At 39.6% G+C, this 144,179-nt stretch overlaps 1 protein-coding gene, 1 long non-coding RNA gene and 1 other non-coding gene across 3 annotated transcripts; 2 read left to right on the forward strand and 1 right to left on the reverse strand.

Annotated features, from left to right (window-relative positions):
• Positions 1 to 7,479: 7,479 nt before the first annotated feature.
• FREM3 (FRAS1 related extracellular matrix 3) lies at positions 7,480 to 90,948 on the reverse strand. Its single transcript, XM_027599749.2, has 8 exons — positions 85,770 to 90,948; positions 84,259 to 84,348; positions 40,771 to 40,917; positions 37,311 to 37,541; positions 34,307 to 34,432; positions 22,790 to 23,041; positions 11,165 to 11,314; positions 7,480 to 7,897 (listed from the first exon to the last, which is right to left on the reverse strand). The coding sequence occupies exons 1-8, from the start codon at positions 90,946 to 90,948 to the stop codon at positions 7,692 to 7,694; spliced, it is 6,381 nt and encodes a 2,126-aa protein (XP_027455550.2). The 3' UTR covers positions 7,480 to 7,691.
• On the forward strand, positions 33,097 to 38,738 carry LOC113925162. Its single transcript, XR_003520936.1, has 6 exons — positions 33,097 to 33,347; positions 33,741 to 33,847; positions 34,437 to 34,501; positions 35,500 to 35,660; positions 37,521 to 37,631; positions 38,271 to 38,738. It is a non-coding gene; the product is annotated as an uncharacterized LOC113925162 (long non-coding RNA).
• LOC113926094 lies at positions 47,602 to 47,708 on the forward strand. The gene has a single exon (XR_003521174.1). It is a non-coding gene; the product is annotated as a U6 spliceosomal RNA (small nuclear RNA).
• Positions 90,949 to 144,179: the final 53,231 nt, after the last annotated feature.

The raw sequence follows: 144,179 nt of genomic DNA on the forward strand, positions 1-144,179 counted from the left end.
AACTCAAAATAAATGAGAGGGCCTATCATACAGCCCTGCTAATGTGGACACATATGTTGGACTCGAACTTAGAAAACTTATAACACCTTGGAAAGTTTAATTTTTTTTTTATTATTGAAGTATAGCTGACATGCAATATTCTATTAGTTTCAGGTGCACAACATCATGATTCAGCAATTCTATATACTTTACATTGCTCACCATGTAAGTAGTTAGCATCTGTCACCATACAACATTATTATATTATTGACTATATCCCTTATGCTTTTCATCTCTGTGACTTATTTATGTTATAACTGAAAGTTTGTACCTCTTAAACCCCTTCACCTATTTCACCCATCCCCCCACTCCCTTCCCTCTGGCAACTACCAGTTTGTTCTCTGTATTTATGAGTCTACTTTGATTTTTATTTGCTTTGTTTTTTAGATTCCACATATAAGTGAAATCATATGGCCTTTATCTTTCTCTGTCTGAATTATTTCACTTAGCATAATGCCCTGTAGGTTCATCCATGTTGTTGCAAATGGCATGATCTCCTTCTTTTTTATGGCTGACTAATATTCCACTGTATGTGGAATTTTTTTTAAGAATTTATTTACTTAAATTTATTTTTAAAGATTTTATTTATTTGAGAGCGAGCAAGCGAGAGAGAGAGAGAGCAAGAGAACGAGCACAAGCTGGGGAGAGGGAGAGGCAGGCGGAGAGGGAGAGGGAGAAGAAAACTCCTCAGTGAGCAGGGAACCTGATGCTGGGCTCAATCCCAGGATCCCGAGATCATGACCTGAGCCAAAGGCAGATGCTTAACTAACTGAGCCACCCAGACATCGTGGAATCTTCTTTATCCATTTGTCCATGGATGGACACTTAGGTTGCCTCCATTTCTTGGCTATTGTAAATAATGCTGCAATGAATATAGGGATACATATATCTTTGAATCAGTGTTTTCATTTCCTTTGGGTAAATACCCAGTGGTGGAATTACTGGATTGTATGGCATTTCTATTTTTAATTTTTTGAGGAACTTCCATACTATTTTCCACAGTGGCTACACCAATTTATATTCAAACTAACAGTGCACGAGGGTTTCTTTTTTGGAAAGTTTAAAAAAAAAAACCCATTTATTTTCCATTTGTCTCATTATAGTACAGAAAAAAATGCAAAATGGGTGTAAAAAAAATCCCTGCCCCCAAATCTGGTTTATTGTACTCTTAGATATTTTACATATATCAGAAATCATGTTATTTCAGTGGTAAAGAATGAATGTGACAGGGACCAACTTCAGCAGGTTTCAAGCAGTTCTAATTTTCTCTTTTAATTTTGCAGCCCTTGTGCCAAGGAATTTCCCATTGGGCTACTACCAGTGCCCATCTTTGTTTACGATGACAACTGGACTCAGAAGTGCAAGCCCCCCATCACCAGCGGTAGAGACAGCTCGAGCTGCACACGGTAGCCTTGAGCTGGCTTGGACATAGATGGGGTCAAGTGTGATTGATTTTGTGTCGGTGAAGAAAGGGTTGCATCCGATTCCGGAGGTCCCTGTCACTGGTGCTGGGAGCTGCGGCCAGCCAGCCACACAGGGTCAGGGTGTCATTAATGCTCTCGGCTGAGCAGATGGCTCTTGTCTTCTCGTAATTGGAAGATTTGGGCCTAAAATGAGATTTTAAAAAATGGCCGAGAAAGATGCATTCTTTTAGGTTATGTCTGTGTGGATTACATGTTTTTACAGCCAGTAGCTCTGACTGCAAAAAGGCCACAAACATGTTACCCTGGGGAGCTGAGCAAGAAGCTGAAATGACCAAACACTTTAAAATCTGTGGCTTGTCTCAGTAAGGAAAATTTTCTATTTTCATTGGTACTATATTTGTTTCCATTAAAATATTTCAAATACATATCACTAATGCTTGAGGGCGATGCATCAAATTTCACATCACGATCTGGTTTGGCACACGCTGGCACCCAGGCAGGTACCCACTGGGAAGCACCCACACTCCAATTTGAGAAGAATCGGTATCTATTTACAGACTGAAACCCCGGCATCAAGGTTTTAAAGTAATTCGAGCCTCAAAGGATTTCCGATTATAGAGAAGTAAGAGTCAGCTAAAATAGGAGGCTCACAGATTTTTGTCTACGTGATAGCTGCGGATCTGTTAGCTCGGAGGGCAAGTGACTAGTCTGAGGACTGACGTGTGCTGGGATGAACAGAGCACTGGAAAATGTGTCCTACGGTCATACACACTAGTGGGAAGCCAGGAGAGGTCTGTTTTTGTTTTTGGTGGCAGATGTGTCATCGTCGATGAGAAGAGACATCACTTGGGGCACAGCTAGGGAGGTGATATGTGTGACGCTATTGGTTTCTTTCAATGTACACAATAGCTTTGGCCATCTGAAATAGAGATATACAAACATCATTTCCAAAACAGCAAAATAGGCCATATGTGGTCCCAGTGTATTTGCCATATTTGTCGTTAGATTGTCTCAGTGTTCCGCTCTGGGATGTTTACTGACAATCCTGAAGTGACTGTACCGAAGAAACTGTAGTTCTTATTTTATTGCATTCGTTGTCCCTTTGTCCTTCAGATTTGGGTGTAGAACACCCACCTGGGAATGGTGAGCTGAGCTTCCTCAGACTCGGAGGCCCATACGTCCTGTTGAGGCTGTCCATTCAGTTCACCTGAGAACTGGTTATCGTCTCCGTCTGTCTCCCCCAGATGCACTGTCCCGGCTTCTCTAATGCCTGAGGAGATGATTCCAGGGGAGCACGGCAACTGAGCTCCCTTTCCCTCTGGCCTCCTGTTGGATCTACCTGATGGGAAGTGCCGCAGGAGAGCAGGGTGTAGGAGCAGAGAGCTTAGGATACTGATTCCCTGGCTCGCCCTGCATATATGGCTCCTTTGGTTGGTTCCTCTCTCCATGGGGTTCCAGCTACTCTCCTTTTGAGGCTTTGGTCACCGCTCTGTGCTTTCCCCTCAGGCCTCATGGTGGTGATGACTCCTAGTTGTCCCTGGTCCCTTCTGCACCCCTTTTGGTTCCCTTAATCCTGCCCACACCTCTGCAATATTCCCCTCAGTGAACACTCTCCAGTTAAATACTTTTGAGTGTGCCATGACTTTCCTGCTGGGACCTTGATCCAATAAAAATTCCTTTAGGAAGAAGAGCACTTTAGTCATATACTTGGGTCATCAATTTATTTGCTTATTTATTTGTAATCTTGAAACACAATCCTATGTGCCAGGTGTAGTGCCAGGTGCTGGACATAAAAAGAGTAACATGACATAGGCTCGACCTTTCTTTTACTGAAGATGTTTTTAGGAATGTCAAATGCATAATCTGCATTCAGTCATTTATGCGGGTGCTTAGTGCTATTCACAGTAAGGAAATGAGGCATAATGGACAACACCCCAATCTTGTTTCCTTACAGAACACTATCGCATCCACAGTGCTTATCTTTTATAGAAGCAAACTGGTATTTTTTTCATGCTTCCTAACATTTACCAAACAAATAGACCATATTAAGAACAGTAAGCAAACTGCTGAAGTTCTGGAAAGATGGTTGAGTAGTTCTGGTTAATTAAATTTTTTGGCTAGTAGAGAGTCACTGCATGAATCACCAATTTTTAAGGACGTACAATAAAATATTCTTTTTTTTTTTACAATAAAATATTCTTAACACAAAATTATGGTAGACTTCTTTGGGGGTTGTAATTTTGAGCTCAAATTCCTAGTTTAACATTATAAGTGTGGGGGTGGGGTGGAAGAGGCAAGATTTTGTGATGATTTCTGACTGCCTATCATTTTTTTAAAATTGATATTCCATTGTAGAGTCAAAGAATGGGGCTTTGTACCAAGTCCAGCGTATTTGTGTTTGCTCTCAACTGGATTCAGTTGACATATCATAGTGTCAAGATATGCCACCATACTAAGAATGGAAGGGTCTGAGGCACTGGTCCTTCAAATGACACCGCCAACCTCAGGTCAAGAGAGACTGGTGAATGAGTAAAGAGAAAGGAAGACAGCTGCATATATGTCCCTGCTCTGAAAATACCCTTTCAAGGGCATGAAGATCACTTGCCCTTCATCTGAGCATTATGAATTTGATTTACAGAGGGATACAAGTATAGAAGTCTGAAATCAGTTTCGCCGGGACAAAGTCTAGATGATGGCAGGGCTCACTTTTCCCAGGGGCTCTAGAGGGGGATCCACTTCTGGCCTCTCCCAGCTCGGGTGGCTGCCAGGCTCCCTGGGCTTGTGGCCCCATCACCCAATCTTTTCTCTTCTATGTGTGATCTCCATCAACTCTCTCTTATGAGGATGCTTGTGATTATGGTGAGTTAGGGCCCACCCTGGAGAGTCTTTCCATCTCGAGATCCTTAATTTAATTTCATGTGCCAAGATCCTTTTTTCAGGTAAGTGAAATTCATACGTTCTAGGAAGACCTGAATTCTTTGGAGGCCATTTTCAGCCTACTACACCTGTCAAACTCTGTTTTGTTTCCTTGTCTCTACCTCATCATATTTAGAGACGCATTTGGTGAAGCCCCGTTTCTCAATCCTGCTTACCTTTTCCTTTTATTTTCACTTTTATTGTATTTAGTTTTGGTGATACCTCTTCAAATCCAGCTCATTTTTCTAAAGTCAGGGCTAATGTTCCCAAGGGACCCCATTTGACTCTGTCATAAGTTGTGGTAATATAACAGAGTGAGGTCATTATAACCTGCTTCATTTCCTTAATTTCATAAATAGCAAAAACTTGCTCTTGAACATATATTTAGCAATATAACATAGAGTAAGTTTGGAAAAAAAAAAAAGGCTGATAATCTCCTGACCCTAACACAAAGTTATTATCTTTTCCAGGCATGTCCTTTTACTCTTTTCCATATTTTTAAAGGTTGCAATAGCAACATGATCACTGGTAATCTAGAATTCATACTATTCTATCAAGTAGATATCCCACAATTCAATTAACAATTTCCTTAGTATGGGCCATTTAGGTTGCTTATCATTATTCACTATTATAATAGGGTTAGGAAGTACAACATTGTAGTGCCTTGTGGCAAAAAATTTTAGAATGCTTGCCTGGTAGAAAATGCATTGTGGAGTCATCAGTGTCGGGCTGTCCCTTATGGGCCATCATCACCTGGGCTGAGCCCTGGTGGGTACAGCCGTGCATGAAGGACTTACGCTTGGTGTCTCCTCCACTTCAGTAAATGACTGCCCTTGGCTGCTTGTGTTTTTCATTCACCCTGTAAATAGGCTCCTTAAACCGGGCCCTGGATACTAGAATAAAATGTACAACACCTTTCCATTTATAGTTTATTCAGTAGTAGTGACATCATGGGGCATCTGGTATATCTCCATGATGCTTTCTAAATCCCTAAGAAAACGGGAGTATTTTTTTAAAGCTTTATTTATTTATTTAAGAAAGAGAGAGAGAGAGAGAGAGAAAGAGCATGGAAGGGAGGGGCAGAGGGAGAGGGAAACTTAAGCAGACTCAGCTCACAATAGAGTCCGACGGAGGGCTCGATCCCATGACCCCGAGATCATGGCCAGAGCAGAAAGCAAGTCTGTTCCTGAACTGACCGTGCCACCCAGGTGCCTGGAAAGCTGAAGTATTAATGAGAAAAAAATGTATATACTTTTTATTCCATAAAAGTGTTAGCACGAGAGAGGAATACGTGAGGAATGAAAATGAGCCCAATTTTTCATAGTGTGTCAGTCCATTCTTGGTAGGAAATTGGGTATTTTTCACTCCTTTAGACCTCTAGATCACTTTCATTCAGTATGTACATTCATTTAGTACAATTAAAGTCATATCTAGAATACACTGGGTTTTATCCTAGAAGCCAAAAAAAAAAAAAAAAAAAAGTAGTTTTGCTTCCCTGACATGTCTTTCTGGGAGGAAACTGGGAATGAAACAGACTTCACAGAAAGCACTGTTGGTAATGTCACCCAGGAAAAAAGATGTATGCATAAACACTGCATTCTTCTGATGGAGCTCCTTAACAAAAGACGGGACAAGAGAGTGAGAGAGAAGGATTGTCTGAAAAACACTGAAAGACTGGGATTAATTTCAGGTTCAAAACCAAATCCTCTGTGGCTTTCTTGACAAAGCTGGCAATGTGGATTTTTCCCGGGTACAGTGGTACTTAGCGGGAAATTCAGGATGGTTGCTTTATTTGGGGACTGTTGGATGTATCTGAGAGTTATCCTGGCCAATATGTAGTTTTTTTCATTTTTTTTTTTAACATTTGTGAAGGGTCCATAGCTTTCTCACATGTTGGAGAAGCCCAATAAATATCTGTTGAATTGAATTGAGTTTAAAAGATTTTTTTTTTAAGATTTTATTTTTAAGTTATCTCTATACCCAGCATGGGGCTTGAACTCACAACCCCAAGATCAAGAGTCACATCCTCCACTGACTGAGCCAGCCAGGTGTCCCGAGTTTAAAAGAATTTTGATCCTGGTAGCTGGGTAAATTATAAGATGAAGGAAGGTGATTTTCTGTTGGTAGATAAGTACTCAGACAGGAATTAGAACTGGAAATCGAGGTCAGATTTCCCATTTTATAGAAGGGGAAGTGAGGTCAAGAGTTGCAAAGTAGCTTGGAAAGATCTCTCTGGTTAGGGAAGCTGACACTGCCCAGCAAGGAAGCAAAACCCAGGCTGATGATAGATAGGCTGCCTATATATGCAGACTGCATGGGAGCCAAGGGCCTTCTTGTCCCCTCTTCAGTATCTGTGGGGAAGCCTTCTTGAAAGGTTTTTTTTTTTTTTAAGTCGTTTTTATCATGTGCTATGTTGGCTTGTGAATAGTTTAAGTCATGTCTGAAACACAAATTTAAAGAATTAGAAGGAAAAAAAAAACGGATTTGCATAAGAAATACCTAAACGATAATGACCAGAATGAAGATGTGTTTTTCAAAATAATTTGGAAACTCTGATTTATGTGGTATTAGCTGAGGCATGCTGATGGTATTTATATAGTCAACTTAAACTTAGTTAAGAACGAATTGGGCAGTTTGGGGCTTATACAACTCTTCAACTTTTCTTTCTTCTTCATGATACTTTCATTTTTAAAAATAATTTTATTTTTTTATCCTCTTTTATAAAGGAATTTGCAAAGGAAGTGACAGCTGATGAAAGAATTTCCCTACCTAAGTGGCCCTGAGTAAGACTTGTGGAGGAAAATTGAACAATTGGCAAAAAGGAGCTTTGGGCTTCTCTGCAAATTTCAGTTAGGGAACTCTTAATCACAATAACCTGAAACACTGAAAGAGGGTGGCAGTATGTATATAGTTGAAAGGTGCTTCATGTCTAGCATCAATTGGCAAAAAGAAGCTGACCCTTTTGTTCTTAACTTTTGATTTAATTGGGACAATAGCTTTCACTAGCTTCAGAAACAAAGTAAAAGAAAATAAGAAAAGGAAAACAAGAGCGCAGTCTAATCCTTTCTGGGCTCAATCCTTTCTCTGTATACGTGTCTCTCTCTCTCTATATATATCCATACAGTCACATAAACTCTATTTGCACATATCATCAGAATATATATAACACAATGACAGTACAATATCACTGATATCTCAGAGTTGTTAAGTTCTGGATGTGTACAGTTTCATTCTGTTGTTAAGAGACGTCTTTTGGGTGTTTAAGTCCTTAAAGTCTTTCAGTCAAATGAACTACAAGCACTCTGCTTACAGTCAGATGGCATCATTGATGAAAATGGTGGTTTTATGTGGTTCTCCAAGCACTGCACCCACTGGCATCTGGAGAACTAATTCAAACCTCTCTGGGCCCTCCAAGATGGGCTGTCCCAGGTCATCAAGGATGGTCACTTGGAATATCTGCAGATGCACTCCCGGAGCAAAGGCAAGATTTCGGCTGATGCCAATATAATCTATTCCAGCTAGTGGGAAAGGCAAAGTCAAGAGTGAGACTGTAGGATTCATTGTCATAAGTTTTCCTTCAGAGAAAAATTTCCTTCAGAGAAAGATAGCATTCTCTTATGTACACAGCACCCTCAGAATCATATTTTGTGGGCTCAATGCCCAGAAAGGGCAAGTTCCCATATTCTACCAAATGCCATGAGAGTCACTTATCCACGAACATGGGCCGTCCCCATCCGGGCTCTCCATGTTGAGACTGAGCACATCAGCTTCCAAGCACTTCCACAAAAATCTCACTGATAGACTGAAGGCTCTCTGAAGGAAACTTCAATTTGTAATAAAGAACTTCACATTTTAAATTTTTAATTGTTAAGGTCTCTATCATGAATTTTATTTTCATTAGGTTTCACTCATTCACTTTTGCCAGATATTTGGTTAATCTTACCACATTCTGCTTGGTTTTACTAAGGCATGGAGTTTCTGCTGCTTTCTGGGTTATTAAGTATTTTGTAAGTTGGGTCACCTGATCATCAAATGTAATGATAGCAATAAATTATAACCAAAGGAATAAAATAAAAAACCATAAGTGATATAAATAAGTATGCTAATCAAGGAACAGAATATTTATATTGTCTCAAGGCATCTCTCCATAAAATATTTATTTATTGTAAAGGAAGAAAACCAACTTCATAGTGGAGAAACCTGGCAGATACCACCTTAACCAAGTGATCAAAGTTAACACCACCATTGATGGGATAAATGGAAACTGTGTGCCATTTGATAGACTCCAACGAGAACACAGTGTCATCTCTGCAAACATTCCTGCCAAAGATGCAGAGCCTGAATCTAATTATAAGGAAACATCAGACAAGCCCAAGCTGGGGGATATTTTACATGCTACCAAACCTGGTAATCTTCAAAAATATCAAGGTCATGAAAGTCAAGGAAAGACAAGGAACTATTTTCAGGTTGAAGGAAACTCAACAGACATGACAACTAAATAGAATGGGAGTCTCAACTGGACTCTTTTGCTGTAGAGAATTGACTGGGCAACACATGGTGGATCTCAAATGAGGTCTGAGGATTGGACTGTGTACCAGGTTAAGTTATGTATCAGGTTAAGTTCCTGATTTCATGCTTGCATTGTGGTCACAGAGGAGAATGTCTTTGTAGAAATGGCATTCTAAGTTTTCACAGATGATTCCAAATTTATTCACAACTTGCTCTCAATGATTCAGGAAAAAAAGTGTTTTTTCACTGTACTTGTCACTTTTCTGTAAGTTTGAGATTGTTGCAAAGATATATTTTTTTAAGATTTTATTTGTTCATGAGAGAGACAGAGCACAAGCGGGGGTGGGGGGGCAGAGGGAAGGTAGACTCCAAGCCCAGCATAGAGCCCGACTCCGGTTCATGACCTGAGCCAAAGTCACATGCTTAACCGACTGAGCCACCCAGGCGCCCATGAAGATATTTTTTAAAAGAGCCATTAAATAATTATGCTAAGAAAAACAAAACAAGATTACACTGAAAACTGCCAAGGCAGAGAGTAAGGGAGAGAGACCTTGGGATCTTCCTCACTGTGGTTTGGATCTTGAGTCCATTGCTTACTTGTACAAACTATTTAACCTCCTTGAGTCTCAGTTTCTTTAACTGCAAAATGGGGATAATTATTGCTATTTTACAAGGTTGCTAAGATGATTCGTGATAATACAGCAAGGATTCTAGCACGGAGTCTGGCAAATAGTAGGCATCTAGTACAAAGAAATTATAATTATGATTTATGTAACAAGTTATAATGATATAGTTAACCACGTATGCATAATTATTATTGTGAATTAACCAAGCTGAGCAGATGCATTACTTCTATTAGTCCATCCCTACCTGAGAGCTAGCGGAAGGGTCACTACTTGTGTGCAAGGGGATTTATCTAAATGAACTCGAGGGGCTCAGTCGGTTAAGTGTCAGCATTCGGCTTGGGTCATAATGCCAGAGTCCTGGGATCGAGCCCCGTGCCGGGCTCCCTGCTCACTGGGGAGCCTGCTTCTCCCTCTCCCTCTGCCGCTCCCCCTGCTTGTGCTCTCTCTCTCTCTGTCAAGTAAATAAATAAAAATCTTAAAAAAAAAATAAATTGTAAAAAAAATAAATGAATTCGAATTTATTTTCCCAACCAGAAGCCAAAAAGCCCAATGAGCCAATTAGTCTATTTATTTTCGTTTCCACAAACAGTGAGTAAAAAATGATCTTCTCTGAAAATTAAGAAAAAGAAAGAAAAGAAAAAAAAAGCAAAAAAATTACTTGTAAGCATCATTACTAGTTTCATGTACCATATGCTATGATATAGTCACTGGAGGGTTATAACCTGTGAATTCTTCCAAAAGCAAGCACTGTGCTCTAAACCCAATTGGCTGTCTTTATTTCCCTTAACTTTCTGGGTACATGCTGAAACTGGGTTTGCATTTTCAGAGGTAAATGCTTATTTTACTCTCTTTATGCCTCATTAGTTAGTATAGGCTTTTATATTGTTGGGTTTTATTTGCAGGATTTGTGCTTTTCTCTTAAAATATTCTCACTGTCTTGGATATAGATGATGCTAGTCCTGAACTAACTGATCGCCCATAACCCAGAAGACTAAAAGGTCTCATTTGCCACGGGGTGGCAAATGAGAAAATGTGGGTATCAATGTAAGTGGAAATTTCCCCTTCTCTTCCTGTTGAATTCCTCTTTGCTTTTGGGGTTATTTTTTGGTAAAACAGCTGATAGTCTCCCCAGAGGAAGTGTTATTCAGAACTGCCTAGTTCCTCTTATGGCCAGGCCTTGATTGTCCCTATCAAGAGAGGCAAAGATGAGTGGGACATGAGGGCATGCTGCTTGAAGCCAAGGAAGACGCCTGAGTCCGAATGCAAACCTCCTATTCTTCTAGGGTCTTAACAGGGGCCTGGACTTTCCCAGGAGATGGGCCTTGCTCAGCCATTAAAAGGGTACCTTGGTCTAAAATACTGTTTTGAGCAGCTTACAGTATCTACAAATATTCTGAACTCTGGAAAATTAATTTGGGTCCCTGACAAGCCAGTGGGCAATGAATGAATCCTAAAGGTTACTGTTTGAGTAGTCTATTTATTATATAAACAGCAGAAGTCATTACATATGCAGACCATTTATGTGCTCAGGTAGGAGAAACTTAAAATCAAGGTCTGTCAACAAAGACCAGGCATACTACATTTGATAGACTAGACCCCACCCTATACGTATATCTTGATAACGATATAATTTTTAAATGGCCCTCTCACCTTCCGCTGCTGCTGGCTCTGTCTTCCCGGAGCGCACAGTGACAGACGACACTTGGGAAAGGTCAGGGCCTGTCCTCCAGACACAGATCTCCACGGAGCCAGCCCTTTCCTCGACATGATACTCGGCACCCCCGAAACGCAGGGTAGGCTCTAGGGAGGCATCGCAGGACAGACTAAGAATACTTCAGCCCTCCAGGCCAACTATCTCGTTGGCTCCTGCGACCCTGGGTGTTTGTCACAATCATCAGACTTGACGGATTCCACAGGCTCGAGGAGAAAAAACAACAACAACAACAACAACAACAACACACACACACACACACACACACACACACACACACACAGACACACACACACACCATGTCACAAATGTGACTCCTGGAGGTGCAGTGAGATAAGATTGGTTAGAATTCTATTCATTTTTCCGTTTCAAGAGATTTCTGTCGTATAAAGAATTTTCCCTATGGGGGAGAACTAGCTGTAACTCAGGCACGTCAGCTATTATTTGGGAAAAGATGGCGGGCAATTTAGAAGGCTTCTTCTCGGGAGAAGTTGTTCTTTATGTTGGGGGACAGTCCAACCGGGGTTCTGAATTCGGGGACTGCTTCTCTTCTCTTTCTCATGACATTTGTTGATCACAGGGATGGACAGAAATGCTGGGGGGAGGCAGGGTCCCATCAGCTGAGGCGCCAGAAATGCTTCCCTGGAGGCAGAGAAGGGGCTCATTAGAAAGAGAAGGTTGGAGACAGCCTGAGTGGGCCTCAGACTTTGGGGGGGCAGGTGCAAGAGTAGCGTACATCTCCTGAAGGGGGGGAGTCTGAAAATGAGAAAGTTGGGATTTTTATGGGCATCCCTGTTTGTATCTAGTTCTCTGTGTTTCAGGAAGTCGCTTATGAACTTAGCTGACTTCTTAAACCTTGTACAAGTCTAGCTGGTATACTAGATGTGCTGCCATGAAAAGGTTTGAAACGAATGTTTGTTTAGACTGTGAAATCTGGAGGCAAAAAAATGTAAAGACCAGGAAGCAGCTTCCCCACGGAGGCACGACCCCCAAGATGGTAAATGGAAATTTAACATCATAGATATGACACCTTTGCAAGCATAATGCAATACAGAAGCATATCTGAGTTAAACTTAAAAACTCTGGAAGGTGGAAATCAAGTTAATAAGTATTATCTGCTCAGGATGTATGTTAGTAGATTTCTTAATGCTAGGGAATGTTTTACTACTGTAAGTTTTACCATGGTGTACAAGACCGCTCTCCTTATCTGACTGGAGTCCATTTTTTCTGGAATCACTGGGCACCACAACTGGCCCTGTGCCCTGTTGCACCAAACAGCTCACCATGTACCCAACACATCATGTGTTCAGGGGCCTCCATTGTTGCTGGTGATGTTCTCTGAGCTGGAACTCTCTTCCCAAAGTCCCAATTTCACACATTTCTACTCATTCTTTAAGGCTGTGATTAAGAGTTACCTGCTTTGGGAACTCCCTCAAGAAATTAGGCATTCTTTACCCCATGCTTCCTAACATTTTGAATACCTCTATACTTGCGATGATGGGCCACACTTGCTATTGGTTCACCTCGGGTGTCCCGCCGGTGGGAGGCCTGCACTCAGAGAAGGGGAGGGGGATCCTCTCTTTTCTTCTTGCCAAGACCTTTCACACCATCTCCCTACTGCTGCTGATGAATGTTTCTGATACCTCTGAGCTTGGGACAGGAAAGAAGGAGGAGAGGCAAGAGGAGCAGGGAAGTTTTTTCTTGGTAGGTATTATCATGGTGATCACACTCTCTGGTCTTAGATGATGGAAGAAAACGGATTCTGTTTCTCATGGGCACTTTTGTGTGTTCTGTGGAGACCCCACACTCCCATAGTTGGATATTTCTCATCTGTTGCTCTCTTGAGGATGATGCCTCTCTATTCTTGCTGGTCACTTAATCCTCCCTCAACCTATTAGCGTTGACAATACTTCTGCTGAGGATCGTTCAGCCCTCTAGATGGCGCTTTTAGACAAGCCCTAAGACAAGTTCATTCCCGTTCTCTCTTGCGTGCGAGGCTCACATTTGGTCCATGGCAACCCTCCTGCCACCGTTGCCTTGATCAACTCTAGGAATACTGCCTAATCCCTGATGCAGCCCCTCTTTTTTGCTCATCCATCAGAGCGGCCAACCAGTCTGTCTCCTACTTTGTGATGTTCCAGGTAAAGCCAGACCTCCATTCACTGTGTCCTCCATATTGCACATGACACACATTACTTCCCAAATGGTTTCCTTAGAACTCCTTCTCCCGATTTATGAATTTTGGGAAAAGTTAAAATGTTAAAGCTAACAAGCTCACACCTTGTTCTGTATTTTTCTTAGGACCATACAAACTTTTCAAGGTCAGTGACCATAGTCCAAGTGTCTTTGCACCCTTAGTGACACAGAGGCTAGTATATAATAAGTACTTAAGAATTTGTCAAATGGATAATTTTAACTCACTTCTGATATATTTTGAACTTATTACAAAGGTTTTCTTTTAAAAAAAGTTGGGACAAAGTGATCTGATTTTTTAGCACAGAACGTATTCTGTATGGTATCAGGGAAGGGCAAGAGGTAAGAAAGGGAAAACATTTGGGTCACTTACAATGCTGTGCAGAGAAAAAAATGGATCAAGTCTCTATGAATATAGTCAGATACAAGATGTGAGAGGAGGATGGTGTCAGAGGAAAACTCATGAGACTCTTCTGGGATGCTCTGTGTACTGAGCATCAGGGGATTTGTTGAAATAGAGGAAACAGCTCCTCTACTCCCAGCAGTATCTCTAGTTCTCTTTGGCCTCGCTCTGTCTAAAGAACTGAGACAGTTCTTAAAGCAGTAATCCTTAAGGGTGGGCAGTTCGGAGAGTATGATGCTTTGACCACATCATACTTACATTAAATTGATTCCACAGCCATAGATGTGTTTTTATCTCCTTTCAAAGAGAACGCTCTTTAAATGGAAATAGGGAAAAGGAATATGACAAGTTGGGAAGTGAAGCTCTCAAAAGAGATATGACCATCATTTAAAATTAATTCAATGTCCAGATTCAGAGAAATTTCATGACAAGGTCCAAAAGGGACTTGCAGATGAAGTGACGGAAACACTATTGGTAAACTTGGAGAAACCACTCAGGACAAGATAGATGTGAAAAGATGGAAGATAGGAAAATGTTTTTTTTCAGTTGCCTCAGCAGAGAAAATAAAATCTAGAAGCAAACTGGTAAGTGTAATCTCTAGGAAAAAAAAATCTAGAATAGCTTATTTAAAATGATTTCTGAATTCTTAGAAAAGAAAGAGGTGATGCCTATGAGTCAATATTAATTCTTTAATATCAGGCTTCATGTGGTCAAATTCAATTTTTTTGTTGTTGTTGTTGTTCAGTTGAACATCTACTGAGCATCCTCTCTGTGCTCTAAGCACCGTGGCACTATGGGGATGTAGAGAAATACCCATTTTTTGTCGTTGAGGTATTTTTGGTATGAGAGGGCAGCCACACCAATTTCAATCAGTTAACCCCTGAGTGCTTTGACAAAAGAAGAAACCAGCCTCAAGGCTCAGAGGAAGAGCATTGGGAGAAATAAAGCTAGATCTGAAAGATCTAGGGAAGGTCAAACAAGAATGGACCAATGGGAGAGGGGGGAGGAATGTTTCAGAGTGACTAATATGGAAAAAGTCATATAAGACTGAAGAAGCCCAGTGTCTGGGGAGACATACAAGCATTTGTTTCTTAGTGATGTATGAGATGAGAATAAAGGGATGTCGGGAATGAATTAGAGAGGAAGGTAAAAGCCAGATGCAGCAGGGACTTGGATCCATTTGAAGCAGATGGGTCTTTACTTTTTAGACTCTATATCATGTGGGAACCAATTTTAAACAGTGGAAAGGTGGTTGGTTTTGGTGTTGTTATTGTTGTTGTCTCTACATCTGTCTACCTTCGGTGTGAGCAACAGATTTAAGGAAGAGTTAAGGCTACCAATTAGGAAGCTATTACAATTATCCAGGTGAGACATGAACATGGTTTGAACTATGCACTAGTATTAGGGTGGAAGTGGGAGATGAATGTGTTAAGTCCCCTGAGCAGCACGCAGTGGTTGGATGTAGGGGGCTTCTAGGATGATGCCCTGGGAATGTGGGAGTGGGGCTGTCAATAACTTAGTTGGGAATATAGGAGGGGAAATAGTCTCTACTGGGGGTGAGAGAGGGCAAAATGATGGGATATCCAAGTAAATAGGTCTAGAAAGGCTTTAATGTGTGAATCTGGAGTTCAAGAATCAGGTCAGGGCTGGAGATAAGATTTGAGAGTGTAAGCACATAAGTTGGAGTCAATCCTGTAATAGATGATATAATCATCCATATAGATGAATAAAGAGAATTGTAGTGGGAGCATCAACCCTTAGGGAGACTGGCAGAAAGGAAAGAGCTCAAAAAGACAAAAAAGAAAAGAAAGAAAAAGAAAGGAAGCGAGGGAGGGAGGAAGGAAGGAAGGGAGAGAGGGAGGGAGGGAGGAAGGAAGGAAGCGAGGGAGGAAGGAAGGAAGGAAGGAAGCGAGGGAGGGAGGAAGGGAGGAGGGAGGGAGGAAGGAAGGAAGGAGGGAGGAAGGGAGGAAGGGAGGGAGGGAGGGAGGGAGGGAGGAAGGAAAAAAAGGACTGATGGCAAAAGAGGAACAGAACCAGGGAAATCAAGAGCAGAGACTAGTGAGAAGGATGAGTGGTCACCATGTCAAATGCAGCAAGCATACCCAGAAAGATATGTGCAAGCCAACAGCGGCAATCGGTGCAAAATAACCAAAATACATCTTACGAAACTTTAAGCTGCAAAAAGTGAACTTCGCACCCGAGTTTAAGAATAAGAACTGAAGTAAATTTTTTTCTACTTGTGAAGCCTGTGGCAATTGTATTGCCCTATGAAAAGCCCTATAAAGCATAGTGATGCTCTTTCTTCTGAATGGTTCCTTGGTTTTAGAGCACCACAATGTGTCTTTCAAGTTTTAAAAACATTTATGTGTTGAAGTTTATCTTGGTCCATGCAACAGTATTAACCCCATTAAAAAAAAAAGTTGGGTGTGCTGAATTCACCAAAATGACACTTGGTTTATGTGCCATTTTTCTTTACAATGTTTTCTTAAATCTGTCATTATTCTGTTAGCTATCCATTTAATGATAAAGATACTAATCTAGCGGGCAATCTTTACAGGCACATTTTATGCATGTTATACAAATCTTATTGCCTCAGGACAAAACTAACAGCCTTCTCTGAAATTGGACATCAATTCTTTTTTTGTAGCAGATTATAAGTTTTCTTTTCTTTTTTTTTTTTAAGATTTTATTTGTCACAGAGAGAGAGAGCGAGCACAAGCAGGGGGAGAAGCAGACCCCCCGCGGAGCAGGGAGCGCGCCGTGGGGCTCGATCCCAGGACCCCAGGACCATGCCCTGAGCCGGAGGCAGACGCTTAACGGCTAAGCCACCCAAGCAACCCGCAGATTATAAGGTTATAAAGCACATGTTAAAAACAGAAAGAAACATCCTCGGTAGAAAAGCAGAAACCTGCTGTAAGTGTTTATATATAAAACAGACACAATCTGTTAATTAACAAGTGTCATCAGTTTCCGCCTGTCCTGGCACTATCCCTGGAAGCTAGGGTCCGAAGCCCAGTGAATGCAGATGAAGCCTGCCATGCATTCAGCTAACACTTATTGGCCGTGTTCTGTGGTGTCTGCCCTCATGCAGCTGATGTTTCTCATAAGGGTTCCTGTGGCAGGGTAGGGCCAGGATCTTGGGAGGTTAGGTTGCCTCTGCTTCTGTATGATTTATTTTTTATGTTATTCTACATGATTTATTTTATTTATTATGAGTTACTCCACAGTAGTTGCCTTTACAAAGGTATTCCTGTAGGTGACCCATTTGACAAAGATATATTTGATCTCTGTTTAAGGAAGCAAAACATTTCTCAGAATCTAGCTAAAGAGAATGAAAACATGTCATCCCTGAAAAGGTACAGTCTAGTCCAGAGAATATGGTCATTGGTATTGTAATAGTCGTGTACGGTGACCGATGGTAGCTATGCTGGTGATGAATGTAACAACATATAGAGTTGTCAGATCACTGTGCTGTGAAACTAGTGTAACATTGTTTGTCAACTATACTTCAGCTAAAAAAAATTATCTAAAAAACCCCAAACGAACCAAACCAAACAAAACCCATTTCATCCCAATTCTAGCTAGAAAAAAGAGTTTTCCTTCGACTTACTTGAGTACATCTTTAGATTGCTGGATGCTGTGTCACCAGTTGGCCAAAAGAAAACATGCTTTTGCTACAAGATGATAGATGTAACAGGTCTGATTAAAGAAAGCACTATTGGTACTTAACGAATGCCCAGACTGTGGCCAATTACATACAAAATCGTAACCTTGGAAAAAGACCATGCACTTTCCTCCCTATTTTCCCAAATCGTCAATTTTGTATGACACTTGTTTTTATTCCTGACTGAAATGACAACTATATTACTACCTGAGATACACTACACATTAGAGTCTGACAAAAGTCTAATGCTTAAAAACTGAATTAGAGGAATTATTGCTTCACATCAGTATTTCAAAAGATTATAATCATGTGGTTAGGTACGCCTATAGCACTGTGGATGTTTTCTCAAGGAGAAGATACAATAGTTCCAAAGGAACCTTCAGCATCATGAATCGCAAAATCTCTGACTATCTTTAGTCTAAAGATAGATTAAAGTGGAAATAGTACCCGTAGTAGTCATTCAAGGGCACCTGCTAAATCAGCACCCACTGGGGACCCAAAAGGGGAGGAAGTCACACTTTAGAATTTTACAGAACACCTTTTTGGAAATATCATTAATTCCGGCCATGGAGATTGGGATGTCCTAGGGCACTGACTCAGTAGAGTCAATCTTGGGCTACAGAGAATGTCACCAGGCCGCTGCTCAGGAGAGTGGGGCTAGATTAGTATGGTCACATCTGTAGCAAAACTGTTTTAGCTGAAGTTCACTCTGTGTGGAACCTGGAAAAGAGAAAGCAGCCAGAAGAAGAAAGAATGGGCTGCCCATTTTCAGCTGTATTAAAGGAAGAGTATTCTGACCACGGACCCTGAGGGTCCAGGACCCCTGGCCATATTTGCCCAGGGGTAGAGTTGGTTCTGTGGCTTGATGGTGTTGCTAAGATCCCACACTTATCAAACAATTTCCTGCTTATAAGGTCGCTGCCCATGTAGAGTCTCCTTTAAGAAGAACATATGTTAACGAGTGGGTATTGGGGTTTTTTAAGCTAGGCAAAGTGTTCAGTTTTCAATAAATGTTATAGGATCTGAATGCAAACTTCCTGGATTCAGCAATTATTAACAGTGACTTGCTCAGAAAAATGTGTAGTGATTAAGACTGTTTATACTGAACTAAAAATCTTCTACCATTACTTTTGCACATGATTTTTTCCCCCAATCAAAAGCCTTCATGAGTTTGACAATAGTCTAATTAGAGATCAAGTCAGATGTGATAGAAGGCAGGAGAAAGACCCTTATGACTTTGTGGCCCTATACTAAGTGCACAGTAGGCCACAGTAAATGTTTCTTGAATTAATTAATTACTTAAGTATCTACTAAGATCATTTCAAATAATACTGCAAGTTAACAACTGTATCATATACTGGACTTTGTGTTGATTTTCTTCCCTTTTTGTTCTATTTTTTTCCTTTTCTTTTTATATTTGGCGTTGGAGAGTTTCACCATTTCTCTGTTCTAAACACGGGAAGATTGAAAACTACTACGGTTTTAAAATAAAAAGTAAGTAGGGAGATGTCAGTGCTCAAAGAGAAAATATTTCTTCAAGAAATAGATACTAAGACTTTTATTTATTTTTGCACATTCCTGTTAGAGGCTGTTAGGGTCTAACACGATGCCTGGAGGCCAGCAAAGAGGAAGTTGGCCTAGCTACTGGCAGAGTCAGCGGCCAGGCCTGGCCGTGCTCCAAAACAAAGCCACAGGAAGTCAGATCAACCCAGATAGGCCCAAGAAGGCTGACAAGGCAGGTTGGAACTCCCTGACCAAACAAAGAAGACAAGGCCCCAAACCCCTCTCTCAGAAATTCCCGCCCCAAGTAATGAATATTCTACTCTCCTAGTTAACAATTTTCAATAAAAGATAGAAACCCAAGCCTTGGGGTGTGTATCTCTCTCTGCCTCTCTGTCTCTCTGTCTCTGTCTCTCTCCCTTGCCTGCTCTCACATCTCGAGAGTATAATTTTGCCTTAATAAACTTTCCTGCTTGTGTTGTGTCTGTCTTTGAATTCTTTCTTGTGATAAGACAAAGGGCCTTCGGCAACATCTTTGGGACTCACTGGGTCTGGGCCTCAGGGCCCGGGGTCTCCCCAGTTCACCTAGCAACATTCCTGCGTACAGTTACCCCTACAGGTTAGTCCCATTTAGTTCATCTTACTTTGTTGTTCACATAATGACTCTGTTGTTCACATAATGCCATGGCCCTAACAAAACTCACCTCAGGCATTTCTGGCTTTTGCTACTGGAATTTGATTAGTCAGTCTATTGTAACAGTGGCCACCATGACTTAAAGATGTAAGTTTATTACTTGAAATATAAACAACACAGTCAAAGAGAGAAAAATGTAGCCAAAATGGATTACCAGGAGATGCAGGGAATTAATGAAGAAAGCACGGATCATCTGCGGTTCCATCATCACATCTTTCTCTCACTGATCCTCCTGCCTCTCTCTTATAAGGACCTTTGTGATTGTATTGGGCCTACTTGGATAAACCAGGCTAATCTATCCATCTCAGGCTCCCCAATTTAATCCCATCTACAGTCTTTCCCAAGTAAGGTAACGTACTAATGAATTTTAGGGATTCGGGCATGGATTTATTTGGGGGCCATTAATCCATTTACCACACTGACCAATGGACTTGAATATCCAACCCCTTGGCAGCCATTCATTTCTTACTATACACACAAACACTGACATTTGGGTTAGGAAGTTCTGTCCAAGTTCTTCTGTGAGGGGGTTCCAAGAGTAAACTCAGTTTTGAGCACACTAACAAAGTTGTAGTCCATGTTGAGCCCTGTGAATTTGCTTGTTTAGCTCTGATGTCTGTTGAATCATTTATGACCATCTCTGGTGTTTGTAGTTTTAGGGGCCACTCTGGTTTTTTGATAGACTCTTAGAAAGAGTTAGGTAAAGACGTTGCAGGAAACATACTTCTTATTGGGGGAAAAAAAAGAATCATTAAAGGTCAGACAATCTTATTCTTTACATTTGCTTTAGTTTTTCAGGATGAGTCTTAAGAAACATGTCCTCCTAAATATGTGGGTGAGATTGTAATGTACTTCCTTATCAAAATGTAACTCATTATATACTTAGAAAATGTTAGAGCATGGAAAACTATATGGCTTTATTTTGGGGGTCTCCTAGAACCCAAGCAGGAAAAAATAGCATAAGTCAAACAATAGAAATTTATTTATCTGGGGGAAACCTTGGAGAAATAGAAGACAAAATGGATAACCCGAATCACATGACCATTCAAGTTCAGTGATTAGCTCTGTTCTTTATCTGACTTTTTAGGAGTAAAATTTTAACATAAGTTTTTAAGTTCATGACAAAATTTTATTTAAAGAACACTCAAATCTTCTACAGGATACTTCATTTTATAGGTATGAGTAATAATTAACTAAAGCCTTCATCTAAAATGACTTCAAGAACCATCAAATTCTAGAGATAGAAGTGTCCCTAGAGAACACCCATTTAAACCTCCTTATTTTATGAATTGGGAAACTGAGCCCCAGAAAACTCAACCTGCCCAAGGTCACCTGGAGCGGTAGTGGTGCCCAGGTTCAGGATCCAAGTCTCCATGCTCTCAGTGCAAGCTTTCCGCACTCTGGCATTCCCCTTCCTGATTCTCTTCCTCTCCCCACCTCACCCCCCTGCTTTTTTACTTGTGTACTTGGAGCAATAACTAGGTCCAGCAAAAAACAAAAATTCAGATTGTACTGACATCACTCTTTCTGGCGATAGGGAAAAGTATCATAGTGAAAGGAAAAGGAAATTGAAGCTTTATTTTTATAGATTTCAATCTTTTCATGTGAAGTCCTCCTCACCAGAGAAAACTGTTATTGGTTATAAAAGGAAAGAGCTACCAAGAAAAAAAGTATGTAGAATAATCTAAGAAGTCCCTCCCTTTCTTGTTTTTGTGCTGAACTTCTCAGTCTCTGGAACTCAGTCCAGCAAACTTTCCCTACCTCTCGATAAGAGTTAGGTGCTCTGGCCATAATCCTCATCATAACCCCGATATTAAAAACAATCTAATCTTTCATTTGAGCTTCAGAAACCACAAATACCATATTATCATTCTTTCCTTTCAGACAGTTCCCATTTTTTACTGACTCTTCATATTTATCAAATAGACTTTGAGGTATTAGATTTTTCTGGAGTCTCAAACAGGTAAATTTACTCAGATTTTCCTTCTCTTCTGTTGGGAAGACAACAGATAATTTATATGTAAGACTATGAATAACATTACTTTTTCCAGAAAAATTGGATAATCAATATTGATATTCTTAGTAGACACTTCCTAATAACTCTTTGGCTTAGCAGAGGAGATAATACAAATTCTAAATTTCCATACAGTGAAAAAGCATACGCATATTTGAGGAAAACAATCATTCTCTTAATTTTAATGGGGAAATTTTTGAAAAGAAAAGTATACAATGAAGGAAGCCTAGAGCTCAGGGTCTATACTTATTCTTAGCCCTTGATATGTGATACGTTTTGGAATGGAACTTAGTCCAGGATGATTTTTTTTTCTTTTTAATGGAGCAAAACTGGTCTATTGTACAACTCTGAGATTTTGTCCACAGGGCGCAACATCAACAAATAAACCCACTTTTAATTTCACTCATATCTTCCTTTGTTCTATGGTTGCTAGAAAAACATCACATCCCCCAGAACGTGGAGCACATCTGCCATACCAGCTAGAGTGTGTGCACTCTCCAGCCCCGACTCTGTTTATCTCTTGGCACCGTTCTCGGTTTCATGGAAGCTCTGTGCGTAGCCATAAAGCAGTCACCCTGATTTTGGGTCTGTGGTAGCAGCCAGTCTAATCTTGCCTAGATCTGAACACGGCAACTCACAGCCACTCAAATCCTGATGGGGGCACGTTTGAGAGATGAAGCAGTCTGAGGCTAGTAATAAACTAGTCTGATCTTGCCCCTGGCTTGACCCACATTTTCTCTTTTTGGGAAAGTGCCTCTTGTAGAAAGGGCAGTGGAGACCGAGGAAAATCATACTGGGCTTGATACTTAATTTTGGTCCTCTTCTTGGCTTCTTTTTAAGTCTTAGGTCACTTCCTTAGGTTATTTTTTTTTAAGTAAAGTCATACACAAATATTTTATCTCCCTGAATTGCTATTTTGTTTTTGGTGTTGGTGATATCTATGCATTTGACAAGCCACACACAGCCTTTGGAGAAAGAGGAACACCCGTTATTCCTTTAACGGATAATTAAAGGGAGATTTGTCTCTCGACTGTTGAAGGACACTGCAAGAAGAAGACAGTTAATGCCAAGAGTTGAAAGCAGGAAATGGACTTACCATCACCACGATCAGCCAGGATAAGCACCCTGGTGGTGGGGAACTGGGCTCCCAGTCGCCCTCCTACTGGCAGGCTCAGGGAAACGCTAAAGAATTCCTCCTTTTCGTAGAAGGAGTCATCGATGATCAACACCCGGCAGCTCTTCTCAGCCTCGTCCTTGTCAAAGTGGAGGATGCTGCTCTGGTCTTCTGGACGTGAGATGTAGTCAGAGAAAGATAATGCTGTTGAAGGAATGGAGCCTGTGGCAAAACCTATAGGAATATAAGATGGAACAGAGAAGGTGAGAAGAAACCTATGCTCCCAGCACTGTTTTTTTTTTCTTTAAATTTTTTTATTGTTATGTTAATCACCATACATTATATCATTAGTTTTGGATGTAGTGTTCCGTGATTCATTGTTTGTGTATAACACCCAGTGCTCCACGCAGAACGTGCCCTCTTTAATACCCATCACCAGGCTAACCCATCCCCCCACCCCCCTCCCCTCTAGAACCCTCAGTTTGTTTTTCAGAGTCCATCGTCTCTCATGGTTCGTCTCCCCCTCCGATTCCCCCCCTTCATTCTTCCCCTCCTGCTATCTTCTTCTTTTTTTTTTTCCTTAACATATATTGCATTATTTGTTTCAGAGGTACAGATCTGTGATTCAGCAGTCTTGCACAGTTCACAGCGCTCACCGTAGCACATACCCTCCCCAATGTCTATCACCCAGCCACCCCATCCCTCCCACCCCCCCACCACTCCAGCAACCCTCAGTTTGTTTCCTGAGATTAAGAATTCCCCATATCAGTGAGGTCATATGATACATGTCTTTCTCTGATGGACTTATTTCACTCAGCATAACACCCTCCAGTTCCATCCACGTCGTTGCAAATGGCAAGATCTCATTCCTTTTGATGGCTGCATAATATTCCATTGTGTGTGTGTGTGTGTGTGTGTGTATATATATATATATATATATATATATATATATATATATATACACCACCTCTTCTTTATCCCTTCATCTGTCGATGGACATCTTGGCTCTTTCCACAGTTTGGCTATTGTGGACATTGCTGCTCTAAACATGGGGGTGCACGTACCCCTTTGGATCCCTACATTTGTATCTTTGGGGTAAATACCCAGTAGTGCAATTGCTGGATCGTAGGGTAGCTCTATTTTCAACTGTTTGAGGAACCTCCTTACTGTTTTCCAGAGTGGCTGCACCAGCTTGCATTCCCACCAACACCCACCACTGGTTCTTCAAACTGTTTTGAGGCAATAGCATTGAGCACAAGGCTGTATGAATTATAAATCACACTTATCTCTGACAGTCACAGATATTAATATTGTAATTAGAAGGCTTTCAGAACAGACCCTGTTTTTTTTTTTTCTAAAGATTTTTTTTTTATTTTGACAGACACAGAGAGAGAGTACAAGCAGGGGGAGCAGCAAGCAGAGGGAGAGGGAGAAGCAGACTCCCCACTGAGCAGGGAGCCTGATGCAGGGCTTGATCCCAGGACCCTGGGATCATGACCTGAGCTAAAGGCAGATGCTTAACCATCTGAGCCACCCAGGCGCCCCTGGACCCTGTTTTTCTTTTTTTTTTTTTTTGACACGATCCACAGTTAGTGGTCTCTAAACAGAGTATATATTGAATAAGGTCTGTTTGGATTAGGGGCTAAATAAACTGAAGGATCGTAAGACACTAGGACTGGTTTGGCTCAATTTGTTCATGTTACAGATGGGAAAACTGAAGTGCAGAGAGATGCGGACCAGAGAACCGGGCCGTGGTCATGGTGCAGGTGTTTTCCTGCCCTGCCCCGCCCTTCCCACCGCGGCGGAGCTGCAAGCGGCAGCGAGCAATCCGACGCCCACACCCTGACTAGAGGTCTTTGCATGGCACTGAAATGCAGCCACAAAAGTACCTGTTACTTTACAAGAAGTACAGGATTGATGGGAAGATTTCAGTTTGGATGTAGTGTGTTTTAAATTTTATTATAATAATTTACATACATTAACATTCACAAATTTACACCCACTATTTGATGAGTTTTGACAAATGTATACAGTCATGTAAACTATACCACAGACAAAACAGAGAACATTTTTATCCACCCCAAGAAGTTGACGTATACCCCTTGCAATACCTCTCCCATTCTGTCTCCCAGCCCTGGAAACCACTAATCTGTCTTGTCACTACAGATTTACTTGCCTTTGTGAGAATTTCATATACATGAAATATACAGTTCTTACTCTTCTAGGTCTGATTTCTCTCATTTAGCACAATGCCTTCGAGATGCATCAGCGTTTTTCTTCCCTTTGTATTGCTGAATAGCATTCTCCATTGTATGGCTATACTAAAATTTATTTTTCCATTTACCAGTTGATAATTCAGGTTGTTTTCAGTTTTTAGCTATTCTGAATAATGCTGCCATGAATATTCTAGTACAGGTCTTTGAGTGGATATATAATTTATTTCTCTTGAGTAAATACTTAGGAATAGGATTCCTGGGAATTAGTGTGATGTTTTTATTATTGTAAAAGAAACATAACCTAAAATTTACCATTTTGACCATTTTTTAAGGTGTACATATCAGTAGTGTCATCTGTTCACATAGTTGTGAAATAGACATCCACAACTTTTTTCATCTTGCAAAAGGGAAACTCTATGCTCATTAAATAATAACAACTCTCCATTTCCTCCCCTCCACCTTGCCCCCAGTCTCTGGCAACCACCATGCATTCCTCAACTCCAGGTACTTTATGTAAGTGGAATTATATAATATTTGTCTTTTTTTGTGACTGGCTTGTTTCATTGAGCACAATGTCCTCAAGTTTCATCGATGTTGTAGCATGTGAGGGGATTTACTTCTTTTTTAAGGCTAATAGTCCATTGTATGTCTATCTATCCATTTGTCCATTTGTCCATGAATACTTGGGTTGCTTCACCTTGGCTATTGTGAATGATGTTGCTATGAATAAGGGTGTGCAAATATCTCTTCAACTTTGCTTTTAATTTCTTTGGATATATACCCAGAGGTGGGATTGCTGGACCATATAGCAGTTCTTTTTTTAATTTTTTTAAAGATTTTATCTATTTATTTGACAGAGAGAGACACAGCGAGAGAAGGAACACAAGCAGGGGGAGTGGGAGAGGGAGAAGCAGGCTTCCCGCCGAGGAGGGAGCCTGATGCGGGGCTCGATCGCAGGACCCTGGGACCATGACCCGAGCCAAAGGCAGAAGCCAAACGACTGAGCCACCCAGGGACCCCTATTTTTAATTTTTTGAGCAACCTCTGTGCTGTCTTCCATAGCAGCTGTGCCATCTTATGATCCCCATCGATAGTTCAAGTCAGTGCATTTTTTTGCAGTATTAAAAAAATAACACACAGATTGAGAGCTAAAAGAGTAAAAATTGTCACAGTAATTTAAATGTTTTAGGCAGACCAGATTTAGGTAGAATAAAGACTGTGTAAAATAACTCAATATGTTAAATAAGCAATTTTTGAAAAGCCTAAATATTTCCCACTACACTTCTCCTTAATGAGAAGCAGTGGGGATATGATAGTGAACTTCTGAACTGACACTCTAGTCTTGCAAGGGTCTCTCTTGCTTGTAGCTGTGGTATTTGCATATAACATGCTGGCTAACACCAATGTCCGCTGTCCTCCTGCTAATGGGAATCAGTGTGAATATGAGTTGATATCTATGGGTATGTGTTGCACGTATATGTACAGCTTGCTAAAAAATAAAAATGCTTTCCAAATTGACTTCCTAGGTTTTGTTCAGAGGGGCACTAACTCACAAAATGTTTCAGGATGATTTTTCAATAGAACAAATTTTAGAATTACCAGGTGGACTGTTTTGTTATTCTGGAAACCTAAAGGAAAGGTTAGAGTTGGAGGGATTGATGAGAATAAAACTTGTTCACAAAAGCGGAGGGCAAGAACTGCTAGACCTGGGTAGCTATGGGGGGGGATGAGCATTTGCTGGGGCAGCTAGCCAAGTTTCAGGGCCAGACTGTGCCTTGAATTTTATTCCTTCATGACGTTCCCTCCCGCTTCAGTCCTGTGAGATCTATGCATTGAAAAGCTCTCTGAGCCAAATCAGGAAGGAGAGGTTGGCCCTTAGCATGTCAGAGACAGAGACATCAGCAAGGGCTAAAGAGAGGCACTCCCCAGCAAAACAGAGAGGTAAGTGGCTCCAATAAAGAAAGCTCACAGGACCCGATGACACACTGTTGGGGAGACTTCTTATGCTTCAGGATATACACAAAAAATCGGAAAAAGGTCAATAACTCTTACAATAATCTGATTAGATAACAAACAACCTTTGGGATGCTTTTTTAAGAGTGCAAAGTTTAAAAGGGATTATACATGAGAATACACTTTTTTCCCCCCTAGTCATCTGGCTTGCCGAATGTTGATATGACAGCTGATGTGAGAAAACAACCTTATCAGAATCTGCACATTTAGCACCTCAGGATAAATACCAAAAGCAGATACACACTGGACTTGTATAGTGAGTATCTAATGCTATCTTTATTAAATAGCAACTATCTTTATTAAATCTCTTTTGCAATATATTTTGTCTAGTGAATGTTCAAATAATGATTTATCATAGTTCATAAAACAAAAGTGATTGGGATTTTCCCCTTTTCTGTTCAACTTTTTCAGCTGACTGATCCACTTGGTGAAATAGACATTCATTTAATTACGTAGTTTTCTGGGTTCAGTGAAAGATTGAAATATAATTCTTACTGAAAGTCATTTGGCTGTGGAACTCTACTAAAACAAAAAGTGAAACAATACATTTTAGCATTTTTTTAGCAAGTTTTAAAAAAAGTTTATTTATTTATTCTTAGACAGGGAGGGAGAGAGAGAGACCGTGTGTGCATGCGGGTGCAGGAGCAGAGGGAGACAGAGAACCTCAAGCAGACTCCCTGCTGAGCGTGGAGCCCAACCCTGGGGCTCGGTCCCAGGACCCTGAGATCATGACCTGAGCCGAAATCAAGAGTCTGTCCCTTAACTGACTCAGCTGTCCAGGCGCCCCTAGCAAAAAATTTTAAAACACGTAGTGTTGATAGAAAAGAGTCTAATTTGCATATCATTTAATAAAAAAATTTAGTTTATCTAAATGGTCCATTCTTCCTAGGATTCTGGAACTTTTAGTTTGGAAAACCAATGATGTAATAGTCAAGAACAGAGAATACTGGTATTTATTTTAGTTTAAGTAAAAAGCACTGTTTTATTGGTAGCAAGTTAAGAATTCCCAGGATTTAAGAGAGAAAATTGTGTTCTGAAAACATTAAATATAACCTGAGGTATAAGAACAGGTTCTTGGCAATGGTCTGTGCATATCTCCTATGTAATAGTGAAGCATGTCTAAAGAGTATGAATGGTGTTCCAGGTTGTTTTCAAAAAGATGCTTTAGCAACTGGGCCTCAAGTCTTATAGGGCCACTAGCCTGTGGTTGTGTTATAGCATTTTTGCAAGGAACATTAGAGAAGGCTCTCATATAATATGTCCCTTGTTGTTTGTGGAGGTAGATTATGAGGCAGGATGGACTGTCTTAGTGAGTATCACTTAGTTCTCCAAAATTAAGGTTAGACCCAAGGATTCATTTAATACTAACCTAAGAACCACCCTCTCCCCTCCACCACCAGCAGGAAGGTTTGCTGGTAACATCTAACAACTGGCTCTCCTACATCAAAAACTAATGATGTCCTATAAAGTGGCTAACTGAATATAAAAAAAAAAAAATCAAAAACCAAAAACCAAAAAACAACTGGCTCTCCAAATAAACAAAATACCCAAACGCCCTGATCTGTAGTCTTTGCTGATTTTTGTCATGTAAATATTCCCACCAGGCAGTTTCACTATGAATGTGAAGTCAGACCTAGATTTGGGATGACAACATATACAACTGACTCTTACCCGTGGTTTCTAGCTGGATCCAGCATGCCACTGCATCCATGATGATGATGGCATAGATTTTCCCGGGTCCAAGCCCATCTCAGACATCACTGGGAGTCTGAGAATCTATGAAGTTATAGTAAAAAAAAAAAAAAAAAATTGTTTCTTTACAGAGAGTATATATGGCTCAGTTTCTGTGGCTACATAGTACATTTGCTTTATAAAGATCATAGATCATACTTAAAGTCAGAGAAAGCCCTATAAAGAAACTATACTAAAGGACAACTGAATCACTATATTATGGTATTTGGTAACTTTATGAGGTAGCCGAGGGCATTTTATCAATGAGAAAATTGAGGCAGGGAGTGCCCCGGTGACTTATCTGTGAGTCAAAGACACGTCTCCTGATGGGCAGGTTTTACTTCTCCACATTATCTTTAGTTATTATATTACTTAATTATAAATTCTTTTAAACATACAAATTTCCTTTAGTATAGATTTTAAATAGGGCAGCAAGACAGGAAATCACCCATCTTTAAAAGCACAGCATTTGACTCCTGGTTGGAGCAGGTCCTAGTCAGAAGCCCCAGGCACAGTTCATGTCATGCCCAGGAGGGTCTGTGACTCGGACAGGTTGGGGAGCAAGTGGAGAGAAAGGAAGGGTGGGGAATGCTGGGCTGGAGTGGCACGGGAGCTCTGTCTAGAAGAGCCTTTGGGACACTGTCCCCAGTAGTTTGGCTCTCCCACTACAGCATATGCAGAAGAAATATTATTCTGGCTTTTCTGTGCTCATACGAATAATGAAAATCATCAAGGGTCAGAATAAAACAAAAACAATATCCTAAAACCCCTAAACCCCAAATCCCATAAAGCTAGAGAAGGGAATTCCACTTAGAAGCGGTGTGGTCCCGAGAGTAAGTATAGCATCAGCCCTGCAGGGGACGCGGTGCTCCACCAGGGAGCAGAGTCTGAAACTCTGCAATTAAGCCTGGGGATGCAGGGGAGCGGGAGTGTTTCTGGGTCAGCACTGCTCTGAAATCCTGGAAAAAGCAACACAACTCTTCCTTGGAGGAAAGCCTCCTCAAGTAAAGCCCTCAGATCTTTCACAGATTCAGTCAAATAAAAGTGAGAAGATCTAGAACGCATAGAAAAGACCGATCACTGAAAGATGACTTTAGACCACAGGCAGGCTTTTTAACAACAACAGTGGAAGGTAGAAGATGCTGAAATTTCAAAATGCTGGGAGAAAGTAACTGTCAACCTAGAATTGCAAGACTGAGTTTAAAGTAAAAACATATTCCAATAAACAAAAAACTGAAGTTTATCCTCCACAAGTCTCCAGTCAAGGACCTTCTAGATGATTTAAAGGACCCTCCAAGATGCAAGGTGTAGCTTCCATAACCTATATACACTCTTACAACCAAATAAATAGACACAGAATTTTTTTTTAATAAAAAAAAAGAAAAGAGAAAGTCTTCTGTTTGGATGTGCTTGGAACCTGCTCGGAATAATCTGCTTTCTACCTCCTCTTTAACATGACCCGGAAAACCAGCCCAATCAAAGAAGTGGGGCTAGACCATGGCTTGTGGTTCACCACACAATCCTTAGCAAATGGATAAAGTTGATCATTTAAAAACCTCAACCTATTTGACTTGGGGCTGACCAAAACCACAGGATGATTCAGTACCATTCCTGGACTGTTGGTTTTAGGTTCTGTGGTTTGCTCTTCATCAGCTGTTTTTTTCCTATAAGAGCAGTTTCCTAACAAGGAAGTGACTATTGAAAAGAAAAAGATGAACGACATCTATCTTAAGAATAAAACAGGGCCAAAAACTGACTTGCACATATCTGTTCCCAAGGTATCCTTGAGCTTAAAACATTTCTCTAGAGAGTCATAGTTCTTCATCATGGAGGGAGTTAATCCCTCCAGCTCTTCTTCTCCCAAACAATTTTTTTTTTTTTTAAATACAATGCCCCCATGTCATTGTCTGAGAATACTGATGATAGATATTATAGGCATGTAGCAAGGACAGGCAATGCATAGCAGACTGGAACGTTAATGGTGGGACCTTGACATCCCCATCAAAGCACAACATAAAACTAGTCACTCCTTTCATCTACCTGTAGGTGTAATATGTGGTCAGTATTTGTGAATTACTACTAATGTACAAAGCATGAGTTTGCTTTCCGTTCAACTGTTCATATAGCTTATGCTTATTTTACTCATGAAAATAAGAATTGGTAAAGATTCTCTTTAATAAGAGCTCCATAAAGGTTTAAATAACCAAATTAAGGGGTGTCTGTGTGGTACAGTCAGTTAAGCGTCAGACTCTTGGTTTTGGCTCAGGTTGTGATCTTGGGGTTGTGAGATTGAGCCCCCATTGGGCTCTGCACTCAGTGAGGAGTCTGCTTAAGATTCTTTCTCCCTCTCCCTCTGCCCCTTCCCCCATTCTCTCTCTCTCTAAAAAACAAACAAATAAATCTTTAAATAACCAAATTAAACTCTCACCCTCTGAGATTTTTAAGTATCTGTGGGGATTAGGTGAGGATAAATACCATAATGCCACTCAAATGTGCATACAAAATTTACAAGTTCTCAGTCTCTTGTGATTCCATAGAGGTGTGCAAGAATCAGGGTGTGACCATGAATGCCTTGGCTTTGTGCTCCCGAGAAGGACCCTGGCCCTGTTATACTTTTTAAACTTTTTTTTTTTTAATTTTTTACTGAAAGCATGAGAACTGTCTTTTGTGTGGGTCAAGACTCAGGTACTGAGTAGTGTGAATTGTGTGTCCCCAGCTAAGTAGGGAGTTTTCTGGGAATATCAGTCTTGAACCTGGAGACCTTATCGGAAGTTGGGTCCCATTGAGGAGTTCTATGGGAAGCTAGATCTGGGTGTAGCTTCTCTCATGTGGGGCGGAGGCATCCCTTTATCCTAACTGACTCATTGCCAAGTCTTCTGAACTTCCTAGTTTGTTCTGCTGATCTTTCTACAATGTAGCTCTTTCCAGAAGCAGAGGGATGGGCAGACTTTGGTGGTCCTTTAGCAATTGCCACTGATCTTCCAAGTTGGGCTATTTACCACCTCTTTCCTCCCATTCACATCTGGTAAACTCTAGAATCCTTATCTTCCAGACAGTATGCATGTGGACAGAGAATATGCCACTGGTACCAGAAGAAGCCCAGCTGGAAGCTTACAGCAGAGAATGAGCTTCTTTGCCAAGCTGCAGCCCCTCCCCTGCATGCCCAGGTCCTCATTCATTCTAAGACTTAAACTAGAGCCCAGTGTGGACTTAGAAGAGAGAGCGAAGCACATCCTCCCAGGGATCACTTGGCAAAGAAGACCTCAAGGACGGCCTCACCTTGTAATTTCTTCTCCTTGCTTTTTACTTCCTGCACGGGGTAACACCAGGTTAAAATGTAAGTTACATGTAGCTGGCAGTGTCTGATGCCTTCAAGAGGTGAATCTTAGTTAAAGAACAGGCTTTAATGAACAGGGCAGTTCATCTCTGGACATAAAGCCAAAAACAAACGTGAAGATCTTGAAGATGTGCTACAGAAGCTTGTCCTTGTAGTTGACTTTGAAAATCTCAAAATAAATTACCTGCACTCAGTGAGGTAATTTAAGCACTCACCTGCTTCCTGCCAAATTCCTTGTCCTCAGGGCAGAGGAGAATTTATTCTTGTTCCTTTCCTCAACCTTGGCACTATTAATAGATTTGATAGGTGATTCTTAATTGTGGGGGCTGTGCTGTGCATTGTTGGATGTTTAGCAAGTGTGAGCATAGATTTGGAGAGATTGCCTAAATGAATGGAGAGTGGTCAGACCATATATAAAAATAGAAATCTGACACACCATCTGCAGCCACCCATCTAGGAAGTGAAACCACTACCTCTGTGACGTTTGGCCTCAAATGGTCAGGAGTTAATAACTGCCAACTTCTCTAATGTTTGCCCTGGCTTCCAATTTAGGACCAACCAGAGAAAGCCAAACATATTTCCCTAATCAACCACGTAGGCCTCCAGCTTCCTTAGGCCAACAGCCTCCAATCAGGGTATACCTTACCTTTTTTCCATTATAAAGCAGTCCACTCCTCTGCCTGCCTTTGAGTCTCTGCCAAGTGCAAGTGATGGTGGCTGACCCCCTAGCTAGAGTAAGCTCTGAATAAATTAGCCTGGGACATAAGTAATATATATATTTGGTTTCTGTCCCTGTTTCCTGGCACATAAGCTCCTTAAACCCTTAGAATCTTTGAAGCAATATGTCTTTTTGCATGCTAATGAGATGACTGGTGCTGGGGCCTCCTAGATGGCATTGGTGGTGGGACACTGGTTGCCAGGGAAACCAACCAGTGATTAGAGTGTTAGGATTTTCTGCCTCACTCCCTAACCCTCCAGGGAGGGGAGGGGATCTGGGGGATGATTTAATCACCAATGGCCGATGATTTAATCAACCATGCCTATGTGATGAAGCCTCCAGAAAAAAAGCCTAACCAAAGGGGTTCAGAAAGCTTCTGGGTTGCTGAACACCTCTAGGTGCTGGGAAGGGGATGCTCCCAGAGAGCATGAGGGAGCTCTGTGCCCCTTTCCACATACCTTGCCTAGGCCTTTCTTCCATCTGGTTGTTCCTGTGTTGTATCCTTTATAACAAACCTGTAATCTAGTAAGTAAATGGCTTCCTGAGTTCTGTAGGCTATTCTAGAAAATTATCAAACCCAAACAGGGGTAGTGGGAACCTCCAGTAGGTCAGAAACACAGTGACAACCTAAACTTGGAATAGGTATCTGAAGTGGAGGCGGTCTTGTGGGATGGAGACCTTACCCTGTAGGGTCTGTGTTATCTCCAGGTAGATGGTGTCAGAATTGAATTTGAGGACACTCAGCTGGTGTGTGCAGAAATTGGAGAATTGCTTGGTATGGGAAAAACCTGCACACATCTGGTATTGGAGGTGAAATATTGGTGTTAGTGTAGAAAAATGTAGTTTACTTTTATAGTTTATTTTTCTTCTCATTTGGGTGGTCTTCTTATAGGTCCATTGTTTTTGTCTATTACATAGTTCTAATGAGTGAAAACATATGACCTCGAGGGATTGGACAGAGGACAGCTAAATTTTGACTGTATAGAAGTGGAGAGGTCAGAAAGAACGGGACATTGCTTTGAGGGGTAAGGACACCAGGGCCCATGATTAGGGGGCATTTTTCATTGTTGGGGGTAGGGAGGGAGGAGAAGAGACCGAGTAGTACATACAGACTATTTTACCTTGTTTCTTAAGTGCAGTGCAGACCATTAAAAGTAAGAATCCCTTATTTATATTTTCTACCAGCATATAAAAACTATTTTCACATGTCTCATTTGACCCTCAAACAACTTTATGAGGTAGTCTCAACATACGTTTTTATCCCAGTTTCCAGTGAAATTTTACCCTTGGTTGAAGAGACCAGATCCCCCAGAATTAGAGCACCTGCACGTGGTTGCAAGGTTGTCAGGTAGCAGGGCATGGACCAGGGTTGATCCAGGGTTCAGGCCTCTGCAAGCGCTTGGCTCACCACCCAGCTACTCCCCGTAGCCCCACGGTCCTAAGAATCTTATTCCTGGATGTCAGTACTCTGCAAAGCCTCCTACCTTCATGTGTAGAGCAAATGACCGTTAGTTCTTGGCTAGCATCTCCAGACCGTCTTACTGGAATCAAAAGCTCTCCAACATTCTCCTCTATTTTGTATTCTGCCTCTGGAATATAAACTGTTGATTCTAGAAGAGACAGTAGAAGACACTTCAGCAAGGCTTCAAATGGACTGGTGATATTGGTGATATTTTAACGTGAGTAGGAATGTTTTGACCCCTATATTTTCCTAACATGATTAACTATATGAGATACAGTGGGGATAGGAAATGTTTCTTATTAAGTGGAGCTGGAGAAGCAGTGGAATTGGGTTTAGGAGGCTTTTGAAAGGTTAAAAAGAAAAGCTGGCACTAAAATGGAAAGGAAAATCTTGCAGCAATTGTGTCTTTATTTTTTTTTTTTTTGAGATCAAATTTTAGGTCTTCTAAATAGAGATCACACATTTCTACCCTTGCTTTACTTTTACTGCTTACTTTTTAAAAAATTCTTTTAACAATCAAGTAATCTAATACATTAATGTGGAAATAACTTTTTCCTGATTTATTCCATGAACATTTTACTTAACACTTATTGTGCAGATATTGTGTGGAAGACACTGGCCAATTAATATTTTGGGAAAAATAAGTTACTGGTTCTCCCTTAATTTTTTTATTAGGCTTTTTAATTCTGGTATTGTTAACATACTCCTACCCTTAATGTTTAAAATAACATTCCCATTGGAATTTACCGAGCTGTGTGTGTGCATCTGTATGCATGCACATGTGTGTATATTTACGCATGTATACACATCATCAGAACATTCACTGAAATATGAATATGAATATTGGTTATCTCTTGTTGATGGAATTATATGTAGTATTTTTCTTTTTTTTTCAACATTTTCCAAGGCTTTTCATTAAGCATGCAGTGTGCAATTAAATATATGTGTTTGTTTAAAAAAATAGAAATTTAAGTGCGTTGTTCCTACTCAGAGTCAAATGGACAACAAATCAAACCACATTCAACTTCTTTAGTTCTTTCTTTCATAACATATATACACATAGAGTCTTCCTCTTGCAAGCAAGAAGGAAAAATATTGTATAGACCATCATTTCTTCTTTTGGAACTATTACTAAGTGATAACCCAGAATTCAATGTTGAATTGTCTAGTTATCATGGGTTAATTTTTTCTTCTTTATTTTGTTGCCTAAATTAGTTTTGACAGATACTGATATCTACCTCTAGGAAAATAGTGGTCCCGATTTACAGAGGAAAAGACCAGTGATAATTTTCTTTCTGCCATTTTACCCTCCTATGGTAGTCTACTGTCTTGACATCTCTTGATTCAAAAAGTTGGCATCATGGAAGAAGCTAAAAGTAAGTTAAAATTATTATTATGTGAAAAAACTGGAAAAATACGTTAATACTGAGTTGTTCAGACATGTTCTCTATTTTCCCATTTTGAAAAGCCTGCTCTCTTCCACCAGGGAATCCAAATCCCATTTATTCTTTAAGATTCAGCTCAAACCCTCCCTCTTCCAGGAGGCTTAACTGCTTATGACTATGGTGATCTCTCCACCTTCTTACCTCAGAACTCTTGACTGCTTTAGTCATGTATCCTAACATTGGGCTTTCCTAATTGATTCATGTGTCTAAGTGTTGTCATCAACAAAACTGATAAGATACCTTGTTCATTGGGTAATGGGGCAACGTTTTCTACTTTTGTCTGCCAAAAACCAAAGTGTATAGAACAGTATTTCCCAAATTGTATTTAAAGAAAAGTATAAGAGATTTTATAGGGTATTCCTTGGGGACAATAAATTAAAAAAAAGTCTATGTTCTAGTTTGGGAAAACTAATTAAACAAAGTTAAACAAGTTTCTTTGTAGGAGAATTTCTTAGAAAGTTTATTATGCTAGCGTGAATTATGATGCTTCAAAGGAAGGAAGATATTTGAAACAGTTTCTAGATTTATTTGGTCTATGGAAAGCTTTCTAATCCTGCTGTAGAAATTATATTATACTATTGTTTTTTGCTATGCAGTTTGGGACATACGAATACAGAGGACTCTCCATGCATTCTTGTGAATTAACTAAGACTTACGCCCTGGTAGTAAATCATGCAATTCTAGGGGATGCTTGAATTCTTTCAACTATTATGACAATCAATGTGTCTAACTAAAATTCAAAGATGAATACTAAAACCTTCCTTAAGGGAGTATTCTTCTCCTTTCAAGAAAAGGGGCAACCAATAGCACAATTACTAGTTAAAACTTCTTTTTCCCTTTTTAATTTATCTTGGGAGGTATTTGCTATATGAATGAATGAGTAAATGAATAAAATGAACCTGTGAATTCAAGCATATGAGGCACAACTATAACAGAGCTTTGTGGAACACATGCTAAAACCAACAAGTTGACTAGTGCCTAGCAGCCACATCTAGGACAAGGGATATCTGAAGTCCTTCCCTGATCTGATGAGGTGCTCCCAGAAAATGGTGAGAAATTAGTGGGCCTAGAAAGAGCCCTGAGGATCAGCCATCTGGAGGCAATGCTGGGCCATACCGAGTGTGTAGAGAGCTAACTATAAGGGCTTGTGCATATTTTAAAGGAATGCTGGTAAAGTCATGTCTATTTCAATCTCTTATATTCCTTTTCAAAAATCCTAAGAGCAGGGGCACCTGGATGGCTCAGTCAGTTAAACATCTGCCTGATCTCAGGGTCCTGGGATGGAGTCCTGCATCGGGCTCCCCACTCAGGGGAGAGTCTGCTTCCCCTTCTCCCTCTGCCTTTTCCCCCAATCCCCTACTCGTGTTCTCTCACTATCTCTCAAATAAATAAATGAAATCTTTAAAAAAAAAATCCTAAGAGCAAAGGAAAAATTACTGCCTTAAAGTGATTACCTAACTTTAAATCCTAAATTGTATGAACATACTCAGTGGCTTATGGAGCCTGAGGGAAGTATGAACGCCTGAAATGGATGCAGGAACATGTACCAGTTAATAAATCATACCAACATAAATCACATACCATCTCCAGGGTCGACAATTTCAACAGTTGCCACTTCCGGAAACTCCAGTGCAGCCATGACAGGGTTCAACAGAATGATCTGGAAGGTCTCCGAAGCCTCGTATTTATTGTCAGATATAATTCTCAGTCTCCATGTGGCTGTAGTCTGTCCAGGATTGAAGTGGACCTGTTTCTGGGACTTTCCTTTAAAATCTTTATCTTTCTTTGCAGTTTCATCTTTGGTTACAATGCCTAAATAAAAAGTGGGAAACTATGAATGGTTAAACCAAGTCACCGAAGAAAGATTCTTTCAAAGAGGATTCTTTTGTTGATGAAAAACAGGTAACATGGAAGTTACTTTTTTTTTAATGCTCCCAAAAGACATTTATAAACTATACTTATTGGCTAAGAGTGTACATAAGCAGAAGTGGAGGGAAGTGAGCGGGAAGCAGGGAAGGAGGAGAGACAAAAAAGAGAGAACAGATAACAGTCATTAACTTATTTATCTTACAAATATTTGCTGAGGGCATCTGATATGCCAAACTCTACCAGGTACTCGGGATTCAGAGATAACTATGAAACTGTTCCAGCTTCCAGAGAAGCCATTAGAATGGGCACCACATGGAGGTGGAGATCTTTGGCTGTTTTGTTCACTGGTGATTACAGCAGTGCCTGGCGTGAAATAAGTAGTCCATAAATATATTTTTTAAAGATTTTATTTATTCATTTGACAGAGAGAGACACAGTGAGAGAGGGAACACAAGCAGGGGGAGTGGGAGAGGGAGAAGCAGGCTTCCCGCGGAGCAGGGACCCCGAAGTGGGGCTCGATCCCAGGACCCTGGGACCATGACCTGAGCCGAAGGCAGATGTTTAACCAACTGAGTCACCCAGGGGTCCCCCATAAATATTTTTTGAATGACTATTTTGAATCTAATAATTTCAATAGTTTTAATTAATGAAATTAATTTTTTTCTCATGCAGATCTTTACTCATGGTGGCTTCAATCCTTCTGTGTTTAGTAATTTATAATTGTAAGAAGATTGGTAGTGATTTTCCAGACACATAGGGCGCTGTTGGTAAAAATGGAGAGGTGGGGTTAGGTTTGAGGTCTGTTAGGAAACAGAAATTTGTGACTCACTGAAGAAACTGAACAACAGCAACATAGTGTTGAAAGTACCCAATGTGAGATATAAGATCAAAGGTGCTAACCCCTCCAGGCTGAACAGAGCCTCCCCTCACCACAAAATGTTCAATAGTGTTCTAGATTGTTTGGTTTTGATTTTAATATCCTAATGAAGGCCTAATGAAACAAGAATACCTCTACTTCATCACTTTGGGTCTCATTATACGGTGAAGACTCTCCAGTTGTCCGAATGTGTGAAATCAAATATTACCACCTGACACCAGCTATTGTGAAAAGCTTTACATAAAATGAGATGAATAGCTCCTTTTGCCCTTCCCTCTGTCTCATTCTCAGAGAATCTGATATCTTGTAAAAGACACCCAAGCCTATAAAGTGTGAAAATAATTTCCAGGATAAGAGCTTGCATTGACTTTTTAAAACTGTTGAAGAAAGCTTGCATCGATACGAGTTTGGTAACTGAGAATGAATGTCCAATGTTTAGGAAGAGCCTCCTCTGGCCATGTTGGACTTGGAGAAGATAAGGAAGAGGGAGTGGTGTCCTTAGCCACAGTTTAAGTACAGGTAGCTGGGACTTCTGCATAAACTGAGTAGGCACGTGACCATTTAATACTTGGTGAGCATCGCTCTGTGTGAGGTGCTGAGAAGGCCATGCTGAATTCGGTAGAGCCACTACTATCCCTAAGAGGTTTACAAGGGGAAAGAAACAAATGATTTCAATTCTGTTTGATGAGTGATGATAGTTAACATTTACTGAGCATTTAATGTATGCCAGGGACTACGCTAGATTGATTTACACTCATCATATTTAATCCACAAGCAACTCAGCATGGGGTGGGGTGAGCGGATTAGGAGGGCTTCTTGGAGCACTGAGTAAGGTTCTCTAGTGTGGTGTTGATGTGGTTTTTAAGGAGTGCTTTGTAGGACAGAAGAGTTGATTATATGTAGCTCACTTAACACATATTGGGCGACCACCATATACCCTGTGCTGTTTTCAGTGTTGGGCATAACCCAGGTTGTAGCGCGTGACCTAATGGAGTTGGAAATCTACTGAGGAGGACAGACAGTGGACAGATGGACATATGATGCATGCCAGGGATGCTCAGTGCTGTGAAGAATAAAGCAGGGCCCAGGGATAGCACCCGTGGAGAGGCTGGTTCAGATAGGGAGGCTGGGGACTTTTCTCTGAGGAGTTTATTCAAATAGTTCTGGGCAGATAGATGAGTTTTTTTCTTGAGTAGGATATGAAAATACTCCTTGACATAATAACCCAAAACTTTTGCCCATGAGAAATCCCTGAGGTAAAGAATTATAAAGATAGAAAGGAGGCATATTTCAGCTCAAGTTCCTTGGCAAATTCCACTGTGGGTTGACAAAGTGACCTGCAGTGTAGACTGAGGCTAGGGGCCACCCAAAAATCAGAGTGCTCTTTCACCAACCACTTTTAGGGGAACACTCCTATATCAGAGCCTCGGGCCTGGAGAGGAGACTGGGGAAAAGCTTGCCTTTTCTTGATCGCCTGTTCTCAGCCATCTCCTTCTGGCTTCTCTCCAACAGTTTTGATATGTTGGCAGGTCTCTGATTAGATTCCGAATGTCTGGGAAACTCAGAATGCTCATTTGTGAAATGAAGATAACACACTCCTATCTGTTTTCTCAATAGGTTATGAAACTAAAGACAAAATGATCTCTGAAAGTTTTGGCAGCTAAAGATGTCATAAAAATATAATGCATTATTAGAACATTATTATTATTAATGATGAAAATGACATGTATTATGTAGGCATTTTATATCTGTTTACTCCAAGGAGACGTGGGTCTTTGTAGCACATAGAAAGATTTGATGCTGTATATGTTCTGGAAGAATTTAGAACCTAAAGCAGGGTAAAAACAGTTATGTATAATCAAAAGAAATAGCTACAACAAAACATAATAATATATCATGTACTCACAAATAATTTTTCAAAAGAAATAGCTAGAACTAAGCATCATGATATATAGCATGCTTAAAAGCAATTTTAAAAGAAACTGAGTGACTTGGGGATTGTGGTACATGGCTTTGGAATGTTTTATTTTTCCCCGGCATCTTTTGGGTTGAAACAGAAAGTCTGTAACCTTCCAGAAGGGGGCAGCCCAGAGGAGGGGGATGAAAAGTTGGAGTGTGTATTTAACCCTGTAACCCACGTGGAGTAAAAACTATGGCACAATTTCACACATTTTTTTAGAGGTTTCCCCAAACCTGTTGTTGATTCTTTTCCAATGTATTCTCTCATACTTATTTTTAAGTTTAGATTTCATGTTTCCATTACCTATTGCCAACAACCAATCTAAATTTACTTACTGATAAAAGATGTTTCTTCAAGATACCCTCTGCGTGTGAGGGTCACTTCTAAGAACGTGGAATCTTCATCCACAATGTAGTACTCTTTCTCCAAAGAAATCCAAGCCCAGTTCAGATGGAAAGGCTGATGTGTTAGCTTATTTCCTTCTGCAATTGATAGGAGTAGAGGAGACATTGGATGAAAGTTGAATTATATGGAAAAATCATCTAATGCAGGGTTTTCATTTTGCTTCTAAAACCAAGGGTTTCAAAATATATGCTCCTTTTTAATATAGAGAGAAGTGCTTTGCTTTTCTAGAGAGTGTCATGAGCACTATTCCCCCTGCTTAATGTGGGATTATTCATATGGGTCTATTCCTAAAAGGCCTTATGCACTAGAGTTGCAAAGAGTCAAAGCTTGGTAGTTTTAAATTCCACTCATATTCAATACTTCCATCCTTTGCTCACTGCTTCCTTTGTTTGCCTCCTTTCTCCCTGCCTCCTTCCCTCCTTTTCTTCCTCTGCCCTCTGATCTACTCCTTTGTATTGTTCATGTATCCATTTGCTCTCACAATAGGCTAGAGGTTCCTTAAAGACAGTGCCCACATTATATTTCCTTATTTTATCACTGTGAGGATCTGGTATGGTGTCTTGAACTCAGATTCTTAATGTTTAAAAACTGTCCAAGGGGAGTGCAAGAGACAAGGATATAAGGCTCTATCTGATTTGCTCTTGTCCACACTAGGTCACAGGCCTCTTTGATGATGGTCAATCTAGCCCTGTACTGGTGCTGTGCAATGTGTGTGGATTGGAAGAAAGAACAGGTCTCCCTCAAACTGGGGAGCAGTTGTGACAAATAATCACTTGTAAAAGGATGTTGAAATAGGACTCTCTATGACTCAGTTTCAACTGATGCTTCAGTATAATAGATATCAGAGAACAAAGTGAGTGTGGGCAGACTACCATATGCAAAGTTTACAACAGAAAGCTTTACTAACCAGTTCCGTAACTACTGAACCCCTAAATCAGATGCAGCATATCAAAAAAGCGCAACACATAGATAAGAAAGGAAGATCTGGGAAGAGAGTACTTTAGGAAAAGCTGGTGGGAATCTCTACCACCACCCAAGAGGAGTGTGGGCATGGAGTAGGGCTACAGTTTTCACCTCCAGCCTAGAGGGTGTGGGCTTCATGAAACTTGTGGAAAGTTGACATGTCCTGTAATTGTAGGTCCATGTGACAAATGAATTCTCCAAAGTTTACGTAGCCTTGGCAGGGTAGGGAGGTTGGAGGGGCCTGCATTTGGGAAGTAATTAAGTATCCACAAAGAGTGGGACACAGAAAGCATGCATGTGGCCCCGAGGTAGGTCATCTGTCCCACAGGCCCTGTTGAGGAGGCAGTGGGATCTCAGCCGAAGGAGGCTGGAAGCTGACCACAAGATTTCTATCATCAACTGTAGAAACAGTAAAAGACAAGGAACTACAGATTCCAGAGTCAGGAATCTTTAAGGAACTCATGAAAACACCAACTAAAGAGAGAGTCACTGTTAAATAGTTGTCATGAGGTGTCCCCAGCATGAGATGACAATACTTCCCCTACCAGACTGTGCTCTGTCCCCCATCTCCTCTCTCTCTGGGGCCAACCCAGGGATCCAAACCTTGCTAGGCAGCTAGGGGAACCACGAGCATGGAGAGAGCAGAAACTGGCCTCTACTCTCCCCACTGGCACAGGTTCCGGCTAATAGTTGCAGAGAAGACTTAACACAGAGCAAGTTTGAGATTTAATTATGGCTTGGGGCTGTGAATTCTAATGACCAGACTGACGCAGCTTTTGATTTAATATGATGGTAAGATGTTTTTATCTGAGAGTGATTAGAAAAGTTGTGTGACCTGCCCAAGTTTCCATTGTAGGAGGAGGGGAAGAACGTCAGGCCTCCCAACACCACCACTGAACAGTAAAAGGACAGACAGCTAAAATTATAACTTGATTATATCACAAATCATGCTCATTTGGCGTCCCAGGAACTCGCTGAGCCTTAACTGCTGGGTAAATGCACCTGCTGGATTTCATGTTTATTCTCCATCTGTCTTCTCTCTCTCTTTAGAGATAACATTATTGACAGTACTGTGGGTATTCCGACAAATACAGAAAAACGTAAGACAAATATACCAGAAATCCTTTCATGTTATTAAAAAATATGATCTTGGTCTTTCTAGTTTGAAACCATTTTAGTTCTTCCAGTATGCAGTTTTTTGGATTTTGAAATCATGAGTCAAAATAATAGTTTATGTTTACTTGCTCTTTTCCAAAGTTCTCTCATGTAATCTTTATTTTATTCTGACAACCACACTACAGAGTAGGACAAATATTAGTCTCATTGTATATCTAAAGCAAACAGTTTCAGGCCAATGAAGTGACTTGGCCAGGTCAGTTCAGGGTAGTGGCAAGGTCCTATCTTGTCTGGACTGTAGACTTCTAGTTCTGCGTTCTGTTTTTGACTCTGAGCTGCCGCTCCTATGATCAATGCTCCTGGATCAATGCAACCCAAATACCTCAAAAGGGAACTGGGCAAAATCTATTGCAAGCAAGACCCTTTGAGTCAACACATGTATGTTAAAAAAGGATCAACAATTAGAGACAAAACCATTTTCACAGCCCAAATATATATGATACGGATTTCTCAAAAAAGTGCGCCAAAGTGTTGAAAATCTTTAGTCCTGAGCAGCAATCCCTAAGTCTCTGCCCCCCAAGAGCCCCACAGTTTCTTGTTAAGCCTTCTCCCGGGGTGTTTGCTTCGTTCTGTGTTCTCTGAAGACCAGCTGGCTTTCTCCACTTCTCCATGCATGTGGCCCCGCTCATCTTGAGTTTGCTTATCTTTCTATCACATGACCAGCAGAGAGAGATTCGCATCTCGGCCTCTCAGTGGCCGAGTGTGGGTCTGGTGAGCTACGGTGTTGTTAGCTGTGGCTTTGCTGCTGTGTGTGATTGAGGAGGAAGGCAGTTCTCAGAGATCTAGAGATTTCTAAATGGTATTTAATATTAGAACGCAAAAACGAGGTGAAAATAGTAGAGGGCCCCTTTTACATTCTCATCTCCAGTAATTTTTCTGTACTCAGATTCCTAAAATAAAATGTGCTGATAGTACAAGGAAGCAGTGAGGTAGCATAGAAGTAGCAGGGACTTTAGTCTGCTACTAATTAGCCATATGGACTCGAAAAAGTTACCAAGTACCTTTGAGTTTTAGATTCCTGGACGGTTAAATGAGCACTATAACAATAACAAGGACAGGAATAATATCTTCATCACTGAATGGTAAGGATTACCCTGGATAGTGAAGGTGGAAATGAGTAGCACGATGCCTGGCACACAGTAGGCTCTCAAGAAATGGGTCACATGAAGGTTATATTGACATCGATGCACACATTTTAATGGAGAGGCAGGAGAAAATAAGTACAAATCAGTATTTTTTAATGCATGAATCAATCAGGTACATACAGAGGACCATTTACTTGTTCATTTACACGTCTTATAAATAATGACTTCAAATTCCAGCCAGTCAGCAGACACAGTGTGAAGCCCTGTGCTAAGTGTTGTGGATCAAAAGAAATGCAAGTGATAAAGTTAATTTGTTTATCAGGACCCAGACCATGGAGGCCTCCCGTGGCCCAGTCCATGCCACAAATTTAAACCTAAGTCAGCCTGCACTTACCCAAAACACCTGTCAAGGAAACCCAACATACAGCAATCACAAGCCTTCGACTCACCTTTAGCTAGTTTACCTTACTCTAGAAAACAGAACCTGCTCAAGCCTTATAAGGAAGTCTCCAACCTCCTAGCCAATCATACTCTGTTTCTGAGCTGTCTCTTCTAATGCTCTGTGAGGCTTGCTTTTGCCCCAGATCCCTCGGGAACAGTGCTCGGCTGCTTGTGAGGCGCTGTATCCCCAGTCCGTGAATTGCTTTCCCTTGAATAAACAATATCAAACTGGTTTCTCAATTGTATTATTTTTGTCACTTGACCCAAGGTATAATTTCTTCAGAGAGGATGTGAACAGATTTCATGAGGCAGTGAGGGCTTAAGCACTGGGCAGTGATAGTGGAGAGGAAAAGAACGGTTTAGGGGGAAATGAGGGAGAATCAACAGGTTTGGGGGACAAGAAACCAGCACGCGGGAGGTGGGCTGTCAGAGATGACTCAGAGCTCAAATCGGGCGGCTGGAGGAATTGCGTCGTGTGAGCCGACAGAGAGAAGTCAGGCGGGGAAGACAGCTTGCAAGTTTAATTTCAGATTTGGCTTTGAGGGTGGTAAGAAGTCCAAGGGAAAAGTCCATCGGCTCCTTGGAAACGTGGGTATATGCGGAAAAAGGTCTGGGGGAGGGACAAAGGCAAGAAATGTATATTTGGGTGTACTGTGATACAGAAAATTTCTGAAAGGGTGTTTTAAAGTCCAATTTTTCAAAGTGTAACAATAGAGAGCTAAATACATATTATACAATCTTTGCATTTTGTCAGGCACTGCCTCTCAAAGGATCCATGCAATGGTGGATGTGGATAAGAACACTTATAGTAGTAGGATCCTGGTTGAGCACCTGACGACAGACATGCTGGGGCCCTGAAGAAGCTGATTCAGGCCTTGCCCTTCTCTGCCCTCAGACCTGTCAGTCCCTGGACTTTGAAAGTCCAAGCCAGGGTGACGTGAGGAAAGGACTGGGTCTCTACCAGCCACCTTGCCTCTGCATGCGCAGCTCTGATTTAGTCTCCCGGGGTGTTTGGTTCTGCCCCATCCATTGCTGGGGAAGGGGTTGGAGGTAGAGGGGAGAAGGGAATGCAATATGAGAAAGAGGAGGTGCTTGGAATGGCCAGGGGACCCCTGCTAAGCTGGAAGCCCCACCACGTGTGAGGGTCGTTTCAGGGCCCTCGGCTTTTGAAGTCAGGGAGTTCTGAGCGGGGAGAGGGGGTCGGGGGTGTGATTGGGGGCCCTCCCGGTAGGGGCCAGAGACTTGGTTGCCTAGGCTTTAGCTCTGCCCCCACAGGCTTCCACTGGGGCACTCTGCACAGGTGCAGCTCCTTCCCCTGGACCCAGAAGCAGGCAGCCAGCCAGCTGATGCATTAACGATTACATTCCAGGTAATGGGAGGTGGTTTAATGTATAATGAGTAAGAGTGCAGAGTCTGGATTCCAATTTATGTAAGACTTTGCATAGACAAAGTTCTGTACCTCAATGAGGAAATAACTGTAAACAAAGAGGACCAAGAACTAAACTCTGGGGACAGTTGCATTTGGGAGCCAATGAAGGAAAATAAGCAACAGAATGGAAAATAAGAAGCCTGTGAGTTAGTTTTATCACAGTGTGGAAGTCTGATAGAAAACTATCACCTAGAAGGAAAAAAGAACAGTTTCAAGCAGAACTATAGTCTTCTTATCCAAGGATGATACCTTGTTATTTGCTATATCAAGCTATCATAGCTACATATCTAGTTATACCCGAGGGAGGCATTTTTCAACCTCAGTACTACTGGCATTTAGGCGGGAGAAGTCTTTGTTGTGAGAGGTCTCCTGTGGATCGTAGGATGTTCAGCAGCATCCTTGACCTCTACTTACTAGATGCCAACAGCAGTCCCTCACCCACCCCTGTCCTTCACCTGTAACAATAACAAAAATAAAAAAAATTTTGCCAAATGTCCCCGAAGGAGAAAAGTAACCTCTCATTCAGAACCACCAGTGTAAAGGATTTTACTGCATCTCTGATAAAAGTCTTCCTGTGTTTCATACTCGTGTTTTAGGAGAATGACAAAAGAAACATTTTGGATTTGAATTTGGCATTGATAATCAAACATTCCTTATTGGCTTTGGAACGTAGCCTGATCTAAGTCAATAAACTCTTTTTCCTGTGGGAAAATCAGACTTTAAAGTTGGGGACAAGAGCTATATCCATGGGATCTGGTTTCCCATCACACTTTTCCTGGGCAGCTTTAGAAGAGGAAGCAAGAAGTCGTCAGGTTTAGGAGGGAAGACTGGAGGCTGCCCTCCCCCACCCCCCCCAGCGTGATCTCTATGCCCTAGGCAAGTGACTCCATCCCAGTTCCCTCACCTGTAAATGGAGGTAAAGATAGGCACACAGGAGGCACCGGATGGGTAGGGAAGTGTGGGCGTGTCCTTTTGATGGTTTGCACTATTATTATTAAGTTCCCTTTTTTCCTTCATACGTCAGGAGAATGAATTGTTAAGAAAAGAACTATGTAGAACAAAATTAATGTTCTAAATAGAACCTATAAACTTATAATGGGGGATGGAAGATGGGGGCTAAAAGGGACCAACATGCACCAAGTGCCTGATATGTGCCGAGTGCTGGGCTAGGAAGTGTGCAAGAGGCCAAGGAAAAAGAAAAAGAAGAGACAAACGAGATGAAGCAGACGGGAGTCAGAGAACAGGAACTGACGGGACCTGTCCGGACAACGGAAAGATCTGAGTGCATGGTGAGGGGAAAGGAAGTAGAAAGGCGAGTTTTGGAATGCGAATGGCTTAGAAAGCAACTATGGAAATAATAATGGAGAAAAATACCCAACTGCAGAATTTCTAACTTCTTGAATTGAAGAGCATATAATGCATTTACATTTTCACAATTATTTCCTGTTGGGTGAAAAAAAAAAGGAAAAATACACTAAAAATTTATCCAAATACTATATTCAGGAAGAGTTAATTTTGATATAACTTATTTACCAATTATAGTTTCTGATATAATCTCTTCTTTTAAAAACGCAATAATTTAAAAAATAAAAACCCTTAAAATTAAAAAGAGATTATATATTGCTAAGGCACAATTTTGGAAATACACCTAATAAATGCTGACTCTCGTGCTTGCTTCGGCAACACATACACACAACATTGAACAGTACAGTGAAGATTGGCATGGGCCTTGCTCAAGAATGATACACAAATTCATGAAGCATTCCATATTAAAAAAAAAATAAATGCTGACTCCCAAATGAGTAAAATAAAGTACTAAATGATAAGGTAGCTTCTACTGTCAAATGTTAATGGCTTAGGGCCTTGAATTTCAAAAAACGATTTAACCGATTAGGATATTTGATCTTAAAAGTTTAATAATTACCCAAAGAAAATCTAATATTATACTTATGTTTTTTAATACCCCATGACATTTTCAAATAGCTTTGTCATCATAAGCATTTAGCTTCTTCAGCTACCAACTTTAAAATGTATCTGAATTCCTTAAGCACCTCCTCATCATAATACCTATAGGGTCAATTGTCACACAGTGTCAGTTAATATCATTTGTCTTTGGAAAATGCTTCACAGTACCTCATTGGGATGAAATGTGATGAAATTGGGTGCCTGGGTGGCTCAGTTGGTTGAGCGGCTGCCTTCCACTCAGGTCATGATCCTGGAAGGCCAGGATCAAGTCCCACATGGGGCTCCATGCTTGGCGGGGAGTCTGCTTCTCCCTCTGACCCTCCCCCGTCTCGTGCTGCTCTCTCTCTCAAATAAATAAATAAAATCTTTAAAAAAAAAAGAAATGTGATGAAATTGTGGCTTGCTGTGTACAGCTAAGCTGCATGTCTACAGGACATAAATATAATAAATATAATGTATTCTCCCCCAGGAGAGTTATAATTTCAGGGAAAAGAAAGGAACTTGAGATAGAAGAATTAGCAAAATTAGGTAAGAGAAAAAGTCAAATTGCATGTCCGACAGATCTCCATTTTCTTCCCCTAGCTGTCTCCAGTGCTCCTGGAGCTGTGGGTAGCAATTTGAAAAATGTGTTTTGCTGGGTGAGATATGCTACAACCCCCTTCCTGCACGAGGATATTATTCCACTCCCATTTCTTTTGCATAATTCACTTTTCTTCAATAATTCCACAGGCCTGCCTGATTCTCCCTTCAGGGCTTCAGGGTGCAATCACCCACGCACGACCCAAAGCGGGGAAGGAGAGGTGGCCCTCCTCTTGGCGTCTCCAACACGCAGGTGCATGTCCATTCTCTTCTTAAGGAACGATGGCAGGTTGTTTTGTACAACCACACGGCAGGTTTTTCAGAAAAGGGGGGACAACGAAAGAAGAGCACACAGATGAGATATTTGCAGTCTTTTCTCTCCTTGTGTCCTTTTAAGCTACAGCGATGTTACCTCCCAGACCGTGTTTCTATATCTACTTCTGCAGTCTTTGGAAATGTCGGGGCAGGTAGGTGGGTGAGGCAGCGAGGGGGGAGGTCGGCAGGTGCAATGCAGTTTGAAAGAGGTGTTTGGTATAATCTTTTTGGGGATGTCCCCAAACTGTCTTGACGATATATCTGGCTCTCCCATTTTGAAGAATAAAAACCCAACATGTTACTGCTATGTATAACAATACAAGTTTTCCATGCCCTTTTTCGCCTTCCTAAAATAGAGTTCTTCAATATTAGCACAGTGGAAGCAGTGGGAAAAAAATAAAGACCAGAAGCTTTTTAAAGATTCTTTTGCATGCTCAATAGGGTACCACATCCTGCTCTTGACACAAAACAAAACTACCCAAAGTACTCTCAAAGCAAGATTTTAGAGAATTAAAAAAAGGATAAGACTGTATTAGCAGAAGTTTCCAACTACCAGGAAAGTAAAAATATACCGAGTGTATGATCACATGCCATGGCCATTTCTCTTTGGGATCTGGGGCTCCACATGGCCTAACTGGAAGGGAGAAAATTGTGCCTTCTTCATTCTCAAGACTGTATGGGATTCAAGGAGGATGTTGAAGCAAACTCTTCCTTCCAGAGAGTGTAATGTAATATAATGCAATGCAATATATATAGCAACTTCCTCTTTGGAGATCAGAATAATCTTTCTCATTTTTGGATACAATCTAGATAGAGCCAGAGAAAGCAACTGGATCCTTGTCAGAACCTTCTTATTCTTCTCTCCCATAAGGGTTGGAATTAGAACCTTTCTGAGTTCCTTCCAGGTTTAACATTCCATAAAGCTTTCTGCCCCCCTTGGCAGGTGGCACTGTCACACCAATAAAGAAAACATATACACTTATTGTGTCCCAGTTTGGAAAAAGAATATTACTCAACATAAGTTCGCACATAAACTTGATAAATTCAATGTGAACTTTAAGCTCTCAGGAGGCCTACGTCTATGTGAGGAGGATGAGTTCTCAGGGAGGCACACAAACTGGGGACAGAGGTGCCCTGCAACATCCCGAGGTGTGATCTTAGCCCCACCTGCGTATTATCATCGAATCCTTTGATATCTGTGATGTCATGTGAAAATCCAATGCTTACCACCCTGAAGAGTGGGAGTGGGCGTATGTGACATTTGACAAGCAAAGTCCCTGCGGTTCCGTAGTTGTGCCTCACTCAAGGTCACAGAGCTAGTCGATACATTTAAAAGTGTGCAAAGCCCTCCATGATCTGGATCCTTGCTACCTCCCCATCATCTTCTACCTCTCTTGCTGCCTTTGGGGTCTATGAGAGCTTATCCTAAGTTATGTGCACTTTGTGAAGCTAACAGTGTAGCTTCACAGCTCTGAAAACTCTTAGTCATCCCTCAAGGCTCAGTTGGAGCCTTGCTCCTTGGAAGAACCTCCCCGCGCAAAGGCTCATCTGTGTCACTCACGCACACTACCTCCTTGCTAGTGCTGCTCACAGTACTGCAGTGAATCGTCTCTATGTCTGCTTCTCTTCCCACATCAGTAGCTGCTTTTCATCTGGAGTCCCTAGCGCTTGGCACAGAGCCTAGAAATTACAGGGGCTTGATAAATACCTGTTGGATGACTGAAGGCCTCCTGGAGAAAAGCTGACCTAAATATAGATTTAAAGAAGAATAGAATGAGCACTGCTAAAAATTTAACCTATGTACAATTTGTAAATGTATTACCTTGCTTCATAAGAATGTAGATAATGGTTTTAAAAAATCTAGTGGTATCATAGTATGGACCTGTGGTTTTGCTCTAGTTAGAAAGAGAGCCAGAACCTACTCTCCAGATTCTTAATACTCTTAGCTTAGAACTTCTTCTACGCAATACTGTATGTGCACATTGTGAACTGATCTTTAAGTTTGAGGGTCTAGTTCTAGAGAGACCTTTCAAAAAATAATAAAAATATTATTTTACATTTCCATAGGATGTATTATTTAACTCCCCCCCCGCCCACAGTCCAGTGTTCTGCTCATGTTCTAGAAACTGATCACATCACACTGGGCATATAAGTTTGTGCTTGATTGGCATTAGAAATGAAATGGTATAATAAAAATTATACATGTATATATAATGAAAAGCAATATTTCCTGAAAAGCCATAATGCACTCTGTATCTTAGGGAGACCTAACCAAAGAAAGCCCCTACAGTTTTTTTTTTAAGATTTTATTTATTTATTCGAGAGAGAGAGCGAGGGTGAGAGAGAGAATGTGTGAGGGGAGGGGCAGAGGGAGAGGCAGACTCCCCGCTGAGCAGGGAGCCTGAGTGGGGTTCCATCCCAGGACCCTGGGATCATGACCTGAGCCGAAGGTAGACCCTTAACCGACTGAGCCACCCAGGCGTCCTAAGCCCCTACAGTTTCTTATAGGTGTTCAACACAGGACACATCCCCCTGGGGGGTCTCCTCTAATGTCAGTGACTAGCAGCTCTGAAATGGTGGGTGTGAAAGTGAGAATCACTTATTCTCCTACAAAGAAAGAGATAAATGTCACATCCCCATCCCAGCTTATGTCCACAGTTAGCTCAAAGGAGATATAAGACTGTTCCAAGAGCAATTTGATTTGTAAGTGCTGGGAAGGAAGGAGCCATGTGAAGAAAGTGTCAAAAGGAAGCTTTGTGGAGGCATAAAGATAAAGTTCTCCTCATTACAGCCCAGATTGTAGAGCCAAGTGTATTCACACACTCTTGTAAGTGGGTTTGGCCAAACCTTGGAACCATCTAACTATGCTCTAAGTGAATGGGGAACGATCTCTGGTAGAGTTCTTAGGGTCTGACAAGACAATAATTAGGGAGGAAAGTTTGGAGGTTAAAGTAAACCACAGCCTAGCTCTGTGTCATCTCCTTTGTTAGTTAGTCCAGGCATTATAAAAATGGGCAAGCCAGAGAGCCAACAGATGTCATTAGTCTAGTTCTTGGCAAGCACTTATCAGGCAAAGAATATAAGCTGAGCTTTTTTTCCCCGGGGAGGCATTCCATTTGTCAGCAATTTCTTTCTGCCAGACCACAAATCAACAATTGCTAGATAAATGAAATGCTTCCACTCAACTTACAAACTCTTGGGTAAAGTATTTATTTTCTAGAAATAAAAATGCCCTTTTTATAGCACAAGCTATAAATGGTCCCAGTGGGTCCCACTAAAGCAATCAAATGCCAGATCTATAAATCTTATAGACCCTTATGGAAAATGGAAGTGGCTCTGTTAGGCATCACGTTGAATGATGCAATAGGTTCACAGACTAAAAAATGGCAGAATAGGTCCATAGCTAATAGGTCAGTGACAGACTGAACCCATTTGCTTTGGTAATGGTAAGGGAAATTCAGTGTAACAATAGCTTAAGATATATTTTATGAAGACAACATTTGTTTTGAAGACTTTGGATTGTATATTTTTTGAATTATGCTGCAGTATAATTTGACATTAGATATACTATCATATATAATGATCAGGAGACATTCAAATGTGGAAAGAAATGTGACTGTGGCCTAACACATAGTCTAGGCTTTCTGTCTCTCTGTGTCTTTCCTTCACACTTATTCCTTCCTGCTGTGTGTGTGTGTGTGTGTGTGTGTGCGTGTGTGTGTGCGTGTGTGTGCGTGTGCGTGTGTGTGCGTGTGTGTGTGTGCGTGTGTGCTTGCTTTGTTCAAGCCTTAAAGCCCCTCCCTGCTTCTTTTATCTTGCCCTTCCCATGTATCTGCCTCTCCTGTATTTCTACTTCGTCTTGTGTTTGCACGAGCTCTTTCCAGCTTCTAGAAGACTAGTTGGTATTTGTATACCCTATATTTAAAAAATTTAAAACATTAGGAATGGTGATTCCATAAGCAGCATTTACAAAGAGGTTTCTCAATTTATTCTTTGACTGTACCATACTAAATGGAATCCAATCTGGTAGTTCTCTTGAGGTTTATGATAAAATCTCAAGGTTTCACTCCCATATCTTTCAATGAACATGCTGAAATATAAAACTGGGCATAAAACTAATAAAAATAAAAAATAAATTTAAAAAATGGGTACAATCTTTGAGGTCATTTCTGGTCTTCAGGTCTATGATTCTAAGTGGGTATAGCACTGGGTGTTATGCACAAACAACAAATCATGGAACACTACATCAAAAACTAATGATGTAATGTATGGTGATTAACATAACAATAAAAAGAAAAAATAATACCCATAATAGTTTTTATAATTTTGCTCTTTTTAAAATAGTAAGATGAAAGCTCAATCTATAAGGCATATTAATTCTTTTAAAAAGTGTTTCTTGGGGTTTGTAAGGAAAGGAAACATATTTCTACTAAGAGCATATGAATTTTATGGCACCAGCAATAGAACAAAAGTACAATTGCCCTGTAAGCTAAGGTCCGTTGCCCGGGATGGAGTTTCCACGGTTATATTTGCCTAAATGGCCTTTTGGTTTCCCAAGGCAGGCCTAGGCAGAAGTCACGAATCAAGGACTAAAACATACTGTTTCTATAAGACTACCCTTTCCAAAATGATTATTTCCATAATTTTCCAGGTTCTGGATTTCTTTGTGTATTAATAACGGGTGACACAACAAACTGGGAATAAGTATCACTAGTGAAGGGAGGAGGAACATGTCTTAAGCCACACGAGGCAGCTTTTCTCTTGCAGTGTGGGCAGGAGATTCCATGGTTGCTGAGGGGGATCTGCAGTCGGCCTCCAGATTAGAGCCAGCCAGCACCCCGGGGGGACAGTGGGATAATCCGGGAAAGCAGTGGGGATTTGCTGGGGGTGAGCCAAGACCGTAATGGTCTCTGCAAATGCTTACTAGCTCTTCTGCACTCCCCTAGTAGTTAAACCGAGAAAAAGAGACACCGTTATGCCCTGATTGGCTTTTCATCAAGTGAGGGTACTTGTACTTGTTTCAGGATGGTTAAAACTTTTTGGCAGAACCATTGCTGTGATGGTTACTTTTATGTGTCAACTTGGCTGTCATCCATTTTTGTCTAACGCTAGTCTAGATGTTGCTGTGGAGGTATTCGTTAGCGGTGATTAACATTTACAATCAGTTGAATTTAAGTAAAGCATAGTGTTCACGGCCCTCATCCACTCAGCTGAAGGCCTTAAGAACAATGACAGGCTTCCCCAAAGTGATTCTACCTCAAGACTGCAACATAGAAACCTGCCTCAATTTCCCACCTCCTGGCCTGCCCTGAAGATTTCAGACAGAAAACTGCAACTTTTACCTGAACTTTAGATTGGTCAGCTCCACAACTCTGTGAACCAATACCTCTCTCTGTGCCTCTCTCTGTCACACACACACACACACACACACACACACACACACACACACCCCTCCTACTCTTCTGTGTTTCTGGGTTCAGAACTGTGACTAATACAGTCACCATAATACCTGCCCCCCCTTTCTTCCTCTGATACGTTAAGTTATTCTATTCTAGAAACTATTCTGATGCAAGCATCTCCCACCATGTCCTTTTAATCATATTTAGATGTTTGGACCCTGTTTTCCTGTTTTATTTGTTTGTTTTAATCCAGCCAGATGCATTTAGCACACAGCCATTGTAAGATGAATTCTCTGGGAAGAATTTTTCCCTTTCCCCAGTGACAGAGATGAACCATTTTAATCTACATAATTTGCCCAAAGAGCTTTTATGAAGCTTGAAACTCAGATCCTTCAAAAAAACATTAATAGATGGAAAAGAAAAATCTATGTTTCTAAAACTGACTGAACGTTTACCATTGCTTGAAAATGCTAGGAAAGATTGGAGATACAACACAAAGATTTAAGAGTGTTTTTACATAAAATATACCTAATATACATTCAAAAATCCTCCAGGGCAAAACTTGAGTTGTAGAAGAGATGTATTAGCAAGGATTACTTAAAGTGTTAGGATATACCCTGATGTATTTTCTGGAGCTAAGGATTAAGTTTTTTTTTTAACTTAAATTCTGTGGCTTGCAAATCTTAGTTTTACAAAATAGAGTCATTTTCACATTTTAATAAGGATAGTAAAATGAGAATGTCATTTACAGAAAAAAATAATCAGAACAAGATTCTATGACTGATAAATTTCCCCTGAGTTCTAAATGCATTTGATTGCACTTGTGGATTGTGTGAAACATTGTAACTAAGTTTTCTTTAGTTATACTCATGTTCCAGATCCCATGTTTTTCCTCTGCGTCTTGTGTTCATCAGGCAACCTCTGATCAGCACTGAGGCTTTCGGAAAACCTCTGCCTTCCTCCTGATACCATATATGGATGTATACAGACTCTTGTTTATTTTTCCTTTGTGAAAGTTCAATCTATTAATGCCAACCCAGGGAAAGAGAAATGTCAATCTGGGAGTGTTAATAAGACCCTTCTCAAGATTTAAATTTCTCATTATCTTGAGGCATCAGTAAATACCCACTGACCATACTTTTCTTTAATTCTTTATCCATAACTTTCCCCACTCCCCCTTCCTGCCCAGTTTAATTGAGAAAAGTTTAAGGTATACAGCATGATGATTTGATTTACATGTATTGTGAAATGATTTCTACAATAGGTTCAGCTAGCATCTATTTTCTCATATAGGTACAATAAAAAGAAAAGGAAGAAGACAAGAAAAAAAGGAAAAAAACTTTTCCTTGTGATGAGAACTCTTTAGGATCTATTCTCATGACGACTTTCCTGTATACCTAATGCTTATTTATCTTGTAGCTAGAAGCTAGTACTTTTTGACCATCTTCCTCCAATCCCCCCTCCCCCAACAATCCACCTCTGGTAACCACAAGTCTGATCCCTTTTTTTGTGAGCTGTTTTATTTTTAGATTCTACATTTAAGTGAGATCATACGGTATTTGTCTTTCTCTGTCTGGCTTATTTCACTTAACATAATGCCTTCAAGGTCCATCCATGTTCTCAAAAATGGTAGGATTTCCTTGTTTCATGGCTAAATAATATTCCGTTGTGTATATATACCACAACTTCTTTATTCACTTATCCATTGATGGACACTTACGTTGTTTCTATGTCTTGACTATTTTAAATAATGGTGCTATGAATGTGGGGATGCAGAGATCTTTTTGTTAGTGTTTTTGTTTCCTTTGGATATATTCCCAGGAGTAGAATTGCTGGATCATGCAGCAGTTTTAATTTTCTTGAGAATCTTCCATACTGTTTTCCTTAGTGACGGTTTCAATTCACAATCCCACCAGCAGTTCCCAGGGGTTCCTTTTGCCACATCTATGCCAGCATCTCTTGTCTCTTGTGTTTTCGATGATGGCCATTCTAACAGGCATGAGGTGATACCATTGTGGTTTTAATTTGCATTTCCCTAATGACTAGTGATGTTGGGCATCTTTTCATGTGTCTGTTGCCCTTTCATATATCTTCTTTGGAGAAATGTCTGTTCAGGTCCTTTGCCCATTTTTTAATTGGGTTTCGTCTTGTCCTCTCCTCTCCTCTCCTCTCCTCCCCTCCCCTCCCCTCCCCTCCCCTTTCCTTTCCTTTCCTCTTCTCTTCTTTTCTTTTTTTGCTTGCTGTTGAGTTGTATGAGTCATATTAACTCCTTATCAAATCTATGGTTTGCAAATTTCTTCTCCATTTCATAGGTTATCTTTTCACTTTGTTGATGGTTTCTTTTGCTGTGCAGAAGCATTTTAATTTGATGTAGTTTCACGTGTTGATTTTTTATTTTGTTGCTTGTGTTTTAGATGTCATTTCTGAAAAATCATTACCAGTACTCATGTCAATAACTTTGTCCCTATGTTTTCTTCTAGGAGTTTCATGGTTTCATGTGTTACATTTAAGTCTATAATCCATTTTGAGTTAGTTTTGTGAGTGGTTTAAGACATGGGTCCAGTTTTATCCTTTTACATGTGAATATCCAATTTTCCCAGCATCATTTATTGAAGAGACTGTCTTTTCTCCAGGGAATATTCTTGGCTTCCCTGTCAAACATTAATTGACCATAATAATATGCTAGGTTTTATTTTTGGACTCTTGATTTTGTTTCATTGGTCTCTTTGTTTGGTTTTATGCCAGTACTATAACTATTTTCATGACTATAGCTTGATAGTATAGCTTGAAGTCAGGAAGTGTGATGCCTCCTCTTTGTTTTTTCTCAGGATTTCTTTGGCTCTTTGAGGCCTTTGTGGTTCCGTATAAATTTTAAGAGTGTTTTTTCCACTTCTGTAAAATATGCCATTGGAATTTTGATAGGAATTGTATTGAATCTATGGATGACTTTTATATAGAAACACTACTGATTTTTGTATGTTAATTTTGTATCCTGCTACTTTACTGAATTTATTGATTAGATCTAATGGATTTTTTGGTTGAATCTTTAGGATATTTTATATTATAAAATCACGTCATCTGAAAATCGAGGCAATTTTACTTCTTTTCCAATTCTGATCGATCTTTCTTTCTTTCTTTCTTTCTTCTCTCTCTCTCTCTCTCTCTCTCTCTCTCCCTTCCTTCCTTCTTTCTCTCTTTCCCTCTCTTTCTCTCTCTTTCTTTGCCTGATTGCTCTGGTTAGGATTTCCATTACTTTGTTGAATAGAAATGGTGAGAGTGGGCACCCTTGTCTTGTTCCTGATTTTAGAAGAAAAGTTTTCAACTTTTCACCATTGAGCATGATATTATCTGTGGCTTGTCATATATGCCTTTATTATGTTGAGATATGTTCCTGCTACGCTTAATTTGTTAAGACTATTTATCATGAATGGATGTTAGGTTTTGTCAAATGTTTTTTCTGCATCTGTTGAGTCGATCATATGATTCTTTTCTTCCATTCTATTATTGTGACATACCACACTGATTGATTCATGTATGTTGAACTATCCTTGCATCCTCAGGATAAAGCCCGTTAGATCATGGTACATGATCCTTTTAATGTGCTGCCGAATTTGGGTTGCTAGTATTTTATTGCATCTATATGTAGACACTGGCCTGTAGTTTTCTTTTCTAGGTGTCCTTTTCTCTGACATGCTTTTGAGGATAGGTAGGCCTTCTTGGAAGAGTTGAATACACTCATCACTTTTTTTTTTCTATGACGCTTTTTAACATGGCTCAGAGTTCCTACGTTAGAAAGCTGTATACAAATCTTCCTCCCGCCTTGTCTGTCGTTGCATAGGAAACTATATATGAAGTACACGATTCATACATGACCTCCACGCACTAGCAGAACTGCTCCAGTTTATTTTCTGGCAAATCAAGGTTCTATGTTCACATGGGTTAGCATCTTTTTTTGCTTCTGGGGAAAAGTTTCAGGACCAGTTCATGGGACTTGCATAACATTTAGAACAAAACAACCAGTCATTAAAATTGAACAAACCAGTTTATGGCATCTACTTTCATGGCTTGGGCTTGGCAAAACAGGAAGCTAGTTGGACGTATTCTATACACATTAGTTATGCTTTTTCTATCTTTGTTCCTAATTATTGCTGTTGTCACGTCAATTGTTAACAAAATCATCCATGTTGTTGTACAGTCACTACTCCAACTGTTCATACATCTGATGGTTACAGAACAGAAAGATCTGAAGGGACTCTGAGAAAGACAGTGATATTGGATAAAATTAGCCCCCCTCACCAAAATAGTGGTGTAGACCTGAAAACCTGATAATTTGCCTATCCTTCTGTAGTCACTGTATTTTGTCTGGGTAGATGAAAATCAATAGGTGGGACTGTAAATGAACTTTGTACTTGTAGCAGCTCTTGCCCAGGAGATATCCAAAGTGGATGCTGTACCTCCCACCATTGGTTCGAACCAGCCATAGCTGAAAAGCACCCACTAGCTAAAGATGATCAATGACTGGTAGGCTAGTCTTCCACGGTCAATGAACAATGGGACTTGTAATCAGTTATATCAGTACTACAGAATCATTTCACTTTCCCCTGTATGTAGGCTTTGGTCCTTAATTAGTACACAGTGAGCTTCCCCTTTCTGCGATACATGGGTCCCTGACTCTTCCTCTTCAGTGAACCATGCTGAATTTCCTCATTGATGTATACCTCTTTGCCTAGCAAGTCAGCAAACTCAGTGTTCATTTATTTGACCACTGCAGTAGTCTCAGTATTTCTGTATTTCTTTTAATAATCTTCATATGTCTCTATATTATTCACTATGTAAATAGGAGATAATTCTATGGTAGTGGTTTTTCTTTTTTCTTTTTTTTTTTGCCAGGTAAGTAATATAACTCCACAGTGTTAAACCAGGACGTAAAAGAACAACAGGATTCTTGAGTGGTTTTTAAAACACATCCCACTCCCACCTCTTTTAACATATTGCTGGTTTTCCTCCAATTGTCACAGACCCTAGAAGCAAAGAGTTAATGTTCATCATTAGACAGTTTCTCTATCATTTGCTGAATTTCTTTAAGCATTTGGCTTGCTGTACATGAATTGAGCAAGATAGAAACTTTTGATTTCGTATGAACTCAGTAGGAGTCAGAGGATGGGTGAAAACATACCTTAAAAAAGATCAACATCCCAATTCTCAAATACCAAATACTTCAGATAAGATGGCTTAGAGTTTCACTGGAAAGTATCTGACACCTATGATAGGGATGTGCAAATTCAGAGACACAGCACAGGAGGCTGGCACCCGGAGGGCCTTGGAATTCATTTACTAACAGAGGGTAACTTTGCTTTCATTTCAGTGGGGACTGGTTAGTAAAGTGATCAACTAATTTAGTGGGGAGTCTGCTTGTCCCTCTCCTCCCCCCACTCTCCTCTCTCTCTCTCTCTCTCAAAATAAGTGAATAAATAAATAAAATCTTTAAACAATAAAAAAATAAAGTGAGGGCAGTCTTGTAAGACAGAGCCCTTAACCTATGGGACCGGATACTATCTCGGGGTAGAGAGTGTCAGAAGTAAGTTGAATTGTAGGACCCCCAGCTGGTGTTCATACATCTGATGGTTACTGTACATCTGTTTCTTTTATTCACGAGTTCATTTGACCCTCAAAAGAACCGGTTTCTATATTAATCAGAATTGTGAGCACCCAATAAAGACATTAGAAAATCCTCTGGCCTGTGAGAAAGAAATAAAAGCCATCCTAAATTCAAGTCTATTTCTCTCTATACTTCTTAGACGATAAAGGAGGAGAGGAAGGTACAGATGGTATAAGGCAAAGGGATCCATTAAGCACTGAATGGAATTGTGTTCTTTAATTCAATGTTATCATAATTTCATTTCAATGGACTAGTTCTTAGTGCTACATTTATTTTAGTCTCTGAAGAACTAATGGTTTAAAAATCTTTTCTATCTTTTGTATTTTTGCATAAGTCCCCAGCTGCATATAGCATCTCACCATTTTGTGCTTAATGTTAAATGTTGCCAGTTTCCTCTCTGTTTATTTGGTTTTTCTGGTGTGCTCTAAAGACATAATTTTTAAAAAATAATTAAACCGTTCCTTCAAATGGACTTTTTCTTGCCTTTAGAAGAAAAGAATAATACATAAGGGCTTTAAAAGCCATAAGGAAAACAATGAATTGTGGATCACTACATCAAAAACTAATGATGTATTGTATGGTGACTAACATACCATAATAAAATAAAATTAAAAAAAAAGAAAGATTATAGTTAGGATATCGAAAAAAAAATAAAAGCCATAATGAACAATAGAACTTAAAGTTGGAAAATATAAGAATATAGTATAGATACAGAAATGAATCCCATTCGGCTCTCCAGATTCAGACCTAGTTTGTGATGACATGGCTACACGCACCAAGGTCAGCATCGTCGGTAAATATGGAACCCGTTTTGGCGCCTCTCTCGGGAAAATGGTGAAGAAAATTGAAATCAGCGCATCCAGTACACTTGCACCTTCTGTGGCTAACCCAAGATGAAAAGATAAGCTGTGGCTCTGGCACAGGAGTTCCCGCACGAAAACAGTAACTGGCGGTACCTGGACCCACAACCTTCTGCCGTCACGGTAACGTCGGCCATCGGAAGACTGAAAGAGTTGAAACGCCAGTGCAAACTCCACCGTTTGAAACATTGCTATCCTATCAGAAATGAGTTAGTTTATGTAACAACAACAACAAGAAAAAAGTAAGGGAAGGAAGGAAGGAAGAAAAGAGAGAAAAGGAAAGGAAAGAAAGGAAAGAAAAAAAGAAATCTCATTCAGTCCCTTTGGGGATTGTGAGTTGGACAGACTGAGGTGAAGACCATGCACGCTTGCTATAATTCTGACACCGATTCCAATGTGTAATTTTCCAGGACTACAAGCAATTCTCTGACGCCAGCTGGGGGTCCGACAATTCAACTTACTTCTGACACTCTCTACCCCGAGATAGTATCCGGTCCCATAGGTTAAGGGCTCTGTCTTACAAGACTGCCCTCACTTTATTTTTTTATTGTTTATTTATTTATTTACTTATTTTGAGAGAGAGAGAGAGGAGAGTGGGGGGAGGAGAGGGACAAGCAGACTCCCCACTAAATGCTGAGCCCACTGTGGAGCTCAATCTCACGACCCTCAGATCATGACCCGAGCCAAAATCCAGAGTTGGATGCTTAACCTCTATTCCTTAATATTCTGGGCAAACCTTACCAGGTATTGGTGGTAAAACTGAAACACAGATGCTCTGACATAATTATTAGAGAGTGGTTCCTGTGTTCGTTTTCTACTGTCATGTAAAAATTGCCATAAACTTAGAAGCTGAATAAAACACACATATATTATCTCATAGTTTCGGTGGATCAGGAAGACAGACATGGCTTAGCTGAGTCCCTGGCTCAGGGTCTCACAAGACAGCAATCACAGTATTAGCTGGACTGCATCCCAAAATCTTGACTGGGAAGAATCTGCTTCCACACTGTTCTGTAGCAATAGATGCTTCTGGGATTTGTCCCGTATAACCGGCCACCTGGGCCTGCACGTACACAGGCAGGCTAAGGAATGTTGTTTGTGAGACTCATGCTATGTGAATAACCTCGGGAACCTAGTTGTTTCAAATTATATTTGGCCTCCAGGTCAGAATGGGCCCTTCTGTTCTGGATGCCAGGAGCCATAAATCTTGTCTCACATCCCCTCCTGCTCCAGGCTGGGCTGGCCCCACCAGAATGGAATCCGGGAGGGGAGGCAGACACACGTAGCCCAGACTCCTTGAAAATCTAGAAACATGATAACATAGAAATGCAGCTCGCTCCTAACTGCACTTAGGTGAACAAATGTTTCATTTCAAACCCTGTTATTTGCCCTATAAATACAGCCCTTGTGGGGACGGTCAGTTGGAAGTCTCACCTGATGGGGGGACGCTCCATGCAGGCCCAGGCCTCTCAGTCAGGACTCCAGCCTGGGTGTCTCCATGGTGCTTCCCCAGCTAATGAGGTTGGGTGTTGGAAGTACCCAATTTGATGTAACTTTGCCCTATTCTCGTTTCTTGCCTACTATTACCTTCATCTGTGTGTAGATTCCTTTCTTCTTCTGTTTCTATTAGGTTTATAATAATAATAATAATAATAATAATAATAATAAAGTTTTCTTTCCTTTTCAAAAACCAAAACAAGGCTGTTGTGAATCTTTTGTTCAGAACACAAGCTCATTCAGACTATTGACAAAATTCATTTTCCTGTTCTTGTGTGACCGAGAGTCCCAGCTTCTTACTGGCTATTGGTTGGATGCTGCCCTCAGCCTCTCAGGGCCTCCTGAAGTTTCTTGCTGTGTGGGGCTTCCAACAGGTAGTTTGCAATGTGGCCATTTGCTTCTTCAAGGCCAGCAGAGAATCTCCCTAGTAGGGGTTAGCAAGATACACACTGATTTAAATTCAGACTTCAGAACAACAAATTAAAGAATCTTTTGTCTACAAATTAAAGAATCTTTTGTCTACAAATTAACATTTAGGAACTTGGAGTGAAATGAAAAAAGTAATAAAATGATTGTTGGTAAAAATAAAAGGAAGCAATAAATTAGAGTGGATCCAATTCTTTCGGATCTTCTAGCTTTACTTGCTTTCCATTAAATGCGGCTCATATGTTTTGCCATAGAATTTATAACCAGGTTCTTCCTAAACGACGGTGAGTAAAGCAATGCTGTCCACTCATCTGCAGTGGCCCTATTCTCATTGGCATTTGAAACTCCTGCCAAAGAGAGGGAAGACTCAACTTTCCTAAAGTTGCCGTACAACCACCCTTTAAGCAGGATTTCCAAACTGCAGTTCTCTCTAGGATACCGTACCCCTTTACGGTGAACTGTGCGGGGTATGCTGGGCCTTGTAATGAAACAGGTCAGAGATATGTAAATGAAGGAATCAGAGCATGCCCGGAGGAATGGCTGGTGGGAATAGTCCTAGTGGAGCTGTTCCCTCCATTTTTTTTTTAATATTGTTGTTAACATATAATGTATTATTTGTTCCAGGAGTACAGGTCTGTGATTCACCAGTCTTACACAATTCACAGCGCTCACCACAGCACATGACCTCCCCTGTGTCCATCACCCAGCCACCCCATCCCTCCCAACCCCCCCTCCACTCCAGCAACCCTCAGTTTGTTTCCTGAGATTAAGAGTCTCTTATGGTTTGTCTCCCTCTCTGGTTTCGTCTTGTTTCATTTTTCCCTCCCTTCCCCTATGATCCTTTGTCTTGTTTCTCAAATTCTTTATATCAGTGAGATCATATGATACTTATCTTTCTCTGATTGACTTATTTCGCTCACTATAATACCCTCTAGTTCCATCCACATCGTTGCAAATGGCAAGATTTCATTTTTTGAAGGCTGCATAATATTCAATTGTATATATATATACCACATCTTCTTTATCCACTCATCTGTCGATGGACATCTCGGCTCTTTCCATAGTTTGGCTATTGTGGACATTGCTGCTATAAGCATTGGTGTGCACATGTCCCTTCAGATCACTACATTTGTATCTTTGGGGTAAATACCCAGGAGTGCAATTGTTGGGTCGTAGGGAACTCTATTTTCAACTTTTTGAGGAACCTCCACACTGTGTTCCCTCCATTTCTACACCAGGTGGTCCAGGCAGGGAACCGAGTCTTGGGGCCAGAGGCTGTAGCTAGGACCTATAGAGACCTGTCAGAGACCCCTTCCAAATATCCCAGTTATATCGTACACCAGCAGGTTCCTGGTTAGGGCTTTTTTCCTAACAAATGTGTTCACAGGAGAGAAAAATTGTAGCTGCAAAGGAAAATCAATTTAAAGCTTGAAAGGTGAAATTGTGTAGAAAAAAAAAATCACCCTTTCATGCTTAATTAATCACAGAATATGTGTCTGCCAGCATGCAGCCATTTTATCAGAAAACAGCCCAGGTGAAACAGTTACGGAAATGGCATTACCAATCCCAACACGGTCTCGCATGAGCAAACGAGAGAAGAGAAACATTGTAGGAGGACAAAACTGTCTTCAGTGGTTCATAAAATTGGAGTGTTTTACATCTAGAGAGGACTCTCTCATGATTATCTCCTCAGGGCTCTAAAATTAACATCTGGGAGGGTTTCTAATTAAAATGTTTTGGTTAACTTAGCTTTTGAACCAAAAGGCAAAGGTTTAACTTTTGGAAATGCTCTGTAGGCCTGAGGTTGAAGGTTGTAGCCGGTAGTTTTAGATCTTTCATTTTGAGCAAGAGATAAGAGAACTCTCTGGCATCTGAGAAGTTTTAAATTAAACTATACATTTGTTAAACCCGTTATTTCTCAAACTTATTCAAATACAGGATTTTTGCTTTTTTCTTTTAACACAACATCTTTTAACAACTAGTTCTACAGGATTCCATTCAAGAAGTACCATTTAAATTATTTTGAAGTCATGTCACAGCCATATGTAAAAAAAACATTCATTCCATCAGTGCTTCTCAAACCTCACACCAAAATAACCCTAAGGACATATCATAGTGAACTTGTCCTGAGGAGGGGTGAGAACCAAGGACCAGAGATATCTTAAAACTTCCCTGTGAATTCTGTAGTCTGTTTCATAATAGAAAAATTTGCGTGTTAATTGAAAGTAAAACTCTGCTCAGGGGATCTGTGCCAAATTTACTGAGTCTTCTCACACACCCCCTAGCTCATGGACACAAACCCTGTATTAATGTTGGGTATCACTTGCAATGAGCATTATTGAAGTTATGAAGTCTCTAAGGAAAAGAGACTACAATCTTAGGTTACTGAGCCTCTCTCATGCGCTGCATTAAGATTTCCCACCATGTTATAAGTACAAACTTGAAAACAACTGATTTGTGCACACTTAAAAAGTGCCTAGCCCTGGGGCGCCTGCGTGGCTCAGTCGGTCAAGCTACGGATTCTTGATTTCAGCTGAGGTCATGGTCTCAGGGTCTTGGGATCAAGCCCTGCGTAAAGCTCCACACTAAACAGGGAGTCTGCTTGAAGATTGTCTCTCCCTTTTTCCTCCCCCCACCTCTCAAGTAAATACATAAATCTTAAAAAAAAAAAAGGCCTAGCCCTAACATGTGTTTTCAAAAGAAATTCAAGTGATTTCCTATTAGTTGACACTCATTATTAGTCTTCCAACTGAAATAAAGTGTTCCTCAAGGCATCAATGACAGCACATATTAAACCCTGGGTTCTTTTTTTTTTAAAGATTAATTTATTTTGAGAAAGAGAGAGAGCACATGTGCACGTGAACAGGGAGAGGGGCAGAGGCAGAGGCAGAGAATCTCTAGCAGACTCCCTTCTGAGCATGGAGCCACATGCAGGGCTCAATCCCACAACCCCGAGATCATGACCTGAGATTGAAAGTTAGTTGATCAACCGACTGAGTCACCCAGACACCCCTCCCCTCGCCCTGGGTTCTTAAAAGTTAGGGGAAGACTTCCACTCCTAGGTATATATCTGAGAGAAATGAAAACATACATCCGCACAAACACTTGCTCATGACTGCTCCTAACATAATTCATAACATCCAAAAAGTGGAAATAAGCCAAACATCCATCAGTTGATGAATGGATAAATAAAAAGTGGTATATCCATATAACAGAATATTATTCATCCAGAAAAGTAGTGATGTACTGAAATATGCTACAATGTGGATGAACTTTGAAAACATTACGCTAAGTGAGAGAAACCCGACAAAAGACCACACATTCCATGATTCCATTTATATGAAAAGTTCACCATAGGCCAATCTACAGAGACAGAAATAGGTTAGTGGTTGGCAAGGCCTAGAGTGGGGAAGCTGACTGGGGAAAATGAGAGGGACTGCTGGTAAGTACGGGATTTTTTCTGGGGCAATGAAAATGTTAGAAAACTAGATTGTGGTGATGGTTGTATATCCTGGGAATGTATTAAAACTACTGAATTGTATACTTTAAATGGGTGAATTATATAACATACGAATTATGTCTCCACAAAGGTATTAAAATATTGTATTTACATTTCATGTATTTTTATGTACTTATATTTCATGCAAATAAATAGATTTTGTGAAAAACAAAACAAAAACTAAGGGGCAGGGGAAGCCCCAGGAGTGGCTGATTATATTCAACAACGCAGAACGTTAAAATAACTTAGCAGGGAATTGTTTAGTGCTTTACAGATTTTCTGCTGTTTGCAATTAAAGGCACAAGGGAAAACCAAGCTGTATGTATTCAATCCACAAAATGAAATCCAACAGGAGATACTAGAATTATTTCATACCTTGACTGTTTATTGCACCAAATGAATCACATTTTACATTCCCTTAGTCATATTCAATTATACTGTAAACACATTCACATTTATCAAGTAACATATTAATCACGTATGTACTTGTTTGTGTAATAATGGTTCTCAGAAAGCCTAAGCCTTCTTTTTCTCCATAAAGTAGGTTAACATAAATGAAAATTCTTGAACTGCTTTCCATAAGAATAATCCCCCTTAGACTTACTAAGATCATGCTGGATATCCAATAGATCTCAATAAAGCAGTTAACAGCTGTCTTATAATTTTTTAAAAGATTTTATTTATTTGTCAGAGAGAGAGAGAGAGAGCATAAGCAGGGGGAGTGGCAGGCAGAGGGAGAAGCAGGCTCCCCGCTGAGGAGGGAGCCCCATGTGGGACTTGATCCTAGGACCCTGAGATCATGACCTGAGCCGAACGCAGATGCTTAACCAACAGAGCCACCCAGGCATCCCAAGCAGCCTTATAATTTTAGGGCTAGAAGGGCCCTTGGAGATGAATAATTCAACTTCTTCATTTTTCAGAGGAGGACCAGCATTCCATCAGGGAACTAGCAAGCACTCAAGTGTTCTGATTCCCAGGCTTGTACTCTCCTGCTAAGCCTATCTCCAAATGGTAATTCATGATAGCAACGATGACACTGAATAAGGTTTTAATTAGTTCCTGAGGCACGGATCTCAATCACAGTACTTTTCAGTTGTATAGTTTATAAAGGGCTTTCACAAACATAATTTATTAAGAGTCTCATCACATCCCAAGAACCAGACAGAAATCAGCGTCTCTCTTTTGGACAGAGGTTCAAAAAGGCGCTAAGATTTGCCCAAGGCCACAGGGCTGGTAAGTACTGGCTCTGGAATGAGAACTTGACACTCAACATTTTCCAAGCAGAACTCATTATTCCTTGTCACCAGGTCACCCAGGTTCTCATGTTAGAAATCTGGGCATCACTTTCTTTCAGGTAATACAAACAGATTTTATTGAACACGTCACAAAGTGACCAGTCTCCTTTAGGAGAACTGCAAAATGGGGCGGAGGGCAAGGTTTTTGTTGTTGTTTTTAAAGATTTTATTTATTTAGTATTTATTTATTATTTAGCTAGCAGGAGGATGGGCAAAGGGAAAGGGAGAGAGGGCATTCTTAACAGACTCCACACTGATTCCGGAGCCCGACCCAGGGCTCAGTCTCACTACCCCTGACATCATGACCTGAGCCAAAATCAAGAGTTGGATGCTTAAGCAACTGAACAACCCAGGTGCCCCAGCAAGAAGCTTTTATAGGATAAAGACCAAGGAATAGGGCACCTGGGTGGCTCAGTTGTTAAGCGTCTGCCTTTGGCTCAGGTCATGATCCCAGGGTCCTGGGATAAAGCCCCATGTCCATCATCCATTGGGCTCCCTGCTCAGTGGGGAGCCTGCTTCTCCCTCTCCCATTGCCTCTCCCCCTCACTTGTGCACTCTCTCCCTCTCAAAATAGATAAATAAAATCTTAAAAAAAAAACAGTGTTTAAGAATAAAGACCAAGAAAGAAACAAATAGAGAATGTCTGATTGGCTGGGCCATGTAGTCAACCTTTTTTGGGGTGAGAAGGCCCAGAGTTGGCTTGGCATTTGGAGACTGGATGACTTGGGTACACTGCATTTCTGGTCAAGTGGAGCATTTGCAGGGACATGGATGTTATCTAAGTTTCGGTTCCCTGATGTGGCAGCCTGGGCAGAAGCAGTTCCATCTCGGGCCTAGAAATTTAAGTCAACAGTCTCCCCTTTTGATTATTCTCTTGACCATTCAAGAGGTGTGATCAAAACTATCAGTCTTAGCGTGACTCTCAGTTACCATTGCCTCTTCGGGTCTCAGTGTAGTTTGTAAAAAAGGCAGTATTAATTAGGCTTGTATTCTTAGAGCTGGTTATGTTTTTCTGTTCTCTTTTGTTGTTCTAGTGGGAGACGGACCATCTGTTATGGGCCAATGGCTGCCCACATGCATTTAAAACTTTGAGAGAACACAGCATATCAGGGAGATAATAGTAATTGTTAGAAAGAAAACACCAGGCATCACTCTTGACTTCCTTTCCCTACTCCCTCAAATTCAAGAACTGTCCATTCTAGCTCCTACAAATTAAAAAAAATCTATCCACTTCTTTCCACACTTATTGCTACCAATTAAGGTTATACCCACCTTATTTCTCACTCGTTTGCCTTCAATCTCCTCTTTTCTACTTTTGTTTCTACCTGTGGTCTATTCTCTATAATGTAAAGTTTTGTGCACAGAGCACCTGGTAATCATGTCACCACTCTGTCTGAACTTACACTGTTTTTTCATCACCTTCAGGATAAAGTCTGTTGACACACTTAGAACATCCTTTCTGGTCTGGAGCCTGCTCACTGCTTCAGCTCCTGCCACAGCCCCTGCTCTCTGGTCTATGTGGTCAGAGAGAGCTCACAGGAGTCCCCAGATTTCCTCTGCTCTTTCTTGCCGTTATATCTCTCTTTTCTTTCTTTCTCTTTTTTAAAGGTTTTATTTGTTTATTTGAGAGAGAGAGCAGGAGGCAGGGAAGAGGAAGAGGGAGAAGCAGACTCCCTGCTGAGCAGGGAGCCCCATGTGGAGCTCTATTCCAGGACCCCAGGATCACAACCTGAGACGAAGGCAGACATTTAACCAACTGAGCCACCCAAGGTGCCCCAGCTGACTCTTTTCTTTTTCCAGCTGACTCTTAATATAGCATTTACCCTGCCTTTTTTTAAAAATAAATTTTACTTACTTATTTGAGAGAGAGAGAATGAGAAAGAGAGAGAGGGAGAGCACGAGAGGGGGGAGGGTCAGAGGGAGAAGCAGACTCCTCGCTGAGCAGGGAGCCTGATGCGGGACTCGATCCCGGGACTCGATCCCAGGACTCCAGGATCATGACCTGAGCTGAAGGCAGTTGCTTAACCAACTGAGCCACCCAGGTGCCCTACCCTTATCTCATAAGGCTATTAAAAAAAGAAATTTCCTATAGTAATCACCACCAAAATTTCAAAGTAATGATGAATATAAAGGATACTTTGACATCTCTACACTTCCTATAATTTGATATTAAAATATCTGTTATTTCTACTGGTTACAAAGCCACAAGGTCTGCCGATCGTGTTGTTGTTTGTTACCTACATTTATAATCGGGGGGAAAGCTGTATTTTAGGTGGAGGTTAGTAAAAATAAAGATACCATTTTTTTTTTTCATTCAAGTTCACTGAGCCTCTGAATTCTATCTATAGATCTCTTGGGTTAAGATCTACAGATTTATTTTACTGAAAAGAAACTACAAAGGAGAAAAATTGGATTTGTCTTTGATGTCTTTAATTCATCTACATACATAATTCTGGCCACTGAGACTCTGACGTGGGTCAGCATTTATTCATTTAAAGAAAGGAAATGGGAAATCTGTTACAGGTCTTCCCCCAAATAATCATTGAACTCCAGCAGTTCTTTGCAGTCACTTAAAAAGACTCGGAAGTCATTGTCTCAGAAAACCTATTATCTTTTCTTTTAATACTGTGCCAGCTGGTGCATTATTCCACTTTCATCACAGGAAGCAGAGACCACAGCCATTTTCAGTCTATCGTAATTGCTTCCACAGAGGACCCCAACTGGCTCTCTCTTGAGCAAAGATGCTTCCAGCTGTAACTTGGCCAACTCCACCAAGGGTCTCTCCTGAGCATGGAGGAGTACCTGCCCTGATGATTAAAGAGAGGACAGCTAGTTGGGGCACCTGGGTGCCTCAGTGTGTTAAGTGTCTGCCTTTGGCTCAGGTCATGATCCCAGGGTCCTGGGATCAGTCTCCCTGCTCAGCCAAGAGCCTGCTTCTCCCTCTCCTTCTGCCTGCTGCTCTGCCTACTTGTGCTCTCTCTCTATCTATCAAATAAATAAATAAAGTCTTAAAAAAATGAGAGAGAGAGAGAGAGGATGACTAGCTCCTTGAAGCTCATCATGCAAATGAAACTTTTTACATGGATGATCTCAAAGGGATTCAATTTCCCACCCTTTAATAGGATTTTATTTTCTAGCAGATGCTTCTAATGTTCTTGGCTTCTTTGGGTAGACATCATAACACCTTGTTCTGTTTCAGAGAATTTTTATTTCTAACCATAACACATTGCACACTTTCCTCAGCACATTTGTTAGATATAACTAAGGTTAGGTATTAAGAACGTTCTCATTATGAGATGTAGGGATTGCTTTAATAACTGTATTGCTATCCTTTTTCAAACACTTTTAAAATAAATACACCAAAGGATATTATGTTTTCTGGAAACTGTCTCAGAGAATGGAAAAGAAGGCATAAGGAGGATTAAGTAATGTAAATAAAGTCACAGGTGGAGTATATTGTGGGGCTGGGAAAAAAGCAAGGGGAATATGATGAGCATCCAGAACTAATTCTATAAGGTGTGCAGAAGAAATTAAAAGCAAATGAGGGAAATAAAAGGCATCTGAATCAGCAAAGAAGAAGTCAAACTCTCACTCTTTGCAGATGACATGATACTCTTTGTGGAAAACCCAAAAGACTCCACCCCAAAACTGCTAGAACTCATATAGGAATTTAGTAAAGTGGCAGGATATAAAATCAATGCACAGAAATCAGTAACATTTCTATACACCAACAACAAGATAGAAGAAAGAGAAATTAAGGAGTCGATCCCATTTACAACCGCACCCAAAACCATAAGATACCTAGGAATAAATCTAACCAAAGAGGCAAAGGATCTGTACTCAGAAAACTATAAAATACTCATGAAAGAAATTGAGGAAGACACAAAGAAATGGAAAAACGTTCCATGCTCATGGATTGGCAGAACAAATATTGTGAAAATGTCAATGCTACCTAGAGCAATCTACATATTTAATGCAATCCCTATCAAAATACCATCCACTTTTTTCAAAGAAATGGAGCCAATAATCCTAAAATTTGTATGGAACCAGAAGAGACCCCGAATAGCCAGAGGAATGTTGAAAAACAAAGCAAAGCTGGTGGCATCACAATTTCGGACTTCAAGCTCTATTACAAAGCTGTCATCATCAAGATAGTATGGTACTGGCACAAAAACAGACATGTAGATCAATGGAACAGAATAGAGAGCCCAGAAATGGACCCTCAACTCTAGGGTCAACTAATCTTTGACAAAGCAGGAAAGAATGTCCAATGGAAAAAAGACCATCTCTTCAACAAATGGTGTTGGGAAAATTGGACAGCCACATGCAGAAGACTGAAACTGGACCATTTCCTTACACCACACACAAAAATAGACTCAAAATCTATGAAAGACCTAAATGTGAGACAGGAATCCATCAAAATCCTAGAGGAGAACACAGGCAGCAACCTCTTCAGCCTCAGCCACAGCAACTTCTTCCTAGAAACATCACCAAAGGCAAGGGAAGCAAGGGCAAAAATGAACTATTGGGACTTCATCAAGCTTTTGCGCAACAAAGGAAACAGTCAACAAGACCAAAAGACAACCGACAGAATGGAGAAGGTATTTTCAAATGACATATCAGATAAAGGGCTAGTATCCAAAATCTATAAAGAACTTATCAAACTCAACACCCAAAGAACAAATAATCCCATCAAGAAATGGGCAGAAGACATGAACAGACATTTTTCCAAAGAAGACACATCCAAATGGCCAACAGACACATGAAAAAGTGCTCAACATCACTTGGCATCAGGGAAATCCAAATCAAAACCTCACTGAGATACCACCTCACACCAGTCAGAATGGCTGAAATTAAAAAGTCAGGAAATGACAATTGGTGAGGATGCGGAGAAAGGGGAACCCTCCTACAGTGTTGGTGGGAATGCAAGCTGGTGCAACCATTCTGGAGAACAGTATGGAGTTTCCTCAAAAAGTTGAAAATAGAACTGCCCTATGACCCAGCAATTGCACTCCTGGGTATTTACCCCAAAGACACAAATGTAGTGATCCAAAGGGGTACGTGCACCCCGATGTTTATAGCAGCAATGTCCACAATAGCCAAACTGTGGAAAGAGCCAAGATGTCCATCAACAGAGGAATGGATAAAGAAGATGTGAGATACACACACACACACACACACACACACACACACACACACACACACACACACACAATGGAATATTATGCAGCCATCAAAAACCCCCGAAATCTTGCCATTTGCAATGACGTGGATGGAGCTAGAGGGTATTATGCTAAGCGAAATAAGTCAATCAGAGAAAGACAAGTATCATATGATCTCACTGATATGAGGAATTCTTAATCTCAGGAAACAAACAGGGTTGCTGGAGTGGTGGGCGGTGGGAGGGATGGGGTGGCTGGGTGATAGACATTGGGGAGGGTATGTGCTATGATGAGCGCTGTGAATTGTGCAAGACTGATGAATCACAGACCTGTACCTCTGAAACAAATAGTACATTATATGTTAAAAAAAAAAAAGAAGATAGAAGGGATAAATGAAGGGAGGAAAAGGAGGGGGAGACGAACCACGAGAGACTATGGACTCTGAGAAAAAAACTGAGGGTTTTAGAGGGGAGGGGGGTAGGGGGATGGGTATAAAGGAAGGCATGCATTGAATGGAGCGCTAGGTGTTATATGCAAACAAAGAATCATGGATCACTACATCAAAAACTAATGATGTAATGAATGGTGACTAACATAACATAAAAAAAAAAAAAAGCAAATGAGGAAGAAAATGAGGATAGAAGGTGAAACGAGAGGTAGAAAGAAGAAGAAAGTCAAAGCTGAAAACCGGAATACCAAAGGCATCACTAACAATGATTTGGAGGCTCCAAGGGTCCCTCTGCTTATGCCACCCAGCAGAACAGTACATTCCCATGTTCACTTTCTTAATCTATTGTCAAAAAAGAAAAGTGAAAGCCAAACATCCTCCATGCACACCTTCTAATGCACAACATTCTAATAACACACCTAACGAACAAAACACTGTGATACTTGATCATTTTAGCAGTTATCCCTTACCCTTGAGCTTGGCTTGAGATTTCAAGGGGCTGAAATCACACTGCTTCTGACTCTGGTTTTGTGCTACTGCGAGGGCACGGCCTCGGAAACCTGACCGGGTTAAGCACCACGTATGTTTAGCATATTTTACTACCTGGTTTCCTGCTAATGAGGTCAGGGTTTGATATACATTCTGCGCTTCTTACATATGTTTTGTTTCTCTGTCAGTTTCTTATAAATTTGGTCTGAGAGTGCAGATGGATATATGCATATTCATTCCCACTTTTTGTAAATTACTTTAGGAAAGTCTGAATCACTATCATACACGGAGACAGTGTGTCTGTGTCCTGATAGAGAATGATGAGCCAAATGCCTGGCAGCTCGACTTATCTGAAGCTCGATCAGAATGTAATCTGTAGATAATTTTTCTATTAAGAATATTGTCTTCAGTGACTCTAGTCATTAGAAACTACAGATAAGTCAACTGACCTAAATTGAAACAATGATTTCTGATTCCTAAACGTGGCAATGGCATCCAGTCATTTGTGCTTCTTGCCGTCCATTCCTTCCAAATATTTCCTATAATTTCTGCTTTAAATATCTTCTGCATTCCAGAGAAACATGTAATTTTTTTTAAAGATTTTATTTATTTATTTGTCAGAGAGAGAGAGCGAGCAAGCAAGCACAAGCAGGGAGAGCAGCACACAGATGGAAAAACAGGCTTCTCGCTGAGCAAGGAGCCCAATGTGGGACTCGATCCCAGGACCCCGGGATCAGGACCTGAGCTGAACGCAGACTCTCAACCGACTGAGCCACCCAAGCGTCCTGAGGAAACAGGTAGTTTTTGGACAAAGGGTCCATCAATACATAAGGATAATTTTAATACTGACTTAATTTCATAAGGATTAGGATTTTGCGATGGTCTTACCCTACCATATGTCTCCTTAGAATGTTCAAGTGCTAATAACATTAATAATAATTTCACTCAATGTCACCAAGCCTTAGCTTGTTTTTAATCTATAAAATGGGGGATAATATCTATCTCATGATGGTACTGTGGAGATTAAATGAGAGGTAAGGTACTTAAATGTCTAGCATAACACCTGGGACAAGACAGATGTTCAATAAATGATGAGCCTGAATTTGAAGTCAGACTATTTTACTTTATTATCAAGAAGATGGATACATGTTAACTAGCCATTCCAAATGAGTCAAAATATTTTTCTCATTTTAAAGAGCTCTGTGTGTTCATCTATACCTCATAAACTAATATATATATGTGCATATATACACATATGTATTTGTTTACTTATAATTATTTATTAGGTACATGTATTATGTACATAGAATTTAGGACCTAATCCTGAGGTTGTTTAGTTTTATTTTAAATTGATCCCTGAAGTGATTATTTAAGAGCCTGTTTACATAACACAAGGCAAAAACAGCTTTGCTGTTTTTAAGCAATAAATTCTCTTTTCAAGCAATAAAATGTTTCTTAACTTGATGTATGTGGTAATGAGGTTATTTAGCAACTGGAAAATGAAAAGCAAGAGATACACATTAATGTGATCTAAATGAGACACTTCCTGAATATAGTAGGTATTGATTTACCAGTCAAGAATACTAAAAGAACATCATTCATAGTATTTCTTTGCTTTCAAAAACATTTTCTCCTTTCATTAATCATCTTTGTGAAGTGTGATTATTTTCTTGTGCCAGAGCTTTCCTAGGTTACTACATGCTCAACCTGGCTTCCTATTTTTATACATAGAAATTGCACGGTTTAAAAAACAGATTTTGGTTAAATAATAAGCCTGTGTTTTATTTTATGGGGAGAAAAATATGAACAAAATGCTTCCATGCAAATAGTCAAAGATAAAGAAACCAAAGCCATTTTTCTTTGCGGTTATTTGCTGTGGATCATAATTTTTTAATCATCAAAGTTTTTTAATTTCAAAGTTTCTTCCCAAATTATCCACAACTAGGATCAATATTATTTTTTGAATCACAACTATGGCTAAGCATACAGCCTCTACAAATCATAAAATGGATTTGAGATTTGGTCATTTTTTTCATGAATTTGTATTTATCCTGTTATTCAACCACCACGATTTGAGCACCTATCATATACCAGGTATTATTGGGGAGCATATCAATTCTAACACAGATTCTGATCAGGATTATATGATTTGATTGAGCATATCAACTTAATTAGCCAGATTATCTCCTCTTTTTCTTTGCCTGGCATACACAGCCCAAACTACAATTCTAAACAGCTTCCATTTACATAAAGATTAAAAATCGGACAATAAGTAAATAAAATTTAAGTTTATCTGCTCTCTGCCAGACCTCCAGGACTTTAAACATTAATGGAAGATATAATTACAGTAAGACATATGTGTGTGCTAACATTTGCTTATGTAAAAACAATTTTTGGTTTCATGTGGGATATAGGACTATGAATGGGAACAGGAGAGAACTTTGCTTTTTATTTTATACTCTTTGGTACTATCTGAATATTGTACTCTTTATACTATTTTGTACTATTTGAATATTTGTACTATCTGTTTGTGCACATATTATTTTTAGTTTTAAAAAATGTGGCCGAAAACATTAGGGATGTTTTAGCACCAACAGAATAAAATGGAGGCCTGGGAAAATCATCTGAATATTATTTCACTTTTACCTCAGTATCTGGAGAACTTTTATCTCAAATCCCCGCCTAATTTTCTATGTGGAAACTAAGTAAGGAATTCTACTTGTTATTAAAGTATATGAAAAAGCAGCTATGTTTCTTAAGCATGGGCAAGCCAATGTCCAAAAATAAGGTGTGGGACTTATCTAGAAGTAGGAGGTTTAATAGTCAAGCACCCAGTACTGATATACAATGTTTTATAAAATGTTGTGACTTAGACTCAGCTCTGCCGTGTGTCATGTAAATGGATGAGGTTGCCCGTGTCTCTCATTGTCACCGTGTGGTGGTCCTCACGACCCCTAGTTGAAGTCGTGACTAGTGAGCTAGTGAGCTAGAAATTAGCAAAACTTCTTTTGATCTGTACTCAGAGAAGCTGACCATCTTGGGGCAGTTCAATATACCTGTGGCTTCAGACTTAATTCTAAATTGCAGACTCAATCCTTGCAAGGTCAGCATGACAGACCTTAAAAACACCAAAAATAGAGACTCCTCCAGAGTCAGCCTTGGCAGAGCCAAAGAAGCAAGAAATCTGGGGGGTTTCTGGGAGCACCTACCAGCAGAAAAGGCTTTGCTTGTTTTTTTTTTTTTTCCTTTGCTCATACTTTTTAACTTCTAAGGATTCATAGTTAATTTTGGAATAAACTGCTTTCACATTTTCTATCTGAACTACATGTCTGTCTTGATACCCTCGTATGAGAAAGCCTTGTATGTCTGAAGCAACTATGAATTTAGGGAAAAGTTAGAATGTTTTAGACATGCAAATATCCAGGTTAAATCAGCATTTTCACTGCTAACAAAAGGTATGCATTCACAACTGTAGGCCAAGAGTAAGTTCATGGCAGCATTGAAAAATGAGAGAGAAAAAATATACCACATATATGTACGAACAATTTTTATTTTATATAGCCATAAAAAATATTATGTAGCTGTCTAAAAAGGATAAAGCAGATAAGGTAGATCTGTTTGTGCTAGTTCAGTATATGTCTGGATATAACCTAGACATACATTAAACAAAAGAAGGCAAGGCTCAGAGCCGAGCATAAAAAAATAATCTCTTTTGTGTAAATAAAAAGGATATACATCTATTTTCTGCTATGTGATTAATTTTCTTTTTGAAAGAAAACAGAAGGAAAGGGATTAGATATCAATGCACAATTTAATTATTATGATTCTTTAACTATGTACATGTATTTATTTTTTAAAAATGTTTATAGCAAGTTATCTGGTGGAGGAATTACAGGCCATTTAAAAAGTTTTAGGCCATTGATGTTAAAAATACCTGTACAGTCAGGTATTTTAATGCAGAATTGTAGACTTAAAGCTTTCAGCTGGAAATTTAATTAGCAATGCTAAAAACAAAGCTTAAATAGTTTGCCATGAAGGTAATTTTCAATATTGTTCCTTACCATTCTCCCATTCGTCGAATGGGTGCCTAAAAACGACTCAATAGTGGAGGTTGTGAAAAGGTGTTGCCATTTCTAAAAGAATTAGTTTGTAGCAAAATATTACTGTAGGACAGGTATACTCCAGGTGTGGCCTCCAAACAGGGATAGGAAATGTGGCTGAGGTGACTGTCTAGACAGCTTGTAAGGTGATCCAAATAGAAGTACCTCTTCCATTTTTCTAGAAAGAATCAATGGTTTCAGCATGAAAGTGAAAAAACCAAATTAAATCACAAATGACACAAAGGGAAGGTTACTTGGCATATTTCACAAAGGAAAGGGGATGACATGAAGTTTTGCTTAGCACAGTACGAGCCCACCCAACCTTCTAGCTTTTTCCTATACCTCGTGACTCTGAACTAATTCTTCCACAGATTGAACATGGGGACACTGGTGGTGAACCTTGCCTGTCCCTCTAGCCATCTGCTCTGCTACATCTGGACCTGCCTTGCTTATAGCTTGCCCAAGAGTTAACAATTCATTTCTGGTCATGGTATGAAGGAATAGTAGATACAGGGAGGAAGGATTCATGAGGGAAAAGTTCAGCAAAAAGTATAATTGTTTATTCCTTCCTGCCTGAGAAGAACCCACCCTGATTCTCCTTTGTTTGGATTTTTAAATCCATAACATTATTGAGGGGGACATTTTTGAATTATTTATAAGCCAGAATAACATGTTTAGCCATTTAAATCAATATTATTGAACTGAGTTGGTTGTGACGTAGTCCAGCGTTCTTTTTTCTTAAATGGAAATTGCTTTTTTTTTCTGATAATAGTGGTCATTGTAAAGCATTTACACAAGAAAATGTCAAGAAAATCAAAAGAAATAAAAACAACTTAAAATCCATCACTGCCATTATAAACCATTTTTAACATTTTGCTACATATACTTTAGACTTTTTCCTGTGCATATATATATAAGCATGTATACATGAAAATGTGAACGTCCTATACAACTTTACAGTTTTCTACTTGGTCTTCTTTTTAACAGTACATTGGGAACGTTTTTCCATATTATATATGGGTTTATTATGACATCACCCTGAAGACTTGCAAAACGTTTTATAATCTTACTGCAGTTACACTTCTGCCGTATTACAGTTACAGAAATATGTTAAACGTTTTGTCTCTTCACTACATTGCCTCTTAGTTTCTCCTGAATTTGAATTCTTTGGCTGCTCATTGTTATCTATCTCTTCTGCATCCTGTAGGTCTTTGCTTTTAATCCTGACTCTCTTCTTACCACTGTTTTTCTTTAAAATGAAATTAGAATTGTTTGGGAAATAAGAGTAAATAGACTCCAACTAAGGGCTTCTTTGAGTCAAGTGTGAAAATATCGGGCCACAGATTTTGAGTTAACTATTCAGAGATATTTTCTGCCTTGCTTTTGAATTCTTAGATGTGTTCTAGAGAGTTTAAAGCCCTCAAGTTTGTTATTACCTTAACTGCATGGGCAGACTTACTGGACTTAACGTTAGTTCTATCACTGGTCCTTAAAAAACCTTTTTGTTGCTCTTTACTTTCATAACTTGCTTAAAAAAGACACTTCAGGGCACCTGGGTGGCTCAGTTGGTTAAGTGACTGCCTTCGGCTCAGGTCATGATCCTGGAGTCCCGGGATCGAGTCCCACATCGTGCTCCCTGCTCAGCAGGGAGTTGGCTTCTCCCTCTGACCCTCCCCCCTCCCATGCTCTCTCTCTCTCTCTCATTCTCTCTCTCAAATAAATAAATAAAATCTTAAAAAAAAGACACTTCACCTACAAGGAAAACTGGTACTCATAGGGACCGTGAGGCATTATCAGGTTAAATTAAAAAAAAAATTCAAATATCAAAGTGCATAGTGTTAATCAGATTGGTTTTAGACACTGAATAATTTAAGTGGAAATAAAACAATTTGTTTCAGGTCTTAAGGAGAATGTGAAATATCTGTAGCACATCCCCAAACTAAAATTGTCTCACTCCCATGTAATCATTTAGTGTGGCTTATTAGAAAATATTGACTTAATGTTTCTGATGGTTCCTTTGTATGGATCATTTTAATTCTTCAAGCCCATTTCGTCATCTTAAAATCTGAGATGATAATTTCTGTCTTACAGGTTATAGTAAAGGTCAATTGGAATAACATCTGTAAAAACACTTTGTAGAAATATTAAGTGCTATATAAATTTAAGGTTATGTTATTATATGGCAGGTAGAACAGATCCATTCAGCATTACATATAGTAGAGATATGCAAAATTTCAAGACAAATCTATGAGTATAATGACTTACAGAGAGGAAGATGGATGAACTTGACAGTATGCTTAACGGGTACAGTTCAGAGTTTTAGAAATCTAAAATGCATTCCCTATTTTACCAGTGGCTTTCATGATAACCTTGAGCATAATGAAATTTACCACCAAGGTTATAAAAGAGACGGCAATGGCCTTAGTCTGAGTTACTCAAAATTGATGATGCAGAAACAGATGGAACACACAAACTAGGTATATTGTAAAAAATTTCCATTTGAATTCCCAGTTCACAAGTATAGGTATGTGCATAACTTTTGGAGAGGAAAGAAGAAAGGAAAACTCGTATTTATTGGGGAATTGATGGATGCTGGGTATCCTATTATATTTTTGGCATATGTTACTTCATTTAACCATAGCAGAGCAAAAATAAAAAGGCACAATTGCTACAGGAAACGGGATGTGGATAGGCAAGGTATTCCTGTGTGCCCTGGCTCAGCGTGCAGTGGCAAAGCCTAGAACAGTGGATCTGAGTTACTTCCTCTTCTTCCTTTGTCTCCTTAGTGGACTTTTTTTTTTTTCTTAGTGGGTTTCTAATAAATATGAAATCAGTTTATAAGTGATAAACTTATAAACAGAGAAAAAGATGAGAAGCCAAGAGTTCCAGGCAATACCCCAATAAGATAATTCACCATAATAGTTTAAAAGTTGAATTTTTGGGGTTTCCTGGGTGGCTCGGTATGTTAAGCGTCTGCCTATGGTCATGATCCCTCAGGTCCGGGAATCGAGCCCCACGTTGGGCTCCCTGTTCAGCTCGGAGGGGAGCCTACTTCTCCCTCTACCCGCCGCTCTCCCTGCTTGTGCTGTCTGTCTCTCTGTCAAATAAATAAATAAAATCTTAAAAGAAGTTGAAATTTTTATATAATCAACTGATCTAACTATAGATTTTCAGGAATAAATTGTTACTTTTCTTTTCACCTGAAAAAAGAGAAATACAACACTTGGTATCTCAGCTAATAATTCTGTCGTGTGCTTGCTTTGTGCCGGGCACTCTTCAGTGCCTCATGCATGTTGTTTCTTTAATACTTGCGGTACTTAGGATGATGGCCCCCTAAAGATGTCCATATCTTCATTCCCAGAACCTGTGCATGTATCACATGGAAAAAGGGACTCTGCAGGTGTGATTAAAGATTCTGAGATGGGGACAGTATCCTGGATTATCCAGGTGAGCCCGATGTAATCACAGGGATTCTTGTAGGGAAAGAGGGAGGCAGGAGAGTTAGGGCCAGAGTGAAACAACATGAGAAAGACTGGACACTTCTGGCTTTGAATATAGAAGAAGGGGGCACCTGGGTGGCTCAGTTGGTTGGGTGGCTGCCTTCGGCTCAGGTCATGATCCTGGAGTCCCGGGATCGAGTCCCGCATCGGGGGACTGCTCAGCGGGGAGTCTGCTTCTCCCTCTGACCCTTTTCCCTCTCGTGCTCTCTCTCTCTATCTCATTCTCTCTCAAACAAATAAATAAAATCTTTTTAAAAAAGTTTCTAGAAGCTAGAAAGGGCAAGGACATGGGTTCTCCCCTAGAGACTTAAGAAAGGAATGGAGCCTTGCCCAAACCTTGATGTTAGCCCAGTAAGAACCACTTTGGACTTCTGAATGACAGACTTGTAAGTCTGGGTTGTTTTAAGACACTAAATTTGTGGTAATTCATTGTAGCAGCAATGGGAAACCAATGAAATCTTCATAATAATCCTATAAGATATGCACTATAATCATCTCCAATTCACAGATGAGCAAACTAAAGCACAGTTTCTCAAAGATACACAACCACTAAACAGTGGCACTGGAGTTTGAATGGGGACAACATGGTTTCAGAGCCTATGGATTGGAAACCTTCCTGTTATCAAGCTTGGGGTTCTAATAAATTGCAGCTCTGGAGTCATACTACCGATACGTCCACCTTTAAGATCCCTGAGCTCATCTGAGGATGTGCCTAATACATGGTCCTAGAGGTAGGGCACAGTCTTCTTTTAATGCCTTGAAAGTTGATACCACCACCACCAACAACACCAACAACAAATTCTAATTCAGCCCATTGGTAAAAAATGCATCTCTAGAAGTGTGTCCAATTCCAAAAACTTAAATAACTGGAAGCAGTAAGTTCTGCTAGTGCTGTATGCTATCAAGATAAAAATATTAATAAATTGTAAATTTATTCAACATTCCATTTGGGAAATATTTTAAAAATTGGGATATTTTATTTTTTATTATTTTTTCATATGTATTTTTAAAGATTTTATTTATTTATTTGACAGAGAGAGAAAGATGGAGCACAGCAGGGATAGTGGCTGATGGAGGGAGAGGGAGAGGGAGAAGCAGGCTCTCCGCCAAGTGGGGAGCTTGAGGTGGGGCTTGGACCCAGGATCCTGGATCATGACCTGAGCTGAAGGCAGACACTTAACCAATTGAACCACCCAGGTGCCCGCCCCCTCCCCGCCAACTGGGATATTTTAAAAGAAAAGTTCAAGTTGGCTCTTGTAGAGAAATAAATTTATAAAATTTGAAAATACCTGACATAAAATTGTTTAAGCGAGTAATTCAACAGTTGTAAGCTATCCCGAGAATGGTCAAAATGGGCAGATATGGCTCTGTGCAGGATACTCAGAAAACAACAAAAAAATCCAGGGAACAAACAAGTGCATAAATATTGAATCAGCATATGGACATCCAACTATGAGCAAATGTGTCCTCAAATATTTTGGAGTCCATGTTTGGTTATTATTATCACTTCAATTTACTAGATGCTTCTTTGTGAGGTGAGGAAGTGCTGTCTTTGCCTTATTCCCTGACTTTTGTCCATGGTTTTGGCTTAATGAACAGAAGTAGTGTAACAATGGTGGTTAAGAACCTTAACTTTGGAATCTGCAATATCTGGGTTTGATTTCAGTTCACCTGCTTATTACCTGTACGACTTCAGTCCAGTTAGTCAACCTTGGTGCCTTCATTTTAAAATGGGCATCATAATGTTTACCTCTTATTTTACAGTGAGGATCAGAAGTCATAATATATGTAAGCATTGCCTGGTCCACTGAAAGTACTCAAGAAAGGTAGCAATATAAATTTCACATTTTTCATCACAGACTGACTCTTGTTTCTGATGTCGCCCAGAAAGTATAGTGTCCGAGTCAGATACACATCTTTTTAGAATATCATCCTTCTAGAAAACAGAAAGAAAAATAGTCACTATAAACTATTTGAATCTCACATGTGCTTTATGTTAGTGAGTCAGTTTAGAAGGCTTAAATGTATCTTCATCTTTTTAGTGACTTTGGTCCTTGGGAACTTGGAGAATGAAGGAAAGATCAGATTTTAAAATTTGAGAAGCTAGAGAGGAGGTGTCAGTGGTTTCCACTGTAGTTTGTCTCATCAGAAGTGGAGCGGGTGACTCATTATTTATGAGCATCTACTTTGTGCCAAATGTTTTACATATATTATCTCACTTAATCCTCTTGGCAGCCCTTTGGAAGTGGTATGAAGACCACCATTTTATACATGAGTGAAATCAGTCACAGAGAGGACCAGGTTACTTCTTTCAAGGTCACACAGGGTAAGCTGGGATTCAAACTCAGTATACTATACAGCCTTCATATAGGACTGTTTTCCAAAACAGTCCTGAACGATGGCACACGATCGAAGAAGAGAATTGGAACACGATTGGCATGTTACTTACTAGGAATGAGTAATGTTTTATACTGAAAGTTTATCGAGTGACAAGCAGCACACGGACATAATTTTTGCAATTATTCTGTCATACTGCAAAATAATTTTTCTATGACAACATAATCAGCCCATTCCTAGCTGAGTAGAGCGCCTTCTGTTAGCTTGTTCCTTCCCATTATGCTACTTTGAGGACAGAGTAAACAGATACAGGTGCAGTGTACACAGGCAATTTTTAAAGCAAGTTTTCCTTTATGCTGGTCAACCTATTTTTCACCCCATCCAGGAAGATTACAATTTGGAGATCAAGGAACCACTAAGATTCAGTTCTTGGGCTGAAAATCCTCACAAAATCTAAAGGTGGACTTTCTAATTTGTTCCAGAATGACAGAAACCACCAGTCAGATTCTCAGAACCACCAGAAGAGATTGACTTGCCTATAGGATGTCACACATAATCTAGGTCGAGTAAAAAACTTCATATCTCATTATTGAAATTCCTCATTGCTTCCCCTTCAAAACAGTAATTTGTCAAGAATCATTTGGCATAGGATTGCAAACAGAGCAAAAAGAATTCATTTGTTGGTACTCTGACATACACTGATTGTGATTACTGTGTAAATAATTTAATTTTTTTCTGTTTCATATTGATTTTAAATAACCAAGCTCCCTTTTAAGGTTTCGATGCTGACTTACCATTGTCTTCAACAGAGAAGTAGAAGATATCCTTCGTTTCTTTGCTGCCTTCATTCAAGATGTAACAGATCCTCCTTTCATCAATGTCAGCTAATAAAAGAGCAAGTATCACTCATCATATTGGCACAATAGAAAATGAGTATGATAGGAACTTCAGTGGGTTAAGGCATGAAAATTCTACAATAAAGAAATTTTAAAATAATTAAATGCCTACAAATCTAACTTTTAAAAAATGATTAAGTGAACATGAATCTAATTTTTTCTTGAAGTTACACTGGGAAAAATAGAACATTATTTAAAATTTTGTTACCGTGCTGTGTTTATGATCTGTAGGATCATCCCCAACAAGAAAGACATTCTAGTGATGCATGTTTTACAACATCCTGGCCCCCTATGGAAAGCTGAGTCTATCTGGTTTAGGTCTTTTGTACAAGCCTGGAGTTTGGCATGATGGTGGTTATTCATTAACTATTAGTCAAAATGAATTTAAACAAGAATAACTGCTGCATTCTAAGAAAAAAGAAAATGGGAATAAAATGATTTCTTATTGCTTATTCTCTTGGATTTTTGAGAATTTGTCACTTGGTCTATAATTGTGTTTTTTGTATTGATAATTATTAGTATATTAAAGACAATTTGCATTTTGGGGGTATTTACTTAGAAAGATAATTCTTATAAAACCACATGATTTCATTGGCTTTAGAAGCAATTCTGAAAATGTAACTAAACTATTTTTTAAACACCCTTCATAAGTTTTACTTTAAGATTGCATTTAGGTATATCTGTATCACATATAGAAAAATTCTATGTATCTCTTCACATTTCATGCATAAAGCTACATGAAAAAGTTTTAAGACAATGTAAAGAGCTGCCACAGACAGCAGGTGTCACCTCACCTGGGAGAACAGAGGAACCTGCCTCAAGTTCACCATTAGTAGTAATGACAAATGTATTTTTAAAAAGATCTTTAAAACATATCCCTCCACACACTTAGGAAAATTTAGTTCTATGCTTTTTTTTTTTTTAGATGCAGAAGTTACATTTGAATAGCACAATAAAATGTGCAGTATAATATTTATCTCCAAAATCTAAGTACAAAATTTCATCTTCAGAAATCTAAATTTACTGATAAACTATGAAAACAATTCCTGGGTATGTCATTCTATACTTGAAATTTGAAATTAAACTGATAATATCAAAATTAATGTAATCATATCTTATGATGATATTTCAGAAACAGAAACTGTCCACCTGCATTCTGCAATTTTAGGGCATAACTACCAGCCTTACTGGATATCCGAGAGTTCTCGTTAAATGGGCATCCTGATGAAATGGCTGGAAAAGGACAAGTTGCCCTTTTTTGTTATCAGAATAATCTCATATTCCACCATATTTCATTAGAATCAAAATCTTCCTGTCAATGGGCTGAGGTTGGGAAAATTTTATTCAGAATTGGGAGACCTGATCTGCTCATGGAGAGGGACTGAGGTTTTCGGGACATCGTTACTAACCTTGCATAAACACTCGCGTGCTCTGGTTTCCAAGGCCAGTGTTGATAATGAAGCCATGCTCTGGTCCTCTGGTCACCTTATACTTCAGGAGCCCATGGAAACCATCTTGATTCTCTGCCCTCAGAGACCTGTTGGTAATCAGGAAGCTCATGTGTCCAGTGTGAAGGCGCTTCAAGGCTGATGCACCTCTGTTAGTGGCGATCTGGGGGAGTCTGTTGTCTAGAGAACTTATATGGATCCTCATTACCTGAGGTTTGTGTGTCTCTAGGACAGTGTCTGGGAAGACATAGAAATCAGCATGAGTGCCATCTGTCACAGTCAAGGAGAAACTGTCCTCAGTCGTCTCACTACCATCGTGCCAGTAGCTAATCAGGTTCTCATTCAGGTCACGCTTGGTGAAGGTGGTCACAGAATGACTGCTATTGTACAAAATCCTACCATGGATGGGGAGCTGGGTGACAGTAAAGAGGAGAAGATCATCTGGAGTATCCTTGTCTTCCACTGTCAACTCAAAGGGAGTGATGTGTTTGCTTTCCCCTTCCTGCAGTATTAGTTTATGGATGGTCAAGATAGGTTTCTTATCATCCATATCTGTGATGAAGATCCTGAAGGTTTGGAACACAGGGTTGAGTTCATCAGTCACGTGAAACTCAAAGCTGTCCGTCTTTATCTCATCATTTGAAGTGTGGACATAGAATATTTTGTTGCTAGCCAACTGAAGCTGAGTGAAAGAGGCAATGGGCTTCCCAGGGTGGTCAGAGCTCTCTAAGTGCCCCATGCTAGGAGCCCGTGTGATCCTGAAGTGAAGCTGTTCATTAGGGCTGTTGATGTCACTGGTGCTAAGAAGATTGGTGGTAAGGGCCACTCTGCCACCTTCTGTCAGGGTAAGCCCTTTGCTAACCACCTCAGGGAAGACCCTGTCTAAGCTGCCAATAGTGATGTAGAAGTAGCGGTCTATCAAAGGGTTAATCCCATCAGTCACATCAAACTTGATAATATCAAGGACTCCATCTTGGCCTGTGTGGGTGTAACAGATGAGGCTTCTGTCAATCTCATCCTGGGTAAAGTTCATTCCTAGGGTGAGGTTATTTCTCACCTCCCCTCTGGGTTTTCTCAGCCGCTGTAGAAGCCCCTGTTGAGGCCCTGAACGGAGAACAAAACTGAGGCTCTTTTCATCGGAGTCAAGATCTGTGGCCTTAAGGACCCAATTTGTGATGACCTTGGTGTGTCCAGTCTCTACCTCCAGCCCATCATTGGTGGTCAGTCGAGGGGTTTCATCATCCACCAGGATCACCATAATGGGTACCTTCCTGTGGGTGGTGTGCTTGCCATCACTCAGCCAGACCTCAAAACTATCCTCTGTGGTTTCAGAGTCATCATGTTCATATACAATAGTGGAGGCCTCCTGGATCTCCTGTAAGGTGAAGCTGTGGATGGGCTGGCTGCCTGTGGCCAGCTGCTGTACGATTCGGCCATGCTGAGGGAGGGCTGTGAGCTGAAAGTGAAGTTCATTTGGTGGCAAGTCAGCATCTGCTCCATTGAGCAATGGGGTGTCTATGACTAGGCTCATCCCCTCTAATACCACAAACTCACCGGCAAAAAGTTCAGGCTGCTCATCATTGGTGGGTAAAATGATTACAGGGAAGAAGACATTTGGGGAAAAGTTGATGCCATCAGAACAATGAAAGGTGAATTGATCTTTTTGTGGCTCTACCCCCTTGTGAATACTCTGTACATAATTGATATGCCTTGCTTGGACATCTCTGATGGAGAAAGCACTGATGGGGCTACCAGCCCGTGATTCTTTCGAGCCAGGAGCTGGTGCAATGTTCTCCAGGTAGCCAGAGGCTGGCTGACCAGTCACTGTGCATAGGATTTCATCTTGGGGTGTGTCCACATCTTCAATATTGAGATGTTGTAAGGTCAAGGGACTCTTCCCGCCTTCATCAACAATATAGGACTCCCCCACCAAGACTGTGGGTGCCACATTGTCCACAGGCAGCACAACCACTTGCACCTGCACTCTCTCCACTATGCTGTCTCCCACCACCCATTGATAAGAATCCTTGGAGAGGGTGAGGCTGAAGGTATCATGTTGTTTCTGGAAACCAACTTCACCCCCAGTGTGGACGTAGACTACTGTCCCACTGATGAGGTCCTCTTGGGTGAATCGTTCTGCAGGTAAGCCATTCACTAGAAGAGTACCCAATTTTGGGCTATCCTCCATAATGAAAGACAGCATCAAGTCACCTGTGCCCTTCTTTTTGCCATGTATGATGCCCATGGTGATTGCAGTGACTCTGCTCTCTAGTACATCTATGGAAACATCTAATAATGGACTACCTGTAATAGAGATCCTGGGACTTTTGTCAGCAGTGGGATGCACGGAAATCTGGACGGTGATGGGTATGTGGTGCACCCTGTCACTTACCTCCAGATGGAAAGTGTCATTGGTAATCTGGTCTCTGCTGTGCTGGTAAGAGACCCTCCCATTAAGAATGTCAGCTTGCATGAAAAGTTCCCCTGGAACCATATGTTTATTTAAGTAGTGCAGGTGTCCATGTTGGGGACCCCAGACTAACATGAAGACAATCTGGTCAACATCTGTGTCAGGGTCTGTGACAGCCAGTTCATTACTGCTGAGGATAAAATTTCCTCCCTCTAAGACAGTAAAGCCTCTGTTGGTGACTTCCGGAGGCTGGTTGTCCACAGGCTTCAGGAATAATGTGAATGTGCCAGGTACACTGTTGCCTGCAGCATCCTCCACTTGGTAGGTGAACTGCACAACCCGTGGTACGATACCCAGCTTCTTTTGTGGGGGCTGGTAGGCAACTTTATGGAGATTTACCTGGGCCTGGGTGAAGCGCATGATGGGCGTATCTGGCGAATCAGTGAGCACAATTTCTCCAGCCCGGACTTGGTGGGTGTCATCTGTGTCAGTTGGGGGTGTCAGTAAGGTGTACCACAGGTTCTGGTCATCTGAGTACTGGTCAACATATTGGAGGAATTTCTTCCGGAAGTGAGTGAGTTGGTACTGGTGCACGGTCATTTCTAAGGTAGTTCCAGGCAATAGTTCTGGACTCTGTAGATCCGCTGGATGGACCTTGATGGTGAAGAAGTGCTGGTTGGATAGATTGGGTGGGTCATGGTCATCCTGTACATGGAAAGTCAGCTGGGCCATTACAGGTTGAGGGCTATGGGGTCCGAGATGGCGGTAGAAGAGTTTCCCTTCCATGATGTCTTGCTGAAGCCACTCAGTCACCACCTTCTCATAAAGTCCTTCTTTTTCCACATAATACCAACCTTCATCTTCAGGGGTCAGAGGTGGTTCAGCCTGCCGCAGCAGCATCTCCCCCAGGTGCTGAGTTGAGTAAGAGGAACCAGGGACCAGATCCCACTCTCTTTCTTCCTTTTTTTCTTCTAGAGGCTGGTCCTCCAGCACAAAGTGGATGGTTGACTCATCAGAGTCAATATCAGTAGCACTCAGGACAAAGGGGGAAATCTGGACCACCTGTCCTTCTGTAACTGAGAGCCCGGTGTTGGCCTTGACTTTCGGTGGTTCATCATCAACAGGTATGATGGTGACAGGGAAGAGGAATTCCACCTGGTGGTGCCCATCCTCCATCCGGAAAATGATATTGTCACTGTAGGTGTTGCTGCCGTCATGCTGGTACACCACTCGCCCTGCTGCCAGGTCCTCTGGTGTGAAATGCTTGCACCCAGCAGGTGCCCCAAGCACCACCAGCTGCCCGTGTCTCAAGCCCCTTACTGCAGTTACTATCACCTCCTCTCCGTTATCATTATCACTGATCTGAAGGCTGTGGGTGCTGGACAGGGGCTTTAACTGACCTTCAAATAGCAGTAGTCCCTGGTTATATCCAGCCACTGGGGCCAGGGTGTTCATGGGCTTCATTATCACCATGAAGGCAAAGGGGTCTGAGGTGGCGCCATCTCCGTCCACCACCTCCAGCTCCAGCTGGAAGAGGCGCTCTGAATCCAATTTCTCTGTCGGGGGCTGATAGGCAATTTTCAGTTCCCGCAGCTCCCGCTGGGTGAAGAAAGAGACTGGAAGACCGAGGGGGTCGTCAGTGCTGACCACGTATCCCTGGTGCCCTGGCGTGGTTGTGGGGGCATTGAGAATGTTGAAGACCAGGTCATCAGGGTCGGACTCCGTGTCCTCCGCAGCCAGTGAGTCAGGGGTCAGAGCTGTTAGCAAGAACTGATTGACCTCCATCATCATCAGGGCCACAAAACTGGGCCTAGGTGCAGTGTTCTCTACTCCGTCGCGGATGCTCACCAGCAGCTGGAAGTGCTCCCGGAGCAGCACCTCCTCTGACCCAGTGCCTCTGTCTTCTGGCCCTAGCTGCTCCACCATCAAGGGCACATAGTCCCGATTCGGCGACGGGGTGGTGGCGGTATGCTGGTAGCGCACCCCAGCTCTGACAAAAGCCTCACAGTCTACGCTCTTGCCCCTGGGGAGAGGGGTCCCCATGGCGTCCACCAAACGCCCATACTTGGGCAGTGGGCCGCCCTGGGGAGGAAAAAGGGTGAGCCGACACCTGCTGGTGGTAGAGGCTCCGTTCCCCAGGGAGGCGAAGTCCAGCACTCTCCTGTCGATGGCTTGGCTCCAGCCCCGCGGCTTCTCCACCAACAAAGGCCTGTTGCTCGTCACCAGCTCCGGCTGGGGGAAGACCACGTCCACAGCCAGCGTGAAGGGCAGTGCCAGCGTGTAAGTCGGGGTGTCGTAGCGCAGCTGCAGCCGCACCCGCGCGCGTCCCGGGCTTCGGGAGCCGAAGTGAGTGTACTGGACCTGGCGGGGCCCGAAGGCGCAGGGGAAGCGGCGGGGGGAGAGCGCACCGTGGCTCAGCGGCAGGGCGTCCAGCACCGTCACCTCGCACCAGTGCCCGGGCTGCACTCGAATCACCAGGTCCCGGAGCGGATCGAGCCAAAGCGAGCGGCCCACAGGAACCCGGACTCCCGGGTTGGCGATCAGGACGCTGGGGCCGTCGGGGCTACCGCGGGCGAGAGCGCCCCAGGTGGGCATGTAGAGCGCAGGGTGGGCTTCAGTCCCAGGCAAGGGTACCTGTCCCGGTAGCACCGGGCAGCTCAGGAGCACGTAGGCGAGCGCCGCGAAAAACTGCCGGGGCGTCCCAGCGGGGCGCGGAGAAGCCCCACCCATGGGACCTTGACGCTGGGATGCCCGCAGAGTACCCTGTCAGAAGAGCGCCGGCTCAACTGCGGGTGCAGGCTGGGGAGGAGGAGGCTGCTGTCCAGTCGCGAGCGAGGCGCGGACTCAGCAAGAGCCAGTGGCCATGCTTCAGCTGTGGCAGGTAAAAGCAGGGGGGAGAGAGGGCTCTGCCCACCTTCTGCTCTGCCTGCGTCTCAAGCCTCTCCTCGGCTTGCTCCGGGGACCGCCTAGAAATGCCCCAGCGCCCGGAGACCCCGTTCCTTTGTGCCTTTAACCTCTCTACCTTACTGACCTTCGTGTCCGGAGGGGTAGTCGGCCACTGTGCAGCCCCGGCTGTCTGCTTCAAACCAGCTGGTCGGGATACTCTCCCCGGGTGCCTCAAAGAGACTGTTCTTTAGGACTGGGAGTCAGCGACTGTACCCGGGTCAGTTCTGCGCGTGGAAGACACTGCGCTCCCGCGGTCCATTCATCCAGGCAACGGTGTTTCTGATGGCGGGGGGTGGGGGGAGCCACCATTCCTCTTCCTTACCGCTAACAGGCGTGCATTTTCTAGCCAAAATTGAGTCTCACTTCGGACATAAAAGAAGCTAGTGGGAGCTATTTTGCAAATAGGATTTTCTAGCTGCCTGTCTGATGAAGCAGCTTATTCCAGATCTTGTAATTCGGTGCTTCCAAAATAACCCTGGCATTTTTCTTCTGCTCAGTTCTTGGGGAAAAAGATTAGCATCCAGGCTGGCGAACTTGAACAGCTTTTAAAATCTGTTTCTAGTCAGTGGGTCTCACATACCACAACCGGGTGTGCACGTTGGCTTCCTTCCATTTTTTTTTAGAATGTGGTTTCCATACCTGATCAACAGTGGCTCCCTCTCAGTTTATTAGACATGCTGTTTCCTAAATATTTTCTTTGTAGAAAAATATATAGTAGCCAGAGGCGAGAATGTCAAGAGAAACAGTAGCAGAAAAAATACCCCAGGTATTTCTGTGAATTAATCTATTTAACACTTGGAATTAGGCGCTTTCTTTGTGGCTTTTAGTTAAGGATGCCTGCCCTGGGTGGGTGTAATATTAGCTACTTAATTTCATATCCTTGTTTTTTTAAAGATTTTATTTATTTATTTGAGAGAGAAAAAAAGAGGGGGGAGGGCATAGGGAGAGAGGGGGGGAACAGCAGATTCCTTGCTGAGCTGAGTGCAGAGGGGTTGGGGCTCAATGCCAGGACCCTGAGATCTTGACCTGAGCCCAAGTCGGATACTTAACAGACTGAGCCACCCAGGCGCCCCTTCATGTCTATTTTTTCCAAATATTAGAGGTGTCCATTTAAGCACAGGGCAGACTAATCTTTTCCTGTAATTAAAGTGGTAATGTGCTTTCTTATGCAATTAATGTAAATGCGAGACTTGCTGATGTCAATGAAAATAGATGTGTCCAAAACTGTAGTGATAAATATGGCTTCAAGGGGAATATACGTGTGCAATGTTATCCTCAAATTATTTTATTTACTGTGATGCCTGTCTTATGCATTTCAGCAGCAGCTGCACTGACTCCCAGAGCAGAAATAATCTGCTGTTGGCTTGAAAGCATTAATATTCTCCTTAAATATTGAATTTAATCAGCCAGTGAAAGGCCATGGGTCTATATGATCCACAAAGTGAAATGCTAGTACACCTCATTAGCACAGACTAGGCAGATTTGTTCATATAATTGAATATTAAGAGATAGTAAATTTGAAACAAAATGTTTAGCTAATTATGATGGTACAGTGTGTCTAGAAATTATTTTAAAAGATATTTTAAATTGAAACAGGTAAATTCCATTGTAAATGAAAGAGACATTATATTTCATAAAGCTACTCCTTTGTCCAAAGGATGGTTTTTCTATATTAGAAGTTTTTTTGCATATATTAAGTTTCACCAAATGAATATTCCTGTATGAGTGTAATTTTGGGTCCTGTCCAAGCACCACTCACTCTGGGCAACTATGTTGTCCATGTGCTATTTTCATGATAGGCAGAGATGGGGGTAGGGACCAGAGATGACAAACAACTAAGCTACTAGGTTTTTAATTTTGTCCTCTGACCCTCCCCATCCAGGTAACGTTCTTTCTATTGTTCTTCTGTTCTTCCCTACCAAGCTTCCTGAAAGTGGGGTTTTTGTTTTTTCCTGCTATCTACATGACTTATTCTCCCACTCCCTCCCTCTTAGAACACTCCAGTCTGGCTTCTACTTTAAAAACATCAACAAAATTCTATGTGAAGTCATTAGTAACCTCTATGACTATTTCTCATTTTGTCCACTTGCCACACCCTCTGGTTTTCCTCCTTCTTTGTGGTTTAAGTCTGTCTTCTTCAAAAGCCTTTTTCTTATGCTCCTCAAGCCATATTAAAGCTGTTTGTAATTCTGCATTTGTGGATAACATGATTAAGCTGCATGAGAGCAGGGAGCATGCAATATTGACCCCTGATAGCCACTGAACTGGTGCATAGCAGGTACATAAAAGTATTGGTTGATTGAAGGAATAAGATATTGAGAAGTAGTAATCATGTACTGTGAAGTCCAGGTGCCAGGCAAAATAAATAAATAAATAAATAAATAAATAAATAAATAATAAAAAACCAAATCAGGGCAAGTATACGATAGCTTCTTTTGTAACCTAACACAAGTCCATCTGCTTGATGCACAGCAAAGACAATCACTGAAACATTGACCATGCAAGGAAAGGGTTGATTCTAGGGGCAACCAAAGGAGGGGGACGAGGAGACAGGAGGGCAAGCCTCAGATCCACCTCCCTGAAGGAGGACAGTCAGGGAAATTTAAAGGCAAATGAAAAAGGTCTGAGTAAAAGTTGCAGCTGTGCTTATCAGCCCTGTTAACCCTTTGGTTACCAGTGTCAATCCCCACTGTCTTTTGGTTATTGCTCATTCTTGAGGGAATTGGGATAATCATCATTCTGGTTACTTCCTGCTAAATGGGGCAAAGATCAGGATTAGAGGAATGGAAACTTTCTGCACTCATTTAGAAATCTTTAGTTCCAAGTTGAAACCCAGTGTTCTACATTACCAGGGTTTTTGTACTGTGGATTGTAGTTCTTACACTATTTTATCTAGGGCCTTAGGGGAGATTTGTTGTAACCAAGTAGCTTGTTGTACTTATCCATGGATTTCTTTGGACCAGCTCTCCTAAACAGTAGTTACAGGTCCGTCAGAGGCTTGCTGGTCCAAGCAGGGTTCTTTTTGATGTTTATTCTGTTTTTCCAGTTTATTCGGGTCTCTAGGAAGGGGTTTAATTTCCATTAACGCCCAAGGCTGTGGACACTGCTTGTGTGACTTCTGCCACAAATCCAGCTCCACTGTCACTCTGGATGATCTTGCTTAAAGTGTTTTAACAATTTCTGAGGCCTTCTCTGAACAGGAAAAGCTTCAACCCAATCTGTAAAGTTGTCTATAAATGCTAGCAAATATAAAAAATTACCTGTTGTTTTTGATATCCTGGTAAAATCTACTTGCCAGTCTTCTTCAGGTTTGGGGTCTCTGAGTTGTGTACCTTTTAAATTGGGTAGGGGCCCAGTCTTAGGATTGTTTTTAGCACAAATGTCACATTTTTTTAAAAAATAATTCTCTAAATAGTGGGACCTGCAATATATTTTTGGATCCATCGAAGAGTAGCGTCTCACCCAGTATAGGTGCTTTGGGGAATACAGTTAAGTATTTCTCCCATAAGATGTTCTGGGATAAGGATTCATTATATTTGTGCCAGCATGGGGTTTTAATCCCCATTCCTTGGCTCTTTTTAGGTCTTCCAAGGAATATTGCGGTTGATGCTTTAGTTAAGTCTATGTCTGGTACTAAAGCCATTTTAGAGGGTTTTGGATCTTTGTAGAGGCTGCCAACTTGGTAGCTTGATCTGCCCAGTTGTTCCCTTGGGCAATCAGTCTGATTTCTGGTGTTCTCAGCAGTGGACAATAGTTGCTGGGTCACCATGGCATCCAGCTCTTAATGGTCTTTGATCCATGGAACTGTTCTTGTCCATAAACATCTCAAAGTCTGGATTTTCCAGTGGCAGATCCATCAGATCAGGATGACTGGAATAAACTTGCTCAATTATCTGTAGGTCTCTGGGGGATCTTTGAGTGGTTTATACAGCAACAAGCATGAAGATGGTCTAAACACGGGCCATTGTGGTGGTTTCTCTCTGAAGTTTAACCTCAAGCTGTCTAGTTTCCGTTTGCAGGGCTTTAAGGAAAAGAGCAGTTTTATTTCTCAGTAATTCCAAGTCAAGAGAATGGGAGAAAATTGGAAATACTAGTGTGGAGAGTCTTGGCCAGATATTTGAGGACACCAGAATTGAGAATCTAGCTCAGGTTTATAGGCAAATAGGCACTCACAAACAGTTAATCAGAACTAAAATCTAACATCCACAACGGTGTGTTACTGAAATATCATTTCTCTAAAATCACCTTCTTTTCCAATGATAGCCAAATTAGGACTAATTTGTCTGTAAAATAATTTGTTTGTAAAATGTTTTTTTACAAACTTGGCCTAATTATTTACCTAAGTGCAGCAAAATAGTGATGGGCCATATAGGTTTTTGTTTGTTTGCTTGTTTTTTAAATCTGTTTTCCTGGAACTTTTCATAAGAAATTTCAGATTGAACTTCTAATAGCTTCTCAAGCTAAGAAGCCAAGCTAAATACTTGCCATCAGATTTCACCTATCGTACCTAGAGGTTTGGGTGAATTCCTCTCTTCTTGGGGTTCCCAAAATAGCCTGAGTTCCCTGCACTTGCCAGGAAGTGACCTTCTTTACTAACCTCGGAAGGCTGCTGGTACCCCTGGAAGCAAGGTATCAGGCCTGTTTTTCCAAAGGGCTTTATTGGCTCCATCAAGTCAACCTTAGCTCCTTAAGGGTGTCTGGTCATAGCTGAGTCTATGCATATCTCTCACAAATAGGACATTCCGGCCAAAGCCTTGGTAATATAACTAATTTTCCAATTGTGTCCTGACATAAGGAGAACAGATTCTTATTACACTTATGCAAATAAATGCATTGCTATGGAGATAGAAGAATACTCACTGGGAGTTTCTGAATTCTGGAGGGATCAGGTAGGGAAATAAAGATACATGTTTCATATTTGTTTACAAAGGAATGTTTTACCAAATTTCTATAAGTCACAGATAGCCTTAAATCTGGGAGAGCAAACATTAGAGAACCAGCAATGTTTCAAACAAGAGTCTGTTTGAATGCAGTTTTCCCGTTAGTTCCAGATCTTCTCACCCAGTTTAGTTTTTGTGACCTTAAAGATATCAAAGACCTGTAATCGTTATGATAATGCGATTGACAAGGAAATTCAGTGACATACAACACTTTAGTAATTAGAATTACAGGTGATGACATTATACCAGGACATATCAAAACCTCAGGAATTTTATATAATTTCTGGAACAGTGATAGCAATCAACCCTATCGTACAACCTAAGGAGGTTTATCATCACTTACTGGACAATGCTTCCCATGTAATTTGACATACCAAATCAATGAGCTTAATTAGTCAAAAAGGCTTCATTTAGAAGTTGAATTCTGGAAAGTTTGTCAGAAATATCAGACGGCTTTAAACAATATGCCTAGGTAGGATTAGAGGTCAATACAAAACTTAATCCTTTTATATTTAGGCAAGGTGGCAATAAGGTTTTAAAAGCAAGTGCAGAGGGTTGCATAGTTATCTCAACTTTAATCAAAGACCTAATAAAGACAAAACAGACACTTTGTTTCTCTAGGCAGATTCTATTAAAGATAAGAAAACTCACTTTGTTTATAATTTAGACTAATCTAAGAAAACTGTCATTTTAACAGAGAAAAACCAAATTCCAATTTCATACGGTGTACTTCGGATATTAAGCCTCGTTCAATCCAAAGGGGAATTTAAAAAAATTATGCAGTCTCTCCTTTTTTCCTCCCTGTCCTCTCCCATGTCGATGTTGAGACAAGGACGTCGAGGGCACTGCGAGGATCGGGGTGCTTGTGCTGGGTGCTGGGATGTGCAGACCAGAATGCCCAGCAGGAGCGAAGGGCTCTGGGCTGTAGGAAGGCTGCAGCAGTCGTCACCTCTCCGAGGCCAGCGGGACTGCTCTGACCCAAGACAATGGCCTCGCCAAGGGCGTGCCCTCCCCGCAGGTGGTCACGTCCAATGACTGTTCAACAGGAGGGTAAAGAAGTCCCGATTCAGGGTGGTTCTGAAGGGTAATCCAACGTTTGGAACTCCTCGGAGAGTCAGCTAAGGCTTCTGTTGGTGCACCACTGCTCACCTTCTGCCTGATCTTGCTGACTCTCCCTTCTCCTCCCCAGGTGGTGCTCACTCCCTGGTTAACTTGTTTACACACTAACCTCCATAATCTTAGTCCCGACCATGCACAAAATTCCTCTCCAAAGATTCCCTTCGCTCAAAAACCTATAACTTTCCTTTTATATTCATTCAGATTTTGTCCTAAGTTTTCTCTCTTAAATAACCAGTCTTGCTTTCCTTGCATGCAGCGTTGTTCCCCTACTATTTCTAGCAGTCTTAATTACATTTATTAAAATTATTTACATCTATTTGTTCTTAGATTACCCATAAAACTTTGAGGCATTTGACAAAGTTCTCAGGTCTTTTTTTCTTTTCTGACAAATTTTGCAATGAAGGTAACATGAACTTATTTGACTTCCAGTAAACACAAGCCAAATAAAAGGTTTACATTTACTGCTGGTAATTCTAAAGACATGTTCACTTTAATTAAACCAACAACCTTAAGTTAGCTTTAATACTGAGTATTTTTCAAGATTGCATGAATTTGAAATACATTTGGGTTAGTTTCTATTTTTCTGAATTTTAGAATGTCCAATTCTTATAAGCTCTTGCCTTTAAACCAACTAAATAGAGCTCTTTTACAAATTAATTTCAGCAACATCATCGAAGGTAGAGAAGTTATCTAGCAGGTACAACACACAGGAACATACACAAATACATGAACCAGATGCAAACAAAATCTTAAAGGCCCAATTTCCAAATATCTTCCTTTTACAAAACAAAGCTAACTGCAAGATAGTATTATAATTCACAGATCCATTAATTGGTCATTTTTCTCAGGAATCTAATGAATATTGTGGTCAAGCAGTGGTGCAAAAAAAAAAAAAAAAGTTTTGTAGAATACAGCCCAAAGGACTGCATCTGGGAATCAAATTGTCATTTCCCATTTTCCAGTTAGAACACAGCCAGTTTCTGCAAAGATATGGAAACCTGCACGGGCAAGCAAATCAAATGAAGCCCAGAGGACCTCTGTGAGCGTTGGCTCCTCCTCAGAAGTTGGGGCTTTTCCGACTGAACCAAATAGCTTTCTACTTTCCGGTTCCTCCCGAAAGGTCAGAGCATCACTGACTGAATGAAATGGCTTCCTTATCAGCTTTATAAGCTAGGAAAGGAGGCAAAGAGACCCCCAAACCCCCAACCAACTGGGAGGAAGAAATCTAGGAGAGCCAAGGCAAACAGGTGGAAGAAATATGCTCAGGTGATATTCTACAGGAAGTACTCACCAAGAGATGTCTGTCTGTGCAAAGCAAACCCCAAAACCATTTCCTTGCAGCAAGAATTAAATTAGGTGCCAAAGGTTAGGTGCCTGGTGCGGTGGGGCCCCAGGGACAGTCCCTAGGAAAAAGAGCCTAGACAGCTGCTTGGATTCATCACTGAACTCTGATTACCAGCTGGGGGTGGGGAGCCCATGAACTATGGGCAAAAAGCTCCCAGTTGGCTCGTCAACTTTGTAACCAAACCTAAATTCATGCACCTGATAGGCAGCCAAGATGATCACTGAGATATGAAGAGTGCAGAAAGAAAAGGGCTTATCCGAGGGGCAGCCAAACGAGGAGACCAGAAGACAAACCTCCAATCCACCTCCTGGAAGGAGGAGACTCAGGGAGATTTAAAGGCAAATGAAAAAGATCTGAGTAAAAATTTGGAGCTGGGCTCATTGGTCCCATTGACCCTTTGGTTGCTGGTTTTACTTTCTTCCATCCTCGGACTTTGTCGGTTCCTTAGAGGCTGGTGACAGTTCTGTGTAGAGAACGCAAATTTAATTTCTAGACAAATATTTATTTTATCAAAGGTCCCCCCACCGACAGAACAATTTCACTTAATCCATATTGTATGTCCTTTTTATCCCTCATCATCCCAAATTTATTCTTTAAAACTGAGCGGCATTTTACCTTGTAAATTAATTCAACTTTCCCTAAAAGTATGTCCTATGGGTTAGGACTCCTCATATGTCCCTGTCACTCCAGGGAACTTTCTCTCAAGTCCCACTCCATAAATAATTGTCTCTGCCCTAAGTACATAAATGACACTTAATAGGTCATAGAAAGGAGACAATGTGTCCAAATAGCTTGCCTGTGCTTTGGCAGGGAGACAGTCCATTTTCGGAAAAGTCACATCCAGCTTTTAGGAGAATTGATTGAGTACAAAGTAGGGCGGGTTTCTGCCCGGTGAACTGAGACGTTCTACCACGGTGTCTCTGCTCCGGGTCAAGGCTAAGCTGTTCAACCCGGTCTTTGCTGAAGCTGTTTTTTTTTTTTTTTTTTTCTCTACTAGCTGGGGAACAGAAGGGCCCAAATCCTAAATATCACAAGATGAATGCCTTGAATCAGATTGCTTGCAAATGTTTAACGTTATATACGACAGTAAAGCCTACGTGGAGGCTTTATTCTGATGGGCCTTGGAGCCAGCAATGGTCTCTTAGACATTGAAGAATATGTTTCAGGGAGGCTATAGGTTAAAAAATCAAATAAGCCTCCCCCTCAAAAAAAAAAATTAAAAATGTCATCCATTGGCTGTGTAAGTCATTTGTCATCTGTCAGGACAGTAGCTTCAAGAGAGGTTAAGTAAGTTAAGCACACAGTCTGTCAGTCGCCAAGTCAGCCTTGTTCCCACAGAGTCAGTGGGGCGCCTCTTACCAGCCCCTCCCATCCTGAAGAATTCAGTGGTTGCAGCCCCATCCCAGTGATTGTATCCCGGGGCCATAGCTGCCTTTGCGTAGATCTGGTCGGGGATCTCCAGGCCCTGGGATGGGCACCATTGTTCTCTGTGCCTCCACACATTACAGGGTGTTGTTAAAGGCAAGCTTCACCCAACGGGGCAAGGAGATCATCATGCCCGATGGGAGAAAACACGCAGGTTTTTTTAAGATATGGCGCTGCGTTCATTCACTTCTAAAATTTTCGCAGCAATTACTTCTAGTCATCCTATTAATGTAAAGTACACTGTTATTGTCAGAGCCTTTGGGAACTAGGGAGTGTGGGGAAGGACAGAGAGGAGAAGAATCAGAATATTTTGTCTGCCCTTCTGAGATTTCAACTGCCATCTGGAAAAGAGCAGGTAGTTCTAGCTCTCTCATGCCAGGAAGAGCCATCCTTCAGGCCATAGGGTGCAAGATCCCTGACTCCCAGGGCTCCTGTTCCAGCCCTGGCTGCTCAGGGAAGGTGGTGGTAGTGAGGGGTCCAGCGCAGGGGAGCCCGTGGGTGGTAGATGACGAAGGTTCTCTTTTGCTCTGCACTAGGACAAAGAGCTGATGCAAATTCCTTCATTCCTGGTTGAAAATAAGACCCTGGAAGAACAAAAGGCATTATTCAGCACTAATTTGCGACATGATAATTGATCATATTACTTTAAACCATACCATATAAAAGAAGTAACTATTTTTTATTTCAAAAGAAGGCATGAAGAACACATTAAAAAAAAGAATCAAAGTTAAAAGATTGAGTTGTTCTAGTCTATTTGGTATTCTTTATTCATTTGTAGTATATGTAGGTACAATGTCTATTTGGCAGAGATTTCCTTTTAAGTAGTTTCAAACTTTAGAAGCAAAAGCTCTCATGAATGGTATTTAATTGGCAGTGGTTTTTGGAGATACCTCTATGGAATCTGACGTCAGAATAGCTTAAAGATACTGTTTTGTTTGTTATTTGGGTTTTTCATTAATCTAATTTGAGTGAGTTAAGAGGAAGTCTGACTCTTAGTCCTAGTCCTATTTATTTGTATGCAAGTTTTTTCTGATGGGGAATTATGCATTTTTAATAAATCAGCTTTTTCTTTCTCTTGAGAATTGATCTGTTGAATATTACAATCATGGTTTCAGCTCTGAAATGTAAAGCTCAGCCAAATTCTGAAAATGACTTGGTAGCCTATTTATCAATTAAATATAATTACTCTTACTTCTCATTTTTTTCTTTTGTATATTCTTTCAGAGTGTTCTATTTTGACTTTTTTCCTTTTAATCAATTATACAAATGCAGAATATGCATAACAAATACATGACTATCAAGATATAATTCTACCACTTTTGATTATGTTTTATAAGGAAATTAAAGCTTTTTCAATATCTTACTGCAAAATATAATTAATAGCATCGATGTTCTAATATCACATAAACTTTATGATTTAAATATCAACATATTTTCTATGTTAAACCATTAGTATTAAATGATGTTGTGTTAGTTTCCTAGGGCTATTATAAAAAAGTACCACACACTGGGTGGCTTAAACAATAGAAATTTATAATCTCACAGCTCTGGAGGCTGGAAGTCAGAAATCAAGGTTCAACAAGCTTGGCTCCTTCCTAGGGCTGTGAGGGGAGGCTCTGGTCCAGGCTTCTCTCCTTGATTTGTAGATGGCTGTCCCCTCCTTCTGTGTCTTCATATCATCTTCCCTCTATGCATATCTCTGTGCCCAAATTTCCCTTTTTTTTTTTTTTAGGACACCAATTATATTGGATTAGGATCCACTCTAATGCCTTCATTTACACTTTATTATCTTTATAGAGACCCTATTTCCAAATACGATCACATTGTGAGGAACTGAGAGTCAGGACTGAGATGTATGGATCTTGGGGAGACACGATTTAACCCATAGCACTTTTGCTTTGGCCCTCCAAATTCATACCCTTTTCACATACAAAACATGTTCATCCCATCCCAACATCGCCAAATGTCTTAACCTGTTCTGGCATCAACTCTAAGTCCAAAATATCTATATGCGATATATATATAAATCTGTTATAGGTGACACTGGACATATAATTCATCTTGGGGCAAAATTCCTTTCCACCTGTGAACCTATGAAACCAGAAAACAAAGTTATCTGCTTCCAAAATATAATGGTAGGCAGGTATAGGATAGACATTTCCAATCTAAAAGGGTAAGATCAGAAAGGAAGAAAGAGTCCTGGGTCCCAAGCACATCTGACAGTGGCCGGGCAAATGCCATTAGATTTTAAGCCTCTTTGGTTGGATGATCCGACTGCTCTGTCCTTCAGAGCCACCTGGGTAGGAGTCTCACTCTTCAGCCAAGGGGTGGGTATGTAACAATATTCTGAACTAGTTGTAACCTGTAAAGATTACTAACTTGGTAGGAAAACATTTGCCAGGCAAGTTGAAGGGGGAAAAAAATCTAATTTAAAGTCTAACTCATTAATAAGGGACTCATTAGGGGCGCCTGGGTGGCTCAGTGGGTTAAGCGACTGCCTTCGGCTCGGGTCATGATCCTGGGGTCCTGGAGTCAAGCCCTGAGATGGACTCTCTGCTCAGCGGGGTATCTGCTTCTCCCTCTCCCTCTGCCTCTCCTCCCTGCTCATGTTCTCTCTCTCTCTCTCAAATAAATAAATAAAATCTTTTAAAAAACAAGGGACTGATTATTCATGCTTAGAGTTAATGCAATGCTCCATGTAAATTCATATGCGGGTGGTTAGGTAGGAAATCTATTCTGGAAGCTCTTACAGAGAAGAGCAAATCCACTTTATTATTAGTTTTTTCCCCCAGAAATAATGATAATAAAAATTATCAACAATGTATCACGTAGCCACACTTATTCCTACCATGATTTTTTTCTCTAGAGTCAAATTTTTGCAAACCAACACCAAACTGACATATGGAAAATCCTCAGGTTATAGATACGTACATTTCCCTCAGGTTGGACTAAAAACTAGTGCAACTTTTCTCATTTAAAGTGACCCAGGAATGAGGATGGAGAGGAAGCCATGGAAATGTTGCTTCATTAACTGACTTGTCGATTTTGAAATCTCATTCAGCATAACTGCAAGGAGGCTTTCATTATGATGTTTGCAATATTTTTAAAGTGGCAAATTTGTTTAATTTTCACTTTCAAGGGCATTTCCAATACGTTTCGGTAAACTTAAACAAGTTTTATTAAACATTTTCTGTTAGGGATTCCCAAGGAAACTGAACTAATAATTTGCTAAAGACTAATTTATAACTGGCATATCAAAAGTATTTTTAAGAGAAGATTCTAAAAGTAGCAGGATGATCCAATGAGACTATATTTGTATATGTGGATGAGTATGCGTGCTGTCCTAGCAAGAGAGAAACCTGTTGGATTTGCTGATGGCAGCCTGGAGACCAGCAGATGGGGCTTCTTGAAGTCACATCAAGCAGCACAACCCATCATTTTCCCCCCTCCCAACTAAAGGATAGGTGTGGGCCCTTTGGAGTCACTGCCAAAATTTTGCTTAGGAGATAAACTTATTTTTGAATCATTAATTAAGGCCAAATGTTCTATTATTTTGGAGAGTTGACAAGGTTAACAGGTGTGATCAGACTGTATTTGGAGAATTCAAAGGACCTCTGATCTCAACTACTTAAAGGTTAGACAGATAGCATGAATTAATCAGGACATAGGGACAGAAGAGAAAAGAGGAGAGAGATTATGTCTTGATCCGGGCTGGCCAAACAAAGGGCACACTTTACACTCAAGCACTTGCCATCTATTAAATGACACAGTGTTGTTTCACCAAGTATCTTTTGCTTGCCAAGATGTACGATTTTTGGAAGATGTCCATCTTTTAGGTACTATGGGAATATTTAGCACCACAGGGTGTATAGTGTAACATCATGGGCCAGGGAGAAAGGATTTTCATATATATGTAGTTTCATTTTAAATTGGGATCATGAGAAATGACCATTGGTATAGAGCTGTGTCCATTGACCCCATCCATAGTAGAGAAGAAAACTACATGGCAAAAAAGCTTCCTGGGGACATAGCATTTGACCTTGGAGGGCTGTAATGCAGCAGGGATGTTGAACCCAAAAATGGGTTCCATAGTGACAGTGATCTTAAATTTTATATGCAGGCCATCTTTTGGACCAATATCCACTCAATGCCTCATTCTATTTTGGAGGATTTATGGCGGGGAAGTAGAATGTTTTAGGGGAAGGAAAAGACAGAGGAAAGGAAAGTGGTGGTGGATAATTGTAGGGGAAGACACACCAGAAAGGGAGAGAAGGCTCACAGGGAGGGAGAGAATGAAGACAATAGGATGACCTCTCAGAGTGAGATTTAAAGGAGATGATGTGGAAGGTGCTTGGCGTGGAGGCATCCAGGCCTCCCAGCGCTTGTGATTTCCTTGCTCATTCCTTCCCTTTGGGGGCAAGAATTCCTTTTTCATTTATTTGTGTCCCCAGAACCTGACACGTGGTGGTGTCCAATAAGATTTTTTCACTGAATCATTCCAAAGTTTACATCCGGTTGTCATAGTTCACATAATTACATGGTATGTTATGTATAGATTTCTCTGGGTTTGGCCTTAGTATCTAGAATATGCAGAGGAATAAATAGTTTAAATTTTGAAGATTGTGTCTATTTTCCTTTTCAGGTCTTCTTGAAGCAAAAATCTTGTAAACAGAAACAAATACTCAGTATATGAAGTTTATTAAGATTTGACCCCATCCATTCTTATATTTGAGCATGTAGACCCATTGCAATATAGAGACCGAGATTTGTGGTTTTAAGTTTAAAAAGTTATATTTTTTGGGCTATGAGAGAAAATTTTAAAGTAGTTCAAATCAATACAGCATTTTTAAAAAGTCTAGTTTGCTTTAGTGTCTGTTGCAAAATGTAAAATTTTAATAATAGAAAACAGCTGCAGAAGACCACACCAGATGCTCTCTTTTCTTTTGTTACTGTTGTTGAATGAGTTTATTTTTAGTAATGCAACATGTTTATTATTCATTTAAAGTGATTGTAAAAGCAAATTTTGAATGGATGCTTTATGCATACATATAAATTCTCTATGAGTTTCCTTATGGCATGCATTATCTTGAGTAATATTTTTATTGGTTTATTTGTTATCAAGACATTTATGGTGTTCAGTACCATTACTTTTACTTCTATGCCTTAAATGTCAGATGCTCTAAATTAAAGATGTGGTTGCTAATTACATAGTTATTTGGGTTTGTGAGCTAAGTTTGCAAACTGCAGCCTTTATGAGAAAGAATTGGATAACATTTTCAGACTTGGCAGAAATAGAGAATGTCCTTTTATATAAAAAGGTCCACAGAAGCATTGATAAGAAAATGATGAACAATTGAGAGAATAATTCCAACTAAATAATCTGTTTGGGGGATTAAAAAATTTTTTTTCCTCGTCTTAAAATAGCTACCTCCATGAGTAATACTCATTGGGTAAGAGTTTAACCCCTTCTGTGTCCCTGTGATATAGTCCAGTCATGCCAGGTGTAGTTCACGTTTGGTGTCATTATAGGTCCTTGGGATGTGATGTCTGTCGAACCATCATCAGGGTTGTCTTTATCCCCTTGGACGTAGAGTGCGGCTAGACAACAATCCCCCAGATTAGGTCTTTTTGGTGCTGCAATTCTAAGCAGGGTACAATCAGTATTTTTTTTTTTAAATTACTTTGACCTCATAATTGCTTCACAGAGTTACAGAAGTTTGGTGTGAGGACTTAGGAAAGAGAACCTTCATCCCCAGGAAAGGAATGACTCATGTTACTCTAGAGATGCCAGCAGGACCTGACTTAAAAATCATTTTGTGGGTCAGTTACAGATTAGGTGTGCTGAAGGGGAACAGGATAACAGAAATATTCCAGTTCAACACAGTTAGCACATTTCACTCTACAGGCATACCTTGGAGATATTGCAGGTTCGGTTCCAAACCAGGACATTAAAGCAAATATCTCAATAAAGTGAGTCAAATGAATTTTTTTGATTTCTCAAGGGCATATAAAAGTTATGTCTACACTCTACTGTAGTCTATTAAGTGTGCAATAGCATTATGTCTAAAAAATGTATATACCTTATTTAAAAAATACTCTATTGCTAAAAAATGCTAACCACCATCTGAGCTTTCAGCAAGTCAAAGTCTTTTTGCTGGTGAAGCGTCTTGCCTTGATGTTTTTGGCTGCTGACCAGGGTGGTGGCTGCTGAAGTTCAGGGTGTCTGGGGCAATTTCTTAAAATAAGACAACAATGAAGTCTGCCACATCAATTGACTCTTCCTTTCACGAATGATTTCTCTATAGCATGCGATGATATTGTATAGCATTTTACCCACAGCAGAATTTTCAAAATTGGAGTCGGTCCTCTCAAACCCTGCCTCTGCTTTATCAACCAAGCTGATGGAATATTCTAAATCCTTTGTTGTCATTTTAACAATCTTCACAGTATCTTCACCAGGAGCAACTTCCATATCAAGAAACCACATTCTTTGTTCATTTGTGACAAGCAGCTCCTCATCCTTTAACGTTTTATCACGAGATTGCAGCAACTCAAGTATAATAATAATGAGAAATAATTGAAGTATTGTGAAAATTACCAAAATGTGACACAGAGACACCATGTGAGCAAATGCTGTTGGAAAAATGGCACTGATTAGGCTTGCTTGATGCAGGGTTGCCGCAAACCTTCAATTTGTAAGAAACACAATTATCTTGGAAGCACAATAAAACGAGGTATGGTTGTAGTTATTTTTAAGATCAGAACTACCTCACCACTGATTTTCCCATTTTAATGTTCAGTGCTACCTTTCTTCTAGTTGCTTACATTCAAGAGCATAATCATCAAAAGTCTTCCTTCTCTTATCTTCTGTGTTCATTTTCTCTGCAAATAGCCAGATACCCAAATATCCACTTGCTAAGAGTCAGGCACTGTGATGAATACAAGGCAATCTCTGTCCTCTAGGGGGTGTCGAGTCTCTTCAGAGCCTTGGCTACTTAGGACTTAATTTTTCTCGTATCTTCGCTTTCCCTTTCCACTGCAACTACCCTTCTCCAGACTTTTGTCACTTCATGCCTGGACTGTTGTACTATTCTCCAAGTCTCTAATCATCTTGCATTCTACCACTTTGATTATGATTCTCCCTTCCCTCAAAGCTTTCTGTGGTTGCTCTTACCTCCCAGATAGAGTTCAAATTCTGTAGTCTGTCAGGTAGAGCCTCCCACAGAAGGCTACAGACTGCCGCCCCTTTTTTCTTAAACTACGAAGTGATTTGTGGTATCTCCTTTGCCTGGAATGCCCTTCTTCTGTTTTTTGGCGAGTTCAGTGTCAGTCACCTATCAGACACCAGCTGAACCCCCACTACAACATCCGTAGTCCCCAGGAGGTAAGCGATTTCTCCCTCTTCTGAACCACTTTACTACTTACTGTTCACACTAGTCTTATGGTACTCACTATTCACTTCTCTGTAAGGTTGGTTATCTGTTCCTGTTTGCACTTCATTATTAACTTCTATTAGACTGTGTCTTTATATCTCCTAGAATTCATAACCCTGAGGTTTCAGCAAGCAGAAGCCCCACTCAGTAAATATCCATGGATTGATTGCCTCAAATAAAGATGAATTAACTCATTTGTTTATTCATTCATATGAAGCTCAGGCACAGGAATATAATTATCTAAGTCCAATTCTACAGCATCGTAAGCTCCTATCATAGCCTTCTTATACAATCCAATTAATTCTTGTTGATAAAATTACTTGGTTATTACCTCTATTGTTTTTTCAAAGAAAGACTCAGAGCAAATTTCAGTGGCATACACATAGAGTAATACCTTGTTTTCAAATACTTGGTTCTAATTTCAAGTCTATGTATGTATTTATATATGTTGCTGTCTATATATGTATCTCTGTATATGTATATACATAAGTACATGTCACATACATCATGTATGTGTATGTATATACATGTGTGAGTGTGTAGGCACACAAGACACTATTCAAACGGTGTTACAAAAACAACAGGTACATTTAATTGAATTCTGTACCTTCACACACTGGAGATGATCAACACTATAATTTGTGCTGCCAGCTTAACTAATTTTTGTGAAGTTATTGAAAAAATGCTTTTCCTGCTATTTTTAGTTAATTGACGTTTTCCTGAAATTACAAGAAGAGCTGTTAAGAAATTGTTACCCTTTACAACTGTGCATCCATTTGAATCAGATTTCCTACATACTATGCAATCAAAGCAGGATAAAGAAACAAACCGGATCTTAAGCTGATGAAACATGCTGAAATTTATATGGAAGGTGAAGTTGTTGCCTACATTAAAGTTTGGTGCTTCTGGTTATAACAGAGGAGTCCAAATGTGAGCTACTGGGAGGAGGAATGGGCTTGTTTCGGGAAGATCTGGGCTCTGCTTATTAGTTATGTTCCCCTAGCTAAGTGCCACAGCTCAGGTCCCCCTCTGGGAACATGTAGCTAATAGTACCTGCCTCCCCACAATGAGGTCTGAATACAGTCATGTACGTGAAAGTCTCTGTAATACGTGAAATCCTCTGTAAGATAAATGACAACCTGATCTGGAATCTTGTTTTGTGCAAACCTTGCTAGAAGTGCTGCTCCATCCTCCTCCCATGTTCCCTGTCCTATGCTGACCTCTGTCCTCTGGGACTGTCCTCTGTCCTCTGGGACTGTCCTCTGTCCTCTGGGACTGTTCCCTGTCCTCTGGCTGTTGGGAGTTTCTCTGTTTTTCTTGACTTCCCTCAACCAACTGACTTGTCCCTACAGCTTTCCCCCATCCCCAACCTTTCCCCTGACAGATAACATCTGTGGTGGGTTTTTAATGTGGATTTTTGGCAAGAGATGGGGTAAATTCGTGAAATGAGATGTTTGGTAAAGTGCTGTGAAATTAGATGTTATCCCCTCCACATGCTTTTTTTATGGCTTCATAGACAACAAAAGATCCAGTTTATAAATTAGTATTTGAATGTTGAATATAAGGGGGATTTTTTTCATGTCTGGGTCACCAATGTCCGGGGCTGAAATTTTACCTAGCTCCAGAAAATCTGTTGGCAATAGTCTATCCTTTTTAATTTTTAAATTCAGAAACACTTTTTTAAAGCAGTTCAAAATTTCAGAGTTCTCATTGACGCTAAAGGATTTCAGTTCATCCAAAGGTAATAATAGCAGATAATAATGAAGGTAATGTGCTCTTTGCCTTAGTTTCTGTGTTTGAAAAAATAGAAATGAAGTAAAATTTTCATGTATGTTGAGAGACTTGTACTTCCTGCTTAAAAAGAGCAAAATTAAGTTTTCCAGAATATGAAGCTAGTAAGGTAAATTATATGTTGAGTGTTTGCTGAAGAAGAAATTGTATCTTACTTATCTCCCCAGAGTCCTATGGCAAAATAATTTAAATCCTTGGGAACATGTAGAAAGCATGTTTGAACTTTCTGCAAGAGGACATGGGACCATCAAGTAAAATTAAAACATTTGTAATTGGGAGTAGATCTTTTATGTGGTATTTGATTATGTGTTACATTTGTAATATGCTTTACAACAAGTTTCTGAAGCATTATTTTATTTGATGTACATTTATTGGAAAAATGGAATAGTTTCACTAGGGTTATATCAGTTAATTTGGCAGTCATCACAAACAAAATATACTATAGAAAAAAATCTGCCTTTCACTATCATCTGCTGTTTTGCTTGCAAATAGTTAAACTTCATTTGGCTACTAGTGGAAAAGAATTTTATGGTTTCATCTCTTAAAGCATTTTTTCCCTTGGTTTAAATACTCTACATTTTGGGGGCTCATGGGTAACTCAGTCTGTTAAGCATCTGACTCTTGATTTTGGCTCAGGTCATGATCTCAGGGTCATGAGGTCGAGCCCTGCAGTGGGCTCCACGCTATGTGTGGAGTCTGCTTAAACTTCTCTCTCTCCCTCTTCCTCTGTCCCACCCCCGCTCCCGCTTTCTCTTTTTCTCTAAAAAAAAAAAATACTCTATATTTTGCCAAAAGCATGCAATTTTCTTCTTCCCAACCATGTTTGACTTCCTGGTATTATTCACCTTGAAAATGCTGGCAAAGATATTATCATCTCTGTATTTTACAAGCCAGAAGTTCCCCTGTTTCTTGTTCTCTTTTAAAACATTCTGCGAAAAAAAATTTTTTTTTGAACACAGGTAATGACTTAATTAATTATTTGCTGGTCTGGTTTAATCTTGATTTTTTTCTCTGTAGAACTGTAAGCTTTCTGAGGGCAGGGACCTGCTGTACTCTGTGCACATGACACTTCTGGGGTCTAGTACTGTGTCTGGCACATGGTAAGTGTGAGATGGAATTTTATTCACTGACTGAAAATGGTGGATAAAACTGTGGGTTCTAACACTTCACTAACTAGCGAATAAATCCCACTTTTTAAAGATATGGCAAATATACTTAAATGGGCTTATTCACCATGAGATGAAAAATGAGAATATAGAATGTCATCTTCAGTTATTACTAGGTGAAGATATTAAGCATATAGCAAATCAGAACAGCGCTCAATATTTTAGGAACTCTGTGACTTCATGGTCTAAGCCCCTGGAAATCCACTTAAGGTAATTAAGGTGCAGCAATAAGTAGAATCTGAATCTCAAGAAGTCTCAAGTTCAAAGAAAGAGGTAATTTGTGGAAGGAAAGATAACTTAGCTGATGGATTCAATCTGATCAACAAACTATTTCCTTTTTCTTTTCTTCAGCTTTATTGAGATATAATTGACAAAATCGTAATGTATTTAGGGTACAAAGTGATGATCTGATATATGTATACAATGTGAAAGTTTTCCCACCACTAGGTTAATGAACATACCCATCACTTCACATATTTATCTCATAATAACAATTATTAGTAGTAGGAATATTTAAGTTCTACTCTCTTTGCAAGTTTCAATTATACAATACAGAATTATTAACCACAATCACCATGTTACACGTTAGGTCCTCAGATATTATTCGTCTTATAACTGTAAGTTTATACCATTTTACCAGTCTCTTCCTATATCATTCCCACCTCCCAAGCCCCTGACAACCACCATTCTCTATTTCTATGAGTTCAACTTTCTTTTCTCTTTTTTTTCTGATTCTCTATATAAGTGATACCATGCAGTATTTATTTGTCTTTTTCTGTTTGGCTTATTTCATTTAGCATAATGTCCTCCAGGTCCTTCCATTTCGTTGCAAGTGGAAGGGTTTCCTTTTTTTTTTTTTTTTTTAAGCCGAATACTATTCCATTGTGTATATATACCACATTTTCTTCATCTATTCTTTCAGCAACAGACAGTTAGGTTCTTTCCATATCTTGGCTGTAATGAACATTGGAGTGTGGCTGTCTCTTGGAGATAATAATTTCATTTGGATATATACCCAGAATTAGGATTGCTGGAACAAAGTATGTTCCTCAATAACAGTATGAACAATGTCTTTTTTTTTTTTTTTTATCCTATACAGCAGGATCTCAGTACTAAAACTGAATCGAATATAAGGTGTTTCTGCTTTGGAGTTCATCCCAAAGATTAAAGGTATTCTAAGGTAGGAGGAATAATTATAGAGTTTGTGTGGTATCTTGGTAATTTGTAGAGTTAATGGGTCATTTATTTATTTTATTTTGTTTTTTTTAAAGATTTTATTTATTTATTTGACAGAGAGAGAAAGAGTGCAAGCACAAGCAGGGGGAGAGGGAGAAGCAGGCTCCCTGCTCAGTGGGGAGCCCTATGCGGGGCTTGATCCAAGAACCCTGGGATCATGTCCTGAGCTGAAGGCAGATGCTCAACCAACAGAGCCACCCAGATGCCCCATTAATGGGTCATTTAAAGTGAATTTTTTTTTTAATAAGGGAGAAGGCAAGTGCTATATTTTAGGAGCAGTTGTATTATTTTTTATTTTGCTTGATTTCCTTTTAAAGCAGGATTTCAGAGAATTGACTCTTGTAGAATAAGGTATCTTTCCTCTCTCCTCATGTAAGTGGGAGAAGATCTTTTGTAGACTGCCCAGGATGCCATTCTTCAAGTACTGCAGGAGCTGAGGGATAGTTTTAGCATCACTTAGCTGTCTTGGCATACTTCCAGGACCATTCCATCCTGAAGGTTTCTCCCTAGAGATCCTGGTTGTTTCCTCACCTTGAACAATCATACCTAAGTCAAAACTTTTCCTTCCTCTATAAATACATTTATTTACTTTTTCTTGTGGAAAATTTCAAGCATCTAGAAAAGCAGAGAATATACTACAATGAACACCCATGCCTTACTATAATGAACGCCAGAATCCAAGTGTTGGACATAGCAATTATTAATGTTCTGCCATCTTGCTTCATCATCCTTTTTTGCTGAAAGAATCCAAAGAAAACCACATACATCACCACAGTGTACCTCTGAATATCACAGCCTTTATCGCCAAAAACAAGAACTCCTTCTTACCCAATCCACTACCATCACTACATCAAATACTGCCCCCTAACACCATAATACATAATACATACCATTTTAACATGCAGTCCTAATTTGTGTTTTTCTAAAATTTCTAATATGTCTTTTACAACTGTTTTCTTCAGAACTCAATGAAGAACTACTGGTTGCATTTGGATCTATGTATCTTAAATCTCTTATAAACCTTGGTCTAGGACCTGAATATCTAGGTTGGGAAAGGAATAACTGAGAGGGCTCAATTTGTAGACTTGGCAAGTCTCCCAAGTCGAAGTCAGACCCTGATGGGCAAGAGATGGGACTCTGAGACTTGGGACAGAAACATTAGGGTGGATGTGCTGGAGAACAGTAATCCCCAGGCAGGCATGCAGAGAACATGCCTAGATATGGGTATTGAGGGGTGTTGGACTGGGGTGTGGAGGTAGAATATAAGGCTGAGTGAGAATTTATTGATATGCATAATTTGCCAATGATTTAAGATATAATGCTCTCGCAAGGGCTCCTGGAAACATTCTTATACTGCTAGGATGGTTCTTAAGTTTGGAAGAAACAAGAACACACATTAAATGAAGTGGAGGTGCCACAGTTGTCTGGGTAGACTATTGAGAAGGAGCTCAAAATGTGCAGAGAAATAAGGATATTTGAATGGATTTTATATTACATTCTATAAGATCCCATCTGAGACTCTCCAGATGGTGATGTTCTTTAGGTTGGGGGTCCAGAGGATACTCCCTTCACTAAGGTATTAAGAAATCTGCTGGAATCATTTAGAAACTCAATAATGGCTGTCCTTGTATGAATGACGTTAGTAGGATATTCTATTATGAAATGCAACTTGCTAGTGTAATGGAAACGATAGAAGTTGAGACTGGATGATCAGAGGCAAAATGTAGATAAATAATGGGCAACAAGGTCAGACTGGCAGCCAGGGAGCTCTGGCCCTGTACAGACACATGGTGATGACTAACAGACTACTATGTTCATAAGGACATCTAAAGAGGAATTATATAATCAAAAGATACCAGAATGGATAAACATAAGTCAGATGTTAGACATCCCAGTGGGTTTTCATAAATGAGCTAGTTCTTAGACACAAAGTTCATGGAATGAATGGCTGTGTCCTCTTGAAGAAGCCCTCTGCAATAGGACAGCAAATGTAAACAATAGCAATTCCCCCCAGTCTTTCCCCAAATGGATCAATGGCCACGTACCCAGTAACTGGGCACTAACTCTCCACTAGGTGTTCTGAAGGCAGTTGGATACAGAGTTTGGCCTGACACTGATAGCAAGGGACCCAAGCCACCTATCATGAGCCCTTTGTTAGAGTAGAAGCATGTGGAGTTCAGGTGATAAATTCATTCCTGGCATGGGATAGACATTATAGAAGCTAGAATAATTCTCATTTTGATTCATTGACTTATGAAACAAAAACTGTATTATAGGGAAAGGCTGAATGGAAGCTCCTGACCCCTTCCCCGACACCTCTGAAACTGCCAAATTAAGAAAATAAACCACCAGATGATAAAAGTATGAGTGGTCCCACTCACCATCATTCATTGTAAGCCCTTAGGGAATTTTTTGCTACTGGTTCCAATAGCTTTAGATTCTATGGGTGGAGAGGTCTGCTTCCTAGAGAGGAGACTCAGTAAGAATCCTATCAAAGCTAAAACTCCAGAGGTTGCCTGGTCATTTAGTTGCTGTTCAATCAGCAGGCAATTGATTCAGTTTATCCTGAGGAGGTATAATTGCTATTACACAATGGGGATAGAGAGAAGTGTGTTTGAAATTTGTGGGATCCACGAGGCATCTTCTGGTACTCTTATGCCTAAATTTAACTGTGAATGGACAATTATTCAACCACTGCCTGAGAAGATCATGGTCACCAGCAGCCCACCAGGAATGAAAGCCCGGATGAAGATCATCCCATCAGGTAAGAAACTGAGCAGAAGAGCTAAGCAAGGGTGAGGAAATATAAAGTGGGTGGCATGATTAGTTTCAGCTTCCATACCAGCTGTAGCAGTGGAGACTGTAGTTTGTGCCAGTGATCCTTCTCTTGTAATTTTTCTCACTAGTCATTGTGACCAAGCACCATTCTAAAGCACACAACAGAATGGACTAAAATATGGGTGCATCTGAGCAGTTCATGGAGTGGACCATAGTAGGTAGCATTGATGTTCTGCTCCAATCAGATGTCCTTCGTTCATGGAGCGGACCATAGTAGGTAGAGTTGATGCTCTGCTCCAATCAGATGTCCTTCGTTCATGGGGTAGACCATAGTAGGTAGAGTTGATGCTCTGCTCCAATCAGATGTCCTTCACTGCCATAGTACCATTTCTGTGAATAGCTTTGGTGTACTTTCCACACTCCCCAGTAGACTGACCTTGAGCTATATAGTAGATTTATCTCCACATCTTTCAGAGACCCAGAAATGCCACAGACACGTGTCCCCCTAACCTCCTACTGGCAGTTCTTCATGAATGACTGATGAGAACAAGAGTATGAAATCTCAGCTTTCTTGCCTGAAAGCTCGAAGGCATAAGTCACACTCTAAAGCAAGGTTTCTCAACCATGGCACTTTGACATTTTGGATGTGATAGTTCCTTGTTGTGAGTGCTGCCCTATGCATTGGAGGCTGGTTAACCACATCCCTGCCTTCTACCCATTAGATGTTGGTAACAACCCCCAATTTTGACCATCAAAAAGTATCTGCAGACATTGCCAGATGTCTCGTGGTGTCAAAAATCACCCTTGTTGAGAACCACTGCTTTAGAGGTTTCCTGCAGGATGGGTTGTAACTACTTTCTGTAGGGCCTCCTGAGATTGCACTCTTGATTGGCTTTCTTCCTTCCCTTGCTTCCAACTCCCTTATAACTTTCCCTGGAAACATGTCCTTATTTGAGTCACCTGCACAAAGATCCTCATCTTAGGAACTACTTCCAGGGCGCTCAACCTAAGACAGCATCCATATTTAAACAGTCCAGGTGGTTTAAAGTATTAAATGTAAATGGCAAAAGCACAAAGCTTTTTGAAAAGTTATAAAAATATATTTTTGTGTCCTTGCTGTTGGTCTAGGTCAGGTTTTCTCAGGTAAGATACAAAAATCTTTACCCACAAAGGAAATGACTGATCGATCTAGTGAAGTAATATTAAGAACTTCTGTACATATAAAAAATCTCTATAAAAAGAGAGAAAAGACAAGCTATAGAATGTTGAAGATACACACAATACATATAGCCAATAAGAACTTGTATCCATATATAAGGAATGCTCATAAGTTGAAAAGAAAGACAGACATCCCAAAAGAAAAGTGGGCAAAGGACTTGAGTAGGCCTCTTATGAGAACCTAACTCCAAATAAGCAATAATCATATAAAAAGATGTTCAGTCTCACTAGTAATGAAGAAATTGAAAATCCACATATATTTTGATGTATTAAGCATCTACCAGATTAATAATTAAAAAATCTGACAACAATAAATATTGATGAAGGTGTGGAGCAATAGGAATTTTTAGACATTGCTGGTGGGAGCATAAATTGGTCAAACCATTTGGGAAAATCATAATTCACAAATCCTGCAACCCTTCAATTCCTTTCTTAGTTATGTATTCTAGAGAAATTTGTGCACAAATGAACCAGGATGTTTATACAAATATGTGCATTGCAGTACTGTGATAACACCCCAAACTGGAAATGACCCAAAGCACATTGACAGTCAAATGGATAAATTGTGGTACATACAATATAATATTATATATCATTGAAAATTAAAAAAACTATAGCTATTTGCAAAAATATGGTTGTATATTAGAAATATAAGGAAAGAACAAAGGAATATCAATTACAAAAGAATACATTCAAAATTACTCCATTTAAATATAGTTTAGAAATAGACAAAACCAAACTATATTGTTTAGGGAAAATATATAGGTAGCAAAACTACAGAAAAGCCAGAAATGATTTTCATGAAAGTAAAAGTGATTATCTCCTGAAGAAAGGAAGAGGGTATTGGATCAAAGGGCTTCTAGGGTTCTGGAAACTTTTTTTTTGACATAGTGGTTTATTTCATAATTATTTTAAAAATCTTAATCTTTATGTACATTTTTTTTCTCACATAAAAGAGTTCAAAGAAAATCTAATACTCTTCTCTTTGATCACTGTTTTAATTTGTTCAGGCTGCTCTGACAAATTACCATCGACTGGGTGGCTTATAAACAACAGACATTTATTTCTCACAGTTCTGGAGGCTGGAAGTGGGAGATCAAAGAACCAATGTATTCCGTGTCTAGTGAGAGCCTACTTTCTGGTTCATGGATGTTGCCTTCTCCCTGGGTCCTCACATGCTGAAAGGGGTGAGCTAACTCTCTGGAGTCTCTTTCATGAGGACACTAATCTCATTCATGAGGGCTCTGTCCTCATGATCTAATCACCTCCCAAAAGCCCCATCTCCTAATACCATCACCTCAGGGGGCAAGGATTTCAACAGAGGAATTTTAGGGGACACACTCAGACCAGAGCAGCCATAGTCTTTTATATACTCCATTATCTCAGCCCCTTCTCCAATGTCTGATTTCAATGTCACCTTAGTCCTTTGATTCCTTTTTTTTTTTTTCAAAGCCACCAATTCTTGCCTGATTAGTCCTTTCCCCTTTGGAGACCCCCTGGCATTTCACACTTGTCGTTCATGTTGTGTTAGCACTTTTAGCTTCTTTAGTCCTTTGCCTTCTCACCACATTTGCTCAGGAAACTGCCAACGTTGCAGTTTTGATCATCTACCTTCTCACAGGCTCTGGACTCTGTGGTGATGCAGGGATAATCAAACATTAAAAGAGATTTACAACTTGACTCACTTATGTTATTTAGTCTTGGTTAGACTGTCAATCTGCCTGGAAATCATTTTTATGGTCCCAGTTTGCTTTTTACTCCATTCTCTCAAGTGACTGTGCTATAATTTTATTACTTACCTAAAATTCCCTCTCATGTTTTTGCTGAGTTCTATACCCTTTTTATAAACGTTCCACTGGATATCACCACCTGAAAATCATATAGCCACCTCAAACTCAGTATGGCCACACGGAAGCCATCATATCCCTTCTTCTCCTTGGAAGAAGGAATATCTGCTCTCCTCAGTACATTCCCTCTGGGACACACCACCTAGGAATCTAAGCGAGACATCCAGGACTCAGTGTAGAAGTCCTCTTTCTTAATACTTATCACCAATTCTTTACCATGTCTCATACTGGACAAACTCAGTATCATTCATATTTCTTCTCTCTCTTTAGCCTCTCAGGCACTGTCTTGATGCAATCCACCATGATTCTCAAGTAGACAGTTGAAGAATTGTTCTGTAGCCTTTCTGTCTCTAGACTCACTGCACAGCGTAATCACTGCATGCCAACTCCTTGCACAATTATGCAGGTAATATCCTTTAAGAGTGCCCCAGACTTATAGGGGAAAAAACCTCCAATTCTGTAGTCTGTGTATGCAGTTTTTATACTCTGAACACAGCCTCTGGACCAACTCTTCTACTGTCCTGTCTCTCATTTATTCTTCGGTCCAGCCAAACTGACCTCTTTGCTATTATCTGATTATGCCTCCATGCCTTTGCACGTTCTTTCCTAGTGAGTTGTGCTATCTTCTGACCCCTAGCAAAAGCCCTTTCCTCATTTGTGGATTCTTCTCACCTATCCGTGTCTGATCTAGGAGTTTCCTTTGCCACCTTACCACTTCACCTTGCACATAATTCTCCTGTAGCTTTGATCACATTGTATAGTCTGTCTACGTGCCCACCTCATGCCCTGCACTGGGAGTAGGTCTTTTAAACTTTATATTTCTGGAAGTATCACAAGACCTGGAAACCTTAACACAATGACTTCATACATAGTGCTGAATCTTTAAATTTGGGGATGACTGGTGATGTTGATGAGAGGACTTAGGTTTGGGAGAATACATAGCAAAATTATCACAACATTTTTATAAAGATGTCATAAGAAGTTTTAAAACCCTATAAAATAAAAACAAGTTTTCTCATCTGCTTTTTTATGCCTGTAATCAAAGGGGTTGGAGGATATAGAGCATTCGTGCTACAATAATGGATCAAAGGTCTAGATTCCAAAAGATAGCTACAAATCTACAATAAATTTCCTTTATTTTATTCTCAGTGTGTGGAAGAGATTGCTAGCTGGTTGCACAGTTTGTCCTCTTCCCAGGGCACTTTGAATGACCATTTTTGCAGACTCACTTGGAGATAGGTATGGCCACATGACTCAGTTCTGCCAATGGACTGTGAGTGGAAAGGACAGGTACTGTATCTTGGCTGAGTCACAGAAACTTCTCCAACACAATCTTGCATCCTCTCTTCCATTTATAGGTGGCAGGAAAGGAAAGGATTCCGATGGGAACCTTGGAAACCAGGTGTTAGAGAAGAGAACATAAGATGGAAAGGACTCTGTTCCTTTGTCACTGCAAAGAGGAAAGGTGCTTAACCAGGAATACCCAGAGATCAGACTGTTATGTGAACAAGAAATAAACTTTTATTGTGAAAATATTGAATGATGAGATCTGTTTGTTGTAGTAGTAAGCATAACCTTAACCTATACAGAAAAATATTTCCTTTCTCAGCTATTTGTTCACACATTCCTTTCCTTTGAATTATTTAAAATGTCCAGATAGTTTTAGACCATGTTTTTCTTCTTCTCCTCCTCCTCCTCCTTCTTCTTCTTTTAATTATGTTATGTTAATCAGCATATATTACATCATTAGTTTTTGATGTAGTGTTCCATGATTCAGTGTTTGCGTATAACACCCAGTGCTCCATGCAGAACGTGCCCTCTTTAATACCCATCACCAGGCTAACCCATCCCCCACCCCCTCCCCTCTAGAACCCTCAGTTTGTTTTTCAGAGTCCATAGTCTCTCATGGTTCGTCTCGCCCTCCGATTTCCCCCCTTCATTCTTCCCCTCCTGCTATCTTCTTCTAGGACCATGTTTTTCTTCTATTCCCACCATAATAAGAAAAACAAATTTATTTTTTAAAAGATTTTATTTATTTATTTGACAGAGAGAGAGAGAGACAGTGAGAGAGGGAACACAAGCAGGGGGAGTGGGAGAGGGAGAAGCAGGCTCCCTGCTGAAAGGCTCCCCAGTGTGGAGCTCCATCCCAGGACCCTGGGATCATGACCTGAGCTGAAGACAGATGCTTAACAACTCAGCCACCCGGGCGCCCCTAAGAAAAACAAATTTAAAAAGAGTTTTATCCATAGTCAAACTCTGTGGATACACTTTACTGCTTTGTCATCCACTCTAGCTTGTCCTTTTCTGAATGGGTTAGGTGGCTCACCTCCCTGAACATCCTCCTGACCTTAGGAGGGGGAAAGACAGAGTCCAGAGCAAGCAGCTTTTTAGTTAAAGAGATGATGACTCAGAATTACACACAGCACTTCCTCTCACAGCTCACTGATTTGAAAGAGTAGTGGAAAATGTAGTCTCTAGATGGTAGGCCTGTTCCCAGCTTCTGTTACTAAAAGAAAGAAGAGAAAACTGGTATTGGGGAACACATAGCTGTTCTGATGACCCAAGTATCCATAAACCCTTAATTTCACTCTTGCACCACCTTCATTCTCTCCCCAAGACAGACAAATCAGATCAGAGTCCAGAACACTAAGTGGTACACAGTCCTTTCCATCAGTTTCAAATGTGGTTCTTTGGGCTCTAGAAATCTGAAGAGTAATACATAAATAATGCATATCCACCTCTCATCCATAATAATAATCTATTACTGTGTAACAGTAGTTGTGACAATTTGTATCATAGTCACTTACCACCACTTAGGTGGCAACGTGGAGGGAAGGCTTTTGTTCTTTGATTTTGTAATTTCCTTTTCGTATTTGGGTAACTTTGGGGGTGGACAGGGTAATGTGGCAATGGGGGAAAGTCTTTGACATTCATTAGAAACAATATAGTCTTTCTAAGATATTTACAGTATCATTAAAAAAATGGAAAAGTTAAAAAAATTCAGGAGTGGCTTTGATGGACGGTCTGGATCAGGGTCTCTCATAAGGGCTGCATTCATCTGAAGCCTGGACTAGGGCTGAGGGTCTACTTCCAAGATGGTGAACTCATTTGGCTCTTGGTAGGAGACCTGAGTTGTTTGCTATATGGACATCTCCACAAGGTTGCTTGAGTATCTTCATGACATGGCAGCTGTTTTCTTTTCTTCTTTTTTCTTTTTTCAATTTTTTGTTTAAATTTCAGTTGGTTAACACAGTGTAATATTAGTTTCAGGTGTGAAATTTAGTGATTCATACTTACAACACCGAGTGCTCATCACAAGTGCCCTCCTTAATCCCCATCGCCCACTTTACCCATAACCCAGCCCACCTCCCCTGCAGTAACCCTCAGTTTTTTCTCCGTAGTTAGGAGTCTTTCCTTGTTTGCCTTTCTTCACCACCCCCAACCGTGTTCATCTGTTTTATTTCTTAAATTCCACATATGTGTGAGATCATATGGCATTTTTCTTTCTCTGACTGACTTATTTCACTTAGCATAATACTCTCTAGCTCCATCCATGTTATTGCAAATGGCAAGATTTCAATCTTTTTTATGGCTGAGTAACATTCCATTGTATATATGTACCACTTCTTTATCCGTACGTCTGTGGATGGACATTTGGGCTCTTTCCGTAATTTGGCTGTTGTTGATAATGCTGCCATAAACATCAGGGTGCTTGTATCCTTTGAATCAGTATTTTTGTATCCTTTTGGTAAATTCCTGGTAGTGCAATTGCTGGATTGTAGGATAGTTCTATTAGCAGCCCTTTAGCCCTACAGGGAGTGATCAAACAGCGAGAACAAGGAGGAGGCCAAAACACCTTCTGTGACCTAGTCTTGAATGCCACACACCACTGTCATATCTGCTATATTATACTCATTATAGGCAAATTACTAGGTCTAGCCCACACTCAAGAGGAGGGGAATTGGACTCCATTTTTTGAAGAGAAGATTGCCAAAAAATCTATGATCATATTTGAAAACTGCCACAGCCTTCTTTCTCGCTGTGTGTGTGATTATACATTTTACATATATATTTATATTGTAGTAAAACATATATAACATAAAATTTACCATTTTAGCCTTTTTTGAATGTACAGTCAGTGGCATTAAGCACATTCACACTTTTGTGTGGCCATATGTTTTTTTTACATTCCTCCTACATTCAAAATACACTCACTTCTTCCCGTATCTCCCCCAAATCTCAACTCATATCTGTCAGCTCTAGGATTTGACTTTACCCTCTTGAAAAGCCTATAAGTTAGCCTATTGCTGTTTAATGGATACTGGATGAAAAGAAAACCTTTTATTAGTCACGGAATAGCACGTAGCAGGAGCATCACATTTGGATTGGCTTCCTTGTTCTCTAAATCCCATAGAAGTGATGCAGAGGGGTCCAGGTGGACCTGTTAGGGTACACTGGAAATGCAGGGATTCCCTGAAAGGGAATGCACTGGATTTCTGTCACAGTTGAGAAACACTGAGCCTGAAAATCCCCCTCTTTTATGGCAAGCCAGCTTTTTGTCTCTGTCATCAAATGGCATGGCATTCTTTCTGTGTCTCTGTCTTCATATAATGTTTTCTGTTTCCAAAGGACAACAGACATATTGGATTAGAGGCCATCTTAATGACCTCAACTTAACTTGATTACATCTGCAAAGACTATTTCCCGATAAGGTGCTGTTTCTAGATACCCAGGGTTAGAACTTCAATATATATTTTTGGGGGGAAGAGTTCAGGCCAGCACAATCCCATCATTCCTTTTCACAATATTCATCACCCTGTATGGTAATTATTCCACGTTCACCTTCCCAGATAGACCATTCTTCCTTTTTTCTTTGGATCCCCATTGTTTGAGATGATAGAGCCCTTGTTAAATGAGTGACTATGAGCTGAGAAGCAAAGAGGTGGACTGAAGACTGGAGAAGCAGGTCAACCAAGAAACTGAAGCTGGGAAGTTCTAAGCTAAAATAAACACCAGGATCCAGTCACAAGCCGGGGTTAGCAGAGTGGGCAGAGATGTGGGGGAGGTTTGGGGGAAAGGAAGGTCAACTCAAGAACGAATTTTATAAAAGCAGAATTCCAAGCTGCTACCTGTACTTTGCATGAGGTCTGCCAGCCTCTAGGGCAGGAGACAGAGCCCTAAAATTTTGGATTTTTTCTCCAGAGCTGCTGAAATGGTTTTCCTCACACTTCTCTTAGTCTAAGGGTTGTGATTATGACCACACAATCTGGGTTCAACACAAATTTTATGATTCAAAGGATAGAGAACAGAACACAGAGAACATACGCAATATTTATGGGTATATCATTATGTTTCTATAGCTTTTGTTTATTACCTTTTTTGGAAAGAGGTGTTTGTGTGTATAATTCGTGGCTGACTCTTCATACCCTTGTCTCCCCACTTCCCAGCTCACATAGAGTTTAACTTTTAATTCACTACCACTGTAAACAAATCAAAGTTTCATAGTACATGGTATAGAAATCTTTCAACTTAGTAATTCAAAAAACATTTTTAATAAGGTGTTGGTAGAAGTTAGTGCTACTGACTAAAATAAGTTATAATATTTTGTGTGCTTCCTTTATGCATAATTTCTTTTATGTTCATATTAAAATTGATCAAAATAAGAGTCACAGGGAGAGTTCAGTTGTTAATTGGTTGTAATGGACTCTTCGAAATTTCCTGTGGGACACAGGTATTTGGGATCTAGTTGTGGAAAGGAGAAATGGGAATTATAATTTGAGGAAAAGTTTGAGATCTACTGGCTTAGTTAATTCAGATCTGCTGGACTAGTATTCTCTGAGATAATTCTGATACATACATGTATACATGTGTATATACATATGATTAAAATTACTTATATAATTTGTTTGAAAGTGCTATAAGTGTAAGTTGAGAGAAGTGGTTATCAAGCAGGGACAATCTTTCTCCAGTGCAACATTTGGCAATGTCTGGAGACGCTTGTGATGGTCATTTGAATGGGGACGAGTGGGGAGGGAAGGATGCTTACTGTCATCTAGGGTAAAGGTCCAGATGCTGCTAAACATCCTGTGATGCACAAGACAGCTCCTACAACAGATTGCTGAGCTCAAAATGTCAGTAGTCCTCAGGGTGAGAAGCCCTAGTTTAGAGGATAAACATTCAGTTGACATAAAAAGTTTTCTATTTCTCAATATTCCCATTTTTTCTTTTTGATCTGCCACACTCCATAATCCTACTACTAAAAATCTTAAATATTAATTATCAAAACAGAAAAATAAAATGGGAAGGAAAGTGAGCTCTGTTCTGCTTGAGGCTAAATCATCCTCTGGTAGGAAATTAAGCAGCAAATGCATTCTTCCAAAAATGGGCTCTCTCAACCACTAGGGAGCCCTAGCATCCTGATTGCATGGACATGATGGTGACCCACGTCCAACATGGGAGTTCTATCTGGAAGCTTTTGTTGAACATGACACTATTCTTGGGTATCATCATAGGAAAGAAGTCTATTTCTAATATTTATTCAGAAACCCCAAAAAATCTACCATGATGGAAAAAGTGGTTTAGTTATTTTTTTTTCAAAGGCTCAAAAGAAAATAACCTCCTCAAAATGAAGCCATGCAGTTGGTTCCCTGATGGCCAGGATGTAATTGTGGCAACGTGACATCTCTGGCATTTATGGAACACAAGTATTGGCAGCATTTACACCCGACTTTTAAGATAATTCAAATCTGAGAAGAGGATGATTATTTTTAGAGTTTTTGAATTATGTTTATATTTAGATTTTGGATAAAGCATATAATGAATACTTCTCCTGTAATGATAGATTCTATTGTGCAAAAATAAGACTGAGAACACGACTAATAATGCCATTGAAAGAATGGGTATTATCAATGTTTAAGACAGACAGTCCTTAACTCCAACATGGCTCACTCCTTCACTTTATCCACCCCTCATCTTATCACAGAGGCTATTCCTGTCCACTGATCCTAAAAAAGAAGTTCCCAGTCCTGCTCTATTACTCTCTTTTCTCTACCTTTTTTTGCTACATAACATTTATCATCACGTGAAAGGGTGTATATTTATTTGCTTATTCATTTAGTGTCTTCCCCTGCTACTTTATCCAGTATGATTTAAGCTACACCATAGCAGAGATTTTGATTTTCAAAGTTGTATTTAATGAGCACTTATATAGTAACTACTATTTCCCACGTACTGTTCTAAGAACTCTGTTAAGATGAACTCATTCATTTACACTTATAACAATTCTAAGACATCAATTCTATTTTTGTTCCCACTTTTTAGATGACAAAACTGAAGTATACAGAACTTAACTAACTTATCCCACGTTAGATAGGGAGTTAATGGCAGAGCCAGTATTAGATTCAGACCTTCTCATTCTAGAGTCTGTGTCTGAATATCTTAACTCTGAAGCTTGCTAGTACATGTGCCTCTCCTAGACTCAGATCTAGCTTCAATCAATACTTGTTGGTTGAATGAAATGGTACTGCAAACACGTATGAAAATAATCAAACAGCATTTTACCGAGTTATTTAGAACAAGAATTTAACTTCTCAACACCCAAGTATGTAAATCACAATTACACTATTTAACATCATGACATGTCTAATTATTCATTTTATGTATAAAGAGCAATAGATTTTTAATTTGTCATCAGCAAGGGGATCCTCTCAATAGGAAAACACTTTAAATCTTTGGAAATAGTATCATTTCAGTTGAATCAAGAAATGTTAACCCACTTCCACATCAACATTTAATAATTCAACAAATATTTATTGACTGCTTATTCAGCGGGTCTATGTGTTTCAGATGCATCAGTGAGAAAGGAGAAAATTAAAAACAATGCCAACTAAAGCAAAGATCCTGCTCTCACATTATACTTACAGTAAACACTTTTATTTTTCTTCAATGTTAAAAATAGGGTAGTTTGTTTTTAAATACTAACAAGTAGCCTGATCCTCTCAACATCATAGACAGTAGAGTTCAACAGTAAGTTTGGGAACACATAATAATTGAGTCTAGCTCCCTATTGGAAGGAAAAATATTATGAACAAAGATAAAACATATGAAAAAAATTGGAACTCTTAAGAAATTATTGATCTGGGGGGAAGCAAGATGGTGGAGCAGTAGGAGACCTAAATTTTGTCTGGTCCCAGGAATTCAATTAGATAGGGATCAACCATTCTGAACACCTACGAACTCAACAGGAGATCAAAGAAAAAAATAGCAGCAACTCTCTGAACAGAAAAGCGACCACTTTCTGGAAGGTCTCTTCAGATTGTTTAGTGTATATTTTCTGGGGACATTGTTACCCTGTTAGCATTTTGTTGTCTCATTCATCTATTCTTCTCTGGACAAAATGACAAGATGGAAAAAGTCACCTCAAAAACAAAAACAAAAAAAACAAAACAAAAAAAAAACAAGAACAAGAGGCAGTACCAACTGCCAGGGATCTAATCAATATGGACATTAGTAAGATGTCAGAACTAGAATTCAGAATGACGATTTTAAAGATACTAGCTGGGCTTGAAAAAAGCATGGAAGATATTAGAGGAACCCTTTCTGGAGAAATAAAAGAACTGAAATCTAACCAAGTAAAAATCAAAAGTTATTAATGAGGAGCAATAAAAAATGGAGGCTCCAACTGCTAGGGTAAATGAGGCAGAAGAGAGAATTAGTGATACAGAAGACAAAATGATGGAGAATAAAGAAGCTGAGAAAAAGAGAGATAAACAACTACTGCATCATGAGGGCAGAATTCGAGAGATAAGTGATACCATAAGATGAAACAATATTAGAATAATTGGGATCCCAGAAGAAGAAGAAAGAGAGAGAGGGGCAGAAGGTATATTGGAGCAAATTATAGCAGAGACCTTCCCTACTTTGGGGAAGGAAACAAGCATCAAAATCCAGGAGGCACAGAGAACCCCCCTCAAAGTCAAGAAAAATAGGTCAACACCCCGATATCTAATAATAAAACAAGTCTCAGAGACAAAAAGAAAATCCTGAAGGCAGCTCAGGACAAGAGATCTGTAACCTACAAGGGTAGAAACATTAGACTGGCAACAGACCTATCCACAGAGACCTGGCAGGCCAGAAAGCACTGGCATGATATCTTCAGAGCACTAAACGAGAAAAATATGCAGCCAAGAATACTATACCCAGCTAGGCTGTCATTGAAAATAGAAGGAGAGATAAAATGCTTCCAGGACAAACAAAAACTAAAGGAATTTGCAAACACGAAACCAGTCCTCCAACAAATATTGAAAGGGGTCCTCTAAGCAAAGACAGAGCCTAAAAGCAGCATAGACCAGAAAGGAACACGGACAGTATAAAGTAAGAGTCACCTTACAGGCAATACAGTGGCACTAAATTCATATCTTTCAATAGTTACCCTGAATGTAAATGGCCTAAATGCCCCAATCAAAAGACACAGGGTATCAGACTGGATAAAAAAACAAGACCCATCGATATGCTGTCTGCAAGAGACTCATTTTAGACCCAAAGACACCCCCACATTGAAAGTGAGGGGGTGGAAAACCATTTACCATGCTAATGGACACCAAAAGAAAGCTGGGGTGGCAATCCTTATATCAGACAAATTAGATTTTAAAACAAAGACTGTAATAAGAAATGAGGAAGGACAGTATATCATACTTAAAGGGTCTATCCAACAAGAAGATCTAACAATTGTAAACATCTATGCCCCTAACATGGGAGCAGCCAATTATATAAGGCAATTAATAACAAAAGCAAAGAAGCACATTGACAATACAATAATAGTGGGGGACTTTAACACCCCCCGACTGAAATGGACAGATCATCTAAGCAAAAGATCAACAAGGAAAGAAAGACTTTAAATGACACACTGGACCAAATGGACTTCACAGATATATTCAGAACATTCCACCCCAAAGCAACGGAATACACATTCTTCTCTAGTGCCCATGGAACATTCTCCAGAATAGATCACATCCTAGGTCACAAATCAGGTCTCAACCACTACCAAAAGACTGGGATTATTCCCTGCATATTTTCAGACCACAATGCTTTGAAACTAGAACTCAATCACAAGAGGAAAGTCGGAAAGAACTCAAATACATGGAGGCTAAAGAGCATCCTACTAGAGAATGAATGGGTCAACCAGGAAATTAAAGAAGAATTAAAAAAATTAATGGAAACCAATGAAAATGAAAACACAACTGTTCAAAATCTTTGGAATGCAGCAAAGGCAGTCCTAAGAGGAAAGTATATAGCAATACAAGCCTTTTTCAAGAAAAAAGAAAGGTCTCAAATACACAACCTAACTCTACACCTAAAGGAGCTGGAGAAAGAACAGCAAATAAAGCCTAAACCCAGCAGGAGAAGACAAATAATAAAGATCAGAGCAGAAATCAATGAAATAGAAACCAAAGAACAGTAGAATAGATCGATGAAACTAGGAGCTGGTTCTTTGAAAGAATTAACAAGATTGATAAACCCCTGGCCAGACTTATCAAAAAGAAAAGAGAAATGACCCAAATCAACAAAATCATGAATGAAAGAGGAGAGATCACAGCCAACACCAAAGAAAAACAAACAATTATAAGAACATATTATGAGCAACTCTATGCCAGCAAATTAGATAACCTGGAAGAAATGGATGCATTCCTAGAGATGTATCAACTACCCAAATTGAACCAGGGTGAAATAGAAAACCTGAACAGACCTATAACCACTAAGGAAATTGAAGCAGTCATCAAAAATCTCCCAACAAACAAAAGCCCAGGGCCAGATGGCTTCCCAGGGGAATTCTACCAAACATTTCAAGAAGAATTAATACCTATTCTCCTGAAACTGTTCCAAAAAATAGAAATGGAAGGAAAACTTCCAAACTCATTTTATGAGGCCAACATCACCTTGATCCCAAAACCAGACAAAGACCCCATCAAAAAGAATTACAGACCAATATCCTTGATGAACATGGATGCAAAAATTCTCACCAAAATACTAGCCAATAGGATCCAACAGTACATTAAAAGGATTATTCACCATGACCAAGTGGGATTTATCCCCGGGCTGCAAGGTTGGTTCAACATCTGCAAATCAATCAATGTGATACAATTTATTAACAGAAGAAAGAACAAGAATCATATGATCCTCTCAATAGATGCAAAAAAGCATTTGACAAAGTACAGCATCCTTTCTTGATCAAAACTCTTCAGAGTACAGGGATAGAGGGTACATACTTCAATATCATAAAAGTCATCTATGAAAAACCCACAGTGAATATCATTCTCAATGGGGAAAAACTGAGAGCTTTCCCCCTAAGGTCAGGATTGCAGCAGGGATGTCCACTATCACCACTGCTATTCAACATAGTATTAGAAGTCCTAGCCACAGCAATCAGACAACAAAAAGAAATCAAAGGCATCCAAATCAGCAAAGAAGTCAAACTCTCACTGTTTGCAGATGGTATACTTTATGTGGAAAACCAAAAGATTCCGCTGCAGAACTGTTAGAACTCATATAGGAATTTAGTAAAGTGGCAGGATATAAAATCAATGCACAGAAATCAGTGTCATTCCTATGCACCCAACAAGACAGAAGAGAGAAATTAAGGAGTCAATCCCATTTACAATTGCACCCAAAACGATAAGATACCTAGGAATAAATCTAACCAAAGAGGCAAAGGATCTGTACTCAGAAAACTATAAAATACTCATGAAAGAAATTGAGGAAGACACAAAGAAATGGAAAAACGTTCCATGCTCATGGATTGGCAGAACAAACATTGTGAAGATGTCAATGCTACCTAGAGCAATCTACACATTCAATGCAATCCCCATCAAAATACCATCCACTTTTTTCAAAGAAATGGAACAAATAATCGTAACATTTGTATGGAACCAGAAAAGACCCCGAATAGCCAGAGGAATGTTGAAAAAGAAAAGCGAAGCTGGTGACATCACAATTCTGGACTTCTAGCTCTATTACAAAGCTGTCATCATCAAGATAGTATGGTACTGGCACAAAAAGAGACACATAGATCAATGGAACAGAATGGAGAGCCCAAAAATGGACCCTCAACTCTAGGGTCAACTAATCTTCAACAAAGCAGGAAAGAATGTCCAATGGAAAAAAGACAGTCTCTTCAACAAATGGTGTTGGGCAAATTGGACAGCCACATGCAGAAGACTGAAACTGGACCATTTCCTTAACCACACACACAAATAGACTCCAAATGGTTGAAAGACCGAAATGTGAGACAGAAGTCCATCAAAATCTTAAAGGAGAACACAGGCAGCAACCTCTTCGACCTCAGCCGTAGCAACTTCTTCCTAGAATCATCGCCAAATGCAAGGGAAGCAAGGGCAAAAATGAACTATTGGGACTTCATCAAGATAAAAAGCTTTTGCACAGCAAAAGAAACAGTCAACAAAACCAAAAGACAACCGACAGATGAGAGAAAATATTTGCAAATGACATATCAGATAAAGGGCTAGTATCCAAAATCTGTAAAGAACTTATCAAACTCAACACCCAAAGAACAAATAATCCCACCAAGAAATGGGCAGAAGACATGAACAGACATTTTTCCAAAGAAGACATCCAAATGGCCAACAGACACATGAAAAAGTGCTCAACATCGCTCGGCATCAGGGAAATCCAAATCAAAACCTCAATGAGATACCACCTCACACCAGTCAGAATGGCTAAAATTAACAAGTCAGGAAATGACAGATGTCGGCGGGGCTGTGGAGAAAGGGGAACCCTCCTACACTGTTGGTGGGAATGCAAGCTGGTGCAACCACTCTGGAAAACAGTATGGAGGTTCCTCAAACAGTTGAAAATAGAGCTACCATACGACCCAGCAATTGCACTCCTGGGTATTTACCCCAAAGATACAAATGTAGGGATCCGAAGGGGTACGTGCACCGCAATGTTTATAGCAGCAATGTCCACAATAGCCAAACTGCGGAAAGAACCAAGATGTCCATCAACAGATGAATGTTTAAAGAAGTGGTATATATACACAATGGAATATTTTGCAGCCATCAAAAGGAATGAGATCTTGCCATTTGCAATGATGTGGATGGAACTGGAGGGTGTTATGCTGAGTGAAATAAGTCAATCAGAGAAAGACATGTATCATATGATCTCACTGATATGAGGAATCCTTAATCTCAGGAAACAAACTGAGGGTTGCTGGAGTGGTGGGGGGGTGGGAGGGATGGGGTGGCTGGGTGATAGACAGTGGGGAGGGTATGTGCTATGATGAGCGCTGTGAATTGTGCAAGACTGTTGAATCACAGATCTGTACCTCTGAAACAAATAATGCAATATATGTTAAGAAAAAAAAAAGAAGAAGATAGCAGGAGGGAAAGAATGAAGGGGAGTAAATCGGAGGGGGAGACGAACCATGAGAGACGATGGACTCTGAAAAACAAACTGAGGGTTCTAGAGGGGAGGGGGGTGGGGGGATGGGTTAGCCTGGTGATGGGTATTAAAGAGGGCACGTTCTGCGTGGAGCACTGGCTGTTATGCACAAACGATGAATCATGGAGCACTACATCAAAAACTAATGATGTAATGTATGGTGATTAACATAACAATAAAAAATTAAAAAAAGAGAATTAACAATGATAAAATTTGCCTTAGAATTAAAAAGGTATACATAAATTGGAGGGCCTCTCTACTTTTGTAATCCGACCCTCTCTGGATTTCTCTGTGAGGACACAATACTATCCTGAAGCTGGTACATATTACTGAGTTCTTTACTACATATGTGTACATTCATGAATATCGGTATTATTTTGTATTTTCAACGTCTACTTATGTGACATAATTCTGTAAATACCATTCCAAAGTTTGATTTATTTCCACTAGGTACTTATTCTTATATTTTAAAAATTAATTTTACTCACTTTTTTAAAAAAAGATTTATTTGAGAGAGAGCGTGCGCGCGTGTGTGTGTGGGGGGGCAAAGGGAGAGGGAGAGAGAGAGAATCTCAAGTAGACGCCCTGCTGAGCTCAGAGTCTGGCATAGAGTTTGACCCTGAGATCATGACCTGAGCCAAAATCAAGAGTCAGTCGCTTACCCGACTGAGCCGCCCAGGTGCCCCTCCCTTACTTTTAAATAGGTGCTGTATTTGTTTGGTACAAAATACAAAGAACAAGAAAGGATATTCTATGGAAACTATGTCTTTTAAAAATGTCCGTATCCAACTTACATACTCTCTTTTCCCAGAGGCAACCACTGTATCTTGTGTACTTACCAGAAATATATGATGTATGTATCTCTGTGTAAATTTCTCTTATTAAGAATGAAAATAAAGATCTTTTCATATATTTAATGGTCATTTGTAAGTCCATTTCTGTGAATTGGTTTTTTCATATATTTTAACCATTTTTTTCTACTGGATATTCTTTCCTTTGATTTGTAGAAGCTCTTAGAATGCCTGTATACGAATTTGTTTTCTAAGCTTGTTTTCCCAGTTGGTTGTCTTTTTACAGTTTTGTCTTTTTTCCCCTAGGCGGAAAATGATTGATTTTTATGCCCTTGAAATGAGTAAATTTTTTTTTATGGCTTCTGGGGCTTTGTGGCCTACCTTTCCCACTCTGAGGTTAAAAAAATTCTCCCCTTTGTTTCTCATGTTTCTATGGTTCCATATTTTATTCATTTACATCTTTCATTGGTCTGGCATTTATTTTGGTAATGTATATGAAATAGAGATCCAAGTTAATATTTTTTTCTAGATGGTTACTCAGTTGCCCAGACACCATTTGTTGAATAACCCACTGATTTAGGAGGCCACTTCTAGCACATCCTAAACTTCCCTATACATTTGGATCTATATCTGAATCTTTAGTTCTCTTCCACCTTCGGTCATTACCATTTTACCTCACTGCACTGTTTCCATTATAACATCGTTATCATGTATACGTATCTGGTAGGGTTATAATACATTTCACTATTTGGTTATTTTTAATTTTTTTAAAGATTTATTTATTTGTCAGAGAGAGAGAGAGCACAAGCAGGGGACCGGCAGGCAGAGGGAGAGGCAGGTTCCTTGCAGAGCAGGGAGCCCCATGCAGGGCTCGAACCCATGACCTGAGCTGAAGGCAGACGCTTAACCCACAGAGCCACCCAGGCATCCCTATTTTTGTTTATTTTTATATGAACATCATAAACACCTTACTCACTTTCCAAAGGAATCATGATACTATTTCTTACTGAGATCATGTTAAATTATTAATTTAGAGAGCCTTCCTGCTGTTACATGATGGTAGACCCTTGACACAAGAACATGATTTGACTTTTATTAATTCTTCTTTCCATTTTCCTTTTTTTTTAGTCTTTCACATTATGAAGTTTTCTTCATATAGGTTTTGTATTTTCCTTGCTACTTATTTTCCTAGGTATTTTTTGTTGTTGTTTTGTTGTTATTGATGTGAGGCATTTTAATCTATTTTATATCTTATAACTGGTGGTTGTCTATGTACATGTAGGAAATTGAGTTCCATATACTAATTTTTCCTCCACCATTGTACTAAGTCGTCATATTATTTGGGAATAGTTTTCTCAGGTGACTCTGGAATTTTCTAGGTGCACAAATATATTATCTATAAAACAATATTTTCATCTGTCTTCTCCCCAATTTTTATGCTGATTTTATCTTTTCCTTGTTTATTGCATTGCCATGTCCTATTGGTGACAGTGGGGAATCTTTGTCTTGTTCCTGACTGGATACTTATCCATGTTTTCCATTGAGAAGATGCTGGCCAATATTATCATGTTTAGGAAGTTTACATTTGCCCCATTTTAAAATGTTTCTTTTTTAACAAGAATGGATATTGAATTTATCAATTCCTTTTTCAGCATCTATGGGGATGATATGATTTTTCTCTTTCAGCCAACTATTTTGAATTATAAGTTTTTCTTATAGTGAATCATCATCTTTAAATTCCTGATGGAATATATTTGTTAATATTTTATTTAAAATTTTGCCTCGTTAGTCATAAGTGAGTGTAGTTTATAATTTACTTATGTGATCATGATGGGTTTTAGTATCATTGTTATTGTAGTTTTATAAAAATAATCTAAAAAGTATCCTTTTTCCATGCTCTGGAGCAATTCAAAAACATTGGGATTTGAATTTTTAAACATTTGGTGAAATGTCACTGTGAAATTATTTAGTCATACTGCTTTATTTGGGTGGATGGTTGCCCTGTGATGCTTTTCTCTATTTCTAATGATAATTCATCTGTTTAGATTTTTTTAATCTTTCTAGAGTTAGTCTTGGTAATTTATATTTTCCCAGAACATGGTCATGCATGCAGGTTTTTAAATTTATTTTCTTAGAATTGAGAAAATATTTTTTCAATGCTTTTGTAATTTTGTTGATATCTGTGGTTTTGTATATATTTGTCTTTTTAATTTTGTGCTTTTATGTGCCTCCTTTTCTTGATTAGGTCATCTAATCATTTATTTTATTAGCTCCATTTCCAAGAAATCAGCCCATGGATATAATTATTAGCACCAACTTTTTCTATGTTTTCTGTCTTTGATTTTCTACTTTCTGTTCATTTCTTAAGTTAATTTTATACTGTTTCTAAACTTTTGGGTTTAATGTTTAATTTGTTTATTTTTTATTCTTTGTTGATTATTGAAAGTATTTAAGGTTATGATTTTTTTTCATTACTGCTTTATCTGTGGCAAAGATAACAATAGCTTAACATTTAATAAGTGCTAACCATGTCTTAGGGACTATTCTAAAATTTTGCAGTGGCACTAGGAGGTAGTTATGATTATTATTACCATCATTTATCAATGAAGAAACACAGCCTCTGAGGAAACAAACAATAAGAAGAACAATAATGAAGCAGAACTTTCTTTCCCAAGGTCAGACAGCCACCCACGGTCTCTGTGAATATGTAAAGTGGGACATATGTTAAGATTTTGTCAGCTCTTCCACTTTCTGACTCTGATTAGGCCAAATTTAATTTTTACATGCCAAACAAAAACACTAACACATCTCTCTCTGCTGGCTTGTGAAGAGGAGAATTTGCCTTATGAGAAGTTGCTTGCTAGACAAGGAGAAGTTTGGAGACAGAAAGATGGCAAAAGCAAGGAAGGGTTGGTTGTATGTACATTCTGCTTATGCTTCACCATTGAAAGACGTGTTGCTAGTGCCAGGAGGAGGGTCAGATAGAATACCGAGCTTCCTTACTGCACATCAGGCAACTGGAATTTTCCTGTATCATCTTATATTCATCCAAGGCCACTGAACTTCCCACTCTCCCAGGATTCTTCGCTTAGCTTCTAATAAAGTCAAGAATCAGTACTTGGACAGGTGGTGAAGAAGGTACAATATGCTGGACTGGGTATTAGTAATCACGGAGACAGAAAGGACACACATTTTTTTAGGTTTCTATCTATATTACTCATAGGGCTCTTTTAAAATCAACATAATCACACCTTCCTGGATGATCTATGCACATCCTTATTGTCATAAGATATGTGAATTCACCTACACTGGCCACAGCTGGTTGGAACAGGTATGGAAATCTAACTCAAATTAGGCCACTAAAGTTCTCTTTCCTAGGAATCAGAACACAGGGATGTTAGTCAAATTCTGTTGGACTTTTAAGTAGAGAGACTATTTCAAACTAGGCCTGGGACAATCATGTGCACACTAACGTAGAGAAAGGAAGAGAGAGAGAGAGAGAGAAGGGAGAGAGGGAGGAGGGAGTAATTGAGCATATATGGAGGGTCAGTAGAAATTGAGCATTCTGTGATTCCAGAAGAGAAGGAGTGAATGACCTCATTTATTGATTTTCAGTCCCTGGTTCCAGTTCTTTGTGAGCGTTGGTTGTATCTCCTATCACTGAGTTCCTTGAAACATTCTTACAATTTTTTCTTTTGCTTAAATATAAGTCATTGAGTTCTGTTGACGATAACCAAACAATCCGTAACTAAGAAAGTAATGGAACTGATGTGATAAGCACTGGGTGTTATACGCAACTAGTGAATCATTGAATACTACATCAAAAACTAATGATGTACTATATGTTGGCTAACTGAATTTAAATAAAAAAAATAAAAAGAAAGTAATGTTAACACCAACAAATCTGAAAGTAGAGGAACACTGTGCAATGTCAAATCTTTTGTGTGTATGCCTCAAAATAGCATATTAAAATCTGTCCTACATTCCATGGTACACTTGAAATATGTTTATTCATGATTAGAATTGAAAGAGGGATAATGTATGCTAAATTTAAAGGTGAATATTTATAATTATAAAACTATAGAGATGAAAGAAGAACTGATGATAATCAGGTCATCTTATTTTACTCCACCTATTTCTTGGGGAGACTATGCCACTCTTATGCAGCACAACACTTAGATATGAAATATTGTTAAATATTAAAATTTTAAATTTAATACAGAATTTAGGTTTGGTATTTTCTTTTCTTTTTAAAGTTTTCAGTAGTTATTTCTCAAGTGTTGGAATATTCACCTAGGTGAAAAGTTGGAACTTCTAAGATAATTTTGTGATTAGGCTCTAATCAATAAATATTTATCAAATGCTTCTTTTGATCCAAGCACATAGTTCTAAGCCCATCTAGTGTTTAATAAGTTAGGCCACAAGAAGTTGTTTCTAGATAAAAAACTCAGGAGGAAACAAAGCCAAGGAAAACAAGCATGAATTTCCTGTTCATGAGGAGCAAATTCTATTTGGATTGAGTTATAACTCTATTTGGGTTGAAACAATCTTTTCACCTCCTGTTCAGCCAGTGGGGTAAACCTCTGACCTTGAAATATAAGGCACTCAGGAGAACTAAGACTTTCATGAGCTCAAGAGAAGAACTGCAATTTTCAGGATAAGGAAATGAAAACAGTGATTCTGAAAAATCCAGAAGGTAGCTATGGTTTCTCTTAATGAGAAATCAGCTGGAAATGTGCCTCACTTAAATAAAGCCAAAATGCAGAGTACAAAATATAACATCACAACCAGTAGAACCATGCAATTCATGTATGGTTACAATAGATGTAAACATGCTATTTAGAATTCTAAGGAAAATTGTGGAGTGCAATTTATTGAGATCTTTAATGTAGAATAACTTAGTTCCCATAGGATAGAATTCCATTTCCTCTTTTGGTTGTGATCATGTAGGTAAATGAAAATTAGGAATAGCTATCAGAAGGTTAATTTTTAAAGTATACTTTCAAAAACTCTAAAGAAAAAATATTTTGTTGTATATATATAAAAATATTTTGTTGTATATATATATATTTTGTTGTATATATATATTTGTTGTATATCTGAGAGGTGGCATCTGATTATGTCTCTCATTAAGCAATTGCAGTCTGGACCACATACTTTGTCTCGACCAATTTTTTTTAACTGTTCATTGTCTCTCAAAACTTAAACCTGGTTAATAATGTGTAGGATGTGAATTTTGATATAAGAATAATAAAGTTTGGTGTAATAGACCAGAGAGAAATTACCAGCTGATACAGTACGTTTTGGTCACCTTCAGTGGTCTAATAATAATGATAATAATTTCTATTTATTTAGCTTTAGACTTTTAAAAGTCCAATTATGTATTTTATAGAATAATGGAGATAAGTGGAGTTACATGCCCTTTACCGCTCAGATTATATTCCATTGACATGGACAAATTTAATATAAAGTGAAAATAGTAAGAAGAGAGAAGGCAAGTTGGTAGGGGAAAAAAGGGAAAACTCAAGTAATACTTAAAAGTAACAACTGGAGGAAGGGGATTAAGGAAAAGTCGGAGAATGTTAGCAGTGGCAGGACTTTTATTTATGACCCGTACTGATCTGTTAACTATGGTGACCAGCCAGCTGTGGGATAAGTACAGAAACTAGAGTATGCATTTAGAAACTTCTGCAGCAGTTTAACATTGCCATGGCAATTTTACTATATTTTTAAAGGTATATGTTCAAAACAAATTGAGAAAAAGCTTGTTCTTCACTACAAGTAATTTGAGATGTACTGAGCTAGGAAGTCTTGGATATTCTTCCAATACTGAGAGGTAAGAGAACATGATTGGGCTCATAGCTTTTACCAAAAAAGAGCTGGAAAAAATATGATTTTTTCTCATTTTCTTTCTTAAAAGCGTACCACTAGGTACAGCAAAGGAAATACAGTCAATGATATTGTCATAGTGTTGCATAGTAACAGATGGTAGCCACACTTGTGGTGAACATGGCATAGCAGAAAGACTTGTTCAACCACCATGTTGTACACCTGAAACCAATATAACATTGTGTCAACCATACTTCAGTAAAAACATTTTTAAGTGTACCTCTGTGTGTATTCTCATAGTTCTGTTTTGCTATTCAGATAGAAACTCTCCAACATAAAAGTGATACTTCTTTATGGCAGATACAAGATATTTTTTGCTGAGTTTTGTAAATTAGCTTTACATCTTGTGCTGTGCTAAATTCCTTTATTAATTGTTTGTGCTGTGCTAAATTCCTTTATTAATTGTTTCTTATATTCCTTATAATTTTTTATGTAAACAATTAAATCTGAAAATAGATGATTTTCTTTCTTTCTTTTCTTTTTTTTTCTTTCTTTCTTCCTTCCTTCCTTCCTTCCTTCCTTCCTTCCTCCCTCTCTCCCTTCCTTTCCCTTCCCTTCCCTTCCCTTCCCTTCCCTTCCCTTCCCTTTCCTTTCCTTTCCTTTCCTTTCCTTTCCTTTCCTTTCCTTTCCTTTCCTTTCCTTTCCTTTCCTTTCCTTTCCTTTCCTTTCCTTTCCTTTCCTTTCCTTTCCTTTCCTTTCCTTTTTCCTTTCCTTTCCTTTCCTTTCCTTCTATTCTTATTTTTATGAATTTGTGTCTTTTTCTTGCCTTATTGGAAGAGTTAGGGCATGGTTGAGTGGAGGTAGAAAAAATGGGCATTCTTGCCCTATCTCGGGAAGAAATTATTCAGTATTTCACTATTAAGTATAATGTTAGCTATTGGTTTTCTACAGAAAATCTTTTCCAGATTGAGGAAAGTATTTTATTCTGAGTTTGCTGAAAGACTTGTTTTTTTTTGTCATGAATTTATCAAGGGAATTTTTTTCGCCTATTGAATTGGTCATGTGGTTTTTCTTTTTAAAATCTGTTACTATGTTAAATTATCTTGATTTTTTACAACTAGAATCCAACTTGATTGTTACAACCAATTTTTATTGACAGAGTAGAATCTTTTTAAAAAGATACATTCCTTCAAAAAAAAAGGATCGATTTCTTCATGTAATCAATGGTTAAATGCTTTATTAAACAGAAGTAAAGCAAAACATCACAGGACAAATTTTACCTAAGTTAACAGTAGTAAAAAATACAGAAATTAAATTTTAAATTAAAAAAATATAAACTTTATTTATTTATATATTATTATATATTTATATAAAATATATAAATTATTAAAATTATAAATAATTATATATTATAACATATTATAATATATAATATATAAATATATGTATATGTTTGAAAGACTATTTATACATATATATGAATATACATGTATATATTTTAAATACTTTATTTATTTGTTTATTTGAGAGAGAATATGAGCAGCGGGAGGACAGAGGGAGAGGGACAATCAGACTGTCCTGGGTTTGGAGCCCCGTTGCAGGGCTGGATTCCCCGGCCCTGAGATCAGGACCTGAGCCAAAATCAAGAGTCTGATGCTTAACGACTGAGCCAGCCAGGTGCCCCCCAATGCTGTATTTTAAACTTCAAATACTTCATATCATGGAAACTGATCTACATGTACAAAGGCTCCTAAATACAGTAGAGTCAAAACATTTCCTCTTTGTAGATTCCAACCATTTGTAGTTATCTCAGTACAGGTACATGCAGGGAAAAATTTCAGATTATTGGACAAAAAAAATGTCACTCTGTCACTACCTACATGTAAATAGCAGCCCACTACAAGCACAACAATGGCAGGTATGCACTCTCATCTGTCTTTCCTGCCACTTTTGCGGAATCTTTTCCAGGTCATGAAGCTAGTTTATATAGATACAATAGGTTTCAACCTGTTCTTTAAAGTTCCTTTTGATCACTTCCCGGCCTTTTGGCTAAGATCAAGTGTAGTAAAGTTCCTTTTGAAATTTAACCAGCAGGAGCACCTACAATTCAAATCAGTCAGCTTTTTCTTACTCTTCGTTAATTAGCACATATACTATTTTTATATTTAAAATATAAACTTTAATTCTTTGAGAAGTTTTATGTTCATAGCAAAAGTAAGAGGAAAGTGCAGAGATTTCTCATATACCTCTTCTCCCTCTCTTCTCCCCCCACCCCACATAGCCTCCTCCATGATCAACACTCTCCACCCAAATGCTGTATTTGTTACAATTGATGAACATACACTGACACATAACTACCACCCAAAGACCATAGTTTATATTAGTTATTAATTTTTAAAACATCCTATCAGTGTTCTATTAAAGTGATTAATGGTATTCATAACACCATTAATGGGTAAGATGTAAACAAAACATGCCTACATTCAGGAGTTATTATTTGAAATAAATAATTTAGAGAACAATTTTTCATAACTAGAAAAGCCATAGGATTCATACTGAACACAGCATGATGATATTTTATCCTTGCTGCTTTATAATATCAGTAGTATAATAAGTGCATCAAGTATAGTAAAGAGGGGAAAGCAGATTTCAGGACAGAAACCTACTAACAATTTAAGTTTTGGATGTCCCTAACACAAAAGATTATTTTCTATGCCCATTATATATTTTTTCCATTCAAATGGTACAAATCTTTCATCCCTTTCACACTGTGATGGAGAAATGAAATTTTCTAGTGTAAAAATATCTGTTCAAAAAATCTAATTTATCTTATAATATATGCTATTAATTTCAGTATTCAAGTATTTAAGTAATGCTAATTGAAGTAATTTCCTTTTTAGTAACACATTTATAGACTGAGCTTCAAAGACAGGGAAAAATAACTTAAAATAATGGATATACTTTTCTCTTCAAAGATTTAAAGTCCAAGACAACATTGTAATCACAGAGGTGGTATGCAATAGGAAATAAAAAGAAAAAAAATGATTCATTATAACTAATGTTTTCTTAAAAAAAATGGACAAAAACAAACAAAACATTTTGACTTAATGTGTCCCCAAAGGACACTCTAAAATTTAACTAAAGAAGAAAGAAAGAAAGCTAAAGAAGAAAAATCAGAACAAGTCCATTTCATAACAAAGATGAGGTTGCTTTACTACATACTTATAATTCTTTTTTCCTCTGTGCATAATAATTACCAGCACTTGCCTTCTTTTCTGTAAAGTAGTGCAAATTGCTACCAATAACAAAACTCTCCTCCTAGTATAGAACATTGTTAACTTTCTCTGTCAACTGAATGGTTAATATTGAAAGCTTAAGACTATGTCACTTTGGACTGCAGAAAAAATGCTTATTGAAAGCAATTTAAGGTAGGAAAACAAACTATTAGATATTATTTTTATTTATATTACCAAGTAGGGAATTCATAAAATCAAACAGAAGTCTACATGTAACCTAAAATAAATGTCTGTATAATTTTAAAAGCTGAGGTTTCTAACATTTCAGAAAATGTTCTTTCCTTTAAAACTGGAAGGTTTATCAATATATATTTATGAAGTTAAAATGAAGTTAAGATAAATATTTTGGTTCAGCAAAAATGGAAATAGCTGTAAATAAGAGATTACTTATGTTTTTTCTATCTTTTACAATCCCCTAATGAATGATTTTATTTAGAGAAGCCAATGAGATATGCTTAAGTTGAACTAAGAGTTATTATTATCACATGTCTTATATACATGGGATTTAGATTCACACTGAAATATGTACCATTTCAAGCCTTTTTTTTGGTAGAAAAAGGTTAATAACTGCAAATAAGAAAGGTAATACTTCAGTTTGTAATCATTAGATTATATTTTAAATTTATTTTAGCTTAGACTCATGACTCAAAGAATGGAGTTCTATTAATGTAACAGTGTGTTAATTGATTGCTTTCAGAATCTAACCTCACAAAAATGAATGGCCAACTCAAGAAGCAACAACATATTAGGCACTGAAAGCCTGTATAAATAAGTATAGACATTAACATAAAAACCAATAAACCCTATTTCTGGCTCCCATTATCCCACTGTGCAGCCAGAACTATTGGCTGTTTCCAGTCCAAAACCAAAGAGCTGGGTCATTTCTGACAGATAAATTTCTACAAGAGGAAAGGGAATGCAAAGCAATATACAATCAAATATATTCAAGATAAAATTTATACTAATCTGCTGATTTTTATTTATACACTTTTATATACATCCCAGGAAGACCTAGTTGATGAGTTTTGTGCTCATTGATTTCAGATAATCATTTATGACTACATCTCTTTGATTTCCAGAAGATGGTGGAAGCATGGGATTGGAAGGGAAAAAAAATCAAATATCACTGTGAGATAAGATTGTGTAAATATATAAGGAAAAAAGAGAACAAGATTGAATATGGTTTGTTAAATATGTAATCATGTACCACTTCTAACAACCATTTTCATATCTACAAATTGAACTTACTACCAGTTATTAAGTCAAGCATTCAAGCTCTTTAACTTAACATAAAAAAGCAAGAGATATTTCAGCAAGCCCCAGTGCAAATTAGAGGAATATTTTAAAAAGACTGTTGAGATTTACATTTTTTAGAATCTCTTAAATGGTCAATATAAAGAAAAACAATATGAAACTATTACTAACCTGCACCATGATCCCAAAACCTGTACAGAAAGTATGACCATCTTAACACTAAAAACACACAAAATCTCACCAATGAGTGGGAATGGTGTCTTAAACATCTCACTTTGTTCCTAACATCCATACATACTCCCAGGGCTAACATGAGAGCTATTATTCACTGTTATAGTCACCTTTACACAAATCTCTCTGAAAAGCCTACAACAATATCACAACTGGCAGCTATGCCCAGTCTACTGGTAATGGCTCAGTGAATCTCTATTCACTGTAATTTAAGAAAGACTATGGAGTAAGGTAGAAAAAGGCTCACCCCCTCACCCAGTTCTTCGAGGTATATGCTGTCATACTTTAAGAGATTGGTAAGCAAAAAAATTAAGGCTGTTACATATTCTTCATGGTTCTATAAAAATGTTCCATCAATAGATGAAAATTCCACCAAAAACACATTTTCAAGTTCATTCTAACACTATAAAAGTTGTTTAATTGATTCCATTCATTTAGTCAACTAGGCAAAATTCTATTGATTCTGTAGCAAAATGGTTTTAAAAAGAAAAGGGAACATTTATAACTTTGGGGAGGTAGAAAAACAATCTTGTTTTAACACTGCTATAGATACAAACAGATTCTAACATTCTGTTTATGTAACTAGAATTTGCCATTTAAAATGGTATTTAGCTGTTTGTACTTACATTATTAGCTTTAAACATCTTGAAATAATCCAAGTATTTTAGAACACTGGTCTGAGAATATAAGTCTCTTGGTATAATATGCCAAATTCCTATAAAATTTCTCAGAGAATAAATTCATAGCTGCATATTTTGAATATACATATCCATTAAGCCAACTTTGCACATGGGCACTCACGACTGAAATGCAAAGCACGCCAGACTGATTTTCAAAGTATACTATGACTATTGAACCCTACACATCAATTTCTGAAACTTGATGTCTACTTATTTATACCAGAGATCTAACTTCCTTCGAATACCAATTGCGTCCCCCTTATCCCCAAACAAAATAAAAAATACAAGATAAAACAAAAGTCCTCTATCATAAGTATTTATTTCACATTTTGTTATATCAGATTTTAAGTATAGAACAAAATCTAGAATATCTAAGTTAAAAAGCATTTTTTTAAAGATTTATTTATTTATTTATTTAACAGAGATAAAGAGAGAGCATAAGTAGGCAGCGAGGCAGACAGAGGGAGAAGGAGAAGCAGACTCTCTGCTGAGCAGGGAGCCTGATGCGGGGTTCGATCCTAGGACCCTGGGATCATGACCTGAGCCGAAGGCAGCCGCTTAACCGACTGAGCCACCCAGGCGCCCCTAAAAAGCATTTTTGATTAAAAACTATTTGACATAGTAAACTTTTAAAAACTGAAACTTACAACTTAAATGACCATATTTAGTATATGGAATCATCAATACAGTGCAGAACCCGACATGGGGTTTGATCTTACAGCTCTTGTGGTACCCAGACTTCTTGGCATTTCTGTGCTTGCTTCTTACTCTATCTCCCTATCTTTCTCTAACCTGGTTCCTTGGGGTTATTCTAGAGTGTTGTCTCTTCTGGCCCTCCATTTCTCTTTGGGTCCCCATTCTTCTTCCCTTCAGGTAGTCTGATCTCTCAAGCCATACTAGCTAAGCTGTACTAGCTGCCTGTTCCCATTGCCTGTCCCACTTCAGATAACTGTACATCTTCCACCTTGTGTTTTCCATGCCAGAATGTGAGAACGAACAAATCTAAAACCTGTGCCAAAATAAGGCGGGGAGAGTCATGGGTTGGGGATCAGAATAGCTCCTTATTGTTAGGGTCAGAGTTCATTAAGGTACCTACTTCCTGGGTTTTCTTTAAATAGATCTTTGACTCTTGATAGCCTCCTGCATATTTGCCCAGTCACCTCACCTCTGACTACTCACTG

Source organism: Zalophus californianus, chromosome 2 (assembly GCF_009762305.2).
Source record: "Zalophus californianus isolate mZalCal1 chromosome 2, mZalCal1.pri.v2, whole genome shotgun sequence".
Classification (NCBI taxonomy): domain Eukaryota; kingdom Metazoa; phylum Chordata; class Mammalia; order Carnivora; family Otariidae; genus Zalophus; species Zalophus californianus.

Bases quoted from the DNA above. Each gene is read 5' to 3' on its own strand.
- FREM3 (XM_027599749.2), bottom strand. From the start codon at position 90,948: ATGGGTGGGGCTTCTCCGCGCCCCGCTGGGACGCCCCGGCAGTTTTTC. The intron at 37,542-40,770 runs GTAAGTAAATTT...CTTTTTATTTAG, and splicing joins TGAAGAAACATCTTTTATCA to GCATTGTAACCAAAGATGAA. The intron at 11,315-22,789 runs GTAAGTCCATTT...ATGCCTCCCTAG, and splicing joins CCTGGCTGATCGTGGTGATG to AGCCTACCCTGCGTTTCGGG.